Source organism: Elephas maximus, chromosome 9, assembly GCF_024166365.1.
Source record: "Elephas maximus indicus isolate mEleMax1 chromosome 9, mEleMax1 primary haplotype, whole genome shotgun sequence".
Classification (NCBI taxonomy): Eukaryota; Metazoa; Chordata; class Mammalia; order Proboscidea; family Elephantidae; genus Elephas; species Elephas maximus.
Window position 1 is genome coordinate 42,231,096 of NC_064827.1, and position 105,305 is coordinate 42,336,400.

A 105,305-nucleotide genomic window follows, 5' to 3' on the forward strand; every position below is an offset into this window, starting at 1 on the left:
GCAGAAACTGACAGATTCATCTGTGTAGTCTGTATATACAGTCATGTGCCACATAACATCCCTTCAGGTAACATCCAACTGCATATGTGTCTGTGGTCTGGCTTGTGGCTGCTTGGAGGAGTGGGCACCCAATCCTGCTCCCAAAGGGTCAGCAGGCATAGTGGGGCCCAGCTAGGGCAGGGGTCCTAGGTCACTGATAACCCCCCTGCGTCCCCACCATGACCTTCCCAGGGCTGTGGCCACCGGGTGGTACTAGCCAAGTAAGTGCTTACCTGAGGGATCTGCAACAGGAGCTGCCCAAGCCAGTACCCCACAGACAAAGGTGTTTATACAACATCCAAATCACATAACATCCTGTTTCACAGAACATGTCCTGGATGTTAAGCAACACATGACTATATACGATACGTGTCTTAAGTCTCTGAAGACAACCAAGGTCATTGCTCACATAAGTATACATATAGTTCCTCACCACAGCAGTGATTAATGCTTTCTCTGTGATGCTTCCCCTCCCCTGCCCATTCATTCAGACGTACACAGTCGGAATAGAAGTAGATAATGTCTTACGAGGGTGATCTTGGAACACTTTTCCTGTATATGAAATTAGCTTCATAAGTCTGCATATGGTACTGGTTCCCAGCCTTGGCTACAATGGGAATGACCTGGGAAGCTTTAACAAATACTGACTGAATCCTACACTCCAGGGATTTTGATGTAATTGAGCTAGTGTGGCCTAAGCGTCGGGACAATTCTTAATGTGCAACCAATGTTGAAAGCCACCTGGGACAGGGTAATGCCACTTTAAGAGCACTTGTGGAAGGTCAAATAATGGCAGCCAGCCCTAGCTATTGCAACAAGTTCAGACCAGGAAGAGCTTAGATGAACACTTGATGGCAATTTCTTTTTTGAAATAACATGGGAAAAGGAATCATAAAGCTCTCAAAGTGCAGTGAATGAGCATGCTAGCAAGCTGCAGCAATACAGAAATGCCATTCCCAGGGTTTCTGAAGTCTTGGCACCTTTAACACAATTTGATTATTGTAGCAACCTTGTGAGACACAAAACACCTACTTTGTAGTGGGTTCAAGTGATCAAGTGTTTCTCAAATTTGAGCGTGTTTGCTGGACCACACCACCAGTTTTTAATTATGTAGGCCTGGCGTGGGACTTGAGTTTGCATTTCACACAAGTTCCCCATGATGCTTTGAGAACCATTGTTCTACCTTGGGTGGCATAAACAGTTAAGAGCTCCGAGCTCTGCCACTAATGAAACAGTGATATCAGAAGAGGCTAGCAATCTGAAAAAATCAGACATTGATTTCACTGAATGGGACACAGTTCTACCTTGACACACATGCAGTCACCCTGAGTTGAAATCACTTCGCAGCTGGCAACAACTGGTTCTAGCCCAAGTAAAAAGAAACTTGACAGCAAAGCCTGGAATCCAGGTCCTGTCCTGTAATTCAATTCTCATCTCACTGCCTGTAGCCAGTGTAGATAAACGTTTTTAACAGAATGTGGAGAAATAATCCATGGTTTCTTTGCCTCTGCCCAAACCTAAAGTTTGAGTGACGGCAAGATTCAGAGAGGCAGAGAAAAATGATAAATATTGGGATGACCTAATACAGAACCTTCAAAGAGTACCGCCAACCGATTCAACAGCATCCAACCCTCATATACTTCACCACTATCTCGGGCATTGGTTAAGAGACCAGCACCATCTGACTGCCAAACCTGTGAAGTGAAAATCCCATGGTGCTACCAGATGTCTCCAGCCTTTGGCAGTTGGCTCCGGCGGGTGCTCAGCGCGCTCACCGAAGCCTGTGTAGGGCTTCCCTTGTCCAGGTTCCAGTTCCTGCGCTGCTTGGCCTTGCCCCGACTTGGAGCAAAGGCGCACCGGGAGTAGGTAGGGACTCGCCGGGGGTGCGCGGCACCTCGCGCATGCGCGGCCGGCCACCTGCCTCAGCTCCCGCTCGCCGCTAGCCCGGCGGGGAGAGCCGGGCGGCCGGTGATCCCGCTGGCCTTAGTACCCTCGTGGATGGACACGCGCTCCTGCTTAACAAAGGGCTCCCTGTCTTCACTATTGGAGCGATGGCCACATGGGTTTTAGAAGAAAATCTAAGCAGAGTAATGATAAGAGCATGTTCGCATTTTTTAACAAAACTTGAAATAACAAACGCTGTTTTCAGTTTAAAAAAAAAAAAATTCATTCCCGCGGAGTCGATTGACTCACAGTCCCTACAGGACAGTAGAACTGCCCCACAGGGTTTCCAAGGAGCAGCTGCATTCGAACCGCTGACCTTTTGGTTAGCAGCCGTAGCTCTTTAATGAAGAAAGTGGAAAGATTTACCTGGTAGAGGCAGGAGATTAATTTTCATCTCTGTTTTCTTGGTATACCCAGTATATCACTTTGTTACAAAGAAAAATATATGTAAGGGCACCCACCCATAGCTAGAGGATTAAAATCAAGGCCCCTTCCCCTGGCCTCTTCCTACACTGCCGTATTTGCCCAGCACATACCTTGCTGTTGTGCCACACTGCTCCTAGTAAGGTTCTCTCTGCTTACTCAACAGTGCCAAAACTACCACCAGCTCCTGCTGGTCCTTTTACAGTCACCTCCAGGAAGCCTTTCCTAACCCTGTGGGGCTTATTAAGTGACCCTCCTCCCATTAGCAAAAAAGCACAAGCTTTTTTCTTAGCACACTTTTAAAAATTAACACTTTAAGACAGTTTTAGGTTTACATAGAAATAAGAGCTCCCACGTAACTATTAGCATCTTGCATGTGTGATACACTTGTTACAATTGATGAACCAACATTGATACATTAACTGGTCCATAGTGGACATTAGGGCTCACTCTTGGTGTTGTACAGTTGTTTTGATAAATGCATGCAATATATCCACTATCGAAGTATCATACATAAGATTTCACTGCCCCAAATACTCTGTGCTCCACCTATTCACCCTTCCCTTACCCCCAGCGACCTTTGAAGTTTTCACTGTCTTTGTAGTTTTGCCTTTTCCAGAATGCTGTCATCACACTACATAACTTTTGGGGGCTAGCTTCTTTCACTCAGCAATATGCATTTAAGGGTCTTCCATGTCTTTTCCTAGTGTGAGAGCTCATTTATTTTTATTGCTGAGTAATATTCCACTGTATGGATATACCAATTTGTTTATCCATTCACCTACTGAATATCTTGGTTGCTTCTAAATTTTAGCAGTTATGAATAAAGCTGCTATAAACATTCCTGCACCGGTTTCTGAGTGGACGTAAGTTTTCCACTCACTTGAGTAAATACCTTGGAACACGACTGCTAGATCATATGGTGACACTATGCTTAGCTTTTTAAGAAACTGCCACACTCTTCCGAAGTGGCTGTACCGTTGCGCATCCCCACCAGCAATGGACGGGAGTTCTGTTGCTCTATGTCCTCACCAGCACTTGGTGCTGTCGCTGTTTTGGATTTTAGCCATTCTAAAAGGCTTGCATGTTGCCATGACGACAGACAAGTTTCAGAGTAACTTCCAGACTAAGATGGATTAAGAAGAAAGGCCTGGTGATCAACTTCCAGAAATCAGCCAATGAAAACCCTACAGATCACACTGATCTGATCCACAGCCATCATGGGGATGGCACAGGGCAAGCAGTGCTTCGTTCGGTGGCGCATGGGGTCGCCATAAATTGGGGGCCAACTCAACAGCAGCTAACGATAGATGCCATTGATATCTCATTGTTGCATTTTAATTTGCAATTCCCTAATGACAAATGCTAAGCATCTTTTCATGTTTATATACCATCTGTGTATCTTCTTTGGTGAGGTATCTGTTCAAATCTTTCGCCCACTTTTTTTTTTTCAGACCATTTTTTTTTTTTCGTAAGATTACGGCACATTTTTAAAAAATTTTTATTGTGCTCTAAGTGAAAGTTTACAAATCGTCAGTTTCTCATACAAAAATTTATATGCACCTTGCTAGCAGTTTCTCATACGAAAATTTATATGCACCTTGCTATATACTCCTAATTGCTCTCTCCCTAATGAAACAGCCCACTCTTACCCTCCACTCTCTGTTTTCGTGTCCATTCCACCAGCTTCTGACCTCTGCCCTCTCATCTCCCCTCCAGACAGGAGATGCCAACATAGTCTCAAGTGTCTACTTGGTCCAAGAAGCTCATTCTTCACCAGCATCATTTTCTATCTCACTGTCCAGTCTAATTCCTGTCTGAAGAGTTTTGCCCACTTTTTGATTGGATTGTTTTTCTTATTGCTGAATTTTAAGAGTGCTTTGTATATTCTGCATAAAGTCTTTGATCTGATCTGTGTGTTTTGCAAATAGTTTCTCTGAATCTGAGGCTTGTCTTTTCATTCCCTTGGTTTTCATAGAGCAGTTTCTAATTTTAATGAACACCCAACTTGACAATTTCTGCTTTCATGGATCATGCTTTTAATGTTGAATTTTACTCACTGCCAAACCCAAGGTCACCTAGACATGAAACAGATACCCATGTGCAAAATATATTCAAGGGTATCACAGGGTTTTAAGTTTTTTCCTTTAGCTAACTGATGATGCACACTGCAAACAAGACTCGCTAAGTCTCAGGTCCTTTTCTAATTACTCTTCAGGACAACAGTACACTTCATTGCCAAATCTTCCTTCACGTACAAAAGGATAATGTCAAAACTTTAAATTCTCAGAATGGATGCTGAAACCAGTACTACTCCGAAAGCTGGCCAGAACAGCTGAAAAGGCACAGCTGAGAAGAATGAGTGGAAGGCTGAGAGGGCAGTGAAATGAGATCTTACGTATCACCTGACCTTTCTACATATCAGTCTACTATCTCAGGAAATGCCTTCCTGCTGTACTTGAGATTCAGGGATAATAGTACTGCCACCGCCACTTTAAGTAAATCAGTTAAATGGATAAGCACATATTAAAAACAACACCTCCAGACAGGTGGAAAGTTTATTAACATCTTAAAAAAAAAAAATGAACAGAAAACAGCTAGTGAACACGGGATAGTTCCTTATTTACAAGTTCTACTGGGAGAGGTACAATTTAATCAGCATTTCCAATAATCAAAAGAGTAGAATTTCTTTCTAGAAATACCAATATTTCACTCTCCAGGTAAAGGATTATTGAAAACATTATGTAATTGCCCCATTCAGAAGCAAACTAATGCCGTAAAAATACATTAAAAAAAAAAAAAAGGTAATTGCTACTTAAATGAACTTTCACAAAATTATTCTGTGTGTGGCCTAACTCACTTTGTCTCCTTAGGAAAGCTAGAAAAAAAAGAGCAACACACGTGAATGTCTTCGTTGACGTGCATGCTCCCAAGCTAGTTTAAAAAGAAAAGTTGCCTTAGGGTTTCCAGAGTTTTAGGAGTCCATCTTCACTGTAGGTAGCAATCAGGTTCTGATGAGGGTGATGGGCAATGCCAATCACATCCTTCTCATGAACCTGGAACAGGGAAGCACAGGGTTAGGGTGTACTGGTCTATAACAATCACCCTGAAGAGGCTCCACGAGCTAAGTAGTAGGAAAGAAGGAGGTAAGTTTCCACTTCTCACTGAAACAATCGTGCCCAAGATGGCCTCACCCAAAGCTTGAGGAAAACAAGAAAACGGGGAGGCATCAAGGGGTTAAACGAACATACACAGAGCATTTTTTTTTTTGTTCTGTTTTTCATAATATGTAAATAACAATGCTTTGTCCCAAATCATTTCTGCACTATAGCTAATCCTACTCGTTAATACCATTCTGTAAAATTCTAAAACAGTGGTTGACAACAAATGACTCCTCCAGTTCAGTAAATCTGTGTCTTCCAGGCCCCTGAGCTAGAGAACATTCCTATCTCATCTTGTTTTGCCCTGATCTTCAATCTGTACCTGAGGCTTCACAGGGCAGTTGTGTCAAAGTTCACTCAAGAATAATTCCAGCAAAGAGATTATTTTCTGACACAGGCATGTATAGGACTTGTTATATATACACCATACCATTTTTTCCTGAACCACAGAAGACTACTACATTTGGGGTTGTAGCCAGGTGACTGAATTCTGACCAACAGAATGAAGAACAAAATAATGTATCTTCCAGATGTGGGTCTTTAAAACAGTATACCCTTCCAGCTACCTTTTCTCTTCCTGAGATCTGAGATGCCACATATTACAAATGGCACAGCTAAGCGATGAAGGAGGGCTACCCGACTCACATCATGTTGTGACATGTTAAGAAATAAATTTTTATTGTGTTAAGCCCCTGGGATCTGAGAATTGTTGGTGTTAATACTAATAGATAGACTCCCCTTGCACTGACTCTCAAAACACAGAACTGCAAGTTTTTAACAGACCACAATCAATTTGATAGGGTAATATATAAATAATTTGTCCTCAAAAGGACATGGTGAGAACTAGCTTCCTCTGTCACTCTCCAATCCCCATGGGGAAGATCTGGCTAATCCAGCTGGCTAATGGAGATAGGGAAGTTCCCTTCCTATTCTCTGCTCTATTATACCCATCCTATACTCTTGAAGCTGAGGGCTTCCTGACGGATGCCTGTTCCTGACAAGGAAAATACTTACAGGTCCTTTATTTTATTTAGTGATAAAATGCCTCCAGTCAGTCTGGAAAAGGTGTGTACTTCAGAGTTCAGAAAGACACACGCACTAACACAGTTTCTTCAGACGACCTTACATCAGTAATACTCACTGTCAAAGTTCTCTCCAGTTTACCAGTCACTGTGCTGAAACAGTAGAGCACGAAGTCCTCGCCCACACAGTAGATCCACTCACCACGCGGAGAGAGGGCACAGCAAACAAAGTCACCACCTTCTCTTTTACCAGAGCTGAAGCTTCTAACAATCTAGGTAATACCACACGCCAGGGAAAAAAACAAAACATCCTCATTAGCAGCAGCTCAGCCTCGTGTATCATTTTAAAGGGACATTTTCACACTGTTACTTCATACTCTGCTTTATTGTCATTTATAATTAGATCTCCAATTCCATTTATCACATGCTAAATCCTCTTACCTGGGAAATATTCAACAGAGAGCTATCTAAAATCAGTGGCAGACAAAAGTTTAGAATCCACATGTTCCAAGTCACCAATCCTGCTCCTTAGTCTACTGAGTGAGCCATATTCCCCTGAAGCACATTTACCACCACATATACAATTTTCTTAATTAAATATTACTGGCTCTCAGAGGTTTGTGGGCTTGTGCTCCCCAGCTTCCTCTTTCTAACAGAGTAAGATACGCTCCCACACAGGATTGAACTTCGCTCCAAAAACTTGCTTGCTCTTGCTCTATTCTATAGGGCATTAAAATCATCATACGTTAAGCTGAGTATGACATGCGCCTAGGCCAACATGTCAATAGCATCACAACACAGGACTCAGGGCTTGAAACTCAATCTTGAAGCTGCTAATGCCCCCCGTGCTACCTCACAGTCCACAAAAGTGAGGTTCTTTGGGAACCATGCAGATGTCCTGATTCTTGATTAAATAACATCATGAGGACACTGTTGCCCTTCCCCATAAATGTTCTACATTAGATCACAGTAGCTAGATGTCCCGATTTGGTAATCCCCACCACACTACATCTCCCTACAGACAGGGATGGCTACCTGATCATCTTCACTGCGGTTCTGAAAGAGGCTTAAAGACGGATCAGAGCCTCATTTTATTCAAAGGACACAAAAGAAAGAACATAATATACAAACACTCTGATGAAAGGAGATAACTTCTGAGACACCAAAGAAATGCTTTGTAGAACTACAGTTTAAGTAAGTGTCTGAAAAACAAGTGCAGTGTATATGGAGTGGTGAAACTCTATTTGGTTAGTGCCTCGTGCTGAGAGGCCAGGACCAGGATAGGATGATTTGGAAACAGCCCACAGAACCTGCGCAAAAATACTTTCTGAGCACTCACCTGCCCCTGCATGTTCATGATGACCACCGTGTTTGATCTGTTGCACACCACAAAGTGCTCTGGGTTTTTAGGAAGCAGGATGACACTGTTGACAGTGATGTCTGTCCCTGCAGTGCTGCCCAGGGACTTAAAGGTATTCGAACATTCTGTGGTCTTCATGTTCCAAATCTACCACACAGAAATTTAAGGCATAAACATTTCTTTGGTATAAGCATTTCTAAAGTTTTAAGGTTTAAAAGACTGAAAATTAGGATACTAAAAAGAAGAGTAAAACTGAGAGGAAAAAAGCTTACTGGTTTGTAAGTCCAGTCAAATACCCAGTAACCACTCATCTATCTGCTGATTAACTGATGTAAACTAAAGTCCCAAAGCTAAGTCATAAAGGCCTTTTAAATCTATCAGCTTTTCTTGCAATTTTTTTCTGGGCTCACAGAGCTACCTATCTTTAAAATTTGCTATGTGTCAACACTGCTACTGTCATATACAACCAGAAAGCTATCCCTGCCTGAACACCAAAATCAAATGAGGCTGACATGGATAGGACTGGAAAATGGGTTGGAGAGGGATGCTGGTGAGGAGTGAGCTTCTTGGATCAGGTGGACACTTTAGACTATGTTGGCATCTCCTGCCTGGAAGGGAGATGAGAGGGTGGAGGGGGTTAGAAGCTGGCAAAATGGACATGAAAAGAGAGAGTAGGGGGAGAGGGTGGGCTGTCTCATTAGGGGGAGAGTAGTTGGGAGTGTGTAGCAAGGTGTATATGGGTTTTTGTGTGAGAGACTGACTTGGTTTGTAAACTTTCACTTAAAGCACAATAAAAATTATTAAAAAAAAAAAAATCAAATGAGGTACTTCATACCCATTAAGATGGCTATTATCTGAAAAACAGAAAACATGTGTTAGTGAGGGTGTGGAGAAACTGGAACCCTCCTGCATAGCTGGTGGAAATGTAAAATGGTGCAGCTATTGTGGGTAACACTTCTAGCAGTTCCTCAAAAATTTAAACACATAATTACCTTATGACCCAGCCATTCCACTTCTAGGTATATACCCAAAAGATTTTAAAAGTAGGGACGCAGGTACTTGTACAACAATCCTCACTGATGCGTTATTCACAATAGCCAAAAGGCAGAAACAACAAATCTGTCCATCAACAGATGAACAAATAAACAAAACGTGGTATTATTCATACAATGGAGTATTATTCAGCCATAAAGAGAAATGAAATTCTGATACATGCCGCGTCACAGATCAACTTTGAAAACATTATGCTGGGTGAAAGAAGCCAGACGCAAAGGGATAAATATATAATCCCACTTATATGAAATATCTAGAACAGGCAAATGCAGAGACCAAAGTCTATTAGGGGTTGCCCGGGACTGGAGGGAGAAGGAGATGGGGAGTTATTGCTTAAGGGGTACTGAGTTTGTCTGGGGTGATGAAAATAAATTTGGAAATAGTGATGATGGTGGCACAATACAGTGAATCTAATTAATGTCACTGAATTGTACACTTAAAAAGGGTTAAAATGTAAAAAATTTTGTTATATATATTTTACCACAATAAAATGTAAAATATCTCTCTTAGGAAGAAAAAAAATCGAATGAGAGTTTTTTAGATTCACATGCTTGGAACCCTGTCCTGAGATTCTGATTTGGCAGGACTGGGGTAGGGCACAGGAAGGTGTATTTTTAAAAGGCTTCACAGATGATTCCCATGTGCAGCCTGTACTGAAAGCCACTGAACAGAGGTCACGACGTTAGCACACACATGAGAATCCCTGAAGTAGAAGCCACTCTCGGCCACTTGTATTACTTTTCCCAGTCCAACCTCTCCTTCTGGTAACAGTTCTCCACCCTAATGCCTTTCACCTTGCCGTTCTGGGCTGTAATGAAGTGGTTATGAATCAGCTATCACAGTTACTGAAATGTGAGATGTGCTTAAAGAAGAGATGGCCATATATTGCAGGGACATCACTCACTTAAGGAGGTATAAAAGCCTCCAAGGCATGGACTATGCTGTATGTTCCCTGTGTCTTCAACAGAGCAAAGCATAAAACAGACGTTTAATACCTATAAGATAGGAGGAAACAGTTGACCCACTAGCCCTAGTATTTATTTTCTTAATAAACACTATCTCATCCACCTCAGTCTCCTCTCTGAAGCCCAGCTGCCTGGGAGAGAAATGACTATTTCAGGGATCAGGTGTAACAAGGCTTCTGGTGTTTTCTGTCTAAAAGGTCAGTGAGATGCTTTACTCACACTGCAGAACCAAGGGAAAAGGCAACAAAACAGAGAGACCTAGACAAACCAACTCCCAAGGACATTTACAGGGTATGAGGCCCATACATACAGCACAAAGAGGGCAAATCCCATGACTAAACTACTAAAGCCCCATGTGTTTCCCCATCCTTCCTGCAGGACAGCACATCTCCCGCCTTCGGGTTCTGGTTTGATACCCAGAAGAAGCACTTGCGGAGGGGGCTCTGACTTTAGGAGCTTGTGTTAAAATGTTGAGGTCTTTTGCCAAAAGGCACTCACATAAGGGCAACTTAAAAGAAGCAAGTCCAGTATGTAAATGCAATGTCTCAAACATTTCTAGCAATTTTCTACTTTGGTTTCTCCTACCTTTTGTAGGAAATGAGACCCTCTCTTCAAATAACTGAACTTTTAAGCTACCTGAGATCCATCACTCTCAGCTGAGAGTTGAGGCCAGAAAGTACCTAAGACTTAGTTCTACTCTGCACCTCTCCTCCCCCTCTATAAATGCTGTTAGGATTGTGAGGTTGTGCAACAAAACAGAGAGCTATTTGGCTCTCTGTGAATCTCTTAGGGGATGGACCCTGCTATCTACCTACAGCACGGCAGATTTTAATCACTGTGCTTATCTGTGAATTGGAAATGACTTAAGTTTAGGATTCCACACTCTTTTTTCCTACACATGATAAAGTCTGTTTGGACTTTTTAGGCTTGAGATTTGAGGTCCTTACGACAATAGGGGTTACCCACAGGCGTGTCTCAGACTCACCTCATTTATGGCATAAATAGCTAATAAAGAAGTTTTCTCCACCACAAATGTCACCACTGATAACTCATCAAAGGACAAAGATGGAAGAGACACCCCAAAATAAACCAGCATCAAATACTTAACCTTTACAGTGCCATCAGAGGATGCACTAATAATATAATGTCCATCTTGTGTAAATGTTGCTTCATTAACAAACGAGGAATGGCCACGAAATTCCTTCAGAGTTTTACCAGATTTTAAGCCATGAATTCTATCACAAATAAAAAGCAAATTAAAAGAACAATTAATATTCTATATATTACGGCTGGGACCAAATGTTGAATGTATTTTAGATGAATTATAGAAGCTCATGTTGTAACAGTAAGTGAAGAAAGAAGGCTATGCAATTGTGTATGCAATACATTTTCCATTATGTCAAACAATCAGACAAAATCAAAACCAAAATTTTTGCACAAAAAGAGGCTGGAAGAAAATATGCCAGTAATACTACAAGCTTGTGTTCGAGGACAGGCCTCTAAAAAATTTAGTTAATAAGAGATTCAGGATCAGGAGGTCTCAGCTGGGTCCCAGGGATATGTATTTCAGGCAGGGCCTCTAGGGAATTTTCATATAGGTGGGTCAGAGACCACCCTTTGGGTAGAAACTCAAACAAATGGATAGCACAGCCTCAGCTGTGCCCTGACCAGGGAAATGAGGTCTTACACACCCTTCCCTTCCACATCACACTGCCCTGGGGAAGGCATATCCAATCACTAGTACCTCTTCCTGGGCCTCATCGTAGCATACCCAAGTGATGGGAGTTTTGGGATTCTTACTTACCTAATTGTCTGGTCAAAAGAGGCACTCAGGATCTGACTACTATCCTTAGAAAAGCTTAGACAGGTGACACCTTTACTGTGTGCCCTTTCAAATCTCCTTAAACACTGTCCACTCTGAATCTTCCACACCTTTATTGAAAAAAAAGAGTAAAAACTTGTGAACAGTGTCCACTATAGTTCACAGAGCCAAGCAAGATGCAATGTTCACTAATGTACTCAAACATTAAAAAAATGCATGCTAATAGCTGAATATATGTATGCTTCCCATAGTACAATAACTGAATCCTTTGAAACTTAAACTTTTTTCCTTGTAAATTATTAAAACCCAAATTTAGATTCAAAGTTCACTTAGCAGAGATCATTTCTGTATTCTATCTAGCCCAGGGTGTTTTACCAGCAATTAAATACAAATCACACCTAAACAGCTATAGCCCATACCCTAAGAAAATAAGGTACCTCACATAAGGCGAGGCAGGGTGGTACAGCAGGTCTATCACTTACCAACTTCAACAAGTTGTGACCTCACAACAAGCTACCGGACTTCCCCAGGCAGTTATCATTACGATTAAACAAGAAAAAACAAAGTGTTTAGCATGAAGTCGGTGCTCAACCAACAGCAGCTATTCCTGTGCAGAGCAGCATGTGCAGGACACCACCTCACCAGACAGGAGCAGTCCGAATGTTCACAGACAGGAGTCTGTGTCACTACAGCATACCTTGATTTTTCCATCTTGGGCCCCAGTCGCTAACATTTCTGTGTCTCTGCTGAAACACATGCAGAGGACTGCATCATCCATCATCATAAAGTTGTCCTGGGCCTGGTACTTAAGATCCTAAAGGAAATAAATGATGGTGAGCGGTTATCAAAATAAATAAAGCCAAGGCCCCAGTTGTCCCAGGTCTCCACAAACTCACTAAAAACAGGATAATGGGCTCTACAAACTATAAATCTACAAACTATAAACCATGCAGGCATGGTTCCTAATAAACAACTGATAATGATGGGATAAATAATTTCATAATATTCAAATTAATATTGTAAAAAATGCAAACATAGTACCCTAGATCTTTTGCTGATTCTTATTTAATTTCAATTTGGCTTATTTCTTTCCATCTTTCCTAGGCAACATTTCCCTATAGCTCCATATTTTCTACATGGCTCTTTAATAAATCTGAATTTATTTACTCAGAGGTATGAGATGAGAAAGTCAACTAACGGTTTTCCCAAATTGTCAGCTACTTTTCCTAAAACCATCTATTTATTTGTGATGTTCCTTTTATCATCCATTATTGTTTAAATGAAAATATCTTTAGCATTTCTTTCTGATTATAAACTGATATTGCTTCATGTTAAGAAAAAAAAAGCAAGTTCTATAGAAATATATAAAGCAGAAAGTGAACATCATTCATAAATCTACTGTGCAGGGTGTGGAATTGAGCACTCTATGATAAAGATTACATTTTAAATCAGTGGACCAAAGATAGCCAATGAACAGATTTTTGAGAAGAAAGTTAAGTTGGATTTATATCAATTTTATCCTCCTAAACAAATTCCAGATGGATAAAAAAACTCAACGTAAAATGAAACCAAAGAAGTACTAGAAGAAACCAGGGGAGGATAGGTGGATAAACCTGATAATACAAAAAAAAAAAAATTTTAACTCTGTAAAGCAAAATCATAAGCAAAGCCAAAAAGGTCAAAATGGAAAAAATATTTGCAATTCACATTGCAAAACTCTGACTGACTTCCTCAAAATATAAAGAGCTTCTACGAAACAGTAAGAAACAGGGCAACAAACCTAACAGAAAAATGGGCGCAGGATATGAACGGGCTTCACAAAACAGGAAATAGTGGTGGCTTTTCATACATAAAAAAATGTTCAATTTCACCCATACTAAGAAAAACACAATCAGTACTATAATCAGCTTAGAATGGAAACAATCTTAAATAGTGGTTAAATACATGTATCGGAATATAATACAGCAATGATCTTCAAGATAAAGGGAGAAAAAGAACAAGGTACATAGTATACTACCATCTGCATAAAAAAATAGATTTCAAAAAGGGTATATATTAAGTAATTGCTTGCATAAACAGAGAATATTCCAGGAAGGTTACATAAGAAACTGGTAACCATGGATGGGCTCAGGAAGGGAACTGACTGGCTGACAGACAACAGCTGGAGCAAGGCCACTGAGTAACTTTTTCTATATTTTAAATGTTGTATCAACTGTACATATTACCCACTCAAAATATAAACTCAATTTAAACTGTAAAAATAATAATAAAATTCCTCCCTTAATCACTAATAGTTTAATTAAAAATAAATGGATTTTTTAAATTACGAAAGTAATACATGTTTATTACAGACAGACCCTTCCTCAACTCATCTGACTTAGAGACAGAATAAGTAATGCAAAGTCAGTAATTCTCCCACTAGGGAAGCTAACATATTTAAAATACTTTACCTTCCTGATTTTTCCAGTCGTAAAGTTCCACACTTCAATGAATCCATCAACAGACCCAGTGACTAGATACTGACCATCTGGAGAAAATCGAGCACACTCCACATGTGATTTCTGACCAAACTGTTTCAAATGAAACAATGAAATAGATGCATTTTATCTAGTGGCCTTAGAACAATTCTCATTTTAACCTTGTGACAAGCCCTACCCTAGCAAAAAGTAACAGTCATGGCTGGTCCCATATCAATGTGTATTGGAGGGGAGTTTCTGTACCTGGACACAGGGAAATGATGGGTGTATTTTCTCTAACCAGTTTTATTATGTCTAGGCTCTCAGTTGAAAATGGTTTTCTGAATGTGGAATTAATAGTTCCAAAGGAAGGGAAAATACTATTTTAATATAGAATTCAGAACAAATACTCCTGTTAGCTCAGACCTTCAGTTTTTGTTAGAACCTGCTACTGTGAGCGTGGCTTTCACACTCAACCTAATACGATCTAGTATGTTCCTGTTGTGCATCTAGGGGAAAAAAGAATTCTTTCTAAATTAATGTATGTTCTTCCTACACTATTTTATAAACAAGTTTTCCATTACCATTTCTTTTCATGATTTTCATTTAACCTAATCGTAGTGTGTGGCTGCCTAATTCTGAAACAACTAATGAAAGCTGATAGACTGTTTCATACCCGGTAAACGCATACTGAGCATTTACCAGCAATGCTGCTCCCAATAAAAGATGAAAACTACAGAACATCAGATATATGGGAAGAACAGGGAAAAGATCTACTGTGAATTCATTTTAAATGCCAAAAAAGGAGAGTGTTTATAACAGAAAATTTGGCCCAAAAGCATAATTATAATGGGCTTCTACTATTTGTTTCAAGGCTTCAGCCAGGGTAGATAAAGGTACTCCTAGAAAGTATCTTTATATGCAAGTTAGAAATTTGTCTCTGGAAGAGACAAATTCAAAACACTAAACCAAAGCCAAAGAGTTGAGGAATATAAAATTATTTTAAAATCCATTCATTCAATTAGAGCACAAACCCAGAGAGAAGATGAAGTGAAAACATGGTTCTAATTCTGGAAATGCAGCGATTATCTCATTATGCTTTTTCCTAGAAAGGCTCAGATATTTAAAAAAAAAAGAACCACCAGAACCAGCTAGAAGAGGATAAATCCACTTCCTATTCCATATCTGAGACTTTGCCTGACATGTAGTAGGCAAACACTCAAATGTTGAATAGGACAAATATATACAAAGTTCACAGTCAGTCCCAGGCTAAATCCAAATGCAGGCTCCTTGGGAATGAGTTAAATGTCAGGTGTATGATTACAGTTGGTAACAGGTCTGAGGTATACCACTGCCAGGCCCCAGCAGTACCCTAGTGGACACCAGGAGCAACCTCGAATGATCTTCCAGACCTAGTGAGGTCTGCTTAGCTAAGCTCCTGGCACAGCGCCTGGCTGACCACATGAAAATTGCTCAACAAATGCTTACTGACCACCTTAGTATCTAAGAATCCTACCTTAATATGCCTACTCAGCTGCGTAGGAAACTTTTCTTCTTCTACATCTTTGACAGCTGCTTTGCCTCGGAACAAATCTATGGTCATGCCAGGAGGAAGCAATCCCTGGTGCTGCTGCCATTTCAGTGCCTGTGAGAAAAGAAATAATACTGCAATCCACCCAGGTGCTTTTAAGGGCTGATCCTAATTGCTCAAACAAAGCCAAGCCTGCAAAGAATGAAGTTCAAAGAAAACCGAGTCATTCAGGCCCCCAAACACCGCTGATCATCCAGACTCAGCATAATCTGTGAGTCCTAGAGACAAGGCTGACCTCAGGGTGGGAAGGGAGCCAACTGAGAGCCAGTGAGTTGATCTGTCCCACACTGATTTTCTTACAGTTGTGGCTTTTCTATTAGAAACAAAATTTGGAAAACAGGTATCGCCTGTAGTTCCAACACACAAACACAGCCACTGTTGACAGTTTTTTCTGAACTACCATGTAGCCTCCCCTGCAACTTATACAGGTGTTTAATTAACACAATTTTAATTACACTATATGTAAAACTTTATGTTCTCTTTTTTTCACCTTTCATCGGATCATGCTATGAATCATCTTAATGGCTATAAAATATATCCGATCTAGTGGATGTTTTGTAGTCTACCTAATCCATATATGGCGGACATTTACACTACTTCCAATTTTTCACTCATCCAAATAATGCTGCAGTGAACCTCTCTGTTTGGTGGATCTGGGGATTTTTCCCCTTAGACTACATTCCTAGAAGGGGAATTGCTGAATCTAAACAAGATCATGAAAAACTCCGGATACACACTGCCAAATTGTTTTGGCAAAAGGGTTCCTTCCCAAAAATGTTGCAACTGCAACAATATGTAAGACTGCACTGTGGGGAATGGAAAAATCATAGACTTTGGAGACAGATGGTCCTGTGCTAGACCATTTGCCAACTGTGTAACTCTAACCCCCAATTTCACCCAGTGAAAAAGCCTAAATCCTGGAGCTGCTGAAATGATAAAACAAGACAGTATAAGTAAGCCATATAACAGGCTGAAGAGAGAATGGGCCAGTCAGTGGTAGCCAAGAACAGAGAAAACTGAAACCTAATTATCTAAGACTGTCAATCCACAAGACGCAAGCCAAACTACCTGGCCAAACTCCAATAAGGCTCAAGAATTCGAGGCACCATATATCCCTGAAGAAGATACGGCATGAGGCTGAAAACAGGGGCGATGGTTAATAGTCTATATAAGAAGCAATTAGCTCTCCCAAACCCTACGCATCAGGTGACTGCCTCGCCCCATCCTAAAAAGAAATCAAGTGGTTTATTTCCTGGAAAGATTGAGGTCTTGGGCTCTGGAAAACCAGGTAGAGCTCAGGGTGTAGGTGAGAAGCCATGATGAGAACAGAAAGATTAAGAGCAAATCGGTATGCTAACCAGTGACATCATTTGCCACATAGCTGATAAGTGAGAAAACTAGGCTCTCTCGCAATAGCTCTAATGTGCCCGGGACAGCTCTCACTTGCACCTGGTATCCTGACATAATGATCAATAGTTCCCCCTTTCAACCTCAAAAGTATCCCATATTGGATAATAAATTCTATGGTCACCCTTATTCTAACCATTCTAAAGCTTCTGCTATTAACCACTAAGTTATGTTGCCTCTTTCAGGAGAAAGGGTGGGTAGCACAGTATACAGCTCTTGGTATAAGACAAGCAGGTCCAATTCTTAGGATGTCTGATTTATTTCACTCATATATACAATTAATATAAAGGAAATAGTATGGGGAGTTCAGGATAATTTTAGCTCCACCAGCATTTAATTACCTGTCCCAGCAATGCCATGAGACGAGATGGAGGGACCACACTGACTTCCCCAGCTAACGCCTGGGCAATTGCTGCTCTTCTCTTCTCTTTGCTACTCCCATCTGGGTATGCCTGAAAACGAGAGGAGAAAACGTTATTTCCATGAGGCAGCTGCAAGATATGACTATGCTTATTTAAACAAACAAACACAAGGAAGCAGAAACACTCCAAGAGGAAAATATGAATAGAAATTACCCAGTTAGAAAGATTAATTAAAATATCACTTTTTGGATACGTTTGGTATCTTAATTGTGGTGATGGTTTCACAAGTGTATACATGTGTCAAAACTTATCCAAGTGAACACATTAAATACATGCAGTTTATTGTATGTCAATTATACCTCAATAAAGCTATTTAAAAAAAAAAAAAAAAAAAAAACACTTTTAAAAGCAGATGTTCCAAATCTGCCAGCTTATGTATCAAAAGCATGAGTCGGAAGGTCAATCTATGCTACTACTTCTGAAAAGAGTCCAGGTAAACCATGTCAAAGTCAGAGTTGTTTTCCTGTTCTTGAAAAATCTGCAGAGCCAAGGTTTCTATTATATTCCTTGGTAATTTCAGTTAAATCACTCCCAGCCCAGAAGTTCTGCACACTTCCAACTCAAATCCTATCCTAGTAATCTAAACTCCTTTCCTTTATCCTCATGGTTTCTGTGAGTTTAACTTTCCATTATCCAGTGCCTATTAAATTCTTCTTCATCCTATTTACATAATCCCCTAGTGAAAGGAGGGCTGGGTAGGAAAGAACGAAACTACACATATAGTAAGGTGTGGGAAGAAGAAAAGACTACCAGCCACCATGTGCTACCAGTCAGCATGGTCAGCTAAGAACCATAAGCGTGAACTTCTAGGGACCTGAAGAGCTGAGAGAAAGCTACAAATGTCAGAGGCAAGGGACACCAATGCAGTGAACATACCAGCAATCAGGCAACACTTCAGGGCCAGAGAAAAGCACCTGGGCAGATGTGGAAATGGTATCAGAATAAAATTTTCTGCTTCTTTACGAAGCAAATACACGACACTCTAAAATGGAGAGTGTATGGGAAGGAAGATCCTCGAACACTCAGAAACTGAACAAGATTATTCTAACATATGCGAATCTCAGCCAACATATCTGGACAGAAAATACTGCCAAAAATTAAATCAAACTCATAACAAATATCCAATAAAAAGGTTAAAAGATCATATTATTGCATATTTTCAAAGTGAACAACAGTTTCTTTTCATTACTACAGTCATACCTCACGAGGATCAAAGTAAGACCTGGCCAAGAGGTTCTCCAGATGAATATACCGCTCTGGCTGTGTTTGTTTCAACATGATCATAGGGTCAGTCTGTCTCAGAAGTGACCTGGCAGCACCCAATTCACGGAGCTCTATCAATTCTAGAACAACCTGTTGAACGAAAATGGCTATTTCAACATATTCTCTCATATTTCTTTTCAACACAATTTTTGATGGAGATACAGCCTGCCAAAGAGATTTCCAATACTGGGAGATGCCCCTTCTTTTTACTAGAAATTTCAGGTGGGCAACTGAAGTAATTATTGGTAATAATTTCTTCAGAACTTCAACCTCCATCCTTCTTTAAAAAAAAAAAAAAAAACTTTATAATTTAGGGCAGTTTTAGGTTTTCAGAAAATTACCCAGGAAGTACAGAAAGTTCCCATACACCCTTCTCTGCACTGCCACTGTTTCTCCTGTTGTTAATATGTTACATTTCCGTTGTGCATTTGTTATAAGTGATGAATCAATATGGACAGATGATTAACTGAAGTCCATAGTTTACACTAGGGCTCACTCTTTGGGTTGTAGAGTTCAATGGGATTTGACAAAGCATAATGTCACATATCCACCACCACAGTATCATACAGAATAGTTTCACTGCCCTCAAAGTGCCCTTTGCTTCACTTATTCATTCTTCCCCTTCTTCCTCTGACCCTCTGGCAAGCACTGAACTTTTTACTGTCTTTATAGTTTTGCCTTTTCCAGAATGTCATATAGTTGGAATCACACAGTATGTAGCTTTTCCAGACTGGCTTCTATCACTTAGCAACATGCATTTAAGGTTCCTCCATGTCTTTTTGTGGCTTGACAGCTCATTTCTTTTTATCCCTGAAAATAATAACCGTCCTTCGTCTTTAACCTACCAACCTCCCGTCCTCTCAGGCCCCTTGTTCAGAACACACATGCTAAAGAAAACTGAAGATGGGACTATCTCCATGGGTTCCTGAGAGACCTTTCTCCAGTTACTGAAATTTCCTTTGGAGAATTACTGAACTTATGTTGTTAAAGAAATAGAACAACTTCCCTATTTTTACTTCAAACAACACTAAATTCTTATTTCCAAAAAGCCCATTTTGCTCATTTAACCATCACTTAAGAAACAATTTCAATTTGGGAAAAGTCTTGACTTTTCCAAGAAGAGAGGGAAAAAAAAACAAAGCAGCATCCAAGACTTGATAAAATAAAAAAAAAAAGAAAAGAAAAATTTTTTAATTGTGCTCTGTCACAACAAAGAACCCGAGGGAGCAGGAGAACAGTGGGATGCAGACTTCAAATTCTCGTAAAAAGACCAGACTTAATGGTCTGACTGAGACCAGAAGGTCCCTGGAGGTCATGGTCTCCAGACCTTCTGTTAGCCCAGGACAGGAACCATTCCCAAAGCCAGCTCTTCAGACAGGGATTGGACTGGATTATGGGATAGAAAATGATACTTGTGAGGAGCGAGCTTCTTGGATCAAGTAGACACATGAGACTATGTGGGCAGCTCCTGTCTGGAGGAAATATGAGGAGGCAGAGGGGGTCAGAAGCTGGCCAAATGGACACGAAAATAGAGAGTGGAGAGAAGGAGTGTGCTGTCTTATTGGGGGGAGAGCAGCTGGGGGTGTAGGGCAGGATGTATATAGGTTTTTGTACAAGAGACTGACTTGATTTGTGAACTTTCACTTAAAGCACAATAAAAATTAAAAAGACTATACCTTTTGGCATAGGAAAACAGATACCTAGTGAGGAAAAAAAAGGCCAATTAAAGGATAAAGCCCATAGTTATAAAGACTTGTATAGAAGACAAAGCAGAGGGTTAGCGAACAAGACGAGGACCTCAACAAGACAGACTGACACAGTGGCTGCAACAATTGGCTCAAGCATGACAATGACTGTGAGGATGGCGCAGGACCAGGCAGTGTTTTGGTCTGTTGTATACAGAGTTGCTATGAGTTGGAACCATTTCAATGGCAGCTAACAACTAACAGAAGAGTACAAGTCTTAATTTCACCATCATAAAGTTTTGCAGAGCTTTGAAGGAGTATATGTGCTATAAAAATCAACACTATTGATTCAAACTATTAATTTTTTTTTAATAAAGCCTTAAAAAGATTTAAAAAAAAAAACTGCTTTAGGTGAAAGTTTACAGCTCAAGTTAGTTTCTCATACAAAAATTTATACACATATTGTTACGCGATCCTGGTTTGCAATCCCTGTAACGTGACAGCACACTCCCCATTTCCACCCCAGGTTTCCCATGTCCTTTCAACCAGCTCCTACCCCCTTCTGCCTCCTCATCCCGCCTCTAGACAGGGGCTGCCCAATTAGTCTCGTATATCTACTTGAACTAAAAAGCACAGTCTTCGTGAGTATTATTTTATGTTTTATAGTCCAGTTTAATTTTTTGACAAAGTGAATTTTAATGGCTGAGTTGTGGACTGAATTGTGTCCCCCAAAAATGTGTATCAATCTGGCTAGGCTGTGACTCCCAGTATAGTGTGGTTGTCTACCATTTATATCCTATGTGTTGTAAATCTTAACCTCTATGATGTTAATGAGGTGGGATTAGAGGCAGTTATGTTAATAAGGCAGGACTCAATCTACAGGATTAGGTTGTATCTTGAGTCAATCTCTTTTGAAATATAAAAGAGTGAGGCAGAGAGGAGAGGGACGTCATGCCACCAAGAAAGAAGCGCTGGGAGCAGATTGTGTCCTTTGGGCCTGGGGTCCCTGTGCTGAGAAGCTCCTAGGCAAGAAGACTGATGACAAGGATCTTCCCCCAGAACTGACAGAAAGTCTTCCCTGGGAGCTAATGCCCTGAATTGGGACTTCTAGTCTCTGAGACTGTGAAAGAATAAATTTCTGTTTGTTAAAGCCATTCACTTGTGGTATTTCTGCTAGCAGCACTAGATAATTAAGAGAGGCTATTCCAGTCATACAGCTCTGTAAGGAATCCTCACTGATGCTTCCTAGACGGTGGGTCCACGGTAAGCCAACCCAAGGGATCGGAATCACCACCACTCTTACCTGTTCATAGAGGTCAATAAGGGTTTTGTCTGGCAATTTCAGGGACTGTATAGCCTGTAAAACAGTATCCCAATGGCCACTATTAATGTCCGCCACAAAACTCTCAATACTGTCCACAGTATTCAAAGACACCGTAGTTTCCTCCTGCAACGTGGCTAACGCCCGATGTAAGCTGTTCTCCTTCAGGTATTGCATGATGAGACGGATCACACTGAAAGAAAAAAGCAAGTTAGACAGCTCAGGGATCCTCACTCACCAAAGAGGCCACAAAATAAAGCCCATCCTAAATTATTTTTCCCTACTAGTCATTCTCCTTTCACCACCTACTTGTCATTTCTTTTTCATGTGAGCAAAACTTTACAATAATCACCAAATCTGAGTTAAAGGGACCTTGGGATCATCCAGTTCTTCTCCCATCTCAGAGATGGGAGAACTGGGGTTCAGAGAGGGAAAATAATTTGCCCAACGTCTTACAACCAGCTAGAAGGAGAGCTGATACCAAGGTGGCTTTCTTACTTCCTAGGTCAGGGGTCTTTTTTATTATGCCCACTTTATTAATTCTTACAATTATACTGTTATACATTTTGGTGAGGTATTTTAAACTCGGCCTAGTCACTGACACAAAATGACCTATTACAGTATAATTCAATCAATTTTTTAGATGACAACCAAAAAAAAAAAAAAGTGGGAATTGAAACTTTCTTAAAGGGAATTTGTTGAACACAAGTAAGTAGAGCTGTACCATAAAAACAAAACAAAAAACGATGCTTCCTCATTTGCCAAAATAACACCTCCTCACTGCCTTTATCACCAAACTTGCAGGACAAATGAAATAAGAACACTGTGGATTCAGTTTCCCAAGGACAATTTCCAAATACTGGGAGAATAAGCAACATTTTCAACATATGACAGAAAACTAATTATAGTTAAAACTTCTTGACCTTGGACTAAATAACAGGGATTCTTGCGAAGAATGGGTTCACACAGACTGTACATGTTCACTGAAGGACACTGTGATACACTGTTTTCCTTCCTCTCTGCTCCCACCCATCTATCTGCAAAGAAACCAAGCATATAGTACCTCTGCTCAGGGCACGAGCTTTATTGTGGCTTGTATAAAGGCTGTTGGCATAAAGCTGCACTGGCGAATATGGCAGCCACCTGCCATAAGTGGCTACTGAACACCTGAAATACGGCTAGAGCGATTGAGGGACTATGTTTTTAACTTTACTTATTTGAAATTTAATTTTGAAAACCAATGTTTGACTCAGTAGTGAAAAACCTTCAAATATGTTTGGAACAACTTGGGTATAAGAATCTACTTTTTTTTTTTATTAACTTTTATTGAGCTTCAAGTGAAGGTTTACAAATCAAGTCAGACTGTCACATATAAGTTTATATACATCTTACTCCGTACTCCCACTTGCTCTCCCCCTAATGAGTCAGCCCTTCCAGTCTCTCCTTTCATGACAATTTTGCCAGCTTCCAACTCCCTCTATCCTCCCATCCCCCCTCCAGACAGGAGATGCCAACACAGTCTCAAGTGACCACTTAATATAATTAGCTCACTCTTCATCAGCATCTCTCTCCTACCCACTGTCCAGTCCCTTTCATGTCTGATGAGTTGTCTTCGGGGATGGTTCCTGTCCTGTGCCAACAGAAGGTTTGGGGACCATGACTGCCGGGATTCCTCTAGTCTCAGTCAGACCATTAAGTCTGGTCTTTTTATGAGAATTTGGGGTCTGCATCCCACTGATCTCCTGCTCCCTCAGGGGTTCTCTGTTGTGCTCCCTGTTAGGGCAGTCATCGATTGTGGCCGGACACCAACTAGTTCTTCTGGTCTCAGGATGATGTAGGTCTCTGGTTCATGTGGTCCTTTCTGCCTCTTGGGCTCTTAGTTGTTGTGTGACCTTGGTGTTCTTCATTCGCCTTTGATCCAGGTGGGTTGAGACCAATTGATGCATCTTAGATGGCCGCTTGTTAGCATTTAAGACCCCAGACGCCACATTTCAAAGTGGGATGCAGAATGTTTTCATAATAGAATTATTTTGCCAATTGACTTAGAAGGCCCCTTAAACCATGGTCCCCAAACCCCCGCCCTTGCTCCGCTGACCTTTGAAGCATTCATTTTATCCCGGAAACTTCTTTGCTTTTGGTCCAGTCCAACTGAGCTGACCTTCCATGTATTGAGTGTTGTCCTTCCCTTCACCTAAAGGAATCTACTTTTTCAACTGTAAATTTTATGAAATCTAAACACATCAAGAATTTCCTACAAATCTGAGCAAATTGAGATGTACTGTTAGTGTAACATACACACCAGGTATCGAAGACTTAGTACCAAAAAGAAATGTAAACTTTCTCATTAATAATTTTATATTGACTACATGTTGAAATAATAATATTATATATACTGGATTAGATAAAAATATGTTATTAAACTGATTTCACCTATTTTGTTTTGCTTTTTTAAAATGTGGTTACCGAAAAATTTAAAAGTACATATGTGGCTTACATTTCTATTGGACCACACTAGTACTGAGGACCAGACATCTTGGCTGGGAAGAATTTCAGACAGGAATTTCTGAATTCCTTTCCCCAGAGGAGAATAATCATAAAACAATAACCAATGTTTATATTTGCTACATACTGATGCTGTTCTAATCATTTTAGACAGATTAATTCATTTACTCCTCAAACCGACCCTATCAGGTAGGTTTTATTATTATCACCATTTTACAGACGAAGATTTGACCAAGTGGAAAAATGAGGATTCAAATCTGGCGGCCTGGCTCTTGAAAATACATCCCTGACAGAAAAATTCCTGGAAAACGGAGCTGACTACTATTACTGTCAGCTCTCTCTCGTGTCCCCTTTAGAGGTGCCCCAGGCTCAGGTCCCTGCTACTCTGGTACCATATTATCCTCCTCAGCACAGTTACGTTGACCTCCATTTTGCAGTCCCAAAATGAGTCCCTCACCCAAATACTTCATACTCAACATAGCCAAGATCAAAGCCCCTACCGTCCAACTCAATGTAATACATAAATCACTAGAAGTTTTAGAAATAGTCTCAGATTTCAATCAGAGCTGTCACTTACTAGCTGGGAAAATCAGTTAACACCTCTGAGGTGATTTCCTCACCTGTTTAAAAAAAAAAATCTACCCTGTGGGGTTGCTGAAAGCATTGACTATATCACTTATAGAGTGCCTAGTGAAGAAAGTGCTTAGTAAGTAATAGCTATTACTGATAGTAAAAACACGCAGCAACCACTGCTGCTACAGCCAGGGTGCTAGGGCTGGAAAATGATCAGTGTCCGCTATCATCCACGCACCAAAACATGCAGTCCATTCAACTCTTGCCCTGACCTGGTTATCTTAATCTCCAGCACTCCGTGTCACCTTTCTTTGCCTTTTTTTCTCTGCTGCACTACTACCATCTGTTACACTTCATATTTTACTTATTATTTTTGTTTGCTGTTTCTCTGTTTTGTTCACTTCTGGGTGCCCTACGTCTGGAACAGCAAGTGGCACACAGGCTTTAATATGTGTTGAATGAATAAACCTCCTTTCCTCCTATGACACGTCTTCAGGGCATGTCCTCTCCCCTCCTTACACCAAGGACACGAACGTTATGTCTGCTGACTTAATTATCGAGTGTTGGCAAGGACAGGACGGAAGGTGCAGTTCTGGAGAAGTCCACAAAAGAGTTTCTTTAATCACTCATTAATTCCCATCCATCCCTAAGCATTCTCCAGATTCTGTCTCCCCTCTGTGGCTACACATAGTTCACAGACTAGCCAAAGTTCAGCACCAGATAGAGAGTGATAGAGATAGGCAAGTGAGCCTCTACCGTATGCCCGGTACTGGGACTATAAGTACAAGAGGTGCCTACTCAGGTTAGTGGGTGGGCGGACAGACAAAACAAGTGCCGGGCAGAGGAAAGCAGAGGGGCCGTGTAAACAGAGAGGAGGAAAAGGAATTCTCTGCTTAAGGCGGGCAGAAAGAGAAGGAAGGCTTAGAGTCCATCCTCGCCCGCCCCCCCCCCGCCCCCTTGTACACATAGTTAGATTGGAGTCCGTCATTTACGTAGAGTCACAGAGCGAGGGCTAGAACTGGAGTCTTTAAGGTGTTTCCTTCCCTCCCCCCGCGCGGCGTCCCGCGGGGTTTTGCGCTTCACGTCTGAGAGTTGCGGGCCCGCCTCCGATGCAGTCAGATGCAAGTAGCAGCTTTGTGGGCAAGGAAAATCGTACCACTCTCTGGCCTCTCGGACGACCCCTCCTGACCATCCTCAACTCATACCCTTCACCTCCAGTCCCCGCCAGTCCGCGAATACCCGCTACTGCAAGACTTACTCCGACGACTCGATTTCGATCGACATTGCGATGGCTTTCCGGGCTCAGGCCCAGCTCCACGGTCAGGTCCCGCTTTCCTCTCAGGGCCGTCGCGCAACACACCAACGACACGTCCGGCGGCCGCTGCACGTCATTTCCGCTCTTCGGCTCGGCGTCCGACGCCAGCCACGTAGGAGGTGTGCGCAAAGAGGAGGGGCCGAGAGAACTGAGGGGCGGGGCCTCGGGGGCTTCCAAAGGCCGGAATCCAAGAGCTTGCCTCGCAGGAAAAAGCGTCCAGTCTCCTGCCTGGCGGGAGACTCCTGCTTGAAATTACTGGCTTGGAAATTTTGCTTTTGAAATGAATTTTGCAATTCATTGGTTACATTTAAAGATCTAACAAATTTACAGTACCGAATTGGACAATTAATTCATTCGAAACCGATGGAACACTATCCAGCATTTCTACAACGAGTTCATTGAGCTTTAAAAAAAAAAAAAAAAACTTTGAAGGCAAGGAACTATTTAATCGATCTAATTTTGAAAGTTTTGGAACCCAGTTAAGATTTGCATACCCACTTCTTGGAAAGAGCAAAATTACAGCATGTTTAAGAATTTGGCTGAAAAAGTTTTACTGCGGTGGTGCCTTTACTAAAAGTGCAATGAAGCCAAATGCAAATGTGTAAAGAGAGATTTGCGACTCCTTTTAACAGACTTAAATTCATATCTTATTAAACTGGCAGAGACCAGTGAAATGTAGGAATATCAATGAGTTTGAAAAATAAAGGCCACTTAAACATTTTATTGCCATCCAACATAAATTTTTAAAAAATATTTGGAGCACAATGATAAGAAATGAATGTGTGAAAATCACTTGTTGAGATTATTCATTTGGGGATTTCCTGCTGCATTTCAGTTTAATCCGATACTACCCCCAAAAGGCTGCCACACATCTTTTCTGTAACCTCTTAAATACTACTTCTTTATTCAAATCATCTATTTTCCATCGCTCTTGAAGGACATGGCCTCCAAGGTCTCAAAGGTATTAGAGTCTAAATATTTGCCTCAACATGCGGCAAGATACCAAGATAGTTTATAAGATGTCTGAGATATTCCTTCACTCTCCCATCCCATGACACAACTAGAAAGTTACTACAGCACTTTCCTTGGAAAGCAGGCCCAGCACATTTGCAACAATAGCACCTGTCTTCCTTTTCTCTACTTCTTGCCATGTTATTTGTATAACGTTATTTGTCATTGTTATTTGTATAATGGTTACTTTCCTATTGTTCTTATACAAGCATGTTTGCTCTGTAATTAATACAGAGGTCCCCAGGCTGTGAAAATTCCACTGCAGCTTGCTTGGCTGGCCTCGCCATTTCCAGTTCCGTTGCTTGGCCGGCCTCACAATCTGCATCAGAATTGCAGTTCCTTTGCCCTGCTGCCTCACCATTTTCAGTATCATTGCTTGGCAATCTGCATCAGAATTGCAAGTCTTTTGCTTGGCCTACCCCGTGAAAATCCTGGCGCTTGCATGGTATGATTGAGTGTTGCTGAAGTAACTTGTATGAGCTCCCTACTTGTAATACCCCTTAAAAGGAGCTGTTCCTCACCAGAGTGAAGCAGTCTTGGAGGCAGCAGCCCTGATTGCTTCCTTCCTTGCACAACGAAATAAAAGGCACCTTTACGTTCTCTCACCTCAGTTTCTTGTTTATTGGGTGATACGAGTCACCGTGGGGCAAAACCTGGGGTTTCCACCTGATAACATAATTACTTCACACTAGGTTTTATTCTAGTGTCCATCCCACCTTTGTTTTTTCACTTTGAATGGCATGGCTTCCGTTCTTATGACTCCTATTAAATCCAAACTTGTTCATTGTACATGGATGCAAGCATCTCATGCTTTCATTATTATATAGTAATGTTCCAGGATTTAAATATTAAAATACATATTACTGTTTTTTATGACAAAATAATTTTTTATTTTTCCTATGTATTAGCCATTATATTGATTTTTTTTCATTACCTGTGTATGTAGATTATGTTATCTGTGGACTTCATTCCAGAATATAGCAGTGTTACAAAATACTTGGAGAGTGTTTGGCTTGATGGTACTGAGAACATGTTGGCAAGAGCCTCATTAGAAATGATTCCAACAGAATGATTTCAAGCTCTTAATGTTTTTCTTTGTCTCTTTTTTTAACTTTAGAAAGATCAGTTAGAAAATAATATCCTTGTTATAAAGAAACATTTATGTACGATGGAAAAATTGGGAAAGGATAAGGGCGATGGTTGAACGACATGACAAACATGCCTCTGAACTGTACAGCTGAAGAATGTTGAAATGACAAATGTTTTGCTACATATATATTTACCACAATAAAAAAGAAAAACATTGAGGTAAAGTTCAGCATTTCCTTTAGTTTCACTTCAGTTTCTATTTGGCCAATTATAGGTACAGTTAAATTGATTACATTTTCTCTAAAAGGTGGCATGTATTGTATGATACCATTACAAAAGCACAGTTCCACATTTCCTCCAAATCTGTAATCTAAAAAGTGTGAAAATCAAAGTTTTGTTAATAAAGCTATTTGACAGAAGAATCTGTCCTGACTTTAAGTGAAGTTATTTGCTGTCTTTTATAAATCTCTCTTAGTCTGAATATTCACATGCAGAAATGTTAATGTATCTAATTATGGAGTACTTCCCAAGACCCTACTGGGAGATAAGATACACAACATGTTGTCTTTCCAAAATACAAAAATTCTGAATTTCAAAACACGTTTGGCCCCAAAATTTTCAGAAAATATCCTGTGAGTCTGTTTGTTTTCTCTCTCTCTCTTTCTCTCCCTAATCTTATGTACACATAAAGGCTACTTGGAGTGATGTTCACCTAACATTTGGGTAATGAGATTTGGGTTAATTTTTTAATCTCTTCATATTTCTGGAAACCCTGGTGACATAGTGGTTAAGTGCTATGGCTGTTAACCAACAGGTCAGCAGTTCAAATCCACCAGATACTCCTTGGAAACCCTGTGGAGCAGTTCTCTCTGTCATAGAGTCACTCTGAGTCGAAATTGACTCAGCAGCAACGGGTTTGGTTTTGGTTTTTTCATTTTTCTGCATTGTTTAAATCCAAAATGAAAAGTTACGATTACTTAATGGTGCAAATCTCAGTTATCTGTAAGATAACATGTGGAAAAATTCAGTTCCTGGTAATACTAATTTCAGAGAAAAATGTTTATCCTAAACTAATAAAAAAAAGCTGTAAACTCTATTTGATCTATGTTGCTTGCTGGTGGCAAATGGCCTGTTTCAACTCAATACTTGTGACTTGGTGCTGTGCCTCTGGTTTATGCATACATCTCAATGAGACCATCGTATACCACTCTTAAAAATTAAAACTTGTCTTTACAGTTAGCAGCCACAAATGTATCCTCATCCATTGTTTCTTCAAAACAAAACAAAAAAACCCATTGCCATTGTATTGCATTTTTTAATCTTGGATTTTTAAAAATAATGTGTTTTATTTTTGTGGTTGTTGAGAATATACACAGCAAAACATAACCAATTCAACAATTTCTACATGTACAATTCAGTGACGTTGATTACATTCTTTGAGTTGTACAACCATTCTCAATCTCCTTTTCTGAGTTGTTCCTCCCTCATTAACATAAACTCTCTGCTCCCTAAATTTCCTATGAGATCTTTCAAGTTGCTGTTGTCAGTTTGATCCCGTATAGATAGATTTGAAAGACCACAATGGTTTTAAGAAGACTTCAGGGAATATTTTTGGTTGAAGGTTTAAGGTTTAAAGATTATCTCAGGGCAATAGCTTCAGGGGTTCTACTAACCTGCATGGCTCCAGAAAGTCTGGATTCCATGAGAATTTTAAATTATGTTCTACATTTTCCCCTTTTTGATATTAATCTTGGGTTTTTAAATCTCTAATTGACAGCCAGTGCTCCTGGCATTGCAGACCGTCCTGATCCATACCCCCTCTGTAATAACTGACTTGAATGTGACATTTTGCAGCCATATATAACAAAACTGCAATCTTTATCTAGTTAGAGATTTACTCTTCACTCTGCCCTTAAGCTAGCTGTGTACACAAGTCCTCTGTATCCCAACTATGTAACTCATCAATTTCCATACCCCTCAGAACTGACATGCACTTTTGTCACCTTGCTGATCCCTTGTTAGCAAGTTGATCAACTTTAGCAAGTCCTAAAGATCAATTTGTCTAGGAAATTTTGTTTTTAGTGCTAGACAAATGAGATCTCTCTTTCATCACCTCTCCATCTCTTTATGAATAAAGAAACTCAAAACAGGTGCATACAACTTCTAACCTTTTCTAAGCTAGTCAGTCGTATTTTCCAGGAAGCTTCCCACCCTACACTATGATTGGATCACAGTCTCCTGGACCTGATTTCTGGTGAACAAATAGCTTAGAGTGACCTAAGGGAAATTCGGTCTCCCGATCACACACCCTTTCCGGAAAATTGACCCTTCCCAGAAATCCATGTCTCTGCAATCCCTTCCTAATCCAGCAGAGGGCAGGACAGCCACAGAAAAAGTACTACTGTAAGCCTGGCCTCCAGGTTATTAAGGAGAAGAGGTGGGTGGTGGGGTGGGCAAGAGAATATCCTGAGTCAAAAGGGCAAAGGAAATAGAAGGCAGGGGCTAGTCTGAATGCCAACATGAAGCGAAAGATTGACTTTATTTCTTATTAAATTAGGCCAGTTTCATCAACTTCATAATGGGGCAGATTCTAGAGAGAAATTCTCTCTGGTGTAAACCGTGAAGTGCTCAGTTGCGACACAAAATGTTGTCTCTTCAAACCCACCCAGCACCTAAGCAGGGGAAAGACCTGGCAATCTGCATCCATAAAGATTACAGCCAAGAAAACTCTATGAGGCAGTTCTACTCTGTCACATGGTGTTGCTGTGAGCCAGAATCTACTAAAGGGCATTCAACAACAGCAACAACAAGAGAAAAGCTGTCACACAATTCTACCTGCTTATGGCAGGACACGGTTTAGAGGTCTTCTATTTCAACTTCCTCTTTCTAATCCCCACACTCCACGCCAGGGCAGGAATCGCTGAATCATTTCTCACAAAGGGTTTCCATCCTTTTTGATACCTACATGAATGAAAGCCACCTGTTCTACCTTGGGACAAAATCTGCTGTTTCTTTCAGAGACTGCAGTGTACTCCCAGCCCTAGAGTAAGAAAAAAGGAGTTTCTCCTCATGGATCAATTTTTATCAAGGGAAAAGTATCTTTCCCAGAAGCCCTTCCCCCTTCAGCTGATACTCTGCCTAAGGTGGCATCTTATATCCATTCTTTAGCTCAATCATCACTGGAGTTGTGAAAAGACCACTTTCCTGAGAATCCAAACAGAACCACAGGTCATCCAGCAAGGAAGAGGAGATGGAACTGGTGGAGTGGCTGTTGGGTGGGCAGCTCATCTTGTTGGCCGTGGTCTGTGAGGCCAATAGGGAGCACTTAAGAGTCCTACCACACAGACAAGATAGTGGAGGGGAGAAGCCGAAGGGGTCTGCCGGGTCTCACAGTGAGTGAATCCCAAGCTTGTGAAAATCCAGTTCTACTGACTGCTGTCCCTTTGCTTTCCTTCTTCTGACCAGTGTCCAAATCAATGGCTACAGATGCTGTCCTCTCTGGACTAGCCAAGTAAGTAGAAGGTTCTCAGGACTAGAGGGAAGCAGAGTAGAAAGATGCCTTCTCTACAGAGGTGTGTAGTTGGCAGTTCCAATACACCAGGTGCTCCTTGGAAACCCTATGGGGCAGTTCTACTCTGTCCTATAGAGTTCTACTCTGTACTATAGAGTTGTCATGAGTTGGAATTGACTCAATGGCAACAGGTATAAGTAAAAGCCCTTCATTTATTTATGCTGCGGCTGATTTAGAGCTGAGAAAGTAGCTCTAGCCTGAAAACATGATACTTCGGACAGAACCTGATCCACAGGTTTCTATCATGGAAGCACCTTCTAAGGAAACCGCTTCATCTACGTCACTACCTAAAAGGACAATAGGTGGCCATGTGACCCCAGTCCCCACCGCAGTCCCAACTGATTGGACTAGAGGTAGATGCCAGACCCAAGAGCAGCTGAGCTATACAATAGCCCCTTCTGTCCTTGAAGTAGCTTGTGGGAGGCTCTGTTTCTTGCTTTCAAAAGAGCCTAAGCAGTCTACACCATTGGACTCAGAGCTGCGATACGGAGAGTCATTAAGATCCCCTGGGTTAGAATTCGAGCTCTGCCACTTACCAGCTGTGTGGCTTTAGGCAAGTTGTGTCACTTCTCTGTTTTCTCATCTGTGAAAGAAGGATAATGATAGTATCTACTTGAAAAGCTGTGAGAATTAAGTGAGATAATACACATAAAACACTTAGAACATGGGCTGTCATACAGTAAGCACTGAATAAAAGTTTGCTATTATTATTATGGAGTCCCTGGGTGGTGTAAATGGTTAAGTGCTTAACTACTAACTGAAAGTTGGCTGTTTGAACCCACCCAGAGGCACCTTGGAAAAAAGGCCTGACAATCTGCTTCCAATAGGTCATAGCCTTGAAGATCCTATGGAGCGCAGTTCTACTCTGCAACACATGAGGTCATCATGAGTCAGAATTGACTTGATGGCAACTGGTTTATTATTACTATGAGTAAATGGAGACCCTGATGGTGTAGTAGTTAAGAGCTACAGCTGCTAACCAAAAGGTTGGCAGTTCAAATCCACCAGGTGCTCCTTGGAAACTCTATGGGGCAGTTCTACTCTGTCCTATAGAGTTCTACCCTGTCTTATAGAGTCACCATAAGTCAGGATCAACTCAATGGCAACAGGTATAAGTAAAAGCCCTTCATTTATTTATGTTTCTTAACATGATAAGAAAATACTGAAAAGTCAAAATAAAGTCTAAAACTGGTCCCTTTGGGGTGAAGGACTAATCTCCTCTTTAGTGTGATGTTGCTCTTATAGATGAGTTTGTGCCCTGCCCATGTGTCACCAGGTGGTGGCCAGCTGGTCATCTTAATGTTCAACTTTGTCTTGACCCCGGGATCCCTGTCTGTGTCCCGCTGGCCAATTTGGCCTCTGTGACACAAAGCCATGGTGGACTGCGTGGCCAATACCCCTTTATTTACACAGAGAAAGTTCTTCCCACAAGGCTGAGCTGGGGCCTGAATGGGAGGCCACATGCAGACTCCAGTTCCCCACACCATGACTTGTTAGCACTTGTGGCTTCCAGAGGCTTCTCTCAACATGGCTTTGATATGAGATCTGTGCAAATAGAACCCTCAGGGCTGGGCCAGGTTAAGCCCCAGCAACTTCCTGTACTTTCCCCACCGGGATTTCCCACTGTTTTGTCCCTTTCTTAAATGGCATCTCGGACCTTCTTATCCAGATGACTTTCCTACAACCTCTGGGGACTCTAGGGCATAAAATGCAGTCTAAATGTGTGCATCTAGAATGCTTGGCCCCTCTTTATCTAGATATCTAGATGGAAGTGAGAGCCCCAGCTCTCTCCCCATATTTTTCCTACTCATAGCAGACTGGGATTTTCCATTCTCTATTGCAGCTTTCAAGGTGGCTAAAAAAAAAAAAAATCAGTTGCCATTTAGTCAATTGCGACTCTTAGTGACCCTATGGGATAGAGTAGAACTGCCCATATGGTTTCCAAGGAGCACCTTGTGGATTCGAACTGCTTTTTTTTTTTTTTTATTGCAGCTTTCAAGGTGGCTAAAAAAAAAAAAAAAAAAAATCAGTTGCCATTTAGTCAATTGCGACTCTTAGTGACCCTATGGGATAGAGTAGAACTGCCCATATGGTTTCCAAGGAGCACCTTGTGGATTCGAACTGCTGACCTTTTGGTTAGCAGCTGTAACTCTTAACCACTGCACCACTAGAGTCTCCTGAAGGTGGCTGGCAGCACACAATTCCCCTTTCTCCCTGTGGTGCTCCAACCACCCCAGGGGTGGGTCTGCAACAGCCCCGTTCTATCCGTTCTACCAGGCGTTTCTCTTCCCACCATACCTGAATAGCCCAGGGGTGGACATTGACCCAAGCTAGGGCAATTGGAATCAAGAATCGAGACCGAAATATTCTAGTTCTGACTGGTCTGATATTCTGAGGAGCTATGAGTGGTTACTTTATCTTACAGAACTGGGGAACAAAGAAAACCAGACTGCAGAAAAAAAGAATGAAACCATCTATATAGAGAAAAAGAGAGAGGAGAGTGACCACAAGTGCTACCACATATTCTTTGTGCTAGGGACTAATAACGTCCCATTCTACAGATAAGAGTATTGAGGCACAAAATTGAGACATTGTCCAGATGGCTTCACGTGAGCTCTTGGAATTATTTGTTCCTAGAATGAATAAATGGACATTGTAATTATGTAAGCTGATAAAGGGTTCTTTTTTATCTCCTCAAGCTGGTTTGGGTTGGGAATCTGTCACTTTTTAATCAAAAGAGTACTGACAAAGCAGAAAGTGTCCAGAACTTAGACGAATTCTTTCTGGGTAGATCAAGCTTTGGATGTGAGGAAGGACGCTTAGATAATAGAGGAAAGGAGGGAAGAATGGGTGTGGCTGCAAACACGTTCGGAGGTGGGAAGGGGAAGGAAAATGGAGGAAGTTCATACCCATTAACCTTGGCGTTTTCTGTGAGGTGGTAGAAGGCAAAGTCTTTGTGTTGAGATCAACCACAGCACTTGGGGTGAGGGAGAAGAGTGCAGCTGGACAAAAGAATAGTTGTTTACATAAACAGGAGAAGGAAGGTGGTTTGCATCAGGTAGAGGAATGCCCAGCTGTGGTTACAGGTGATGAATTTTAGGTAATACCCATCTGCCTGGCTGTATATATGATTTTTCTCCAGCTAGGATTAGCTGCATGGGGCAAAAGTAGGAAGAGATTGGGACTTTGAGGGTGCTGAAGAGAGAACCAGGAGGTCGAGGCTGAAGGAGGTGGGGAACCATGAAAGGCTGAGGTGGAAGATAGATGTGGTGAGATTCGGAGTTTGAGAAAATGGGAGAGAGAGGAGGGTATAAGCAGAGCGGAAGCACTGGATTTTGAGACTTCTGAGGTGCAGCCCTTCCCACTGATGACAAGATTTAGGACATGACCACTAGAGCAAGTGGCTGAAGTGGAATGAAGGAGAAATGTCGGAGTAGAGGAGATTGTGGAACTTTGGGACTAACTACATATAAAGACATAGGCATAGAAATGCACGCAAACATAAATCAAATACAGCCAGACTCACTCCTCACAGCAACCTGCTTTGGAGAGAGATTGAGAATGGGAGGAGTGCGGATGGAGAGGCAGGTAGGAATTAAGGCTTTGTTGAAAATATATATATATTTTCAGGTGACACCTAGGGCAATTGGCATAACAAAGTTTATGAAGAAAATGTTCTGCATCCCACTTTGGTGAGTGGCATCTGGGGTCTTAAAATCGAGTAAGCAGCCGTCTAAAATGCATCAATTGGTCCCAACCCACCTGGAGCAACGGAGAAGGAAGAACACCAAAGACACAAAGAAAATATGAGCCCAAGAGACAGAAAGGGCCACATAAACCAGAGACTTCATCAGCCCGAGACCAGAAGAACTAGATGGTGCCTGGCTACCACCAATGACTGCCCTGACAGAGAACATGACAGAGAGTCCCTGATGGAACAGCAGTAAAGTGGGATGCAGAACTCAAATTCTAGTAAAAAGGCCAGACTTAATGGTCTGACTTGAACTAGAGGGATCCCAGAAGACATAGCCCCCATACTCTCTGTTAGCTCAAAACTAAACCCATTCCTGAAGCCAACTCTTCAAGCAAAGATTAGACTGGACTATAAGACATTAAATGATACTTGTGAAAACTGTGCTTCTTGGCTCAAGTAGGTGCATGAGACTAAATGGGCAGCTCCTGTCCGGAGGTGGGATAAGAAGGCAGAAAGGGACATGAGGTGGTTGAATGAACATGGGAAATACATTATTTTCAGATATTAGGATAGTGTACATAAAAAAATCTAGAAGAATCCAGAGAAAATTATTAGAATTAATTAGCACAGTTATTGAATACAAGGCCAATATATAAAAAAAAATCAATCATGTTTCTATATACCAGCAACAAAAGAAAAATAAAATTTTAAAGACTATTATTTTTTTTAATCGTATAAACATAGCAAATACCTAAAAAAATACAGACCTATACGAAGAAATTAAAACCAACACAGAAAGAGAATTATATCGTACCTATAGATTGAATTATAGATTGAAGGCTCATTTTTTTAAAGATACCAACTCTCCTCGTATTGATCCATAAACTCATCATCATTTCAATATGAATCTCAAGCGGTGGTGATAGTCATGGTTGTTTTTTGGTAGGACTTGACAAACTGGTTATAAAGTTTATATGGAAATGCAAGAACCAAGAATCGCCAAGACACTGTTGAAGAAAAAGAATAACCTGTTGCCACTGAATGGTTTCCAACCCCTAGTGACCCTAGAGGACAGAGTAGAACAGCCCCACAGGGTTTCCAAGGAGCGGTTAGTGGATTTAAATGGTTAGCAGCCATATCACTGAACCACTGTACCACCAGGGCTCCAAGAAAAAGAATAAAGACTAATTAAAAAGGTATACTAATTAACACAGTGTGGTGATGGCAAAAGGATGGATAAATAGAGTCCAGAAACAGACCCTCACAGGCACATGTACTTGCTTTATGACAAAGTGGCACTGCATTGCAGTGGGGTCAAGAGGACAGTCTTTTCAGTAAATGGTCCTGGAATAACTGGATTTCCATATGGAAAGAAGTAACTACCCCCAAGGTCGCACAATGGCTATGTGATGAAGCCAGGTCTTTGGACCCAAAAATATCTGGCTCTAAAGTCTATGACCTTTGCACTCTGGCATTTGCCCTGTCCACTTCCTAAAGCTGTCTTGAGCAACAGGGCCCACAAGTTAGGAAAGTGCTTTGTGCACCAGGAAGTGCTGTGAGCACCAGTGGGACAGGCTGTGGCCATCATGATGATTACTGCCGCCCAGGAAAGAACAATGGCCTTGTGCCATACCACCAAAGCCCCTGGTGGACCCTCCACCTTTCTCTTAAAGTGAAGCTGGCACCTGAGTACTGAGTCCCCTTGGAAAGCAGTGGCCTTCTGTTTGGCTACAGACTGCAGAGGACTGAGCTGGGCAGCAGAATGCTGGTGTTGCTCAGAGCTGGAGCACTCCTGGAGTGCCTGAGAGGCTGGTGCTCTCTTGGGGTCTGCCTCAGGCTGTGTTTGGAAGAAGGAAGGAGCTGGCCCTCCAGAGGCCCTGGGGACAAGTTCTGTGTTTGCAAGCTGAACTTTGTACTTTGCAGCTTCAGTCCAAGGGGTGAGGCCTAGTGAAGTGAAAAATCAATAAGGCCTTCCAGGAAGGCTTGCAGCAAAGGCTAGTTCCCTTTGGAGTCCAGACCATGCCCCTGGGGGTCTCTCCAGGCTGCTAGGGACTGCTCTTCCTCCTCTTCCCTGGTTTCCTGGATTGACAGAGGACCTTTGTTCCTAGCCTTGAGGGGAGGATAGGAGTCCTGCCTTAGGCACCCCAGGCAGCAACCTCAAACAGGCAGGGGGCTGGAGGAATAAAACTCAAAAACACTCATAAGAGTTTTCTTAGAACCACAAATTGGCAGCTCCAGTGGGCCCTTACAGCCTCTTCACCCCCACCTTCTAGATTGGCACCAGAGAGAGATGATCTGGCCTAAGTCATGCAGCAAACCAACCCTGGTCTTCCAGTCCAGGGCTTTCCCAGCTCTATCTCCTGTGTCTCCTGCCTGCATCCCCCCAAAGCGAGTCATCCCAGCTGTATGCTAGGACTGGATTGTACCCTCCCTTCAGGGTTGGCAAGGGGCCAGGGAAGCCTTGTTTTCCATGAAGAAAAGTCCTGGAATAGTCTCCTGGAGGTTGTGGACAGTGGACCTGCCAGACAGAGGAGGCCAAAGACAGGGAGAGTGCCCGCTGGGCCTTGGGGAGCCAGCCGGGCGGAGCTCCATGCGCCAAACCCATGACTGCCAAGCCCAGGGCCTGGGAGGGGCAAAGTTGAGTCCCCGCAGCTGAGCCAGAGGCAGAGCATCCAGAGCTGGTAGGAATAACCTAGGCTGGCATCGAAGACATCTTGCCCAACAGACAGGTTGGTCATGGTCTGTTTGTAAGCTGAACTTTGTGCTTTTGCAACTTCAGTCCAGGAGTGAGGCAGACTGAAGGGGAAAAACAACGGGGCTTTCCAGGAAGGCTTACAACAAAAGCCTAGTTTCCTTTGGGGTCCAGACCATGCCCCTTGGGGTCTTCTGGACTTTCCCTTGTCCTCAGCATGCAGTTCTTTTCTTCCTTTCCCACCCCTCATTGTAGCTGAGCCAGAGCAGAAACACAAATCATTGAGGTCTGGAGTCTGATAAAGTTAAACACAATGGTCTGCTTTGAGAGCTTTTGGTTCAGCCTGTCTGAAAAACATGAATCATGAAGACCAACCCACAGTCCCTGTTTTCACTTAGGAAGATGCCTTTGGCTGAGATGGTGTGCAGCTGCCCTCCTTTGGGGACAGGGTGTGCAGTGCGGGGAGGAGAGGTACCAAGAGGGAAAGCGAGAGCTGAGCAGGAGCCTAGGCCTCAGCACAGCTGCCTGTGCTCCGTTGGACCCCGTGTACCTTCAGTATTGGGACAGACCTGTGTCCAGCCCTCCTGGACACCAGGTGTTGGTCCAGGGCAGGGATGGGGTGAGAGGTAGGCTGAAGAGCTGTGCTGACTGCATACTGGAGCCTGGGTTGTTGCTGCCCAGAGTGATGCTTAGAGGCAGGGAACAGCCCCACTTCTTCTTCAGGCCCACACAGGTCCTCAGGCACCCAGGGGACTCCCTTCTCCCTCCTTCGCATGCCTAAGGCCTCCTTGCATCCTCTCAGATAATTTCAGTGTTAACCACTCCCATATGTCTTAGAGGCTGAGGCAGCACTGATGTCCTTGACATAGGGAACTGCTGCCATCAAGTATGTGAGGCTCCCAAGCCCTCTAAAACTGTAAAGGGAAATAAAATGAAACACAGGATCTCCCTGAAGGGGGCTGTTGGGTGTCACCCTGGGTGGTGGCTGCACTTCTCTTGGTCATGCTGCTGAGGCCAGGCTCTAAGCAAGGACCAAGCTTTCCCTGGGGCTGGGGGCCGGACACGTCTAATTCTTCAGCTTCTGGCTCCCTTATCATCTTGTGGAGGCAAGGCTGGTGAGGTTGGATGAATGGTTGTGTCATGGTCCAGTGGCTGGACCCTGGGCTGGGACTTAGGAGGCCTAGGTCGAATATGCCCTTCCGTGTGAACTTGGGTCAATCTTATGACCTCCCTGAGTCTAAATTTCTCCTGATGGGGATTATGGTGATTAGTTACCTAGTGCTGCTAACAGAAATACCACAAGTGGATGGCTTTAACAAAGAGAAATTTATTCTCTCACAGTCTAGGACACACAATAGAAGTTTGAATTCAGGGTGCCAGTTCCAGGGGAAGTCTCTCTCAGTCAGCTCTGGGGAAAGGTCCTTGTCAACAATCTTCCCCTAGCCAAGGAACTTCTCAGCGCAGGGACCCCAAGTCCAAAGAACACGTGCTCCTAGCTCTTCTTGCTTGGTGGTAACGAGGCCCCCTGTCTCTCTGCTCGCTTCTCTTTTACATCTCAAAAGAGATTGACTCAAGATACAACCTAATCATATAGATTGAGTCCTGCCTCATTAATATAGGAGTCCTGGTGGTATAGTGGTTAAGAGCTTGGCTGCTAACCAAAAGGTCGGCAGTTTGAATCCACCAGCCACTCCTTGGAAACCCAATGGGAAAGTTCTACTCTGTCCTATAGGGCGCTATGAGCTGGAATCATCTCGATGGCAACAGGGTAACAGGTCATTAACCTAAGTGCCTCTAATCCTGCCTCATTAACATCATACGGGTAGGATTTACAACACATAGGAAAATTGCATCAGATGACAGAATGGTGGACAATCACACAACACTGGGAATCATGGCCTCGCCAAATTTACATACGTTTTGGGGGGACACAATTCAATCCATAACAGTGATGATCAACACAGATAGCAGGTGGGAAAGTGCTGTGTGAGCTGGTAAGGGGTGGCCCTTCTTACCCCTTGAGGGAGTTCAGCCTGTAGCCTCCCACCTTCACCTCAGACATGTCCTTGGTGAAGCTGGGACCAGAAAGTAGGACACCTTCATAGGCAGGAAGCACTCTGAAAGCCCCGTGGAAGGCCCACAAACCTCTCCCCGGGCTGGATAACCTCTGGTGGCTCCTCTGTCCTAGGCTTCCAATGCAGGAAGCTCCAGCAGGCTGGCCTGTGGTGCTGAACAGGGTGGAGCAGGGCTGGGCACACAGCACTTGGCACCCCACCACATAGGACTCAAGGATGGAGGCGTGTACTTTTGCTGGTAACGGCCTAGCACCCACCCTGCTCCTGGCACGTGCCTCCCAGACAGAGACAAGGTCCAGGAGCAGCTGGTTACCCGGCACGCACATCTGGCCCAGAAATGAGTCTGTGACAATTTTAGGCTCCGGTATGTATCAAAACCCAGATACCAGGGCCCTCCTTCAGTAAGAGGGCTCCTGGATTCTGGGGCCAAAAATCCATGTGCAAGGGGTTCCCCTCACTTCTTTCTGGGCTCATGCTTCTCACAGGCCCAAACCAAGGGCCCCAGGCCAATCTTGCCCCCGCCAAGTCAGGCATATGGCTCGCCCCACTCCCTTCTTTCCATTCTTTAACAGAAGTGTATCAGGCACAAGTGTTCCATTGCACTCAGGAAAGAATGGCAAGGAATGTCATATCCATACTTTTCTAAATCTGAGAGTTGCTAGAAGCCCCTCAGACCACATCGGGCTCCTGTCAAGCCTCCATGGTCATCCCCAGAGCCCTGCCAAGCCCCTTCACATGGAAACAAGTACAGGCCTCTACCATTCTCCAAAGGAGGAGCCCCTTATCTCCCCCTAGGTCTGGGGAATTGCAGGATATGCAGCCCTTCTGGGGGACACACCTCATGGTTCTCTCAACGGGGCCACCACTCTTAACAGAGGCCTGGGTGGATGGCCCTAAGGCAGCCCCTGAAACACAAACCACTGTTAACCCTCTTTGGGGCAAGGACACCAGAACAAGAACCCCGCTGCTGGCCTGTGTAGAGAAGGGAAAACCATCTCTTCATCCTTTTTTGCTCCTGCATCTGTTCCCACAATTACAGAGTAATTTCTGCACTAAATTATTCATATATTTCCCTGCTACATATGGAAGTACCGTTCTGTAATTTGCTTTTCCTCCTTAGACCTCTTTTCAATCAATAAACATAGATCCCCTTCATCATTCTCAATGGCTGCATAGTATTTAATTGATGGATGCACCTTATTTTACTTAGCTCAGCCTCCTACTGATAGTGGCTCCTAATTTTTCAGTGTTACAAGCAAAGCTAGGGTAAGCGTTGCTGCATACATCTTGGCACACGCATTTGATTCTTTTCTTAGGATAAAATCTCAGAAGCTGAATCGCAGACTCAAAGAATGGGTCCACTTTTAAGACGGTTTCTTTGGGAGACCTTGGGTGGTGCAAATAGCTAATGCACTTGGCTGTTAACTGAAAGGTTGGCAATTTGAATTCATCTAGCAGTGAAACAAAGAAAGGCCTGGCAATCTACTTTTGTTAAGATTACAGCTATTGAAAACCCTATGGAGTGCAGTTCTACTCTGACACACATGAGGTTGCTGTGAGTTAGAACTGACTCAATGACAGCTGGTTTTTAGTTATTTCTTTACTGCCCATGCCCAGGAAGGTTGTGCCAATGTAGCAGCGTGAGGGCGGTGATTTCCCCACTGTCATCAACAACAAGTCATAGTTTCTTCTCACCAGCATTCCTCTCACTCTCCAAATTCCAGCTGCTAACACAGAACTCACGCTCCCCTCCTGACACCAGGGGACCCTCCTTCCCATCTAGACCAAACCTCGGTCACTTAGACCCTCTTTGTTCTCACCCTGGGTATAATCTGGCCCTAGCTGGTCATTTCTTTCTTTAAAAAGTCTCCGGTGCAACCTCTAGTTTCTGCCTACAGAAAATGGGACCCAAGGGGGTACTCTGGGAAAAAGAGCCTCCTTATTCTCCAGTCCCGAGAGCTTCCCTAAGTTCAGGCTTCACCTTGCCCACCAACCCCCTCCTGGTTAAGAGATAGCTGTGCTTGTGTCATAGCTTTGTCACATGCTAGCTTTTTAGGAAAGCACATTTGTCTTGGAAAAAGATAGCAACTGAAAAGCCAGTCCCCGAGGCAGGGTGCCAAGCTAGATTCAGCAGCCAAGCTGAGTACCTGTAACTCATCAGTCTTGAGGCAGCACATAGCACGTGGCCAGCCTGTGTCACTCTCAATCTCAATCTCCAAGTGGGTGCTGGATTTACCACCATCCTCTGCACCTCCAGAGAAAGAGGTAAAGCCTTGGCCTCAGGGGGCTTTCTTGTGGTCTTGGGGCACACGTTCCATTTGAAAGGAACCTGGATACGGAGGCTCCTCCACCATTCTTAATCCTACCTCCTTCACCTTTCTTCTCCCAGGAATTGAGCAGAGACTCAGCCGCCCCTCCCTTCCTGAGCTTCTACCTCAGGTCAGCTAGGTACTGAGCCTGTGATCAGGAGGCCTGAGTTTTGGGAGCCCATGGGGAGACTGGCAGGCAGTAGTGGTTGAGTGGTAGAATTTTTGCCTTCCATGAAGGAGACCTGAGTTTAATTCCCAGCCAGTGCCCCTCATGGGTAGCTACCACCCACCTGTCAGTGGGGGCTGAATGTTGCTATGATGATAAACAGGTCTCAGTTAAGTTTCCAGACTAAGAGGGACTAGGAAGAAAGGCCTGGTAATATATTCCAAAAAATCAGCCAGTGGAAACCCTATAGATTTCACCAGTCTGATCCTCAACCAATCATGGGAACCAGGCAGTGTTTTGGTTTGTTGTGCATGGGGTTGTCATGAGTCCCAAACTCACAGCAGCTAACAACAAGGGGAGAGCAGATGAGAGGGAGAGGAATGGAGACAAAGAAGACTTCTGAAGAGCACACCAAGCATGGGCAGGAAGAGACTGGCAGAACCCTCCCTTCCCAGAGAGAGCCTTTAATAGTTGACCTTGAGATGTTCAAGGCAGCTCTGGGAAGAAGGCAGGCAGGCAGGGGTGATCCCACTGTTTCTACAAATGAAGACATAGAGATCTTGACTTACTTCAAGGTCACATAAAAGGTTAGCTTCAGGGACAGGAGGAATACTCAGACCAGGGTACTTCTTGCTGAGGGAAGGGCAGGACTGTGGGAAGACCATGGGTGGAGTCTGAGAGCAAGTCCTAAAACAGAAGAGCAAGCCCAGGCTCAGAGAGGGGACCCAACTTGCCCAGAGTCACACAGCAAGTGGGAAGGCAGAGTCAGAAGTAATGCTCATTGTTTATATGGCTTCTTGTTGGCCACCTTCCCAGGCTCTCTGCCTGCTGACCTGGCACACTCTGCCCAAATACACCGTGACATTCTCACACCCTGTCTCCCAACTTAGCGACCCTGGCATGTATCTTGTTGAAGTACAGATGCCCTTGGAGCGCCCACATTCCCCTGGTCTCCCGGTCTGTTGACCTTATCATGTCCCATAACAATCGTGCCCTGTAGGATCCCTGGCCTCACATCCCACGTACCAGTCAGGTCCTGAAGCCCAAAGGTAGCAGCCGCCTTCCCTGCCCAGGGACTCTGCCAGAAAAAGAAATGAGGCTTGTCTGGTATGACCAGCTCAGCCACACAAACCTTCTTTCCTTCCTGACAGGGCAAGAAGCTCCAGTTCTAAAAAGAAACCAGTTCCAAGGAATGTTTGAACTCCTACCTCCTGAAAGAAGCAAGAGGGGGCCTGGGAGTACACTATAGACTTGGGAACACCTGGAACGTGGTCATCTTCTCACTTCCTCACCACCCTCCACTCGCCCCCAGCTTCCCTCTGTCACCCACAGCACACACCCCTTGCCTGGGAGGCTCCTTCAGATACCTCCATGGACACTGACCTATCTGGGATATTTTGGGGTTAGTGATCTGGCACCCAGGTTACATCTCCCATAGAAAAGAGGCACTAATGGGGGACTTGATGCCTGCCAAACCCATACTCATGTTTAGGAGGCTCTGCCAGGCTCAGACTTTGTTCTGGGTCCTGTGTGAAACGGGAGATTAGAAATAGCGCTTCTCAGGGAAATAGCCAGCCCAGGAGCCTGTTCCTGGCTTCCTCCCTCCTTCCTTTTCCCTTCCTGGCCCCTTGAGCCCACCAAGAGGGTTCAAGTCCCCCCGCTCCCCATGGCCACCATTCCAAACTTCCTCCATCAGGTGGGGCAGGGAGCGGTAGGGAAACACCACTGGTGAGGCCCCAAGTATCTCTGGAAGAGGTGCAGTCACTTACCCTGGGATTCACCTGCCCATTGCCATATAGTGAAGTCCCAGGCATGTGAAGAGGAAAAAGGAAAGCCCCAGCCCTGGGGTATGTGCCTAACGTGTACACGGCATGATAACGTGTACACAGCAGTCTGTTTGTACATGTCAGCACACGTGCCCACAGGCATTATAACAAATACATATTATACCTACAACGTTTATTATGAACCAGACACTGTTCTGAAGGCTTTAACCCACTCAGTCTTCACCACAGCCCTGTGAAATGGGTACTGCTTATATCCCCATTACACAGATGAAAAGACTGAGGCACAGAGAGGTTAGGTCATGTACGTAAGGTCATAGAACTAGTAGGAGGCAGGGGCAGGATTTGAGCCCAGCATTGTGGACTCGCATGCAGGCGCATCAGGTGTGTCATGCATGTTGTTTGTGTATGTATCTTTGTGGCTGTGCCTTTGGGGAGGGAAGGGTGAACTTATGTTTCACCCAGGTACTCCACCTAACATAGACCCCAGAGCTTGCAAAGCCCTGCAAGGCAGTACTTTGTCCTGAGGACCAGAGTCCTCAGGTATGATGGGCAAATCTGGGTCCCCAGGAGACCTCCTCTGTTCAGGCCTAAGGCACTGAAATTCCACAGCAGCCCTGCAGATGTGTGGTCGTGGCCTGGGGTACTCTGGGGTGAATACAAGGGGCTGCCCCTCCTGCTGTTTCCTAACTGGTCCCCCCATTTGCAGCTTCCAACCTGAGAGGGTCTACAGCTCCCTCAGCCTGGACATCATGGGCAACCCATCCTACACAGTGGTTTCCTCGGGCTCACTGTGAAAGGCTGCTCCTGCTGGATCCCAGGGGTGCCAAGGAGGAGGGGCCGGGGTACTTACTGTCTTGAGTAACCCTTTGGGTCCCCTTTGGAGCATCTGGTTAAAATTTCCTGGGGCTGATAAGAAATCTTATTTTGAATAATGCCATGGAAGTCACACAGTGAGCACCTTAAAAAGCGGTTCTAGAACTACCTCAGAACTATCCTGGCATTTGCTGAAAATAGCAGAATGTGGCCAAAGAACTCCTAGGAAAAATTCTACTTTGCAGTGGCACTAGCTACTACATGGAAACCCTGGTGGTGTACTGGTTAAGAGCTATGGCTGCTAATCAAAAGGTCAGTAGTCTGAATTCACCAGGCGCTCCTTGGAAATTCTATGGGGCAGTTTTATTCTGTCCTATATGGTTGCTATGAATCAGAATCAACTCGCTGGCAATGGGTTTTTGGTTTTTCAGCTACTACATAGTTTGAGTCATCAGGCACTGTTTTAGACACATCATCTTTTTTTAAGCCTCAAAAAGAGGTAAGTGCTATTAATTCCATTTTATAGATAAGAAAATGAAGCTCAGATGAGACACCACCTCACCTCCCTGCCCGTAGTCCTGGACACCCCTCGATGGAGGTGAGAGGAGCAGACATAGGGACAGGGCTCTGCTTTCCTCAGAGATGCCCAGGAGGCAGCCCCCGTCACCACCCTCCAGCTCTGGGAAAGCCCAGACCCATCAGTCAAAAGAGGAAGGACCTGTGGTTACAAAGATAGGATCGTTTATTCACGTTATATTACTGGATTTTAAAGGCAAAAATACAGTTTCTGTCTGTTTTTAACACCAAGGTCAGACACACACCCTCCCTCCATCACAATGGTATACACACACATTTGCATACACAGGAAATCAAAATACACAGCAAAACAGGTCTCGAGGACGTGAACTATGAATGCTGTCGTCTGGCTGTGAGGGCACTGCACTCCCCACTTGGACGTCAGCAGACCCTGCCCTTGCTGAGACCCAGCACCAGCACTTCCTTCACCCTCCTGTGCCACAGCTGCCCTCTGATCTGTCCCAAAGGCCACTTTAAAACAGGGTCACCAGCAACAGGCTAGACAGGAGCAGAGAAAGGCATAGCACAAGGCAACTTCACGGTACGACTCCCAGGCAAAGGAAATGGTCCCTGCACCACAGCCCTGAAATCACCTGGTGGAAACAGGACCTGCATCTCATAGATGTGTGCTGTGGGCCTTGGGGGGGGGGGGGGGCAGGAGAGCACCTGAAGGTCTGCAAATGGGGTGGGAGGAACAGGTGAATGAACCACATGCTTGACTATTCCCACTGAACATGAAGGAATACGTACCAGAAAAAAAAGAAAGAAAAAGGAAAAGTCAGAATTTTGTTTTAAGAGTAAAGTTACAGAGACATTACCACCCAGGGCATTTGTCTCTTTTCTTTTAAGGCACTTTGGAAAAGTTGGGATCCGGGCACAGAAAGAGGGTCTTTGTTCTTTGTATTTTCTCAAGTTCCCTCTTAGTGCACTCATTCCTAGTTCTAATAGCATCATTATGAAGGAGCAGGGAACTGACAGAAATACTCTTCACATAACCCAGCTGCTTCTGCAGTGGAAAATAATTTTTTAACTAATACCAAGCCTTCTGAAACAAGAACCAAGTTAGCATCTGAGATGCTCAAAGCAATAAAGGCACAGGTAAGACTGGAATCGGGCACCAGCTCAGCCTTCACACTGAGGGCTGGTGCCTAGGGGCAGTGGTGGGAGTCCCCCCCAAACCTAGGATGAGGCCTGCTGAGTTTGGTGATCTGAGGTGAGGCTGGGCCTGGGGAGGGTGCTCAGTGGTAGGAACTGCCTCATGCCATCTTGTCCCAGGCGACTCAACATCATCTCCCAGAAGAGGTGGATTTGGGGAAGGCATCCCTAAGAGTTAGCCTGACTAGAGTGAGGCTGCTCACTAGAGCACCTGCTAAAAACTTGAGGGGCAAGGAGAGGCATTAGGCACCAGAGTTCTTGTGAGGAAGTTGGGAATGGGTTCAGCTGAACTTCTTCGTAGATCCCTAATTAAAAGGCACATTCACACTGGAGAATGAATAGTCTGTTTAACCCTGAGTGCCACAAGTAAGTTTTAGGGAACAGGCAAGAGGCAAAGTAATGAAAAGGGAAAGGAAGGAAGGAGAAAGGCAGGGGAAGAGAATGGGGAGGAAGGAGAACAGGAAATTCAGGGTGGGCCAGGGAGTGTGGGTGGTGAGCCTGCAGCCTCTGAGGGAGGCGGCCCCCAGCCTCCACATGTACCAGAACTTGACGGTCCCCTCAGCCTGCCCCCGCGGGAGGCACTAAGGGCTGGTAAACCTGATTGCTGTTATTTACAACTCCACAGCCATGGGCCCTGAGAGGAGGCCCAGGGGTCAGTCCAAGGAGGTTGAGATTCCCTCTGCCCTGCCAGCGGAGGTGAGGGGGGTGGCCCTCTGCCCAGCAGGCAGAGGGCCCCAGGTCACAGAGTCCCTGCCCCAGAGGTTTGACAGGATAGAGCTGATAGGGAGGCTTTGCCCTCCTTAAGGGACCAGAGGCAGCTCTTCACATAACCTGGCCTGACAGCTAAATTGAAGGCCCATTCATGCCCACAACAGCATACATTATTTTTTTCCCTAAAAAATGCTCAATCCCCTCCCACATTTAAAATATCACAATAAAAATACATAGGAAATTCAAGTTTACATAGCATGGTCAGAAAAATAGTGATGACCTAACATTAAACAGCTATGCAAATTTGGATCAACAAAAAATCAAGCTAGATCATAATTAGAACCTGATTTGTTCTTTCTTTAAAGTACTACAAACCGCTAATGAAAAGAAAAAAAAAACAACTTTACATTCAGAAATCAGACAATCTGGAAATAGGCCACTGAATGTGAGAACACCCAAGCCTTTTGCTCTGATGGCTAAACTTGCCTTGGAATTCACACTTTAGCAGAACAAAAGGTCCAAGGCTCAAGTTTTAAAATTCTTTTGCTAAGAAAAGACACACACAGTGATTGTAATAGTTGCATACCACTGAAAGAAGGTGTGTGGGGGGAGGACGATAAAAAGAGAATGGCTGAAATGTTGTGTTTGTTGCTAAAATACGACAACCAAAAAAATATCCGCCAGTCCAATTTCAGCAGCACGCTCCAATCTTTCCTGATGTAACGAGAACACTACAAACCACAATTTAAAGCAAAATTCTTACGTATTTCATAATAATTTAACAGTTTTATAGCTGGGAATGAATCCCAGCCGCCAAATTTTTGGCTGTGTATACAGTTCTGACTCTTTGGGGTGACACTGTGAGCATGATGAGAAGCCCCCCAAATGCTGACAGTTGCTACAGTTACAAACACCGTGTACAGCTAAGAAGTCACATGCCAAGCCAACTTGGGGGCAAAATATCCCACTCGTCCTGGTCATCTGGAAAGGCATCTGAATGATGAGGGGGGCCTATCACTCTGATTGGTAAAAATGAGAGTGGGACCAGCCCAGAGGATTGGCAGGGACACAGCAGAGGTCCCTGGCCATTTTCAGTCTCTTATTAGTGTATCAAAATGCTAGCTCGGCTTCCCGACATCCACTGTGATTTTGGTATACAATGGGTATCTCTGTGTGTCCAACACCTTGTAGGTGAGTGTGTTCAAACCATCCAAGCGCATTGTCTCCTTCGTGTGTGCAATTCGGTCAAACCTACAGATAAGGAGAAAAAGGTAAAGGGGATGGGGTCAAAACAAGGCCATTACACGCTTGCATTTCATTCCTCCATCCTTCTCCCCTTCCCTTCCTCCCCATGGGCTGAACCCTCCATTTCTCTTGAGCCTTATTCCCTCATTCCCGCAGCCTGCCCCATCCTCTAGGGAAAGAAGGACTATGAACAGACCCAGAACATACCTCTGAGGATTGGGTTCATTTTTTTTGTCTCTTGAGTGGCGGATCATCCGACACTTCCCGACCGCAGCATTTGGGCGAGATATAGACATGCCTTTAAAAACTAATCTGCAAAGAGTAAAGGAACAAGTCATGACCACAGAGCTACCTCAAGGCTTGGGTCCAATAACCCAGCTGCAAGATTATTTTCAGGCCCAGTGGGTCTCACCCACTATCCTGCTTACTCTTCTCGCTGGGCCCATACCCCAGCCATCATGCCAGAACCCAGCCCAGTGCAGCACTGATTGGAACTCACGCTCCCTTCCCGTGTCCTTTTACCACTGGTTCTACAATAAGTGTCAAAAAAAAAAAAAAACCAGTTCCCATCGAGTTGATTCTGATGCATAGTGACCCTGTAGGACAAAGTAGAGCTGCCCTGTAGGTTTTCCAAGGCTGTAAATGTTTACAGAAGCAGGCTGTCACATCTTTCTCCCACAGAGCAGCTGGTATGTTCAAATCACCAACCTTTTGGTTAGCTGCTGATCACTTAACCATTCACAATAAGAGTTAAGCACTTTATCTTTGAAGAAAGTTTCTCCACACACCACCCCACCCCTCCTTCTAATTCCTTAGGGTGCCAGCCCTCAGCTGGCCCTCCCTCTCCAACCTGTAGGTGCTGAATGGTCTTCAGGAAAATTAAACACCTGACCATTCACATCTGTGCTGTCATAACAGCCTTGTATACTGCCACGTGGGAGTCCCTAGGCTATGCAAATGGTTAGGCACTCAACTACTAGCTGAAAGGCTGGCCATTCAAACCTACCCAGAGGCTCCTTGGAAGACAGGCCTGGTGATCTGCTTCTGAAAGGTCACAGTCTTGCAAACCCTATGGAGCAGTTCTACTCTGTAGGCCTGGGGTTGCCATGAGTTGGAATCAACTCCCCAGCAACGAATGACAGCAACAGCACTACCACCATCTGGGCCCAGCTGTGGTTACCTACGGAAGTCAGTTTGTTTCTGGCTGGACTCCATGTCCAGGTCTTCTGTGTCCTTCCCACTGAGCCTACCTGTCACAGTGCTCTGTTCAGTTAAGTTCACACTTGATAACCAATCTGTACACCTGAAAACTCAAGTTTTCCTTAAGGTTTATATTAAAGGCTTAGGTCTGTGAAGTTCTTATGCATTGCTAAGCTTGGATGACTTAGGCTGCTGCCCTGACAGAAACCTTTTGTTCACTGATTAAATAAATGTACTCCAATTCAGGACAGATGCACCACGGTGTATTCTGTTATCAAACTCAGTGACAGGTTCATACTGGCTCCCAGACAGAGACGGTGCTTCTCACCTGTGGCTGGCAGAGTTGAAGCCTCCACTGAAGGCTACCTTAGATTCTTTAATGAATTTCAGGTAACTTATCTGTCATGTAAGGAACCCTGGAGGTGCAGCAGTTTGAACCTACCCGCTGCTCAGTGGGAGAAAGATGTGACAGTCTGCCTTTGTAAAGATTACAGCCTTGGAAATCCTATGGGGTAATTCTACTCTGCCCAAGAGGGTAGTTATGAGTCAGAATCAACTCGATAGCAACGGTCTGGCTTTCGGATTTATCTGTAATGTGGTTTCAAATGCCAATGATGGATGGCTTTTTACAATCTACAATGACAACCTATGCGATTAAGGTTTACTGTCTTAACAAGAGCCCGAGGGTGTGGATGGGGCAGGGTTGGCTGTGGGGTAATGATTGTTGGGAGTGAGGTGGATATAAAAAGATTCATTATGCTACCTTGTCTTCTTTCATGTCTGCTAAAAATTGCCCCCCCCCCCCGCAAAAAAAATGGCCTAAGGATTCTGTGAAGAAACTTAGGAATCTGCCCAAGGGAATTTGTTTCACACTGAAATGAGACCACAACAAGATGCTGAATTTTTGCAAAAGACACGTCTACTCCCTCAGTACAAAAATGGCATCTGGTACAGTCAATGTAAACTCACCCTCTCACTTGGTTTCACATTTTACCTTTTCCAAGCCTCATCCAAAAATCTCCGAAGCTAACTTTCCTAAAGACCATCTTTAGTACCTACAGGAGGACACGCCTAAGAACTTGGGCTGAGTGGGAACTGCATCCCTCCCAAGGGCCAACCCTTGCAGAAAAACCAAGCACTGACCCAAAACTTAGAAGTGAGGGAAGGCAGGAAGGGAAAGGTCTGAGAAGTGACCATTACCTGTTAAAAATGTCGTCATCTTCACCTCCCCAGCCCCAGTAATTATTAGGAAATCCATTGATGGTGAGAAACTGTTGTTTACTTAAAGCAGAGACACCTCCAAAATACTGAACATAAGGTAGGCTGGGGAAAAACACACACGCACAAAGGACCAGTGGTTAGTAGGTTTTGACATTCCCAAAATAAAACTTGCTGGAAATCTAAACAATTTTAAAAGTTTTTCTTTGTTCACTGGGAGTTGTTTTTTTTTTAAATAATTTTTATTGTGCTTTAAATGAAAGTCTCTCACTTATATACACCTTACTGCATACTCCCACTTACTCTCCCCCTAATGAGTCAGCCCGCTGCCTCCTTCCAGTCTCTCCTTTCGTGACAATTTTGCCAGTTTCTAACCCCCTCTACCCTCCCATCTCCCCTCTAGACAGGAGATGCCAACATAGTCTCAAGTGTCCACCTGATACAAGTAGCTCACTCCTCATCGACATCTCTCCCACCCATCGTCCAGTCCAATCCATGTCTGATGAATGTCTTCTGGAATGGTTCCTGTCCTGGGCCAACAGAAGGTTTGGGTACCATGACCACCGGTATTCTTCTAGTCTTAGTCAGACCATTAAGTCTGGCCTTTTTATGAGAATTTGGGGTCTGCATCCCACTGTTCTCCTGCTCCCTCAGGGGTTCTCTGTTGTGCTTCACTGGGAGCCTTTGATAAGGGATTTATGAGAGGTTTATTTTGTTTTTATAGTAGGACTCAGATTATCTTAGAGAAAACCCAGATATCAAAGCGAAGTCTTCATCTTTCCAAGAATGCAGGGCTCCTTCTGTTGTCATCTAGAAAATTAAGTCAGCGGCAAGAGTGGGAGAAGCCCAGCTCTTCCTCACCAGCTCAGGAGTCTGCTCTACATGGCCCTACTCCCCCTGCATCCTGCTCTTGAAAAGGAAGTTCTTTAGCCAGCGTGTCCTGGAAGATTGTTTTAGAAAGTCTCTGAAAAATCATCTTATGCCCACCTGTCACGCCCCCTCCCATTCTACTAGCCTAGTTTTCATTCTTCAAGAGGTGTACTGGAATTGGTCTCAACCCACCTGGAGCAAAGGCAAAGGAAGAACACCAAGGTCACACGACAACTAAGAACCCAAGAGACAGAAAGGGCCACATGAACCAGAGACCTACATTATCCTGAGACCAGAAGAACTAGTTGGTGCCTGGCCACAATCGATGTCTGCCCTCTCAGGGAGCACAACAGACAACTCCTGAGGGAGCAGGAGACCAATGGGATACAGACCCCAAATTCTCATAAAAAGACCATACTTAATGGTATGACTGTGACTAGAGGAATCCCGGAGACAATGCTCCCCAGACCCTCTGATGGCACAGGACAGGAACCATCCCCGAAGACAACTCATCAGGCATGAAAAGGACTGGTCAGCGGAGGGGAGAGAGATGCTGATGAAGAGTGAGCTAATTAAATCAGGTGGACACTGGAGAGTGTGTTGGCAACTCTTGACTGGAGGGGGGATGGGAAGATAGAGAAAGAGGGAAGACGGCAAAATTGGCACAAAACGAGAGACTGAAAGGGCTGACTCAATAGGGGGAGAGCAAGTGGGAGAAGGGAGTAAGATGTATGTAAACTTACATGTGACAGACTGATTGGAATGGTAAATGTTCACTTGAAGCTTAATAAAAATTAATTAAAAAAAAAAAAAAAAGAGGTGTACTGGCACGGACACCAAGCCTTAGAGTCAAGGTAGCATTTCTGAAAACTTGATAAAATAAATTTTTCTTGGGAATTTCCCCATTACCCTGACTTAGCAAAATGCACAGGACACACATGCATAACGTGAATCTATTTTATATATGTCCAAGCAGTAGGGCACATGGGCTCTCATCCTTCCAAATCTTTTGTTATTTCAATATTTCAATGGCTATGAATAGTGTTCTCCTGAGGAATGCAGAGTAAGCTCTGATGAGAAATGTTAAGATTCAAGATGTGCTCTCCCCGTAGGCCATGCAGAAGCCTTCCTTTGGGTCCTCTTAAGGCCTGCGATTTTATGACTAACCAGTGTGCAACTTCAAACTACACTCAGGCTCTTAATGGAATCCAAAGAGACCAAAACCATCACACAAATTGAGGAAATCTCTTACTCAGATTTTGAGGGGGAAGTCAGCCAAACCACCCGAATATATGGAAAAAAAGATGCAATTATTATTTTCAAATACATTCAGGAATCCTGATTGCAAGTATTTGCAAGCAAAGATCCCTGCAGGCATTCTTTAATGAATATCTGTAATCAGGGGTCATCACTTAGGTGTCGGATCAACTGCCCTTTGGTACTCCTCACATTACTGTTTGCACTTTTAATGTGAAGGTTTGAACAGAGATACCCAAGCCAATAAGGTTTGTTGGTAATCAGTGTTTTTACAGAAATGAACTTTTGACTCAGCTACTTTAAGGATAAGTACACTCTAAGTTGACAAAATTTGGGTTTGCTGTCTCTGCTGCCTTCTCTTACCTACCTGCCCCATCCTCTCTAGCCTGCGGGTTCTCTATAAAGCAAAGACGATGCTGTGGTAAGGAATTAGGTGATCACTTGGGCCCTATCTTGGTTCAAAACCATTCTTTGGAGGAGGAATTAAAAGGGGGTCAGGGTATGAACCTGTATATCTCAAAGAGAAGAAGATACAGAGACAGAGGGAAGGTAGGAGGGCACAGAGTGATTACTGAAGAGTCTAAAAGTGAAGTTTAAGTTCAATTTACCCTCCCTTTAGGACAGCGGGTTTAGGGCCTGAATACCTTTGATCTGGTGAAGGACTTCATAGCACAAGCCTAGATTCATCTCATAGCCCTGACATCCCCCACCAAGGGTGGACAGAAAGAAATGGTGAGAACAAAAAAAGTCTGAAGGAAAGTAGTTGCTGATAGGTGTATCTAAACAAAGGGGCTACTATTCACACAGGCCAACCACACTGTGGTACTCAACCTAAGCCAGAGGTACTCAACACACAGGATACCTGCAACACAGCTTCCCAGAGCTTCAAGTTTACTTAGAGCAGGGAAGGAAAGATTAGGTCACTGAACTGATAGGTGATTTAAATTAAAACAATTTTATGTTAACACAAACATGGAAAAGTTATGGAAGAGAATGCAAACTTTACTTTTAAAAAATAAATAAATAGTTGTATAAGGCCATTTTCCACCTTTGGTGGTACTTGGGATCATGCCCCGCCTACCATATATCCCCATGGGCAGAAGTCCCTTGGCCTCTTCACTAGAGGCACTTTAGTGGGGAAATAAGAGGGGCTCCATGGTTACACAAGAAGCCTGTGCTCTGCTGAGAGATGTAATCACGCTCCTCATAAAGCACCAAGGAACATCTGCTGAGGTGTCCAAGCCCAGGAGGTCACTGGGGAAAAATGATTCTTGATTTGCCTTCCAAGTTGTGTGAGAAAAGAAGAGAAAATACAGCATCTGTTTGGAAACTAAAAACAAGAGCCACCCCAAGCATTATAAATGCATCTCATCTGGATGTGCAGTGATTACAGCGGTTTCTGGGCTCCTCTTTTCTTCTCAAATAACTGACTCTGGGCTTGAAAAGCACCCATTTCTGTGGAGGCATTCTCCCCCAGAGCCACAGAGGTACTCCTGGGCTGGAAGAATCACATTTTCTAGTTGCCAGATAAGAGAAACATCCTTTGTGAGGACTCTGGCTGAACAACTCTTACCTAAATCCAAACTTATCCATGGCTACAGAAATGTGCCGTGGCTGTGAAAAACACCTGTAGGTGTTATGGTCATCCATTGGAATGAGGTCCACGTCGCTAAACACAAAGCAGTTGTAGTCATAATCTTTCAAGGCCTCTTGAAAGCCAATGTTGAGGAGTTTAGCACGATTGAACATGGAGTCTCCATCCTGGTGTAGAAACAAAGGAAGTGATATCAGATGCTGTAAGGCCAAGTATCTTCAAGCAGAATACCCATGTGGATTGGTGACTTGTCGCTAGTCATGGTCATTTGTCCACTCTTGGGCCTCACTTTTCTGCCCTCGTTTTACAAATCAATACTAAGCATCACACCCTTTGACCCAGCAATCCCACTTCTAGGAATTTATCCTACAGTAAGACTTGCACATGTGAGAATGACATGTGAACAGTGCTGCTCACTCACCGTGGGGTGCTCCTCATAGCAAAAGATCATATACAATGATATAAGTATCACTAAAGAACTGGTTAAATAAAGCCTGGTGCACCCACATACAATGGTGTGTTTAAAAGAAAAAAAAAGAGGAAATGATCTTGAAGATAAATTGTTAGGTGTAAAGGGCGTTTAAACACAACGTCATTTGTTATACAATACGTAACTAATTCCAGGAAAGATACCCAGGAAACTGGTGACACTAGTTAGATACCTGGAGGACTTTTCACTTCTACTGTCTTTATATGGTTGACTGTGGTTTGATTGCCACATTGCGTGCCTTCCATGTCTCTGTCAGGCACCGAATTAGGTACCAGAGAGATGTGGCAATCACACTCAATCCCTGCCCTCATAGTGGTCACGGTGTGTGTGTGGGAGAGCAGTGTGATATAAGCTACAATAAAAACAGGGTATACAGGAGAGAAGAGAGACATCTGCTTCAGGGTGCTGGCCACCGGGTCCCGAAGCACCAAGTCTACTAGTGCAGAGATATTTTATATATTTATTTTCAGTTTCCCCCACTAAAATGTAAGCTCAATGAAGGTTGGAATTTTTACTCACTGCCTTGAACACTACCTGGTACATAATAAGAGCTTAATAAATAGTTGCTGGATGAGTGAATGAATGAATGAGTAGACTGATGGATGAGTTTCAACATATGATGGCAGAAGGCAACCTCTTCTGGGAAGCTCCAACTACAGCAACTCCTCAGGGGTCACTACCATAGGTCTCTGCTCTTACCAAGTCCCATAGCCCCAGGTCAGTGAAGGCAGTAATAGCATCGACACTGCTACCCCTCACACCTGACATTCACAAAACCCTCCCATACACATGCTCTCGCCCTGACTGGAGTCCTCATCTGGTGCTCTTGCCCAACCTCTCTTGGGATCACCAAGATTATGGCCCTCTATTTTGGAGGAAAAAGTGGTCCACAAAGGACTGTAACTGGTTCACAATCTCAAACCTGGGATGCTCAAAGTTCTCCCTCCATGGCCCCGAGAGAAGATTTGGGAACTGGTGCTCCACAAGGCTGCCTGTGTGAGTATAGACTGCATAGACCAGCCTCAGGTGGTTGACTCAGTGAAACAAACCATTTAAAGACAGATAGGTTATCAGGAAGTCAGAAAAACCAGCCAGGAGAATAATGAATGACTGGTAGATACATCTTACACAAAAGCCCCTTTTCTTCAGCTCATGACAAAGTTTTCTAACCATGAATGGTAAAGGAGAAGGCTGCGCCCACGGGCACACTGTGTTCTTCGGCTACTCCACCCATTATGAGTCAATTTAAAATTTTGCTTTCAGCAAATTCTGTATAAGTCATGAAGCAAAAAGAAGTTCAGAGTGTAGAAACTGCATGTGGGAGCCTTTGAAAACTATGAAGTAGTTGCAATTACTATTATTACAACAACAATGCATTGTTAATATCCACTAGGGGATGATCGTACACCATGCACAGGTTAAGTGTTTCATGTGCATGGCATATAATTTAATCCTCTCAACAATCTTGTAACAACCTTCACCTCAACCCAGTTTACCCCATTCACCCCCAAAATCTTCTACCTTTTAGTGATGGGAAAAAAGGCTACACCAGGTACTGTCCATCTTGTTCCCCAAGTCCCATTACGGCCCTGACAGAGTTAGCTTTCTCTGAACCATTTTTCAAGCACAATTCAGCCCCATTGAACAACTAGTTCCCAACAAGTTAAAAGAGAGGTGTCCCAATAGAGCCTTTTTACACTGTCTAGTAGACTTCCTGAGGGTGGCTGCCCAGCTCATGACAAGTCTCACCATTCTTGGAACACTCGCCAATAACAGGAGCAGGAGGCTCTTGGTGGTCATATGTGTATCTGCTGGCATGGCTGCTTGATCTAAACAGATCCTGACTGAGGTGATCTACACAGTTTCTCTCTCCCAGGAACCGAGAATTTAGAACCGTGAAAGGGCACTTCTGGAGCCAAGTCCCAAGAATGACAGCAGGCTGGAGGAGAAGCCCAAGGAGCAGAGCTTCTACCCTGTGTCTTCGCCTCCCTCCCCTGGGATTACAGGAAAAAGTCCAGTCTTTTTAGCTAATTTTCCAGCCTTCTTTGAGTGACACGTTGTAGTACCTTGGCTACTTATCTTTCTTGATGAACAGGAACAGAGCCTGGCACGTCTACCAGTGCCCAGTATTAACAGGAGGTGCTCCTCCTCTACAGGGGATGGGGAAGACACCCAGCCCTCATCCCTGCCCCTCCTCACTGAGCACATGCATCTTGTGCATCTGCCACTTCACGCACTCAAGTAAACATTATCAAGCACCTACTGTCAGGCCAAGCCAAGTGCACAACTGTGACAGACACATGCATTTCTATCCCTGGAGGGCTGGCTTCCTCACTTATTAGCTATGTGACTTTGGGCAAATGATATTTCTAGACCTCAATTTCCTCATCTGTGCCATGGGCATGACAATAGGTAGGTTGTGAGGATTAAATGAGATAATTCATGAAAGCTCTCAGCACACTGGCAACAAATGTCAGTTGCTATCATCATTACAGAAATAGGTTTCCCCATCCATCTCGAACAGTCAGACTTTTCAGAACATCTCTTGAACTATCGGATGCAATAGGATCCTCTTAAAAGGCATTTGTGTGAGGGTGGAGTAGGGTAGGGGACACGGGTGGGTTTGCCAACAAAGGCCACTCCACGGATCTGGAAAACAGGCTCTGAGAAATGGAGCAGGTGAATATACAGTGATTGGGCCAAATGATCTGACCAAGGGGATCATAAAAGCTTAGGTCTGCAATGTAGGTGTTGCCAACTAGAAGACGGGCACCTACTAGAATATCACCAAGCCCTACAAATGGCTTCCCATGACAGCTGCAGTTATTAGCCCCTCATTCAGCTCCTATCCTCAGCTCCCTGTCCAAGAATCATGGACTGAATGGGAAGGAAAAGAGCCTCCATACTTAAGGAAGAGGAGATCCAAGGCTAAAATAAAAAAGTGGCTCTAGGCTCTCAACAGTTCCAAGCGTGGGATGCAGACATTCACAATGACCCATCAGAATGACACCCTCTGGTCTTCAATGATAGGCATGACCCACAGATGCTTTTAAGAGCTAAAATCAACACTTGTGGACATGAAGCCAAAAAAGCCAGTGAATGAGGAGGCTCTGCATCCAACTCTGACTTTATCACTCAGGGATCCAACCTGGAGATTCCATCTTCTCTCATGTTTGTGGCCTTCCCAATCAGCTTCAGGACTCCTCCCAAATCCTGCTCTTCTGATGGAGGGAGAATTCCAAAAGAGGATTATGGCTCAAGTGAGTTGGCCTGTGGCTCACACTCTGAGAGTCTCTATCACAGCAGAAGAAAGTCAGACAGGAGTTTAAAGACCTGTGAAATGTACATGGCTTGGAAAGTCACAGCTCAGTAAAGGGAGCCAGCATGCCGTGAGCAGGTGTTCCTCTGAAGACCTAGCTTTTTAAATTCCTTCTAGAGCAACTGGAAGGAATAAGTATAACTCTTGTTGACCAACATAAGATGAAGTCCACACTTTAAAAGCTACGTCTTCAGAAAAACACCTGCTCGCAGCATGCTGGCTTCCTTTACCAAGCTGTGACTTTCCAAGCTATGTACATTTCACAGGGCTCTAAAGGCAACTGGGAAACCCTGGTGGCGTAGTGGTTAAGAGCTATGGCTGCTAACCAAAATGTTCGTAGTTCGAATCCACCAGGCACTCCCTGGAAACCCTCTGGGGCAGTTCTACTCTGTTTTGTGGGGTCGCTATGAGTCGGAATTGACTCGATGGCAACACATTTGGTTTTTGGCTCCTCATAACAGAGGGACAGGACAGGAAGAAGGAAGGGTAAAAAGTATACAAAATCCCCAAATGACAGCAGAAGAAGCTGCAGGAGGGAGACCAAAGAGAGCAGGCAGAAGGCAAGAGTCAGACCAGACACAGACCCTGGAGGTGACAGGGGGAAAGGCTCAGAACAGAGAAGGTGCTCCACACGGTGAGGAGGTCTGCTCCAGTCTTACTACATGCTTACGCCAAGGCCCAGGTGAGAGGAGCCAGTGCTGGAGACGGATCCAGGAGCCTGGAATTTGACAGGCCTCAGTACTGTCTGAGCTGGCATCTGGCTCCTTGAACTGAAGCTTCAAAGCCCGGAAGTATGGCATTCCCACACTTGGATGGGGCCGCCATCCCATTGACCAAACCTCACAGAAAAGTCTGAAAACCTTTTTGACTGGGCATCTGTTCCTGACAGTGGGTGTATCAGTCAGTTAAGCAGAGCCAGACACTTCCGGAGAGGACAGGAGTCTGGGTTGGTCAAGCATGCTGGCCTGGAGTAGAGTAAGCAGACTAGGTAGGAGGCCTGGCACAGGCCTGCAGGGCAAGCTCCTCAGAGGAAAGGAAAGAAGACACTTCACACAGCACACCCAGTGCCCTTCAGGCAGATTTGGGTGACAGGAAAGGATGCCTAAAGAAGCAGCAGATGGCTCTCCAGGGATGTTAAAACCTTTTTTTGAAAACTTTCATTTACAATAAAGATAAGAGAGAACCCAACCCACCCGCTGCCATCCAACAAGGACCACATATTGTATAGTTCTATTTACATGAACTGTCCAGAACTGGCAAATCTAGAGACAGAAAGTAGATTAGTAGCTGTTAGGGCTAGGGTAAGAAAGCCATGGTGGCACAATGGTTAAAGCACCCTGCTGTGAACCAAAAGTTGGTGGTTTGAACCCACCAGCAGCTGCATAAGAGAAAAGGCCTGGGGATCTGCTCCTGTAGATTCCAGCCTAGAAAACCCCTTGGGGGCAGTTCTACTCTGTCATATAGGGTCACTGTGAGTCAGAATTGACAGGATGGCATACTACAACAAGGCTGGGGTAGGAGAGGATAGGGGAGTTGGGAGGTGATGGGGGTTTCTTTTTGGGGTAATAAAAATATTCTAAAATTGATTGTGGTGATGAATGTGCCACTCTGAATACACTACACACTGAACTGTATATTTTAAATAGGTGGATTGTATGGTATGTGAATTATATCACAATAAAGCTGTTTTTTCAAAAACTCAGCTCTAAAGAAAGGAGAGACTCAGTGGCTCCCACTCTCCCCTCTCTCATATATTCATTCTTTCCAGCAAACATTGACTGAATGTGTACTGCACGCTTAGCAATAGGGACACAGAAAAGAAAAAGACACAGGCCCTGCTTTTGAGGAGTTCCCAGTTAAACGGCAATTGTAATGAGATTTTAAGGAAAAGAGAGCAGGGTATCTTCAAAGGAACTGGGAGAAATTCAGAAAGCAAGAAGTCTTTATGAGATGTGAAGGTGGGGGGTGGGGTGTGGATTGGGGAGCCTTTGAAGGTTTTAAACAAAGACTGCGTTTTGCATGTAAAGGAGGGATTTGTGTCCCACCTACCCCCAACTGACAAGGCAGGAAAACCAATTAGGAGGCTCTTGTATGATTCATGAGACCCAGGAGGCCAGGCATTAATGGTGGACAAGTAGAGAATGCCTCCCCAAGGGCTCCACTTCCCCATTTCATGCCTCAACTGCTCTCTGGGATGTGAATCCCCCTTGCACATGGTACCATGGTCTGCTTCAATCCCCAGCCAAATCCTTACTGTGGCTAAGGCAAGAATGACCTTCCTCTCAATGTAACAAGGGACTGATGATCAACTATAGAAAGCCACAGCCCCCTGGCCCAAGTCCTAACAGTCTCTAGAAGATCTGTTCCATCAAACCACTCTGCCTCCCCTGGATGCCAGGCCACTGTGTGTATACAGCAGCCATGAATATTCCCAGACTATTGCAGTCTGGGGACTGACCACATCTGGCCTCTCCTCTACTAAAAGACACAGAAGCGACAAGGTTGGAAACATCAGCCCAAAGTTAAAAGCCTGAAAGAAATTTCTGTGTGAGAGAGATACTGTCGCTCCTGAACACATTCCCTGGCCCGTCACAAAACACCTCTCCCCTGTGCTTGCAGATATTCCCTGGCTCTTAGCACCACAGATTCAGGTGCAGGTCTGCAGCAGTGGTAATGTTTGCTGAATTGTCGCCTGAGTGGGTAGAGGTCAGGAGCAGAGGAAGCTCTGGCTCGAGTGGGACTGGCCTAAGTGTGGAGCTTGGGTTGGTAGACAGGGTGGGCAGTGATCCTCAGAGAATTCTGGGAGGGCCTGGGATTATAAAAATGCTGAGTTTTGGCTGCTAACCGAAAGATCGGTGGTTTGAATCCACCAGTGCTCTACGGGCGAAAGACGTGGCAGTCTGCTTCTGTAAAGATTTACAGCCTTGGAAACTTTGTGGGGCAGTTCTACTCTGTCCTCTAGGGTCGCTAAGAATGGGAATTGACTCGACAGCAATGGGTTTGGTTTGATTGTAATAGCATGGTTATATGCTCAGCTACTAACTGAAAGCCTGGCAGTTGGAACACACCCAGAGGTGCCTTGGAAGAAAGGCCTAGTGGTCTGCTTCTCAAAGGTCACAGTCCTGAAAACCCTATGGAACAGTTCTACTCTGCAGCACATGGGGTCACCATGAGTCGGAATTGGCTTGACAGCAACTGGTAATAGTAACCCATGAGTTAACAGCAGTGGCACCTCTAGTTTTTAACCGTAATAATATGGTAGCCCTGAGCTTGGTCAGCGCCCTCAACAAAACTTGGATCTAAGACTTAAGCTGTCCACCAGGACCAACCAGAGGGTGTAGTCCTCTGCCTTCCAAAGTAATCGCTCACAAGAATGAGTATATCCTTGGGCCCCTGCCAGACTGTAACAGAGGTCAGAACACAGTTTGCAGTCCATAAGACTGCCTTCAGGGAGAACAGAGTTAACATGACAGCCCAGCAGGAATTCTGGTGCAGTGAGCACAGAGGAGAGATTTAAAACCCCAGCTACAGGAGCCATAGCAGGATGTCTGCCTCTGTGCCCGGACCTGGTAGCTTTTCTCATCACTGAGACTTGGCATTCTGCAGAGCATTAAGAGGGTGGCACTAAGTACTTTCAGCATGTTTAAGATCCAAATCAGAAAAAAACATCTTAGAAAATAAAGACTTATCTTTCAGAAAGCAATTTGGCCGTTTGTATTAAGAACCATAAAAATATTTAGACCGTTTCTGAACCCATTCTCCCATATCTAAAAATCTAGCCTGGGGAAATGATCCTAAATGAGGTACATGCAAACAAAGAATAAGCTTCTGACGCAAAGATGTTCATTATGGCATTATTTATACTACTGAAAGGTGGAGATTATCTAAATGCCCCCTAATAGAGGAATGGTTAAGTTAATTATGGTGCAACTATGTAATCAATTACTATGAAGGAATGAGAAGCGATGATTATGAAGACCATGAAATAACATGGGAAGATGCTGATGATATAGAATTAAAGAAAAGAGCAGGACACAAAAGTATATATACAAACAGTATGAGCTCAACAGTGGTTTAATTTTAAGAAGGCAAGGTACCTAGGCCTCTGCACAAAGGGCTGGTTCCGTTGTCCTCAGCATTTCCAAGCGAGCCCACAAAGGCCCTGGTCTTGCCTGGGAGACTCCAGGGCCTGAGAATGGCACATTTGCATGATTATTTGCACAGTTTCCCCCTGACCAGCAGGGCCTCGGCTCTGGGCCTGCTTTGGGTGTGTGTGAACATTACCAGGGTGGCAGCAGTGGCGGCGGCAGCAGCAGCGGTGGCAGCAGTAGTTAGGTCGACACTCCTCTCTCTCGCTCATTCTTTATAGGAGGCAGAAGATACAGAAGAGAAGGGAAGTGGAGAGTAAGAAGCAGATCACAGAGAGGAACTCCTCCTTCAGCTTGCTTTGCTACAAACAGGATTAACAAGTAAAGGCAAAGGGCCCCCACTGGAAGGAAAAAAAGAAGAAAAAAATAGAGAGAAGGATGGATGCGAGGGAGAAAGGTAAGGAAGAGAGAGGCACACGTCAAGGCTGCAAAAAAGGGGCCCGTTCTGACCACGCTTGTTCCAGGCAATGGCAAACCCCCAATAAGCTGTCATTCTCTGTCACGGAGTCAAGGGTGAACAGAGAAAATGGCATTTTCTAGAGCAACGTTCAGGGAGGCAGTTTATCAGCTCTGTGAGTACCTGTAAGTGCTTCCACACCTTCCCCAGGAGAACGGAGAGAGGCAGCAACAGAGAGGGGAAGATGTGCGGCATTCAGTGGTGGGACATGGAACTCCCCGCCAAGCCTTCCCCTGACCCCCAGCCTGGCCCACGTGTTCTGAAAGGAAGGGGTGCCGCCAGACAGCATACATTAATCTGGGTGCTGACAGCTCAGGGAGAAAATGGAATGGGGGATGGTAAACAGAGGTGATCAAGATCGACACCAAAGCAGTGGGGGCTACAGGCTGAGGCAGCTGTCCTCAGTAACGGGTGGACCCACGAGTCTGACAGGCCCCAGCTGAACTTGGCCTCATGTAAGAACCAGCTGCTTGGCCCAGTGAAAGAGATAAGCTGCTGGGGTGGGGTGAGAGGTCGCTTCACTCACTGAGGTACAGACAACTGTCTCCACACGTGGTCTTAAGGCAAGCAGCCTGGAACTGCCTCACACTGTTACCCTAAATCAGGGCACAAATGAAAAGGAAGAGGGAGAAAAACTCCAAGCCAAAGACTCCTCAGGGCAGTGAGCTGGGTCTTCCCCCTGCTTCCCTCACAGCCTTTCATGCCAGGATTCACCTGTTAGCATGACAATTGGGAGAGCCTCTCAGAGGGTTCTGAGGCTGTTACTCAAAAGCTGTTATCCCCTCTGTGACCTAGCAGGACTCACAGCATTTGCAAGTATGTATGGAGCTTTTTTTTTTTTTTTTTTATGGAGCTGGTCCCCATTGAGGGGAATCAAGTGTTCTGGAAATAAACATGGCAAGGCGAGGCGTTCATTAGGCCTTAGCTGACCTCTGTCCAAATCCCAACTCTGCCACCAGCCGTCACGTGACCCTGCGCAAGCTGCTTACCTTTGTGATCCTTCCCACCCTTGGCAGGAACAGTAAGAATACCCATTTGCCTCTCTGGGGGAGTCATGAAGGTCAAAATTTAAAGGGAGCCCATAAAAGATGTTGAGTCCCACAAGACCATCAAGGAGCTTTATGGCCATTAACAACCATAGGGCTAAAGTAGGTTTTCTGTGTTCTTCCTGAAAAGGGACTGTGACACAGCCTGTGCTCTGGTCAGCGATGGGCAGGAAGCTTTGGGGAAAAGCCAGGGAAGGGGCTGTGCACACATGACCAGGCCTGACTGGGAAAGGAGGCTTCACTTCCAAGACGCACAGACCTGGCCAGAGAACCAAGGAGCAAGGAGTCCTGTAAGTGGGTGTAAATAAATGGGCAGAAGTCTCAGCAAGATGCTCTGTGCTTCACGTCCTGGCTGAATGCATGCCCACCTGTGCAAGGAGGGAGGTGCGTGGTCTGGGAGACAGAAGACAGACCCAAGGGACTCAGAGTCCAGGGCCAGTGCGGCTCACAGGTAATCGTCCCACGCTAGAAAGCCTAAGTGGCCTGGAAGCAGCAGGAAGGGAGGAGTAGACTCCGCTCAAGGGGGCTGCACAGGGCTAATGAGTTTTTTTTTGGAGGGGTGGGGGAGGGGCACAATGATGGCCAGAAAGAGAAAACAACTAGGGGAGGGAAAGAAAGGCATGCCAGGCAGAGAAAACAGCAAAGCAGAGGCACAGGGAAGGGAGAACAGAAGTGGGTCTGGGTAGTGAGCCTGAGTGGGCCAGTGTGAGGTGAGTCTGGGTGGCCCAGTGTGGCTGTGGCATGACAGGTGTAAAGGGAGGCTGAGGAAGGAGGAAATGGCTGGGCTGCAGAGTCTCAGATGACAAGCTCAGGGCTTAAGGCCTTTCAGACCCTTGCCTGTACATTGGGAATATAGCACATACGTGAGGGTTTAGAAAGAGGAAGTGGCACGCTCTGATCTCAGACAGATGACTGAGATGAGAGGAGCCAGAAGAATGAGGAGGCCAGCCCTGGGTACCAGTTATTCTGGGGCAAAAGGTTATTACAAACCCACCCAACCACCTAGCTAGCATTCCTCACCTTTCCTGTGCTTTTTACAACAACTAATCCTACAAACATCCTGCATTTCTTTATTTAGAGCTAATGCTGCCAGGTGGCAACCTGCCTTCCACTTTGCCTTGGGTGGTTTTACAGTCTCCATTTCTGATAGGCATGAGGAAGTGCAGTGCGCACCTCCACCCCCCGCCCCGTTTGCAATGACATATTGATATCCGCCTCCACATGGAGGGCTGGATGCTGGACCTCAGGGAGGTCGTCTGTGCCTCAGAGCAGCCCCCTAGGCTCCAAGAGGCTGGACTTGCTGGGATCCTAATAGGGTCCTCAAACACTGGTGGGCTAGGGCAGGAGGAGGGACAGAGAGACCAGGGGACAAACAGCAACACTGGTTCTTCTCCATTTCAATTGGTAAAGCCCCCCACGCCCCCCACCCCCCACACACACTTATTGTGAGATGCAAGTTGTTATGGTGACCCAAAAGGGAACGATTAATAGTTTAATATGGACAGGAGTATGAGCCACAAAAACTTGGAAAGCTCATCCCTTAGTATGGAGCTTTAGACACAACCCAACTCTAAAGAAGCTGGAAAGGCACAACATGGTCTCCAAATCCCCTGAGATTCTGTCCGTCAACTGGAGGGCCTCTGCTTTACACCACTACCCATTATCCTCTGACCCCATGGAGACCGCAATGAATGGGAAGGAGAGTCCCGATGGTGGTACTGAGCAGGGGTGTAGCAGGAGGCAGGGTGAGCAGTAAAGGGTTTATCACATAGCACCAGGCAGAGGAAACAGGCAGGAAGAGTGGGTGGAGAGGAAAGACAAATGATAACAGTAACAAGCTAACATTTACTGAGGCTGCCCTCTGAGCCAGACACTTCACAGCCCTGTGAGGTAGGTGCTAAAACCTGCCCCATCCCGCCAATTCAGTAACCAAGGTCACTGCCTAAGGTCACTGAACTGTGAAGTGGCAGAGCTGGGAACTCGCCCAGGCACTGGAGCTCTGAGCTCACTCCCTGCCCTGGGTACCTTCCTGAGAAACACTGAGGGAGGGGCTAAACGGCCTTGAGGAGAGTTACTGTGACAGTGAGGGGGCACTAAACTTGGAGACAGGGGTTGGGGTTTCAGCAGTCCTGTTGTTACTTATGTGACTTCCTACCAGTCATTTCCCCTCCCTGAGCCTCAGTTTTCTCACCTGTGAAATGGAGCAGAGGTTTTCACACTGCAACCTCAGGCATCCCAGCAAATCCTAGCAAAGACTGAAGGGGAAGCTAAGGAAGTAGAGTTGGGGACATGGCACACTTCAAGTAGAACAGCACCACTGTGATCCCTGTGAAGGGGGCGGGGGGTGTTGTATAGCATTCCACGGGGCAGGAGGTTCCGCTTTTATAGAACAGTTTGGGAACCACTGGACCAACTGGACCAGACATCTCAGGAGCCCTTCCCATTTTAAGTATCCTTTCTCTCTAATCTTAAGTGGGGGAGAGGGAGTAGAGAGTGAAGATTCAAAATGACAGTGGGGTTTCTGGCCTTGGGATGGCAAGACCAGGAAGATGTTGAGGGGCTTTAATGAAGCCCAGTGTTGTTGGGTGCTATGGAGTTGATTCCAACTCCTAGCAACCCCGTGTGGCAGAGTAGAACTGCCCTATAGGGTTTTCTTAGCTATAAACTTTATGGGAGTAGATCATCGGGTGTTTTTCCAGCGAAGCCACTGGGTGGGTTCGAACTGCCAACCTTCTGGTTAACGGCAGAGTACTTAACCATGGCACCACCAGGCCTCCCTCTAATGAAGCCTAACAGCCCATAATGTGGATACGCTCAACAACGGTTCCCAAAGGTCAAAGCCATATGCTATAAAATCCCTTTCTTCCTCTCCTAGAATAGGACCATAAGACAGAACATAGGAAGTTTCTAACTGCAGATGGGGCATGCTCCAAATGTTTCTTCCTCCTCTTCCTTTTCAAGCCTTAGGTTTCCTATTTCTACTTTATTATGTGCTCTTTATAGACACCATACAGCTAGTATTCTTCACTGGGAAGAGGTGTGGCATACTTCTTCCTTCTTGGCTTGGGTTATCTGGAAACTCAGGCTATATTTTCCCAAAGAAATAATTAGGGTGGAGGTAGGCCAGAAAAGATAAGATTAGTTTGGGGAGTGGGAGAAAAAAGGGAAAAGATTCTCCTAAGGTGGACAGTTAACCCTTGGTAGAGAAGGAAAAGATGAAGGGGAAAAAAGACATGTATGGGAAAAAAAGATGATACTAACGAGATTAGGGGAAAAAAACACATGTAAAAACTAAAAATATTTCTGACACTATATTAACTAACAAAAGGAGCCCTGGTGGAGCAACAGTTAAGCGCTCAGCTGCTAACTGAAAGGTTGGCAGTTCTAACACGCCCAGCAGCTCCACGGGAGAAACACCTGGAGATCTGCTCCCACAAAGATTACAGTCTAAGAAACTCTATGGGGCAGTTCTATGTGTCCTACAGGGTTGCTATGAGTCAGAACTGACCTGACGGCAAACAACAACAATATATTAACTAAACTGCAAGTGGGAAAAGACAGAGAAGAGGGAGAGAGAATGAGGATTCTCTGTAACCTGGGAAAGTAATGAGGTGGTAAGGAGGAGGCGTTAATTTAGGTCTGCTTTACCCAAAGTGTGATTCACAGAACACTCATCACTGGAGATGATTCTTGGAAAACATTTCTCTGGTCAGACAAGCTCGGGAAGCACCGCTACGTGGGCTTCTAAATCCTGCCACAATCCACATGTGCTCGTTGGCACTGGCAAGTGTTCCTTGTGGATAGGGCTTTTCTTAAACAAATACTTCTTAGCTTGATCCAAAATGACCCACAGCTGTCTGGCTGAGTACTTCTCCTGGAGGGTCACAATGTAGACTAGTGTACTGAAGGCTCTGCAGGAACAAGACCTGCTTCTCATTGTTTAAGCTGGTGTTGCTCACATTTATCAGGCTCAGTTCTCTATTTGGAAAGCACTCTTTGGGAGAAATGCCAAGTTAGGCACAGCCCAGCATTAGCCATCACAGCAGGGGCACTGGTCCCAGCCAGCTGGGTTAGCTGTTCTGCCAGCTTGGATTGGGGAGGTGCTGGTATAGGACAATCTGTTGTTTGAAACCTGGCGAGTATCTATATAAATTGTGTCACAGGAAGTTGATAGCTAGATTTCACTGGTCCAATATTTGTTTGAACTTTATAATTGAACAGGAAAGTTTCGCATTCACCTAAAAAACAGCATGTCTATACATGAAGGCCCTGGGTGGTACAAACGGTTAACACACTTGCTGCTAACCGAAAGGTTGGCAGTTTGAGTCTACTCAGAGAAGGGTTTGACAACCTACTTCCGAAAAATCAGACACTGAAAATTCTATGGAGCCTAGTTCTACTGACATACCTGGGGTCACCATAAGCTGGAATGGACTTGATGGCAACTGGCTACTGGTTATATATCATCCAGACCACGGTTGTCTATCTCCTGCTCAGAGATTTGTGGGAGACCATAAAATGCCTTGCTAAGTAAGACCTGACAACATTATGTTGGGTTATCACTCATCTACTGGTATAAGAACTGTTAGAAAAAGAAACGAAGGCAGCTGGCATGCCTTGTTCTTAGTAATCCCTGCTGGCTCCAGGTGATGGTACTTCCTTTCTTCAGGTGCTCACTGCCACTGCTTTAATAACAAGCTCCTGAATCTTGCCATGATCAACATGTGCTCACTGGCATTAGACAAAAGTTCCTGATGACAGGGCTTTTCTGAAATGAACAGTTGTTGGCTTGAAGTGGCCTGCATTTTGCAAAATTCTTCCAAGATGACCCACAATTGCCTGGCTGTCTTGCCTACAGTTTTCTCAAGGCTCTAGTCTGTACCTCACTTAGCCGAAGGACTCAACCTCAGCCTCAAGGGATTTGCCTTCCATCTGCTCTCCTAACTTGAGCTTTGGCTCTTTTGTAACAGGATTTGTTCTGCTCTACCCTGCCTGACAGGCTTAGTTTGGGTGCCTGGTCCCACAGCCTCTGCTGCTTTTCTACCCCAATGATCATCTTGATCTCCAGGAATAAGCAATGTTCCTTTCTGCCTTGAAGTTTTGTTCACTGGCCCCAGCTGAGATGCCCATCTCTCCCCTCAGCCTTTAGAACCTTGTTTATATCCTGGTTCTTTTAGGTCATTGAGCTCCCCTTCTCTTGAGTCTCCAAAGCATTTGGTAGCCAACATCCAATCACATGATAACTGGGACTTTACCATGTGTTTCCCGTGAGGATCCCACTTAAGAGGGGGTTGAAAGCTTCAGGACAGGTAGGACTGGGCCCTTATACTTCTTTAGAACCTCTCTGTAGCAACTGCTGCAGTCCTCAGAAATGCCAAGTGGACAGGACTGCTGTTTCCTGCTTTCCTTCTGGTCCAAGGTGACCTCAACATTGAAGGAAGATGTAAACTGCCAACATGCTTACTACCTCAAACAGATCCAGCGTTTATCTTGAAATGGACATTGGGCCTTTCAGAAATGGCCATACTCTATCTCTTCAAATACAGTTCACTGAAACCTGATACATAAATAAGTTAGACATGGGATTGCACCTAGGCGGTCACAGTTTACGTAAATTATCAGTAAAGACATGGATTTAAGTATTTGGGATAAACTTGAAATAACAAAATTAAAGTCTTGGAAAAATAACAATGCTCCTCAAAATGGAAATAAGCCAAGTTATTTCAGTAAAAATGCCTCTTGGATCAGCCTTATTCTCCAGGCTGTGGTAGTAAAGGCTGACATGTCTTCTGCATTAGTTTCTTAAGTGGGACTAAAGCCCAACACATACACAAATAAGACACACAATGTGCTCTCCTTTCTCAGGCCCAGTTCGCATGACTCTCAGATGGCCCACGGGTCAGACATCCCCAGACATTTTGCTGGGGGCTAGCATGCAGGCATATGGCCTGAACTTAGGGCGCTGTCTCCTGCGGGTGCCACAGAAGACACAGAGTTTGACTGAATAAGCTTCCATGTTGCCTAGTGGTCTGATATCTAAATGGAGGTTGTTTTTAAAAGTAAAAGGGAAAATACACAGGCACCCGAAGACAGGAAATAATCAGGGCTTTTGCGCAGTGGTTAAGAGCTCAGCTGCTAACCAACAGGTCTGTAGTTCGAATCCACCAGCTGCTCCTTGGAAGCCCTATGGGGCAGCTCTACTGTGTCCTATGGTGTCGCTATGAGTTGGAATCGACTAGACAGCAGCAGGTTTTTGTTTTACTTTGGGAGAATTAGGGTTGCCTTTTTTCTCTGAATTTTTCTTGAAAGACACTTATAAACAAACAAACCACAACAGCCCAGCAATTTCCCTCAGGTGAAAGAGTTGATAGCAACATATTGTCACCCAGATCCCCTGCACTGTTAAAATAAAGATGGTGGTAGGTGGTGTTGGCTCCTCACTGTAAAATGCCAGGATGTCCACAAAACTGTTCCCCTTTCCTGCCCCCATTTACTCACTTGCAAATGTGCGTGCACGCGCGCGCGCGCGCACACACACACACACACTTCCCCTACATTTATCTTCCCAGACTTCACCTGGTTGATAACATAGACACCATAGTCCAACTGCTGGCGCTGCAGGATTGGGTGCAAGTAATATAGCCAGTACTTGAGGTGCTCCTGCCGGTTGCGGAACGGAATAATGATGGCCACCTTGTGAGGAGAGACACAGTTCTTGGGGGCATAGCGGCCGCCCACCTTCACCTCTGGGTTCTTCTTTGCCACACGGTCCAGGTCCACAGCTACGTTAAACTCGATCACCATGGGGCCGACTGGAGAAGTGAAGGGAAGGAGAAGTTAGCAGGTCACAAGACTCTCTGCTCCACAGGTGGGTCAGTTGGCTAGCATACAGCTACAGAAGAGATGCCTCCGGGGAGGCATTGTGGCCATGGAAAAGGCACTCACATGTGGGCACCCAACCATCCTGAGAAACCCCTTGGCATTGAAAGTCCTGTATCCCAGGAAATGCCTCCATCCTGGGGAAAACTGGGATAGTTTGTCACCCTATGGCACTCCCCGCACCCTTCGGATTTTGTGTTTCTCATTTGTAAAACAGAAATGGAGATAATAATTCCTGCTCAGACTTCCCAGCAAGGCTGTCGTGAGGATCAGAGGTAACGGATGAGAAAGCACTTCCTCAAAAGTCATAAGGTTGAGACCTAGCTCTGCTATCTCCTGGTTATACTGCCTTGGACAAGTGACGTCATTGCTCTGAACCTACCCTAAGTTGGGGAAAGGTTGAGGTGTGTGGGGGCTGGGGAGGCCGGTGGTTGGCAATGCCAAGCTGAGGAAATCGGTCTCAAATCAGAAGGTAGCAGAGAGTGGCATGAGTAACCCATGTTTCAGGAAAGGACTTGGTACACAGGCGAGACAAACTAGATGGCAACAAGACCCAGGGAGAGACTGAGGCTTAGAAGAGAGAAAAGAAATAGCCGGGAAGAATGTCAAAGAAGAATGCTTAGTAACAAAGCAGACAAAGGGAGTGAAGAAGAGAGGAAAAGTTAGGGTGAGATGACCTGGAAATTTCTGACCTTGATGTTTTTGACCTGGAAGGGAGAAATAGGCTAGTAAGAGGACACTTGGCTTAGAAGGAAAACTGATGAGATTTGGACAGTGGATTTTGAGGCAATAGCAGGTTAGAAGTACAGGGAGGGGAAAAGGTCAAGATCAAGATACAGGTATGGGGGTGAGAGGACATATGGAAGTACACCCACATACATATATATGCATACATGCTACAAATATACCCATACATGCAACACCGTGCACAGGGGACACAGCCATGAAAATTTCTTAGCCATAACCATACATCTCCTGGGACTGAGATACTGGGCTTGAGGGCTAGGGACCACAGTCTTAAGGGATATCTAGGTCAACTGGCATATCATAATCCATACAGACAATGTTCTACACCTTACCTTGGTGAGTAGTGACTAGGGTTTTAAAAGCTTGCGAGCAGTTATTTAAGATACAACAATTGGTCTCTTCCCATCCAGAGCAAGAAGAGTGAAGAAAACCAAAGACTCAATCAAGGAAACAATCAGTCCAAAGGACTAATGGACCACAGGAACCATGGCCTCCACTAGATACAAGATCAGAAGAACTAGATGGTACCCAGCTACCACTATGACTGTGACCACAATAGTAGGTCACAGAGTGAATGACAAATGTAGAACAAAATTCAAACTCTTAAGACTAGACTTACTGGTCTGATAGAGATTGGTAGAACCCTCGACACTATGACTCTTAGACACCCTTCCAACTTGGAACTGAAATCACTTCCAGAGATCAGACAATAGCCATACAGTCACATCTGTGAGTAATGTATACCTCAGAACAATCAACTATGAGACCTACAGGGCAGCATTTGCCCAAAAGCAAAGTCCAGAAAGACAGTAGGGGCAGGAAACCTTGGCAAATGGACACAGGGCACCTAGGAGGGAAGGGAGGAGAGTGCTGACACAGGTTTGCAACCAATGTCATGAAACAAGCTGTGTATAAATTGTTGACTGGGAAACTAATCTGCTCTGTAAACTTTCATCTAAACCACGATAAAATGTTCAAAAACAAAAAAAATGGATGTGAGTGTGAAGTACTTCTCTCGTAAGTAGAAACAGGTGAAGCTGAGAGGGGCACATTCCCTGAGAGCTGAGGACTGTCCCTCATGTGGTACACATGGTGAGGGCAGTAGAAAGACGACAGGCCCAGGGACACAGAGAGAATCAGGGACAGACCCAAGATTTCCAGTATTCCCTGTATACCAGACTTTCTTAAAGTGGGTTCCAGAAAACACTAGTCCCAGCAAAACACTCAATAAAAAAAGAAGTCCCCTGGTCAGATAAAAGTAGGAACCCTGCATACTAAATCCTGCTTCTGGGAAGTCATGATGCACATAAAGGCTCTGAGAGTTGTGCAGACAAGAAACCTGCTTCCTTTATTTAATTCATCATTTCCCAAACCTATTTGGCCACAGAACCATTTTCTCAGGGAACACACTTTGGGAACTGGTACTCCAGTATAATCAGCTTCACCTGTGAAGCAAACAAGCCACAGGAACAAAAGAAGGAACCTACAGAACAGAGAGGAGAACCTGATAACAAGCTCAGAGACAAAGTCAAAGCCCCACTCTGGTCTTCTCCTTTTGTACTCTTCATTACCACAGAGTTCAGATAGCAGATGCTCACGGGTCAGGGAAGGGACTCCAAGGGCCCTGGCTGCTTCCTGGCCATGCACCTCCCTCTCTGGAGGGACAAGTGCCTCACATATCAGCCCCTCACACCACTGATGTAGCCTCAACCTCCAGGCACTACTCCAGGACTAGGTAAGAGGTTACCCTGGTCCAGTTTTCCCCAAACTTATCTGCTCATCAGAATCACCTGAGGTACTAAGTAAAAACAGGAATTTCCAGCCCTCTCCCCTGGAGAGTCTGATTCAGATCTTGGGAAGGACCTAGGTGGATAATTAAAAAAGAACCTAGGTGATTCTTATTAGATATGTTGGGCAGTATGGACCTAGACCTCCCATCTTCACAAGACCTGGGGCTTTCAGGTGAGAAGGGTGCTTAGCGAGTCCTATAACTTACACCTTCATGGGTGGCCCTTCCCCACAAGGTCTGCTGGGCCTGAGCTCCCGACTCCCCAACCCTGGGGGCAAAGCCCTCTGGGAGGCCCTGCTGCACAGTAAACTTGTGAAAAACATGAAAAGAAGATCTGTACTGGGCTCTTCTCACTTCAGAGGGCTAACAACACCTGCGACCTCCCCCACCCCCACCTTTGGTTCTGAAGATGCTGCTGCTAAACATAACTCCATTTTCAGGAACCCAAGAGGCATCTGGACTGCCACCCTACCAACCAGCTTGCACCTTCTGAAACCAACCCGTAACACAGGAATTCACACTTGGCCCACCCAACTGCCCAGAAGCAGACACCTGTAGGCTGGATAACTGTCCTGATTTTGCCTCTTCAAGGGTTCCAGAAAGGCGTTCCTTAGGTGGAGTCCTAGACAGGAAATGAGACACCTGGGCCCTGGTCCAGCTCCACCAGTGACTTTCTGGATGACCTTTGTACCATCTACTCTTCGGGCACTGGTTTCACCATTCGTAAACTGCAGGGGTTGGACTAGATGATCTCTACTGTCCCAGAAAGCCCGGACATGCCCTGAGGTAGATGGTAAAGCAGAAGGAGTCCTGGGACTCAAAGCAAGATCCTCTGAGAAATCCTTGCTCCCCACACCTCTTGCCCCCCAGAGTGCACAAATGACCAAGCAAGCAAGCAGAAAGTGACATGAACCGGAGAAGCAGATGCCTTAACCACCCAGCATCATGCTCACCTAGGTTTCCCCCTTCTACTTTCCACCCACACTTTCTCAGCCTCTTTCCTTGATGCCCACCGTTGCCTTATTCTCTTCTCAATCTCCCTGGACGATCTCACCCAGGCCTTTGGCTTCAGCACATGTCAGTTCCCAAACCTCTTTTTCTATTCTACGTCTCTCTCCTGACCTCACTGCTAACAGGACATAGCTGTCTATATGCCCACCAAAAAAAAAAAAAAACCGTTGCCATCAATTTGATTCTGACTCATAGTGACTCTATGGGACATAGTAGAACTGCCCCATAGGGTTCCCAAGGCTGTAATGTTTACAGAAGCAGACTGCCACATCTTTCTCCTGCAGAGCAGCTGGTGGACGCAAACACCGACCTTTCGGTTAGCAGCCGAAGGCTCCTTTCTATATGTCCATAAAAAAAAAAATAGATACCTTAAATTCATCTTGCCCCAACTGAACTCTTATTCAAACCCCACCACCACCACCTGAGGCCAAACCTGCTTCTCCTCCATGGCTCTCTCAGCAACTGACACCAGTGTTCACCCAATTTGAGAGCTGACTCCTGGATGGTTGCTCATCTATTCGCCCCTCTCCTTCCCCCAACCCATTGACCCACCAAGTCCTTAGATTTTTCCTCCATAATATCTCTCACTCCTTCCCCTTCTTTCCACTCCCACAGCTTTGACCTAGGTCATATGTAACTGATCTCTGCCTCCTAACTCACCCCGGCCAATCCATTCTCCACACAGCCCTCTGAGTAAGGATCCTCAAATTAAAATCTAACCACAAAACATCCTCCTGTGACCCCTGTTTGAATGGAACCTCAATCCTTTTGAGGGAGGGGTCATGATCTGGCTCTGATAATTTCACTTCTCTTTGTTCCCCTGCACATAGACCATACTCCAACCATACTAAGCCTCCCATGATTTTCCCCAAGGGGCCTTGGCCTGACACATGGAGGCCTGGAAGATCATGCTGTTTGTTCCCTCTCCCTAGAACTGCCCCCTTCCCTCAACTCCCATCCTTATGTCAAATTCCTACTCATCCCTCAAGATCCAATTTAAGTAAGTATCTACTCCCCTATGAAGCTCTCCCCAACCCATTCAGGGAGAATGGGCTCTTCAACTGCCATTATCATACCATGCTGCCATTACCTGCCCCTCTTTTCACCCTGGCTGGAGAACCACAGCTGTGATGTATTTGTCTCTACACAACCAGTGCCCAGCAAGGGGCAAGGCACTAGCGTGTGCTCAACAAATGGTTGTGGATTTCATAAATGGCGGTGTAGGAGGAAGTGGAAAGAGCCCAGCACTGCACTCTGGTTCTGCCATTCATGAACACCTTGCCTTTGGCAAGTCACTTCACTGTGGAGACTCTTGTCCCACAAAATAGGGACTACCAACCTCCTCATGTGGTCAGTGTATGATTAAAAGACATGCCACTTCCTGTATGTCAGTATGGATGTGCACGCACACACACACTCTCACACACACAGGTGTCAAGAGCATGATGATGGTCTACAGGAGCCTACTAAAGGGCCAGACTGAAGCCTTTATTCTGAAGTGTTTGGTTAATGCGACACTCCCTGTGATATGCGTCAAGGTCACTTTCAATTTGTTTCCATCAATACTTTCTGGGCACCTACTGTGTGCCAAGTTATGTATAGGCAGGGAGACAGATAAGACCATCACTGCCTTCAAGGAGTTCCCTGCTAAGCAGCTGAACCAAAGTGAAAACTGCCTAGTTCAAGATTGGCCGAGGAATCTTGTTCCTCAGATGCTCCCTGCAGCTTTATCACTGAACAGTCTCTTCTTATGTTCCTGCTCCTCTCTTTGCCCCTCTCACAACCTCTACCCTGCCCCCAGCATGATGAGGGCACCCCGACCCCCCAATCCTGCCCTCCTTGCCCATCTGGCCATTATTTGCCCACCTTCTCTTTCTACAGCTTCCACAGCTCTGAGAACCCTGCAGCTCACACCTCTGAGATTAGACAGCATTTGGCAGCCCTCTACCTGGAGCCAAACACCTCCCTGGGTCCAATGCCAGCCAGGAGGCCTCCCAAGTGTCCTGCACACCTCCTGCCACCTGCAGGGGCCATGCTTCACTGCACACTTGGCTCTGACCCAAAGGAGAAAATCTTGAGAGTTCAGACTCCAGGAGGGCAGTGACCAGCTCTGCCCAGGACCATGAGGACCTGCTGCCAGGGCACAAAGCCACGGCCTGAAGCTGGAGGAAGAGGATGTAGGAGGAGGTACAGGGCTGAGGGCTTGCTGACAGTCCTCAGGCTAGGAAGGGCTCCCCTGCTGTGCAGCACATGGCGTGTGCTACCACAGGCCCTCAGCCCTGCTGGGCTGGCTTGTGTGTTTTCTTGGCTCTGGGAGCAGGGAAGCAGGGTTACATAAGCAGACGAGCAGATGTGAGCCTGTCCTTGGCTCCCCCAGCTCAAGCCCTGCCATGTAGACCTCTCGGCTGGGAGTCCAGGTCGTGGCCTTGCGTGTAAGTCGCTCAATCACTTCAATGTGTGAGCTCAACTCAGACAAATTCCACTGCTCCCTTGCCTGGCATGCCAAACACATGTCCCTCCATCAGAAGCCCCACTAATCTAGAGCCAGCCCCAACACAGCATCCCTGCCTCACTTTCAGGTGGAGCCACTGGTCCAATCTTCTAGCCTCAGCCTTGGAGGCTAGTTCTGCAAAATGCACTGGAACATCTAATCACAGCTTTCCAGTGGATTGGTCAATGTTGAAGACAATCCTTGTCCTGCTGCTGGGTTGTGACAATGTTTCATCAGCCTGGACAAATGATAAAAGTAAGGACAATGTAGGTGCTTTTTCATCAAGCTAAACTAATGCACAGGAATGCCCTTTCTTCCAAGAGTAAGTGCTTCCTACTCTTTAAATGTTAAAATGGCCTTTCTCTGATGAATTGATCATGGTGGATTTTGGTGCTGGATTGATTTTTTTTAATCTTATTTATTTTTAATTCTTACTTGGCCTTGGATCAGACCCCTAAATTTCTTTAGTGATTGCCTGGACAATGAAATTCAAACATTTGGGAATCATGGGACTAGGCAGTGCCCAGAGCTTTGCATTACCAAAGCTGGAATGTTGAAATGTCTTCCTCAGCTGGGCTACAGACCTGACAGTACATGGCATAGTCCCTCTTCAGACCAGCTCCCCCACTACAATTCTCTTCACAGGCTCATGTGGCTGGGCCATTTTTCTCTGTACACATCTTCCTAAGGCCAAGCATGCCCTGAGCCAGGCACTACCACACTCCTAGGATTGGGAAAGACTCTAGTTTGCAGTGGTCTCACAAGCTCACAGTGTCCCTTGTAGCCTCTTAGATTAGAAACGGGAAGCATCATCTACTCCATGGGGCTCATCTCAAACCTTTTCTCCAGTCCTTCAGGGAGGATAATAAGCTCTCTAGAGGTCTCCAAGGACTTTCATGTCACCAAATCCAACAGCTGCGTGGATCTAAACATCACTTCCCCTAGGAAGCCTTTCTGGACCACTTGAAGTAGGTTCTACTTCCTCCATATCCCGTAAGTACTCACAGCACCATGTCCATTCAAACATGCACCCAGTTAGCACACACCATGTGCCAGGTTGTACCAGGTGGTGCCCAGCATGCAGAAGTGGGGCTGAGTTAAGAAGAGGTCTTTGCTTTCAGAGGTTCACATTCTAGAGGGGAAGGGAGACCAGCAAAGCACATATCAGTGGTGAGTGTGACAGTAGTGAGGACAAGCCTCAACTGGGCTCTTCAATTCCTCTGGGGAGGACTTATCACACATACTTGTGAGTGTCCACTTGCCGGTAAGCTCCCTTGGAGGCCATGGACATGGCATACGCCAACGAATCTTAGCTGAGTGGACAGCACGTAGCTATTCCCTCTGCTTCTCTGCCACTGACACAAGGAACAAAGAGGATTTTGATAAACCTAAGAGAGAACTTGATGGAAAAGCAGGGCACAGAGAGCTACCAGAAGGAACTCTCAATTCCCATGTCAACCATTTCTCATTGAGTTTTAAAATCTAGCTCATGAAGGCTTCAAAGGTACTGAAAATGACTTACACGTAACATCAGATATTCATGGTATTTTTTCCTCATACTTTTAGAGATATCTTAAAAATTACACAATAATAAAAAAAGTCAAGTCGATTCCGACTCATAGCGACCCTATAGGACAGAGTAGAACTGCCCCATAGTTTCCAAGGAGTGCCTGGCAGATTTGAACTGCTGGCCCTCTGGTTAGCAGCCGTAGCACTTAACCACTACGCCACCAGGGTTTCCACACAATAAATATGTTAAAATATAACCGAGGAGGGGAAGGGTGACTCCTCCTTATTCCCTTTCCCAATAAGGAAGTGTTTCCCAAAATAAAGATTAGGAAATATACAACACAGTGACCAGAAAACAGGAATAAGCTATTAGAAATGCCTGACTTTATGCTCTTGGGCAGAAAGAGAACACAATTTCAACACTCTAACATCCACTGTTCTGCCAGCTCATCATCCAAGCCACTCACTACTGGACCCAGGGAAAGAAACATCTTTTCAACAGGAGGTAGGTTCCTGCTCTTCCTCTGCATTTCTTAAGTACTCACTGTGGTCTTAGAATTCTGCATTTGGGGGCATAGAGGAAAACAAAGTCCTTGCTCAAAAATGAAGGAAGCTACCAGAGGAAGTCTGCAAAGCCAACCCGGGTAGTCAGGGGAAACTGGACCGACTACACACAACAGGGCCAGTTGCTTCTCTATCTATCACTTGCTCGAGAGCAGCACTGCCATGTTTCTGAGCTGCCACATTTTGCAGGTCTTCCAAAATGCAACCCGAAAGTGATCTCGCCAGCAACGGGCCACCAACGTCAACAGAACTGCCCTTTTTTGTATCCGGCTCTCTCCCTCCTTAAGGTCTCACCCAACCTTCAAACAAAGGTCAAACAGTAACTTGCCACAACATTTCATTTGCTTTCAAAATGCTGGTGAGGTTTGCATCTATTGTAGTGGTTCTCAAACTGTGGACTGCATGAAGGGTCATCTATGGAAGCATGTAAACTGCAGATGCCCAAGTCCTACTCCCCAGAGATTCTGATTTGATAAGTCTGGGGCTGAGGCCCAAGAATCTGCATTTTAACAAGCACCCTAGGTAATTCTGGAGCCCCTCCATGGTGTGTTCAGCTGCTAACTGAAAGGCTGAAAGTTCAAGTCCACCCAGATACACCCTGGAAGAAAGGCCTGGTGATTTACTTCCAAAAAATCGGTCATTGAAAACCTTACAACTAGGAGTATATAGCAAAGTGTATATAAGGTAGGTTTTTATGAGAGACTGAGTTGATTTGTAAACTTTCACTTAAAGCACAATAAAATTAAAAAAAGAAAGAAATATCCAGGTACCGAGTGGGGGGACCTACAAGCCCATCAACAGATGAATGGATAAACAAAATGTGGTACATACAAACATACAATGGAATACTACTCAGCCAGTAGGAGAAATGAAGTCTTGATATGTGCTACAATATGGATGGAGTTTAAAAACATTACAGAGAGAAATAAGTCAATCACAAAAGGACAAATACTATACGACCTCACTTATATAAAAAGATAAGTCAAATGTATAGAGACCAAGTTTAATAGTAGTTACCAAGGGCAGGAGGAAGGGAGAAAAAGAGGGAGGGGTTAATGGTGATGGGAAGATCACACTGATTAAGGGTAGGGTTACACAACCAATTATTGCAATTGCTGTCAATAAGTCGTACACTTGTAAAGAAGTTGAATTGGCAAAAGTTGTGTGATAGACATACTTAACAATAATGACAAAAAAAAAAAAAGAGTAGCTGCTAAGGCTGCTTATGTACAAACAAACACTTCATGGGATTTGGTTCCTTGGTTTGGAGATTTAAGGTCATGGTTTCATGGGACAACCCAGTTAAGCGGCCTAATAATGTATTTATAGGGTCTTAAAAACTTACAAGCAGCCATCCAAGGCATAATAATTTGTCTCTATTTGCCTGGAGCAACAGAGGAAGAAGGGGAGGCAGGACTAAGAGGATGAAATGGAATGTGTAGCTAACTACCTACATCAACAACTGCCTCCTTTGCCATGAGACCAGAAGAACTAGATGGTGCTCAGCTACCATTACTGAACATCTTGATTAAAGACTCTATAGAAGAATCTTGATCAAAAGAGGGAAAATGTAGAACAGAGTATACATACTCATGGACTCCAGACTTTCTGGAGCCATAGAGGCTGGATGGAGCCACAGAGCCATGGAGGCTGAACTGCTGCCCTGAGTTAATTTTTAAACCTTAAACCAAAAATATCTCCTGAAGTCTTCTTAAAATCAAACAACAGTTTAGCTTAATTAGTAAAGAATGTCTGCCTTGAGCACGTGTGCTTTTTCAAGATCTATCTGTATGGAAATCAAACTGACAACTGCAACTTGTAGACAGGAACCTTAGGGGGCAATGAGTTTATGTTAGTGGGGGAGGAACAACTCAGAAAAGGAGGGTGAAAACGACTGCACAACCCACAGAATGTAATCAGTATAACTGAATTGTATACATAGGAAGTGTTGAATTGGTGCTTATGTTCTGCTGTGTATATTCTCAATAACAACAAAATAAAGAAAAAATTTAAAAATAAAGAAAACCCTGTAGAGCACAGTTCTACTCTGACACACATCGGGTTGCCACGAGCTGGGAATAAGTTGACAGCATCTGGTTTTCTAGGTAATTTTAACGTAAGTCCCTGGACTATATTTTGAGAAACACTGGTTTACAGGTTCACTCACTAACCACTGCCTCCCCCTCCCCCAATGAAGTTCAGGAACAGCTATGGTTTTCTCCTCTCTGACAATGTATAGTAACACAACATGTTTCACTTTTGGCTTTTGCAAAAGTGAACAGATGTAATAACTGTGTAGCGCACCATAGCCTGAATATCTACATTTTAACTCTTCCCCTGTCTTAACTTTCTATTCTTCTAAGTTACAGCTCCTCTTTTTCTGTTTTTAATTTATTTATATTGGTCCTTTTTATGGTATGCATTCTTATAAGCCATCTCAAAAACCTTTTTGGAAATGGAAGGTAACAATCCTTCCAAATTCAAACCCAATGTCATCCCTTCTTCAAAGTGTTCCCCAAGCCCTTCGGAGTCAGTCAATTCCTTTAGGGATCTGCATTAGAATCTTTACAACCCTGAATTAGAGCCCCATAGAGGTGAGCCTGCCTGTCTGTCCACCTGCTTCCTTCATTAGACCATGACCTCTTCAAGGGCAGGGCTTGTGTCCCATTCCTTTCTGTACTTGGGACAGCTCTTGGTGCACAGCAGGATCCGTAAACGTGTGGTGATCTACACCGCACTCATTCAACTAAGAGTTAAGAGGCTGAGCTAACAGAGCAGGAAACTATCTTGCCTTTGATGCTTTAAATCTAGGTTTTTGCCCTAATTACACTTATACAACCAAATCAAACCCCGTTGCTGTCATAGCGACCCTATTCCAATCCATAGCAACCCTGCAGGACAGAATAGAAAACTGCCCCATAGGATTTCCAGGGAGTGGTTGGTAGATTCAAACTGCCAACCATTTGGTTATAGCAACCATGCTCTTAACCACTATGCCACCAGGGCACCTTATATAACAAAAGCAAGGGTAAAAACACTCTCATTTCTGATGCCTTTTGTTTCCAGGTATAGCAGCTATAGACTCAAGATCTATAGGCACATTCCCCACCCTCAATTTTAAGTTTCCTCCAGCTTCTATGTCTATAATTTGAGACTTTGTGTCAAGGGATGGCCTAATCTCCTAATGATAAATGTTGCACTTCCTCATCTAGGCTTCATACCGCCACATCAACAGGCTTGCCATCAAACACCACTTGTTCCTTGAGCGAATAACCCCAAAATTCAAAGCCTAACACAGGTCATGAGATCATCAGAAAAGCATCAGGTGGTCACTAAGACCAGGAACCTGTCACCAGAGGCACCAAAGCCTAAGCCAAAGAGAGCAAAGCCATGGTCAGATTCCAAAACCTCAAATAGTCAGGATCTACCCTGAACAAGAATCCTGACATACCAGGGCTGGTAGAGCCTTGAGAATTATGTTTCAACCCCAGGGTTACACACTGAAGCTCAGAAAGGTTGACAGACTTCCTCAAGGACAAAAAAAAAAAAAAAGAATAGAAAAGCGCCTCTACCTTCCCCTTTGGATTTGTTAGTGTGGATGTTCAGGGATACATCTACACAGTGGATAGCACCGCAGCACACACCTCTCCCCTCTCCACTGTGTCCCCAGGGATTCTATTCTGCCTTAGAACCCTTCTCAACCTAGGGTCCCAGGGAGCCACCCCCAACTGATCCAAGGTGGCATCAAAAGCAAATATTATTGACATCACTGATCTCAATTCCTCCCAAAGATATGTCTATACCGTACATAGTCATGGCTCCTGAATTCAGTGAGGCAGTGGGAACAAGGAGAGAGCACTGGGAAACCTTGGGGAGACCCCAGAACTAGAGGCATGACAGTCCTTCTGTCCTGGAGTGATCCAAGAAGATGCTTTCCACCAGCAGAGACTCAACTACAGAGATGTGAGGTCCAGAAACAGTGCCTGGGGGTTACAGACTTTTAAAGCCTAGTAAACAGGCTCCCCAGTGTTTGTCCTCTATGGAGAATTTCTGCTTTGTTTGGTTCTGGCCCAAAGGCAGGCTTCTCCCTCATCCAGCCCTTCTCCTGGCTAGCTTCACTCCACTCCTTCCTCTAGCATTTGTGGAAACCTTTTATCACTACCAGGAAAGGCTTGAGAGGCCAACTTGCCTGGAAACTCCATGCTAGTCCCAGGAAGATCTTGCTGCATTTCTCTCCTCTAAAAACTATAGCACATTTGAAAGGGATGATCTGAGCTTCTCAGAAAGGATTAGAATGATATACCCAACCCAAACCCCTTGCTGCCGTAGTCAATTCCGACTCATAGTGACCTTACAGGGCAGAGTAGAACGCCACATAGGGTTTCCAAGGAGGGGCTGGTGGATTCCAACTGCTGACCTTTTGGTTAGCAGCCGTATCGCTTAGCCACGGCACCACCAGGGCTCCAGAATGATATAGGCAAGGTGATACAGGCAATTCCCCTGCTTCCTCTGGGTCCTCCCCTCTCAGTCTGGAGCTGATGAGAACTCCAGGGCCTGCCATGTGACAACTCCAAGCCCTGGAGAGCAGGAATCACACTGTCCTCACTTCCTCTTCTGATTACTTTCCCCTCCTTGAGGACGGACATGTCCCTGCCGAGTCAGGATGCAACAGAGGACACTTCACCCTGCATCTTACTAGGCCATTTCCTGGAAGACATGTAGAAATTTGGCACACAGTTTACAGGAACTGAATGCCATTTCCAGGGAAGCAGCATGGTAGGCAGAGGTCATAGACCAGGGTTCCAATCCCTGCTCTACCTCTGAAAAGCCACAGGCAACTTTCATAACCTCCCTGAACCTTTTTGGGGATAACACAGTACTAACACACAGTAGGCCTACAACACATATTTGCTGAATAAACACATGAATAATACTTGGATGCAGCCCTCACACTCTAACAGGCAAAGTCATCCCTAATAGGTGTCATAAAGATAGACCATACACTGAGGGGAATCAGCCAAGTTCAGCTATACCACCATACCCAAAATGTGGAGAAATAAAAGGTATTAACACAGTTAAAGAAGAGTGCTGGTTAGAGACTGCCAAAAAAAAAAAAGGCAAAAAGAGTCTGTTCAAAAAAAGTTAACAGATAGATGACAGATTCAAAGAAGACATCTATAATGTCTGAGACCAGCAAATGAATATCCAGGATGTACAAGGAACTTCTGCATATATTGAGAAAAACATAAGAATCCCAGTGGAAAAAACAGGCAAAGGGTTATTACAAATAAGCAATTTATGGGGGCGGGGGCGGTGGCGGAGAGGGAAAGAGAGAGAGAAAAGGAGTCCTGGTGGTATAATAGTTAAGCACTCAGCTTCTAACCAAAAGGTCAGACCTGGTGATCTGCTCCTGTAAAGATTTTAGCCTAGGAAGCCCTATGGGGCAGTTCTATTCTGTCCTATAGGGTTGTTATGTGTCGAAATCTACTCGATGGCACATGATAACAACAGGGAGACAGGAAGAGAAAGAAAAAGCAAATATGGTAAAATGTTAACATTTTGGAAATTCAAGGGAATCCAGGGAATATCCAGAAATTCTTTGTATTATTCTTGTAACTTTTCTGTAAGTCTGAAATTATATCAAACTTAAAAAAATTTTTTTAAAGACAGTACTGGCTGAAGTAAATTAGAATCAGAATTAGCCATTAAATAATACCATTTATGTAAGTTAAAAATACATGTACATATGGTTCCACTTATATGATATTCGCAAAAAGACAAGACAATAGTAATGGAGAACAGATCGGTGGTTGCCAGTGGTTAAGGGTAGAAGGAGAATGTGACTACAAAGGGAATGTTTTGGGTGATGGAACTGTTTTCTATTCTGATTGTGGTGGTGGTTACACAAATATACATATAAATGTGTTAAAAGTCATAGAACTATACACCAAACAAGCAAATATTACTGTATATAAAGGCTCCTAAGCCCTAGACCCAACCTAAGCCTCTGAGGTAGGTCTGTCCCTATTGTGGGACAGCCTGACACCATGGTACGTTAGAGTACAACTCACTTCCTGCTCTGACTCCAACTCACCTGCTGCCTGATTATATGGTGGCTTCCCTTATTTTTTTCCCTTATAGCGCTCCTGTAGGCAGAGAATTCTGAGCCTCTTGATATCAGTTCTAATCTTCCCCATAAAGCAACAATTTAGCGTTTTCAGCATGTGAATAAGTCTCCCGTGAGTTTTATAAGTCAGCTGCCCCTCTGATCAGTTCTGAAGCAATGGCTGAATTCTAGTTCTGCAATGCTGGTTACAAGTACATGCTTCTCTCCCCATCTAGAGCCAGACCTTGGCCTGTGGCGAGCCTGCTGCCCTATGGGCCATCTTGGCAGGCAGCCAGCCATGCACTCTTAGCAATACTTCTCTGTTATCAAGACCACTTTAAAATGCAGCCAGCTCCAATTTCTTCCTTTAAGGAGTAGGGATAAGAACATCTTCCTTCCAGATGGTAAATGACACAACAAATACACAAACTTATTACAGTGCTTGGCACTAATAGATGTTCAATAAATGTTACTTTGCCTTCTCCCGATTCCTTAGAACATCAAAGCTTACAGATTATTACAACTTTATAAACACAAGTGGCCAAAATTTCACATTTCTATGCTGACGCACCAGCACCAGTGACAATTTGAAAGAAGAGTCTTGGACTACAGAGGGCCCTTGGGGTATGATATAAGGCTTCTTGCAACACACATGGCTAAACGGTGAGTTTGTTCATCTTTTATTGTCAGGGACAAGGACTAAAGTGTTAAAGAACTGGTTTAGATGAAAAGACAGCAGAAAAAATTTTATAAGCTTAGGATAATAAAACCTTCCTAAGTGGTTTTAGCACAAGTGAGAAACAACATGAATCATAAAAAGATAAATACATAAAAGTTCAAAACTTCCGTATGGCTAAAGATACCAGAGATAAAAGACAGGTGACAGATAGGTAGACCACTTTGCAATCAGTATCTAGTAAAACAGTAATATCCGTAGTATTAAACCTTCTATAAACATGAAAATTAATAAAGAATATGAACAGATGATTCACAGAAGGAATACAAATAGCCAATAATAAACACATAAAAATAACACTCTTGAACACCATACTGGCAAAACTTACAAAGACTGATAACATCTGGTGCTGGCATGTGTATAACTTGGAAAGCAATTTGACAGTATCAAAATGCTAAAAGTTAAATGTTAAAAAATGTTCAGATCTCTAAATCTCAAATCAATAAACTAAACTTCTACCTTCCAAACCAAAACCAAACTCATTGCCATCAAGTCGATTTGAACTCATAGCAGCCCTATAGCCTTTAGAAGAGAGAGAGAACAAAAACAAAACAAAACACTGTTTCATAAAAGATTGAAGGTCTAGGGTACTCAAGGTTTGAGCACAGGCAGAGAGCTCTCTGGGCACCATGCTTCTTTAATAAATTGGAGTATTCCTACGATGGGGAGGAGGCAATTATAGGACAAAGTAGAACTGCCCATATGGTTTTCCAAGGAGCGGCTGGTGGATTCGAACTGCCAATCTTTAGATTAGCAACCAAGCTCTTATCCACTGTGCCACCACCAAACCACCACCAGGCCTCCTTAATTACCACATACCTAAACAAAAAAAAAAAAAAAAATATATATATATATACTTTTTTTTTAACCTCATTTGCACCTCTCATGAATTTTTCCAGATAAGAATTACTTCCCCTATTTTACACAGGAAATTTGGAAGACAGTTACCTGGCCAACTGACTGGAAGGGATCCATATTTCCTGCCCATCCCAAAGAAAGGTAATCCAATGGAATGCGAAAATTATCAGACAATATCATTAATACCACATGCAAGAAAATTACACTCACAATAATTTAAAAGCTGTTGCACCAGTACATCAACAGGGAACTGCCAGAAATTGAAGCCAGATTCAGAAGAGGATGTGGAATAAGGGATATCATTGCTGATGTCAGATGGGTCTTTGCTGAAAGCAGAGAATACCAGAAAGATGTTTACCCATGTTTTATTGAATATGTAAAGGCATTTGACTGTGTGGATCATAACAAATTATGGGTAACTTTGCAAAGAATGGGAATTTCAGGGCACTTTTTTTTTTTTTTTTTTTGAGCTCATACACTGTCTTTAGAGGTAAGGAGATGTGTGTGAGGGTAGGGCAGAATCACCAAAGGAGCCTGGGTCTTTGGAAGAACCTACAGCAGCCTCTGGCACCATGCAATCATAAAGACCCTCGGGAGTCTGCAGTGAGATACCAGCGTGGAAAAGGTGAGGGCAGACAGGCTATCCAGAAATCACTCATCATGAGGAAGAGGCCTGGCCAAGGGGTAGTCACCGTACCCATTGCCCACACTCCCTAGCCCTTCCTGAGCCAGGCTGTGGCTCACCGTGTAGGAACATTATCTTATGACATTCTTGACACATTACTAACTCCACAAACAAGGAAGGGCCCTGCCTGGAACTCTCACAACACCTGGCCTTTGGTAGCTAGAGCTTTTGGATAATACTTCCGAGGCCTCCCCAGAAAAGGAGGGGAGACGGCAGAAAGAAAGCTGGTTTAAGGGAAGCCCAAGTATGGCCAGACCCATACCTCAGGCTTTCTAAATGACCATAAGTCCCTGTGGTGACAGCTATATCCTGGAACAGAAATGTCAGCCACCCAGGAGAGGATACCTGAGGCTGGAACCCACTCCCACCAACCTCAAAGCTGCTCCAGTTTGGAGCTCCCAGGGGCCTTCAAAGCTCCCCTATCCAAGTCACTGAACCCTCAGAGCCGCCCACCCTCAGCTTTTCTTTCCCTTCGATCTTTCACTCCTACTATCCACAGCCTCCTGGAAGAGCCAAACCTTTCCCACTGCTCACCAAAGTGACCCTCCTCCTTCTGGTGGCAGGTGGAAAGGGACCAGTCACCAGAGGGTGAAGTGACAGGGCTATCAGTCCAGACAGCTCCAGGGGAGCTTGTCCCAAATAGCATGGTCCACTGTTAACACATCTGCCCTTTGCTCTCACTCCTCTCAATACTATTCTTCACCTTCCCAATCACACCAGGTACCTGCAGTTCTCTGGAGATTGTCCTTCCTGTTAGCCACGGTAAGACCCCTCATCCCCTCCCCCCGCAAAAGAGCTTTCCTTCTCCTGCTTGGAGTACTAGCCTCTTCCTTCTGAATATGGGTGGAGCTGGTCACCTAGGAGAGATACCAAGAACTCTAAGACAGGGACTCCATTCTCCAACCCACCTCCACTCCAGCCCAGATAGCACAAGGGCAGGCACAGAGAAGCTACACCCCATCTCCATGAGAAGACTGACTTTAATTCTCACTTCCAGAAGTCCAATTGCCCCTTGCCAAGACCTCGCTCTCACAAAAACATGTAATAGGTCCTCACAAGGTGGGTCTAGGACCTGAGCCTGATCAATAGATTTCAAAAGCAAAGTCACTTCAAAAAAAGGGCAGATCCTAGAGTTAAATCAGCAGCTACCAGGGCCTTGATGTTCCTCCCTGCCTCACCCAAACGCAGGTGCCAGAAACAAAAGGTGAACCATGTAATCAGATGGTGAGAGAAGATGGTTATTTTAAACCTTGTCAGTTCTTAGAACAATATAACAAAGACATATGTATATATATATGACACAATGTTAATTCTTTAGGGACACACACAAATCTTTCCCCAGCTCTTCAATCTAGTCCCTTCAGGAATCACTCAGCATTTGAATATTTCTCTGCTAGTTGATCACCCAGAACCTCCACTCAGTCAATTCAACCAACGTATTGACTGCTCAAAATGTGGTCCCCCAAACTGGCACTCTCATACATTGCCAGTGGGATTGTAAACTGATAAATGGCTGTAAGGACATTTTGGCAATATCTAACAAAATCATAAATGCATAACCCCTTTGACCCAACAATTCCACTTATAGCGATTTAGTCTATTGGATACTTTCCCACATGTAAAATGTATTATATAATTGTTTGTACTAAAAACAGTCAGGAAACACCCAAATGCCCATCAATAGGGGTTGTTCAAATAAATTACAGTACATCCATGCAATGCAATGCTATGAAACTGTTAAAAAAAAAAAAAAGACACAGAAAGAATCTTCTATGCACTGATTTAGAAAGATCTCCAGCATTCATTATTTGGGGGAGAAAAAAAAAAAAGCACAGTAAAAAAACATTGTGTGTAGTACATTATACTTTGTGTTAAGGAAAAAAAAAGAAAGGAAATACATAATATATGCTCATATTTGCTTGTATTTACATAACAAAACTAAAAGGATACCCAAAAAACTAATAAAAGTGCAGGGAGAGGGTGGTAACTGGGTAGATGGGGGCCAAGGAATAACTTTCTATATTTAAATTTCTTTGAACCATGTAAATACATTACTTAGTTTTAAAGAAAGCTTCTTTAAATGTGGTTCACTAGAAAACATTTATGAAAATCTCTTCCAAGAAATGGCCACTGAAGGCTTTAGGAAGGAGCTCTTTTGAGTGTCTGATATTGTCAGGCAGATGGTTTGATGATTCTTCTGGAGAAGTGTGTCTTTTCTAGATCGGGTTCCAGAAATAAGAGCTGGGGAACATCCACAGCTCCAGTAACAGGAGCCCTCTACTTCAACAGAGAAGGAAGAACTGAGGCCAGCAGCCTTTCCCGGGAGAGCTGAACCCTGATGGGCCTGGATTTCAGTGCTGGGATGTGGGCACGCAGGAACGTAGGAACACCGGCTGTGGCACCTACCTATAGACTGAGTAAGTTAACTCCCAGTCCTTATAAGGCTGTGTGTGAGCTCATAGTCTCTGGCCAGAATAGAAACACAGATCTTGGGGGCCAAAGGCTGGCTAACAGGAAGAAACAACAGAGAAGCTAGCTGATTCTTCCTGGGCTGGACCAGTTTGACCATCCTGTTCGTTCCTGATAAGGGGATGCTATTTCAGACCTAATAACCTAGACTTTGAGGAATACTGAGTCCAGAAGGGCACTGTTCGCCCTCCTGGGAATTTGTAAATGGGTTGTTGTTATTTCTTAAGTGCAGGGGTGATATGCGATCACCACGCATACACAGAACTCGGCTGGGAGCCTGTTAAGTTTACTCTCTGGTTAAAGTACATAATAAGATGTACCTAACTGGGAACAAGGCCAGTCTATCCGTGGAGGCCTGATTCTTCCCTAGAGGATCAGGTCATACCTGGGGAGGGGCCTGAGGAAAAGGTCTGTGCCTCAAACCAGAAACCAGAGCTGAAAAACCACTCAAAGAAAGTTGCCAAGTGGGAATCTCCTCATTTGGACTGGGCTGTGGTCCAGAGGTATGGAAGGCAGGTCCCAGGGAAGCAAACCCAAAACTGTGAGCAGGAGTCCTCGGCCAGTGCCAGCCTGGCACTTCTGAGCATGAGCCACGACCCTTCTGACCATCAGAAAAGGATCACCTCAGCCCTGTACTTTGTAAGCAGGGATGCTTCTATATTTCTTTTTTGGTCTGTCTTTTTTTTCCATCTCTTTCTCTCTTTAGGAGTCTTTGGATAGTCATCACCTGTCTCAGACGTGCAAAGAAGAAGCAAAAGCACTCAGTGTAGTTCCCTTTGAGGCAGTGCCTTTATGGGGAGAGGGGCAGTGTATACCTGAAGGCTGGTGCAGCGATGGCAGTCATACCTGGATCGAGAAGACCCAGAATGGGAGGAAAGACTCCAGAGACAGAGTGGACGTGGTTTCATTTGGTCCACTCCTCTGTACCCTGCCTGCAAAATCTTTTTCTGATAGTGGACCTTGGAGGTTTGGCAGCTTGTTTCAAGAGCCAATTATTTTCTGCTTTGAATTTTTTGTTGATACCATGTGTTTTCATTAGTGGAAACATGCTGAATCATTGAGAGTGTCTGAATTTTTGGTAGGTAGTATGGATTTTTTTTTTTTTCTTGCCCTCTCCCACAGGAGTCTCACCAGAGTCCACTGGTACATATGTGTGCCACATTAAAAAATTCTATTTTCCTACCAAAAATTTAGACACCTCATATAATACTCTGTAAAAACAGTAATTTGCAGCACACTCCCATTTCTTCCTTTTCAACAGTTATGCAGGTCCTCACCTGCTGGCAAGACGTATAACCAGTGGAACAGGAGCTTCCCAATGAATCCCAGCAGTAGAAAAAGTGGTAGCAATATGTACTGCCGGGCAAGAAAGGGTTAAAGGAAGCAAGCTCTACTGCAGTCATCAATGTCCCAGCAAAAAAGGGGGCCTGCTAATTTCTAGGGTTTTCATAAACTCATCCTCACTCAAGAGCTGACAAACAGAATCCCCATATCTCAGTCTGATCAGAACTGGAAGACAGGCTGAGACACTGGGCCTCCCTCTGGCTTAACAAATCCCTCTCTACTCAGAGGGCCTGATCCAGGTTGAGCAAAGCTCCAAGAAGACCCCAACCTGGAGCCAGCCCTGGGGAGCTCAGGTCAGAGGACTGGTCACTTGCTCTTTCATCCCACAAATACTCCAGCCCTGGCAGCCAGAGTTCCCTTCAGAGGAAGTGGGGAGGTATAAACTGTGGTTAGCCACCAATTCCTAAAGACGTGTTCCCTTGTTAGCATCCCTCAGATTACTTCACCAGGATCCAGCTTTTCTACTTTCATCAAACTAAATTCTCACTGAGCACCGACAAGGACCAGCCACTGTGTGAGATACCAGGGACACGAAAATGAACAAGTTCTTCTCTCTTGTAGCTTATAAACTATAGGAGAGACAGACATAACAGTACGATTCAGGTAAGTGCTTAGAAAGAAAAGTATAATACAAAACCTAAAGAAACATGGATTTTGGTAACCCTCGTTGGATTTTTGTTAAAAAATGTTATGATTCTATGAAAAGAGACAATCTTATTACTTAAAAAATTTTGCTCTGGGTTGCCAGGAATAAAATACTGGCCAGCTGCTCTGGCCTGGTTCTAAATGGACCCAGAAAGTACCCTGTTAAGTTACAACTGCTGTAGAAGGCAGAAAAGAAGCCACGTGGCATGGGTGAGACGGAGGGCGTGGCTGTCAGATGACCAATGCCCCATGTGGTTGACCTGTGAACTTTCGGTCAATGAAATCACGGGCTCTAAAGTCACTCTATAAAGGCAGTGGCAGTTCAGTGGTAGAATCCTCTCGCCTTCCATATGGGAAGCCTGGGTTCAGTTCCCTGCCAATGTACCTCATACACAGCCACAACCTGTCTGTCAGTGGAGGCTTACAAGTTGCTATGATGCTGAACAGGTTTCAGCAGAGCTTCAAAACTAAGACGGATGAGGAAGAAAGGCCTGGTGATCTACTTCCGAAAATCAGCCAGTGAAAACCTTGTGGATCACAATGGTTCAGTCAGCAACAGGTCATGGGGATGGTACAGGGGCCGCCAGTGTATCACTTCATTCTGTTCCACTGTGTGTGGGGTCGCTATGAGCTGGGCACCAACATCACAGCAGCTAACAAAAACAAAGTCATTGTACCAGGTATGCAACTCAGGAGGCTCCTGTTTATTCACAAAAGTGGTACATGCATGGTGGTGGGGAAGGGAGGCGACAGAGACAGAACTGGCAATTCATATTTGCAGGTTTTAGGCTATTTGGATCAGCTTATTTTTATGCAATATAATTTAAATGCCTTTCTTTATTTAGGCCCTGTTTCCAGAACCCATAAGCCAGGGCTGTCAGGTCCGAGTTCATTCACATGGGTTAAATGGTCAGGAGTCCAGGATAGCCCATCTGAACCTAACATGGTTTTTGTGGTTGGGGGCATGCAGTATTTCCAGCACCCAACCCACAAGGCTCGGGATCAATGCCACTTTTAAGCCAGGGGTTTCTCCCATCCTTCAGTTCTGTCTCTGTACATAAAGGAAAAATGAAAGAAGGTTCTTTCCTTGTGTAAACCAACTCTTTGGCAAAGGTGCGTGAGGTGTTGTAAGAGCCACCCGTAAGGCCCCTTTTGTGGACGTTGAGTGACCTCAGCAGGAAATGCCCAGAGGGCAATCGGTTACAGGAAAAACCTCATGTCCAGAGCATACGCAGTGTCCTAAACAGGAAACTTCTCTCTCTCCCTCTCTCTCTCTCACACACACACACAAAATGTTGGGAGTGCGAGAGGCTCCAGATAGATCCAACTCTCCCTTGGAATCCACATTCTCATATCCCTGCCTGGGGATTTACAACTTAGGGCCTGTGAATTATTCCAACCCCTCTGGAAAGCAATGTGACAATCAGTAACTGGTGCTATAAAGATGATCATATCCTCCAGCCTAGAAATTCCCCTCCAGGAATTTGTCCCAAGTAAATAATGCACCTGAAGCAAGAGCTACACACAGCAAAAACGTTCATCTCCAGGTTACCTATGATGGTAAAATCTGGAACTTCAAACCCTACGGGAGTATCCATAAGGATATCAGATAATAAATAAATAAATAAATAAAGATAATTTGGAAAATAACCAAACTGTTTTGGTTTTGCTGAACAAAAATAGCAGAATGCAAAATAGTTTCATACTATGATTGCAACAGAGTAATCTGTGTATGCGTTCAGAAAGTAATATGCAAGTTTTATAACAGCTGGTAGATAGTGGAATTATGGGTTTGTTTTTTTTCTTTTGCCAATTCACCTTTTTACAGGTGTACAATTTATTGACAGCAATTACAATAACTGGCTGTGCAACCCTACCCTTAATCAGTGTGATATTTCCATCACCATTAACCCTGCTTTCCCTCTCCCTCCTGCCCCTGGTAGCCACTAATAAAATTTGTTCTCTACACATTTGCCTTTTCTTGAAATACAGTTTTTTAAATGTTTAATGTGGTGACATCATTTCTTCAACAAAGCAAAAGCCAAAATCTTCAGAAATAAGAACTATTACTATTACCAATAATGGGTAACACATATTCACAGCTTATTCTGTGCCAGGCACTGTTTTTTGTTTTGTTTTAATTGTGCTTTAGGTGAAAGTTTACCAAGTAAATTAGTTTCTCATTAAACCAGGCACTGTTTTAAGCCCTTTCATGCTACTACCTAAACACCGCAATGTCTGTGAGGTAGATATTATTATTACCCCCATTTTAAAAGTGACATCACTGAGGCATACAGAAGATAACAACTTTCCCAAGATCACACAGCTAGCCAGTGTGACAGGAAGAAATACTCTCCCTGTGGCATTTCTAAGAGTCATCCATCTGTTACAATATTTAAGCCTCCTTAGACAGAGATGGCAGCCCTTGTCGCATGGTGGTTAAGAGCTCGGCTGCTAAGCAAAAGGTCAGCAGTTCGAACCCACCAGGTTCTATGGGGCAGTTCTACTCTGTCCTACAGGGTGTCTATGAGTTGGAGTCAACTTGATGGCAACGGGTTTGGTTTTTAAGACAGAGATAAGGAGATAAGAAAGACCTGGAGATCTCCTTCCCAAAGGTCATCACAGCCTTGAAAACCCTTGGAGTGCAGCTCTACTCTGAAAAGCATGGGGTCACCATGAATTGGAATCAACTCAATAGTAACTGGTTCCAGTTTTTTTTTTTAGACAGAGATGTCAAGATCCTCAGCAAAAGCCTCGCCACAAGGGCCTTGAGCATAGTGAGCTCCACAGGGAATTCCAGAGGCCCTTAACGTTGCAGATATGACCAGGTTTTCTCCCCGCATCGTTCTAGAAGCCAGGAGGCAGGGTAGGGAGGGCGCTAGAGACTAGCAGGTCCAGCCTTCAAATTCAGAGAGGGGAACACAGCCCAACGAGGAGTCAGGACTTGCCCAAAATGATGTAAGGAGATAAGAGAAGGAGTACCATAACACAGAAATCATGACGCTAGTGGCCTTCCCAGGCTTACCCCCCCCTCGGTAGACCATGAAGCCTCTCTCGGTCTCTCTCCCCCGGCACCTTTCCTCCCTTGGGTCCCTCAGTCCAGACATCCTCAGAACTCCCCTGTCAAGCAGAGCTCCAACTACACCACCCTTTCTCTCTTTTATCATCTCCTGCATACCCTCTTTCATTTCCTTTTCTCTGCGGCCCTGCTGGTAACTGTACACAGTGGCTGGGACTTCAGCAATGGCATTCTCATTTGACAGCAGCTAGAGGAAATCACTGGTAGCTTTCAGCAGCAGACCCCTGCCCTTCCCAACAAGGGACACTGCTCAAACATGCAGAGAGACAGGGGTGCTAAAATCAGTGTCTGAAAGAGATGTCCTTCATCTTGACTCTGGCCCTAGTCCAGTCCACCCATCTGGATCCCTGCACCTCCTCAGTGGCCTTGGAATACCCAGGCTTCCTCTCTCTGACCACACCATCTTGCCAGTCTGTCTACTGCTAAAGGGCTCGCTGAGAGGAGAGGCCAGCCCTTGTTCCTGTCTTTCTCCCATGCATCATGTAGTGTAGTTACCAACAAAAGTCTGCTGAATGAACAAAGGTGTCCCCATTCGACTTCCTCCTTGGGGCCACACTTGACTCTAGTGGGAAGATGTGAGTCTACTCATTCTCAGCCAGGCCAGGATCCTGCCCAGGCTGCCTGCAGTGTGCATCTGAATGCCAGGAACTACCTACCACCTCAGCACTGTATCCCCATGCTCCTATAATACAAATACCAGCTTCTCTCAGTCCACCCGTAACTCAGTGTCCTTTCCTGTTTTTTTCAAGCTGGCTATGTCCTGCAACGCCAACAACAGCTCTGCAGTTTCAGGACATCAAAGCCAAAAGGGCCTTATGCAAAACAGGAAGCAACTTTTAAAGGCGTTTTTAGAATGCACCCTGTCATGGGGCCAGGCAATTATCAACCCCCCTGCCAGAACCCTCCGTGACCTCCAGGCCCATGTGCTGGGGCAGGAAGGAGCCTGACCTCACACCATACCAGTCACGCTGGTCTGTCCCTCAGTGCAGCTTCACCCTTGGTCACCAGGTTCTTATGACCCCTAGCAGATTCCAAAACCCAAACTGTCTCTCCGAAGGGGAGACTGTAGCTTCTCTGGGGATTTCAAAATGGAGTAACTTCACAATACACTCCTTGGAAGACCCTGGCACACTGGTCTGGGGCTTACTGAGCTAACTCAACAAAACAAGCCCCCAGAGAGAGCATCAGACTCTCCTGGTCTCTGAGGCTTCTCCCTAAAGGAATCCCTGGAAACCTCAAGGTTCTCACTCATGCCCCCTCCCAAGATCTAAGAGCCATCTGGAGGTGGGTGAGCTGTTCTGTGTGAATCACAGTCTGATTTGCTAGCTTGTTCCCATACCTCCTGTAGAAATAGTCACATTTCAGTCAGGTCAAAAGCACTGAGTGAGCTAGCTGGTGTTCACCCCAGCACCAGAGCCCTGCTCCACAGTCCACGTAAGCCTAGCCTAGAAACCTGGCTACTAAGGAAAAAATGGAGAAATTACCAAGAAAGCTGACTCCTGGTATATCACTTCCCTGATTCTGTTCACAGCAGATTTCTGCTCAGCTTGATCCCAAGAGATTGTCTTGCAGCCTGGCCTTCTGTCCTTGCCCCAAGCACTTCCTGGACATAGTTTCCTTTTTAATCAGAATTCTAGACACATCTTTCATTCAGCAATAAGTGATACTCATCTGCCGGCTCCAAGTAAACCTTTAATTTACAATGGGTCTACCCCTTAGTAAGAATGGCTTAAAAACCAAACCCTTCTCAAAAAGCATTCACCCCTTTTCTTCTTTTTAGAAAATTATCCTATGGAAACAATTCCAAAAGTGCATAAAGTTTTATGCACAAACCTCACCACACCACTAAGAAAGAAATAGAAGCAAAATAATTATGCATACGTACATCATATATACATGCAATTTTATATATACATATATATCTCCAAACCCTGCCATCCAGTCGATTCCAACTCATAGCAACCCTACAGGACAGGGTAGAACTGCCCCATAGGGTTTCCAAAGAGCAGCTGGTAACCAACCTTTTGGTTAGTAGCTGTAGCTCTTAACCATTATGCCACCAGGGATCTATACATATATACATACATATATATATACATATATACATATATATATACTGAAGCCAACATAAACGTTCAACAATTGAATGATAAAAAAAAAAGCTACAGCATATTCAGCTGACAGAATAGAATGCTGCCTTTGTTTTTGAAAGGTATAGGACCAAGCTATGGGGACCAGTTCTACTCTGACACTCCTGGAATTGCCATGAGTTGGACTCAACTCGATGGCAACTGGCTGGGTTATGGGTCTTAGGACCAAGCTTGTGACAGAATCTTAAACGAAAAAAAGCTTGACATCAGGCTGTCTATACCCATCTACATAGTTCTATCTATCCATCTATAAAGATATCAGTGATATTCTAAAACATGTACAGAAAAAAAAAAAAAAACTAACAAGAAATATGCCAACAAGTTTTTGTCTGGGTAACAGGAGTATGGGTGGGATTTTCTACCTCTTTTAATTTTCCAAATTATTTTCAATGGGCCTGTATTACTTTTTTATAAAAAGGGGGAAGTGATTAGTTCCTGCCCCCTCTTTAAAAAAAAAAAGAGGTAAAAGCAGAGAAGACCACAGCTCTAGCCCGCAGCATTCCTGTGAGGAAAACCATTCTCCTCTCTCTGGACTTTGTGAGGGGCTCTGGAGAAGCAACAGGGGGACAGAGGGACAGTTACATATCACGCCCAGCCTAGACATTAAAATCACTGCCAAAGGATTCAGCAACAACCAAGTACATAACCCCCAATCTTCATTTGGGCAGGGAAGAGGCAGGCTGAGACCAGGCTGAAAAGTGGAACCCGGAACAGAGTGTGTGACTCACCCCTTCTGTCTTCTAAGTACGAATTCCTTTAGGCTACGTTCACCCGGAACCAGCTCCCAGCCACCCTGCACCCCCCAAGATAGCCCAACCTTCCAACCTGGAGGTCTCTGATTTATAGAAGAGGATCCAGAGATCTCTGCCTAAGCTGGTGACCCCCTCACATCAGCCTGCATGGATCCAAGTAAACACAGAGCCCATTCCCACCTCCAACCACTCAAGTCTTTAGAATCATAGCCACAGTCTGGCTCCCAGGATCCCTCTTCAAGTTTAGGGGCAAAAGGGGCCCCATGGAGGTCGCTGAGTCCAATCCTGTGGCTCGTTAACTCCCCAGGAGCCAGGGTCTGGCTAGCTGACCTTTCCAGTGACCTCACTGCCCAGATACCACGCCAGAGCCAAATGTCAAAACACCACAGTGCCAGACCCATAAAAAAAAAAAAAAAAAAAGCTGCAAGGGTAGATCATTTGTTCTAAGACAGCTAGATAAAGAAAACTGGAATTTCCATGTGGACTTGGATTCAAGCAGAATCCAGTCTCTGATTCTTTGTCAGGAACAGGCAGGGAACAGTGAGTTGGGAACAAGATGCAGGAGGCACTGAGTAAGTGGGCAGTGGAGGAGTTACCAGATTTAACTGCAGGATGACTGGGCCCCTTTCATGCACACTCACAGCCCAGCTGAGCCCAGAGGGGATGACCTGCCAGCCTTGTCCCCAAGGTCTGGATGGTCTCCAGGGCAGAATCCATGGAAGGGCTTGAACTCCTTTGGCATTAATTGCCCTGTCATTCCCAGCCCATAAATTAGCCTAGTCCCAGCCTGGAAATCCCTACCCAGCTGCTGTCCAAAGACAGCATTAATACCCAGGCATATGGCTATTGATGTCTCGTTATAATCATTATAAAACAGCAAGTTAACAATTACCCAGCAGAGCTAGTCCATGGCTTCAGAAAGAAATTAGAGGAAAATTTTCACACAATCAAATAAACCAGGAATAGAGAACTCTGACATCAACCTCTGAGGTTCTGAAAGAAAGAAGAAAGAAAGAAATTACATGCACACATTTTGGTTTCCCTAAATGACATCACTACTGTTTAATTATGCCTCCCCTGCCTAAATTATAAGTTCCTAAAAGGGAGGTACTTTGCCCTCTTCCTCTTTGTAGCTCTGGCACCCAGCACAGTGCAGCTACATTGTAGGAACTGAATGAAAAGAATTTACCAGATGCCTTAGCCACCAAGGACACCCAGGTAAGCTGCCACAATATAAGACCTTTCAGAAGGATGCACAGAGACACCTACGGGGAGTTTCCAAACTCTAAGCCACATCAGACCACCTGTGAGCCTCTACACCTCAGTGTCTACTCAACAATAACCTCAGGGAGAAGTACTGGTTAAGAAACAGGATATCCGAGTTCCAGTTCTAGCTGGCCACTCCCTGGCTATGTGGCATGAGGCAAGACCCCTCCCCTTTCTAACACAATGAGGGATGGGGGCCATCCTGGGATGCTATGGTTCCAAAAACCTGCAGTTGAGTCCAATCCCATGTTTAACTCTTGCTCTTCTCTGTGCATTGTCTAACTGTTCACACCCCCAAGGAGCTGTCACCTGCAGGAGAGGGAAGTGCCCTCGCTTGCTCAATGTCTGGGATGAATCACAACTGACAAGCACCATTAGGCTGGGTGGGAAAAAGCAACCAAGTTTCCCCATGAGAGTGAGCCTGATAGTTTTGGATTGTATTTCTCAATCTCAGACTCTTAGACAAGAAAGCATGTCCCTGTGTACGCCAATAATTTTTTTTCCCTAGAAAAAAACAACAGGACAAAATTGGTTCAAAGAACTAGTTTCCTAACCTCCCAAAGCCTCAAGATCTGAACACAAGTGAGTTTCTCTGCACCCCTCACCCATAGAATAAGGCCCCATCCCAAGCATGGAAGGTAACATGGCTCCAAAAACCCATCCCCAAGGGAACAAGAGAGCCCTTCCCAGACCTGAGGCCAGGACAGATGTGCTCAAAAGACACTATGTCCTGGGCAGCCTGCTTGTGCCCATGTGTTTGTATATGGAGAGGATGGTGTGCTGATGGAGAATCACCTGAGAGCCAAGCCCAGCAGAGGCCCAGCAAGTGCTGTCTTCCCAAGGGGCCAGATAACCCACAGCAGAGACTCAGCTGATTGCCCCCATAAAGCCAGGAGATTGGCTCATGAACAAGTGCTCTCCCAGGGTCCTGGTTACCAGCAGCTTCTGTTTGCTGGCCCAGGTCTCCAGGACTCCCCAGTGCCCACCACAGAGTCTTCCCTCTTGAACATATGAAGGTCCCCTCAAAGCAGAGCTGGGCAAGAGGGGCCTCTGGGTTTAAGCAGTCCGGTGGTCACCCCCATGCACCCTGAGGGGACTGTCTCCTCCAGACCTGGTCCACATTGAGCCCGCAGGCCAGCCCTGCCTGTCCTAAGCTGTTCAGTCTGATGTGTTGCCCACCCCCCACCCCACTCCCCTCCGGGCTGGCAATGCCACAGCTGATTAAGTCCCATTAAGCTGCTGCCAAATCTGAGCAGAGATAAACATTCTGGGAAAAGAAACACAAAGCCGCTGCTCCTCCCAGGCTGACTAGATCTCAGGTACACACCCAGGCTGCCAGATATGGAGCCTCACTGCCAGGGTCAGCAGAGTAAAGGGCGCCCAGCCCCTTAACGGGTCTGGGACAGGGCTGGGGAATGGGCAGTGCCTGCAGGCCTGCCCTACCCTGAAGAACTCTCTGGGGAAAGTTGTAGAAATCCTCAGGAACAGCCCACCCTGGAGGCCTCACACTGTTTCACGGGGGACAGGCCTACTAGGTCACACTGCTAGTATAGACGGACGCAGGATTCAAACCTGTCTACCTGAGATCCAAGGTCCCTGGGTGGCACAAATGGTTTGTGCTCAACCAGTTAGAGCCCTGGTGGCATAGTGATTAAGAGCTCAGCTGCTAACCAAAAGGTTTGAATCCACCAGCCATTCGCCACGTGAAAGATGTGGCACTCTGCTTCCATAAAGATTTACAGCTTTGGAAACCCTATGGGGCAGTTCTACTCTAAGAGTTGGAAGAGTTCTAAGAGTTGGAAATGACTAGACGGCAATGGGTTTGGCTTGGTACAGGTTTACCCAAAAGGTTGGTGGTTCAAACCCAACCAGCAATGCCTTGGAAGAAAGGCTTGGTGATCTTCTTCCATAAAGATTACAACCAAGAAAACCCTATGAAGCAGTTCTAGTCTGTAACATATAGGGTCAACAAGAGTCAGAACTAACTTGACAGCAACAGGCTTGGGTTTTTGGTTTTATCTGAGGTCTAGTCCATGGCTCTGACCAACCCAGCAACAGATCAAACAGTGACCCATCAAATACAGCCCAGTCTGATGCCAGCCTCCTACAGGGAAGGGCAGGCCTTTACCCATCACCTACCAGCCGGGACAGGTCGAAGCATCTGGCCCAGATACCTGGACACTAGAAAGTAGAGCCAAGTCAGGGAAAGAAACTGCAAGTAGTGAAAAGGCTACAACTCTAAACCCCACGTATGCTTTCCCCACCAACCTCAAAACCAACCCACAAGGACTCTGGCTGACACCTGCCCAGTGGAACAGATGGGTTCCATTCCCCTCACCCACACTACCTCAGGGAGACTTTCTGCTTTCTCAAGGCCTCTCCTAGTCAGGAACCTCCACTCCGTGAGCTGCTCCCAACCACTCGAACCAAAGCACTCAATTAAAATGAAGAACCCTCGGCCCTCACTTTCTAGGGTTGCCTCAGCAGCAACCTAAACTTCATGGTCCCATGCATTGCACACAAAACCAAGGCAGCCAAGCTAGAGAAGGCACAGGGCCTCTCTGTTGTTCCTCCAAAACATTATCTCTCAGGAAGTACTTTCCAGCTCTCAGCATGCCAACCCAGAGCCAATTCAAAATCACCAGGAACTGGTGAGCAGCTAGCTGATCACGAGCAACAGTTACAGAACAAAACAAAGCAAAGCTATCATCACCATCTCTCAGGCTTCAGTGAGGATATCCTACACTTCAAACACCAATCTAATGAACTTTGGGGTGCTTTTCTTTAATTTCCTATTCATTTACCTTTCTGCAAAACATCCAGGAACAATTAAAAACAAACAAAAGCATAACAGCTGTCCTCTCTGTGGTTTGGGGACTCACTCTCTTCTGTTCAGAGCCATTACCATGGGAGTCTGAGAAAATGAAACTTTAAGGTCTCAAGCAAATATTACTATTATTAGCCGTACTTAGCAGGCACCACATATTTAGTCCTAAATCTCATTCAGTTCTAAAAATAACCCTATAGGTAAGTATGGACAATCCTATCTTACACCTAAGAAAGAGGCTTGTGAAACTCTGTAAGATGCCTGAGGTCAGACACTTAGCAGCAGGGCAAAGATTCTACTTCATTTTATAGAACCAGTCTGCTTCTCAGACTAAGTCTGAAAGAATTTCGTTTTCTGCTTTAAAAAAAAAAAAAAAGGCCCCCTCATTACCACAAGTCATGTCTGACCAATTCCAAGAGGTTCCTCCCCAACTTGATATGAAAATATTGAAGTAATTATTGGAGAAATTGAGCAAGAGCATGTAGGAGGCCTGCTCTGCCAGGGCTCTGCAGGAAAGTGACAGAGCTCCGACTGGCAGGATGCCTGCCCGTCTGCCAGGGCCCCTCGCTCAGAACAACATTCTCTAAAACCTGGCATTAGAAAGGAGCAGTCACCTGTCTGGTAACCCTGGCACAACCTGTAGCTATCGTGGGCCTGAGGGCTTGTGGGTTACCGGTCAAGGAGAAGTCCCAACATGAGCTCAATCAACCTCCTCCTGACTTAAGGAATGCAAACCCAAGCTCAATGCCTTCACTGAAACAGAGGCTGGGGGCCAGAGTTCCAGCCAGAATTCAGACTCCAGGCCACTCTCAGGAAAGGGCAATCTGGTGCTGACTGGTTATATTTTGGCTTTCCAGTCCCCAGAGTACATTACACATGTATGTATGTACACACATACACACACAAACACAGTCTCTTTGCCCTGGGGAGGGCTCTGCTCACTTAGGTTTTGGGGACTTTCATGAACAGGAAACAGGGGAGGGAGCCCAAAGCAAGGACCTACACAGAGGAGGAACTGAACACAATGTGACAATATATTGAGGGTTTATCTTCATTAATTACAAACTCTTGTTTACACTGTTTCATTTAATCTTCCCAAACAATCCCCTTGAAATAGGTACCATTTATTATCCCCAGTTACCAGATGAGAAACCAGAGGTTTAGAGAGGTTAAGTCACTTGCCCAAAGGCTCAAAAGAAAAGTTAACTCCCACACTCAAGAGGGGATGGCTTTATGGGAAGACAGAAGTGAACTGGGAGGCCAGCTCCCTTCCCCACTAGGGGTCTCATCTTCAGGCTCCCAAAAGCAGGAAGGTTACTCTGAGCTGTCTAGAGCTCCCTACCAGGGTTAGGAGGGCGCAGGCTGCTCCAAACCTAAGCGTACACAAATTCCAAAACTTCATGAGGCTTAGGCCAGCGCAGGGATGTCTCCAAAGCCTTCTTCGGTTCTGTAGCCTGGGGCTTCCCTACACAGCCCCCTCCCCAGCTTCCAACAAGAATTCCAAGGGACCAACTTCCTTACTCTCTCCCCTATCCAGCCTGGAGTTTCTGTTTGAGATTAGGCATTCCGATCCGGAATAGGGAGGAGGGCTGTCGAGGAAGAGGGCATGGGGGACTGAAGGGGGGGCCCTGCGGGGAAATCCGGAGAAGTCCCAGCCCCCGAACTGGCGCCGACCGAAGTCCTTACCGAGCAGAGGGGACTCCTCAGGGCAGGCGGGCAGCGACAGTGCTGTGGTGAGGGGCACTGGGGCCGTAGTTAAGTTGCTCGCGGCGCCGGCGCCGGCGCTGGGGCTGGGGCTGCGACTGGGGCGCGGCTCGGAGGAAGCGTCTAAAGGCAGCGGTGGCGAGGCCCCTCCGGGCCGGAGTTCCCCGGAGGGCTGCCCGAGGGTGGCGGCGCCGTTCGAGCCCCCCTGCAGCGGTGAGGGGACTCCGATCAGCCGGGGCAGGCGACTCAGGTCACGGCCGGACAGGTAGTAGACGAGGGTGACGCCGAGGTGCAGCGCGCAGACGGCCACGAGCAGGCGGCAGGCCCGTTGCAGGGACGCGCCCGGCATCGCTGCGCTGCCGCCCAGGAGAGGCTCCCGAAACCTCATCTTCCCGCCGCCGGCTTAAGAGGGGGGTGAGCGGTAAGTGGGCAGGGCGGCCCGCCCGCGGGCCGCCAGCCAAAAGCTACCGATCACACCGACTAGGGCAGGGGCAAAGGGAAGGCGAGGAAGCGCGGCGCCGGCTAGCAGGCGGCGAAACACGGAGACTCCGGCCACCCCAGCCGCTGAGGGAGGAGAAGGGCGCCCCGGGCGCGGGCGGGGGCGGGGCGGGGCGGCCGGCGGAGGCGGGGCCGGCAGCGGGGCTCGCGGGGGAGAGGGGGCGGGGCCTCCGGGGCGCGGGATCGAGGGGCGGGGCCTCTGGGGCGGGGCTGAGCTGAGAGGAGGGCGGTATCTGGGAGGCGGGGTCGAGCTGCGAGAGGGGCGGGGTCAGGGCGGGGCCTGGGCGGGCCGTCTGAGGGGGTGGAGCGGAACCCGGAGACCGGCGCTGAAGGTTTTAGTCGCTGGTCCTGTTGCTCTCCGAGCTCTGTCTCGCGCTGT

General features: G+C 45.1%; 2 protein-coding genes across 2 annotated transcripts; both read right to left on the reverse strand.

Moving 5' to 3' along the window:
- Positions 1-4,932: 4,932 nt before the first annotated feature.
- Positions 4,933-26,386, reverse strand: SMU1 (SMU1 DNA replication regulator and spliceosomal factor). Its single transcript, XM_049897056.1, has 12 exons — positions 26,268-26,386; positions 21,917-22,127; positions 18,866-19,018; positions 17,585-17,695; positions 15,762-15,890; positions 14,240-14,359; positions 12,487-12,603; positions 11,772-11,899; positions 11,076-11,202; positions 7,929-8,096; positions 6,709-6,861; positions 4,933-5,462 (listed from the first exon to the last, which is right to left on the reverse strand). The coding sequence occupies exons 1-12, from the start codon at positions 26,291-26,293 to the stop codon at positions 5,364-5,366; spliced, it is 1,542 nt and encodes a 513-aa protein (XP_049753013.1). The 5' UTR covers positions 26,294-26,386; the 3' UTR covers positions 4,933-5,363.
- Positions 26,387-46,086: 19,700 nt separating this feature from the next.
- Positions 46,087-105,018, reverse strand: B4GALT1 (beta-1,4-galactosyltransferase 1). Its single transcript, XM_049897062.1, has 6 exons — positions 104,411-105,018; positions 71,394-71,629; positions 55,337-55,524; positions 51,619-51,741; positions 49,426-49,530; positions 46,087-49,224 (listed from the first exon to the last, which is right to left on the reverse strand). The coding sequence occupies exons 1-6, from the start codon at positions 104,814-104,816 to the stop codon at positions 49,092-49,094; spliced, it is 1,191 nt and encodes a 396-aa protein (XP_049753019.1). The 5' UTR covers positions 104,817-105,018; the 3' UTR covers positions 46,087-49,091.
- Between the last annotated feature and the right edge of the window lie 287 nt (positions 105,019-105,305).

Coding starts and splice junctions, on each gene's coding strand:
- SMU1 (XM_049897056.1), bottom strand. CDS start 26,293: ATGTCGATCGAAATCGAGTCGTCGGA. Junction 17,696..18,865: donor CTTACTTTGATCCTCGTGAG/GTATGACTGTAG, acceptor TCTCGTTTTCAG/GCATACCCAGATGGGAGTAG. Junction 5,463..6,708: donor AACTGGAGAGAACTTTGACA/GTGAGTATTACT, acceptor TCCCTGTTCCAG/GTTCATGAGAAGGATGTGAT.
- B4GALT1 (XM_049897062.1), bottom strand. CDS start 104,816: ATGAGGTTTCGGGAGCCTCTCCTGGGCGGCAGCGCAGCGATGCCGGGC. Junction 71,630..104,410: donor TGAGGAGTCCCCTCTGCTCG/GTAAGGACTTCG, acceptor TCACTTCTCCAG/TCGGCCCCATGGTGATCGAG. Junction 49,531..51,618: donor GATGACGACATTTTTAACAG/GTAATGGTCACT, acceptor TACTCTTTGCAG/ATTAGTTTTTAAAGGCATGT.